Here is a 144,179-nt window from a genome sequence, read left to right as displayed (position 1 = left end):
GCTGGAAAATCATTTGCTAACCTTGTGAGAATTAAAAGAAAAAGGCAGGTTATTGAAACCCTTAAAATCAATGGAACAAACACTGCAAATATACAGAAAATAAGGAACTTTGTAGCACAGTTTTATCAAACAATTTACTCAAAAGGAGAAGTCAATATTCAGGCAAAAAGAAATTTGTGGGCAAAAATCCAAGTTCCTAAGGTCTCCCCAGAACAATTAGACATTATAAACACAGAGATAACGCAGAAAGAAATTAGACAGAGGCGCGATCCGAAAAAGATCGTAGTTTGCGGCGCAAGCGAGGGAACCCCCGCCGCCCGCAGTTTCAGCTCGCAACTCGAGCTATCACATATATGGCGCCGCCAGAGGCTAAAGTGCCGTAAGTCTCACAAACCAGCGATGTCCAGAAATCTGCGTAAGTACAAATTTCTGGAGTCGCCAGTGACTTACGGCACTTTAGAAACTGCCGGCGCCTACAAAACCTGACTAAAGTTATAAAATCACCCGTACTGTCTAACACGCCTCCCAAACATAGCCCGACACGTCTAACCCTCTATCTGCTATCCCCCCTCACTATTCTAACAATAAAATATGTATTAACCCCTAAACCACCGCTCCCGAACCCCGCCGCCACCTAATAAAGTTATTAACCCCTAAACCGCCACTCCTGGACCCCGCCGCCAGCTATATTAAATCTATAACCCCCTAATGTGAGCCCCTACCCCGCCGCCATCTATCTTACCTACCCCCTAAAGTGAGCCCCCTACCCCGCCACCATCTATCTTACCTACCCCCTAAAGTGAGCCCCTACCCCGCCGCCATCTAGCTTACCTACCCCCTAAAGTGAGCCCCCTACCCTGCCGCCATCTATCTTACCTACCCCCTAAAGTGAGCCCCCTATCCCGCCGCCATCTATTTTAAAAATATTAACTCCTAATTTAATCCCCCTACACCGCCGCCAGCTATATTAACCCTAATTATATTAGGGTTAATATAGTTAATATAGTTATTATATTATATATATTAACTATATTAACCCTAATCATATTAGGGTTAATATAGTTAATATCGTTATTATATAATATATATATTAAGTATAATAACCCTATCTAACTCTAACATCCCTAACTAAATTCTTATTAAAATAAATCTAATTAATATTAATATTATTAATTAAAATATTCCTATTTAAATCTAAATACTTACCTATAAAATAAACCCTAAGATAGCTACAATATAATTAATAATTACATTGTAGCTATTTAAGGGTTTATATTTATTTTACAGGTAACTTGGTATTTATTTTAACTAGGTACAATACCTATTAAATAGTTAATAACTATTTAATAGCTACCTAGTTAAAATAATTACCAATTTACCTGTAAAATAAATCCTAACCTAAGTTACAAATACACCTAAACTATCAATAAATTAAATAAACTACAAATATCTAAACTAAAATACAATTAAAAAATCTAAACTAAATTACAAAAAACAAACACTAAATTACAAAAAATAAAAAAAAGATTACAAGATTTTTAAGCTAATTACACCTATTCTAAGCCCCCTAATAAAATAATAAAGCCCCCCAAAATAAAAAAAAATTCCCTACCCTATTCTAAATTAAAAAAGTTCAAAGCTCTTTTACCTTACCAGCCCTTAAAAGGGCCTTTTGCGGGGCATGCCCCAAAGAATTCTGCTCTTTTGCCTGTAAAAGAAAAACACAATACCACCCCCCAACATTATAACCCACCACCCACATACCCCTATTCTAAACCCACCCAAACCCCCCTTAAAAAAACCTAACGCTACCCCCCTGAAGATCTCCCTACCTTGTCTTCACCCAGCCAGGCCGAACTCTTCATCCGATCCGGGCGATGTCCAATCAAGCGGCAGTGAAGTCTTCTTCCATCCGGGCGATGTCTTCAATCAAGCGGCAGTGAAGTCTTCTTCCATCCGGCGATGTCTTCAATCAAGCGGCAGTGAAGTCTTCTTCCATTCGGCGATGTCTTCTTCCATCCGGCTATGTCTTCAAGCAAAGCGGCATCTTCAATCTTCTTTCTTCGCTCCTCCACCGCGGAGCATCCATCCGGCACGACGACTTCCCGACGAATGAGGTACCTTTAAATGACGTCATCCAAGATGGGGTCCGTCAAATTCCGATTGGCTGATAGGATTCTATCAGCCAATCGGAATAAAGGTAGAAAAATCTGATTGGCTGATGGAATCAGCCAATCAGATTCAAGTTCAATCCGATTGGCTGATTGGTTCAGCCAATCGGATTGAACTTGAATCTGACTGGCTGATTCTTATTTTAATAAGAATTTAGTTAGGGATGTTAGAGTTAGATCGGGTTATTATACTTAATATATATATATAATATAATAACGATATTAACTATATTAACCCTAATATAATTAGGGTTAATATAGTTAATATATATATAATATAATAACTATATTAACTATATTAACCCTAATATAATTAGGGTTAATATAGTTAATATAGCTGGCGGCGGTGTAGGGGGATTAAATTAGGGGTTAATATTTTTAAAATAGATGGCGGCGGTGTAAGGGGCTCACTTTAGGGGGTAGGTAAGATAGATGGCGGCGGGGTAGGGGCTCACTTTAGGGGGTATGTAAGGTAGATGGCGGCGTGGTAGGGGCTCACTTTAGGGGGTAGGTAAGATAGATGGCGGCGGGGTAGGGGCTCACTTTAGGGGGTAGGTAAGATAGATGGCAGCGGTGTAAGGGACTCACATTAGGGGGTATGTAATGTAGCTTACGACGGTGTAGGGGGATCACATTAGGGGGTTATACTTTTATTGTAGGTGGCGGCGGGGTCCGTGTGCGGCGGTTTAGGGGTTAATAACTTTATTAGGGATTGTGGCAGGGGATAGCAGTTGACAGGTAGATAGACATTGCGCATGCGTTAGGTGTTTTATTTAGCAGCTAGTTTAGGGAGTTACGGGGCTCCAATAGACAGCGTAAGGCTTACTACGGCTGCATTTTGTGGCGAGGTGAAAATGGAGTAAGATTTCTCCATTTTCGCCACGTAAGTCCTTAAGCTGTATATTGGATACCAAACTGCGCTGGTTTGGTATACCTGCCTATGGCCCAAAAAACTAAGGGGCGACGGCAGAAATATAAGAGCGTAACTTCTAGGTTACGCCGTATATAGGATACCAAACCAGCACAAATTTCAGCGTCGCTGGCTTTTGCGGGCGACGCTGCATATCGGATTGGGCCCCAGGTTATTAAGTCAACAGCACTAGATAAGGCTTCAGGCTTAGAACAATTACCGAGTGAGCTGTATAAAATATTGATTAAAGAAATTGTTCCAACTTTACAAAGCTTGTTTAACAAATATTATATACAAAATAATATGCAATTCCACTACTTTAATGCCTCATTAGTATCATTGATATTGAAAAAAGATAAGGACCCAACAGATATAAATGCTTACAGACCCATTTCCCTCCTGAACAGTGATTATAAAATTCTTACTACTATTATTGCACAGAGAATAAAAAATATTTTGAATGTATTAATTCATAAAGATCAGGTTGGAATTATGAAAAAATGGAATGTTACTTTGTTTGGAGATTACAGTTAATTATTAACTATTATTGGGCTAGGCTCCATGAAAAGAACCATAAAATAAACACAGGCCTGGCAATAGTAGCAGTTGACGCAGAAAAGGTGTTCGACTCAGTAACATGGGATCATTTATTTACGACCTTATCTGAGTTTGGATTGCAGGGGAATATTAAGAACTTTATCCCATTGATTTACACAAATCCATCAGTAGCTATCCTACCCCAAATTTTGTGCCTCAAAAAGGCTCTAGACAAGGATGCCCGCTTTCCCCATACCTATTGAATCTAGCCATAGAACCATTAGCCATTATGCTGAGAAAGGAGTTAGATGGAATATGGTTAGGACAAAGGAAACTTACCTTACTATTATACGCAGATGACTTAGTATTTATACGAGACTCTGGAAAAAACATCCCTATTTTAAATAATGTAACGGAAGAATATAGTGCCTTTTCGGGGTATAAACCAAACTCTACTAAGACAGAGATTTTGTGGCTGCATAAAACAAGGAATAGTTTTCAATTTTTTCAATTTAAAGAAGTAAATACAAGTTTTAAATATCTTGGCATAATACTATCCAAAACCCAAATTAATGGTATGAAATGAACTACCCCCATCTGTTTGATAGAATATACAGGGATTTCTCAAACTGGTCTAAATTTCAGCTGTCGCTTAGTGGTAAGATAAATTTGATGCAAATTATGCTTTTTCCAAAGCTTCTTTACATGATGCAAAATGTTCCTTTTTTCATTAAAAAAGCGGACTTGTTAGAATTTAAAAAACGATTTCTACAATTTATTTGGGGGCAGAAAAGGAAGGCAATCTCTTTTTAAAAATTGTCCCTTTTAAAATTAGAGGGAGGTTTATCATTACCAGATATCGAATTGTATAATATAGTATGCTTAGGTAAAATAGCACTAGACTGGATCAATGATAACAAATATTATACTTCTTCCAGAATAGAAAATCAGATAATGACACCATACTCACTAAAAGCTTTATTACACTGCTCAGAGAAAGAACTGCCTAAGGCAAATAAAGACATACTCGTATTAAGCAATATAATAAGGGCATGGCAGAAAATATTAAAAAATATGAAATTAAGCTTAACCTATTCTAAACATTTACCAATTGTTGGGAATCCCACATTTCTTGCAGCACTAAACTCTAAAATATTTTCGAGATGGAACCAACAGGGTCTGGTTTACATTCAACAATTAAAAGAAAAAGATCAATATAGGTGCAATATCTTTGCAGAATTAAAAAGGGATTTTAATTTATTAGATAAAAACTTATTTGGATACCTTCAAATTCGACATTTATTTGAAAGAACCCTCAGCTGAATTAGATTGGTCAAGAATAGAACCAGTAATTGGCTTATATAAGGCAGGGGATTTTTCTATTTCTATGTTGTATAAAATAATAAAGGTGTATCAGGGCCAAGAAAACATTGAAAAAATAGCAACGACCTGGAAAAAGTCTGAATATTATACAGAAAAGTTTTAAATTGGCTGATGAAGCTACAATATCCATGGAATTAAGAGAATCACATTTTAAAATAATAAATAAAAGGTATATTACTCCATATCTGAAATCGAAATGGGCGAATAGTAATGGCTTATGTGATAAGTGTAGCTACCAGGCAGCATATCTCTATCATTGCCTTTGGAACTGCCCTAAAATCAAGAAATATTGGAGAAAAATTGAATTATGGCTGAGTAAGATAATACATGCCAAGTTCAAAATTCAGGAAAATTATGTTTTCTTCCTAATGGAAGAATATAAGGGTGTAATAAATAGAAGATTCATAAATTTGGTAATATTGAATGGTCAGACTTTAATATTAAAATATTGGAAACCTAAAAATGCACCTAGGCTAGCTGAACTTATACAGAAAATAAATAGCCACCTAACCCTGGAACAGTTTGACATCTCAGTTGAAAATGAGACTAAGATAAAATGTTTCTTTTAATAAATGGAAAAGCTTGATTCTCTCATACCCAAAAAAGATGCAAGTACAAATGATAGCTCCTTTTAAAGGTTCGGTATTTTATACAATACAGGGCTAGAATATATTACATAGTAGAGGATTTTGCTTGGTCAATAAGACAAGTAATGCCTGATAGTTTAAGGATAACGTGAGAAATGACTGTACTTATTCCCCAGATTTTAATTTTCTGATTTTGAATAAGATGTTTTGTTTGAACATGTAAAACTAATAAAAAAAAAAAGTTGTGGGTGGTGGGACCCATGGTTAGGTTCCCAGAGGCAGGTGTGCGCGCCCGAGGCTCTGACTAGAACAGAACTCCTGGAGCGTATCTTCCCTCGGGTGTTAAAGGGACACTCAAGTCAAAATTAAACTTTCATTATTCAGATAGAGCATGCAATTTTAAAAAAAAACTTTCCAATTTACACTTCCATTAAAAAAGAGTACACTGTCTTTTTATATTTAAACTTTTTGAGTCACCAGCTCCTACTGAGCATGTGCAAGAATTCACAGAATAAGCATGTATGCATTTGTGATTGGCTGATGGCTGTCACATGGTACGTGTATGCATTTGTGATTGGCTGATGGCTGTCACATGGTACAGGGGGAGTGGAAATAGACATAACTTTTAAAATTGTCAGAAAAGAAATCTATTCATTTGAAGTTCAGACTAAGTGCTTTTGCATTGTCTTGTTATATTGCATTTGTTGATTATGCAAATCTACTGTGTTGACTGGTCCTTAAATGCATGATCTTATTGGTCAGTGTCTCCGTAATGTCACCGGATGCACAACCAATTGGATAATGCATAGGGTTTGTCACTAGCGCCTCATATTGAAACCACCACCTGTACTAAAAAATATCAGTAACACTGGCTATACAAAAGTTACAGTATATAAACAAGAGGCAGTTGTAAAAAATCAACTTCCCAGTAAGGGGAATGCAGCCCAGTTGTAAAAGCATTCCTGCAGCAGCTTTAAAAAAATATATCTTTACAGCTTCTTGTATGAGTACACTGTGATGTGCCCAATTCATTTTTTTCTTATGAACATTTAAATTACCATAACTACTTTGTATATAAGTTTCATAGTTTAAAAATGGAATTTGAACTATATTATTAACTTTTTAGAAACCATATGTATTTATTAACATATGAAATCAGAATGCACAAGGACTTTAATAACAATAAAGCTGTGCAACAAGTATATATTTAATCGTTTTAATCAAACATCCATAGTTAGTATGTGGCACTACAGCCGGGAATTGTAAAATTAAAGGGACAGTCTACTTGAAAAATGTTATTGTTTAAAAAGATAGATAATGCCTTTATTACCCATTCCCCAGTTTTGCATAACAAACACTCGGCCAGATTACGATTACGCAGATTACGCAATCAGCCAATAGGATTGAGCTCGCATTCTATTGGCTGATTGGAACAGCCAATAGAATGCAAGCTCAATCCTATTGGCTGATTGGATCAGCCCATAGGATTAAAGCTCAATGATTTTTTACCCTTTAATTCCGATTGGCTGATAGAATTCTATCAGTCAATCGGAATTCAAGGGATGCCATCTTGGATGACATCATTTAAAGGAAACTTCATTCTTCAATAGCCAGCGAAAGAAGAGGATGCTCCGCGTCGGATGTCTTGAAGATGGAGCTGCTCCACGTCGGAAGGATGAAGATAGAAGAAGCCATCTGGATGCAGACTTCTGCCCGCCTGGAGGACGACTTCTTGCCGCTTGGATGAAGACTTCTCCCGGCTTCGTTGAGGACTTCTTGCCGCTTGGATGAAAACTTCTCCCGGCTGGATGAGGATGGATGTCTGGTCTTCAAAAACTGTAAGTGGATCTTCGGGGGTTAGTGTTAGGTTTTTTTAAGTGTTTATTTGGTGGGTTTTATTTTTAGATTAGGGACTATAAAATAGTTAAATGCCCTTTTAAGGGCAATGCCCATCCAAATGCCCTTTTCAGGCCAATGGGGAGCTTAGGTTTTTTAGGTAGGTTTTTATTTGGGGGGTAGGTTTTACTGTTGGGGGGTTGTTTGTATTTTTTTACAGGTAAAAAAGCTGATTTCTTTGGGACAATGCCCAGGAAAAGGCCCTTTTAAAGGCCATTGGCAGTTTAGTGTATGCTAGGGGTTTTTTTATTTTGGGGGGGCTTTTTTATTTTGATAGGGCTATTAGATTATATGTAATTAGTTTAAATATTTGAAAATTTCTTTTTTATTTTGTATAATTTAGTGTTTATTATTTTTTGCAATTTAGATAAATGTTTTTTTGTAATTTAATTTATTTAATTTTAGTGTAATGTTAGGTTTTAGTGTAAGACAGGTTATTTTACAGGTAAGTTTGTATTTATTTTAACTAGGTAGTTAGCAAATATTTAATAACTAGTCTACCTAGTTAAAATAAATACAAACTTACCTGTGAAATAAAAATAAAACATAAGATAGCTACAATGTAACTATTAGTTATATTGTAGCTAGCTAAGGTTTTTTTTACAGGTAAGTATTTATTTAGTTTTAAATAGGAATTATTTAGGTATTAATTATAATTTTTATTTAGATTTATTTTAATTATGTTAAAGTTAGTGGGTGTTAGGGTTAGGGTTACGTTAGGGTTAGGTTTAGACTTAGGGTTAGGTTTAGGGGTTAATAACTTTAGTATAGTGGCAGCAACATTGGGGGCAGCAGATTAGGGGTTAATAACAGTAATGTAGGTTGCGGCGATGTTAGGGATAGCAGATTAGGGGTTAATAAGTGTATGTAGGTGGCGAAGACATTGGGGACAGCAGATTAGGGGTTAATAATATTTAACTAGTGTGTGCGATGTGGGAGTGCGGCGATTTAGGGGTTTATATGTTTATTATACAGGGAGTGCAGAATTATTAGGCAAATTAGTATTTTGACCACATCATCCTCTTTATGCATGTTGTCTTACTCCAAGCTGTATAGGCTCGAAAGCCTACTACCAATTAAGCATATTAGGTGATGTGCATCTCTGTAATGAGAAGGGGTGTGGTCTAATGACATCAACACCCTATATCAGGTGTGCATAATTATTAGGCAACTTCCTTTCCTTTGGCAAAATGGGTCAAAAGAAGGACTTAACAGGCTCAGAAAAGTCAAAAATAGTGAGATATCTTGCAGAGGGATGCAGCACTCTTAAAATTGCAAAGCTTCTGAAGCGTGATCATCGAACAATCAAGCGTTTCATTCAAAATAGTCAACAGGGTCGCAAGAACCGTGTGGAAAAACCAAGGCGCAAAATAACTGCCCATGAACTGAGAAAAGTCAAGCGTGCAGCTGCCAAGATGCCACTTGCCACCAGTTTGGCCATATTTCAGAGATGCAACATCACTGGAGTGCCCAAAAGAACAAGGTGTGCAATATTCAGAGACATGGCCAAGGTAAGAAAGGCTGAAAGACGACCACCACTGAACAAGACACACAAGCTGAAACGTCAAGACTGGGCCAAGAAATATCTCAAGACTGATTTTTCTAAGGTTTTATGGACTGATGAAATGAGAGTGAGTTTTGATGGGCCAGATGGATGGGCCTGTGGCTGGATTGGTAAAGGGCAGAGAGCTCCAGTCTGACTCAGACGCCAGCAAGGTGGAGGTGGAGTACTGGTTTGGGCTCGTATCATCAAAGATGAGCTTGTGGGGCCTTTTTGGGTTGAGGATGGAGTCAAGCTCAACTCTCAGTCCTACTGCCAGTTTCTGGAAGACACCTTCTTCAAGCAGTGGTACAGGAAGAAGTCTGCATCCTTCAAGAAAAACATGATTTTCATGCAGGACAATGCTCCATCACACGCGTCCAAGTACTCCACAGCGTGGCTGGCAAGAAAGGGTATAAAAGAAGAAAATCTAATGACATGGCCTCCTTGTTCACCTGATCTGAACCCCATTGAGAACCTGTGGTCCATCATCAAATGTGAGATTTACAAGGAGGGAAAACAGTACACCTCTCTGAACAGTGTCTGGGAGGCTGTGGTTGCTGCTGCACGCAATGTTGATGGTGAACAGATCAAAACACTGACAGAATCCATGGATGGCAGGCTTTTGAGTGTCCTTGCAAAGAAAGGTGGCTATATTGGTCACTGATTTGTTTTTGTTTTGTTTTTGAATGTCAGAAATGTATATTTGTGAATGTTGAGATGTTATATTGGTTTCACTGGTAAAAATAAATAATTGAAATGGGTATATATTTGTTTTTTGTTAAGTTGCCTAATAATTATGCACAGTAATAGTCACCTGTACACACAGATATCCCCCTAAAATAGCTATAACTAAAAACAAACTAAAAACTACTTCCAAAACTATTCAGCTTTGATATTAATGAGTTTTTTGGGTTCATTGAGAACATGGTTGTTGTTCAATAATAAAATTAATCCTCAAAAATACAACTTGCCTAATAATTCTGCACTCCCTGTAGTACTAATAAAAATATAAAGGCGCTGATGTCAATATGATGTTTTGAACTACTAGGTGGTATATATACTATACAGTGCGTGTGTAAAATATTTCTTACATTTTCATAAATGTAATATTCATATAATAAGATTCTTTCACATATAAACCTTCAAAAATCTGGTACCAGTTATCAATATAACATACTTATTTAGATAAATCGATATTCATAATATCATGTAAAAAATATTCATATGATAAGTTCCAAAGATATGCTTATATATACGACCTTTGAATGTCAAAATAGGCCAGTCCTGAATAAGGATATTCCCTTGGAAAGCAGGTCCATAAAAAAACACAAATTGCCTAAAAAAGGCTGTTGATCCAAACTAACTGCTTATATATATATATTAGATGGGAAATCCTGCTGGGTGCTGCTCCTCTATCCGTTATTTCCCCTGCTCCGGAGATAATGCTGTAATATCTGTAAAGAAAGAAAAACAGGAGCGCAAAACTCCGACTCAAGTGAAGATTTATTAAAATGAGCTATAAGTGCAAGATACAATATGCACTTACAAACTTTAAAAAGATTATGAGCATATCAATCAAATCAGTCCTGTTCTTTATCGATGTGCTAATGTGCCACAGAGTAAACAGTTCTGTCTTTGCTGCTAACCCGGTCACCTCCGGACCTCCAAGGGCTGCCTCCCGCTGTCAACAGTGTATGTACAATACTAACTTCTTGAAAAAGCCTGACCGGCGTCGGGGGAAACGCGTTGGGGAGTTCATAGAAAAAGACACACACCGCTACACTGTTGACAGGGGGAGGCAGCCCTTGGAGGTCCGGAGGTGACCGGGTTAGCAGCAAAGACAGAACTGTTTACTCTGTGGCACATTAGCACATCGATAAAGAACAGGACTGATTTGATTGATATGCTCATAATCTTTTTAAAGTTTGTAAGTGCATATTGTATCTTGCGCTTATAGTTCATTTTAATAAATCTTCACTTGAGTCGGAGTTTTGCGCTCCTGTTTTTCTTTCTTTACAGATATGTTTATTATAGTGACGGCGATGTCCAGAGCGGTAGATTAGGGGTTAATCATTTTATTTTAGTGTTTGCGATGCGAGAGGGTCTCGGTTTAGGGGTTAATAGGTAGTTTATGCGTGTTAGTGTACTTTGTAACACTTTAGTTATGAGTTAGGGACAGCAGATTAGGGGTTAATAAATGTATGTAGGTGGTGAAGACATTGGGGGCAGCAGATTAGGGGTTAATAATATTTAACTAGTGTTTGCGATGCGGGAGCGCGGCAGTTTAGGGGTTTATATGTTTATTATAGTGACGGCGATGTTCAGAGCGGTAGATTAGGGGTTAATAATTTTATTTTAGTGTTTGCGATGCGGGAGGATCTCGATTTAGGGGTTAATAGGTAGTTTATGGGTGTTAGTGTACTTTGTAACACTTTAGTTATGAGTTTTATAGTACAGCTTTGTAAGGTAAAACCCATAACTACTGACTTTCAGTTTACTGTACGGATCTTGTAGTGATGGGCTGTACCGCTCACTTTTTGGCCGGACAGGCAAACTCGTAATACCAGCGCTGTGGAAATCCCATTGAAAAAGGACTTTTTAAAAGGTGCGGTAGTTACATTGCGTGATGGCCAAAAAAATGTGCAGTACAGCTATACCTACAAGACTCGTAATAACAGCGGTAGTGAAAAAGCAGCGTTATGAGGCTTTTTCACTGATAACGCAAAACTCGTAATCTAGCCGACTGTTATAATATATACTTTTACCTTTATGAGTACCTGTATCTAAGCCCCTGCAGACTGCTCCTTATATCAGTTTTTTTTGCTTTTTACAATCTTGCATTTTAGCCAATTAGTGCTAGTTCGTGTGAACTCATTATCATTCTCCACGGGAGTGAGTACAATGTTATCTATATAGCACATATGAACTAGCAAGGTCTGGCTGTAGTGCATAATTGTAAAAAGCACTGTGATAAGGGGCGGCCTGCCGTAGCTTAGAAACAGGCAATATTAGAGTTTATAAAGTATATTAATATAACAATGTTGGTTATGCAAATCTGGTAAATGGATAATAACGGTGTTATCTATCTTTTAAAACAATAAAAAAATGTAGGTACCAGTCAGTCAGTATAAATACAAGGCAATGTTTATATTTCTGCTGTTAAAAGATCAGAGTATATAGTTTAGTGCTTTCTAAATATTTGCCTACTGTTTCATAATCTGGGACATCATTTAGGCGATCTTTATACATTATGCTCTCTGTTCCCTTTTTCTGCATATCATTAGTGCTGTGTCCTTAGAAGACCTGCCTACGTAATTGTAATGCTGGCAGATATCTGCCTGCCATATAATGACTACTTACTGATTAAGAGAACTTCTATAGTATGCAGTTTATAGGTTCACAATACCTTATAGGGATATCAGTCAATATATTAGCCTGAAAATACAGTATGTTATTATATTGTTCCTTAATTTGTAATAATTCTAGTATTTAATCCATGTTGGATACAATAACGTTACGTATTCTTAGTACAACATATGCTGTATTTATACGTAGTCTACATTTAATGTCTCTTAATTAGTAACAAGACAGATACATTTCAATGTCATCAATAAAATATATATATATAATTTGCTCTCTTTAAAAGGTGTTGCTTATAGAAATGTTTCTCAACTTAATTTCTCAAGTACCCCTAACAGGCCAGATTTTCATGATATCTTAACTAAAGCGCAGGTGAAATAATCACATGAGTGCAGGTTAGTAAACATGGATACTGATCAGCTGATTATTTTACCTGTGCTTTAGTTAAGATATCATGAAAATCTGGCCTGTTAGGGGTAATTGGAGATAGGAGTTGAGAAACACTGGCTTATAGCAATCAATTTCCCAGACCTTGTCATTACTATCCAGTCACTCTACATGTGTGTCAACATCTTTGAACTTCTTATGCTTTGCTATTTTCCATGCTGACCTTGAAAGATGCAATTTTAAACTCCTCTGCAGTTTCTTCATTTTAAAGAACAATGAACTTGAAATGTAATTCCACATTAAATATGTATTTATTTACAGATTTAAAAAAACTATCGCCTAGATTTAGAGTTCTGCGTTAGCCGTCAAAACCAGCGTTCGGGGGTCCTAACGCTGGTTTTGGCCTACCGCTGGTATTTAGAATCTTGTAGGTAAGGGTCTAACGCTCACTTTCCAGCCGTGACTTTTCCATACCGCAGATCCCCTTACGTCAATTGCGTATCCTATCTTTTCAATGGGATCTTTCTAACGCCGGTATTTAGAGTCTTGGCTGAAGTGAGCGTTAGAAATCTAACGACAAGACTCCAGCTGCAGAAAAAAGCCAGAAGTTAAGAGCTCTCTGGGCTAACGCCGGTTTATAAAGCTCTTAACTACTGTGCTCTAAAGTACACTAACACCCATAAATTACCTATGCACCCCTAAACCGAGGCCCCCCCACATCGCCGCCACTCTATTAAATTTTTTTAACCCCTAATTTGCCAACCGCACACCGCCACCACCTACATTATCCCTAAGTACCCCTAATCTGCTGCCCCTAACACCGCCGACCCCTATATTATATTTATTAACCCCTAATCTGCCCCCCCCCCCAACGTCGCCGCTACCTACCTACACTTATTAATCCCTAATCTGCTGACCGGACCTCACCGCTACTATAATAAATGTATTAACCCCTAATCCGCCTCACTCCCGACTCAAAAAACCTATAATAAATAGTATTAACTCCTAATCTGCCCTCCCTAACATCGCCGACACCTAACTTCAAGTATTAACCCCTAATCTGCTGACCGGACCTTGCCGCTACTCTAATAAATGTATTAACCCCTAAAGCTAAGTCTAACCCTAACACTAACACCCCCCTAAGTTAAATATAATTTTTATCTAACAAAATAAATTAACTCTTCTTAAATAAATTATTCCTATTTAAAGCTAAATACTTACCTGTAAAATAAACCCTAATATAGCTACAATATAAATAATAATTATATTGTAGCTATTTTAGGATTAATATTTATTTTACAGGCAACTTTGTATTTATTTTAACCAGGTACAATAGCTAATAAATAGTTAATAACTATTTAATAGTTACCTAGTTAAAATAATTACAAAATTACCTGTAAAATAAATCCTAACCTAAGTTACAATTAAACCTAACACTACATTATCAATAAATTAATTAAATAAACTATCTACAATTAACTACAATTAAATCAACTAAACAAAATTACAAAAAACAAACACTAAATTACAAAAAACCCCACTAAATTACAAAAAATAAAAAAAGATTACAAGAATTTTAAACTAATTACACCTACTCTAAGCCCCCTAAAAAATAACAAAGCCCCCCAAAATAAAAAAAATGCCCTACACTATTCTAAAATAAAAATTTTACAGCTCTTTTACCTTACCAGCCCTTAAAAGGGCCTTTTGCGGGGCATGCCCCAAAGAAAACAGCTCTTTTGCCTGTAAAAAAACATACAATACCCTCCCAACATTACAACCCACCACCCACATACCCCTAATCTAACCCAAACCCCCCTTAAAAAACCTAACACTAAGCCCCTGAAGATCTTCTTACCTTATCTTCACCACGCCGGGTATCACGATCCGTCCAGTAGAGGGTCCGAAGTCTTCATCCTATCCGGCAAGAAGAGGTCCAGAAGAGGGTCCGAAGTCTTCATCCTATCCGGGAAGAAGAGGGCATCCGGACCGGTAGACATCTTCATCCAGACGGCATCTTCTATCTTCTTCCATCCGGCGCGGAGCAGGACCATCTTGAAGCAGCCGACGTGGATCCATCCTCTTCTAACGACGTCCTAAGTCTGAATCAAGGTTCCTTTAAATGATGTCATCCAAGATGGCGTCCCTCGAATTCTGATTGGCTGATAGGATCCAATCAGCCAATCAGATTGAGCTCGCATTCTATTGGCTGTTCCAATCAGCCAATAGAATGCAAGCACAATGTGATTGGCTGATTGGCTCAGCCAATCCGATTGAACTTGAATCTGATTGGCTGATTCAATCAGCCAATCAGATTTTTCCTACCTTAATTCCGATTGGCTGATAGAATCCTATCAGCCAATCGGAATTCGAGGGACGCCATCTTGGATGACATCATTTAAAGGAACCTTCATTCGGACGTCGTTAGAAGAGGATGGATCCGCGTCGGCTGCTTCAAGATGGTCCCGCTCCGCGCCGGATGGAAGAAGATAGAAGATGCCGCCTGGATGAAGATGTCTACCGGTCTGGATGCCCTCTTCTTGCCGGATAGGATGGACTTCGGACCCTCTTCTGGACCTCTTCTTGCCGGATAGGATGAAGACTTCAGACCCTCTTCTGGATGGATCGGTGATACCCGACGTGGTGAAGAATAGGGTAGGGCATTTTTTTTATTTTGGGGGGCTTTGTTATTTTTTTAGGGGGCTTAGAGTAGGTGTAATTAGTTTAAAATTCTTGTAATATTTTTTTATTTTTTGTAATTTAGTGGGGTTTTTTTTGTAATTTAGTTTAGTTGATTTAATTGTAGATAATATAATATAAATATATATATATATATGGATAGTGTAGTGTTAGGTTTAATTGTAACTTAGGTTAGGATTTATTTTACAGGTAATTTTGTAATTATTTTAACTAGGTAACTATTAAATAGTTATTAACTATTTAATAGCTATTGTACCTGGTTAAAATAAATACAAAGTTGCCTGTAAAATAAATATTAATCCTAAAATAGCTACAATATAATTATTATTTATATTGTAGCTATATTAGGGTTTATTTTACAGGTAAGTATTTAGCTTTAAATAGGAATAATTTATTTAATAAGATTTATTTTATTTCGTTAGATTTAAATTAAATTTAATTTAGGGGGTGTTAGTGTTAGGGTTAGACTTAGCTTTAGGAGTTAATACATTTATTAGAGTAGCGGCAAGGTCCGGTCGGCAGATTAGGGGTTAATACTTGAAGTTAGGTGTCGGCGATGTTAGGGAGGGCAGATTAGGGAGTTTAATACTATTTATTATAGGGTTTTTGAGGCGGGAGTGAGGTGGATTAGGGGTTAATACATTTATTATAGTAGCGGTGAGGTCCGGTCGGCAGATTAGGGGTTAATAAGTGTAGGTAGGTAGCGGCAACGTTGGGGGGGCAGATTAGGGGTTAATAAATATAATATAGGGGTCGGCGGTGTTAGGGGCAGCAGATTAGGGGTACATAGGGATAACGTAGGTTGCGGCGGTGTACAAAGCGGCAGATTAGGGGTTAAAAAAATATGCAGGGGTCAGCGATAGCTGGGGCGGCAGATTAGGGGTTAATAAGTGTAAGATTAGGGGTGTTTAGACTTGGGGTACATGTTAGGGTGTTAGGTGCAGACTTAGAAACTGTTTCCCCATAGGAAACAATGGAGCTGCGTTAGGAGCTGAACGCTGCTTTTTTGCAGGTGTTAGGTTTTTTTCCAGCTCAAACTGCCCCATTGTTTCCTATGGGGGAATCGTGCACGAGCACGTTTTTGAAGCTGGCTGCGTCCGTAAGCAACGCTGGTATTGAGAGTTGCAGTGACGGTAAATTATGCTCTATGCTCCCTTTTTGGAGCCTAACGCAGCCCTTCTGAGAATCTGAGAACTCTAAATACCAGCGTTGTTTAAAAGGTGCGGGGGGAAAAAACACGCATAGCTAACGCATCCCTTTGGCCACAAAACTCTAAATCTAGGCGTATGTAATTTCATTATTTATTTAGGGCTAGTTTACCTGTCGAGTGCTAAATTGGCTGGTTATTGCTACCTCGATCTTTGGTTAATTTTCTAAAAGTGTCCCAAATGCCCTTAAAATAGAGGGCTTTATAGTTTTTATTTAAAAAGTAGCATTTTTTTTAAATAAAATACAACTGCACTAAGCAGTTTTGGGGGTTTAAAGTTGATGGGAGTAAGGTGACTTTACATTGCGGTCTATGGGAACTGTGTGTTCCCAGTAAGGGCCAGATTACAAGTGGAGCGCTAAATATCACTACAAATATTCCCCGACCCGTCCTCTTCGATTTGGATCTTTGTAAATAAAAAACAAAGAAAAACTTCTGAATACCAGAAGGATGTAAAGTATAAATGTGGTACTCACATGTGGGAAAGCACTATCAAGTAGTGCTGTAAAGAAAGGCTGGGTATTATATTACAGTCACCAGCTGATTAGAATTGTTTGGTCTCCCAGGAATGGTATGCTGTGATTCCTAGGTTCCAATGTTTCCAATAGCAATGTAGAAACCAAAGTAGTACAAGGCAGATACTACTAGAATAAATGTAATAGTAAAATATAAAGTATGACAATAAAAACAGACGGCTAGATTTAGAGTTTGGCGGCCAAAGGGGTGCGTTAGCTACGTGTGCTTTTTTTCTCCCGCACCTTTTAAATACCGCTGGTATTTAGAGTGCACAGAATGGCTGGGTTTTCACTGCGTTAGGCACCAAAAAGGGAGCGTAGAGCATAATTTAACGCCACTGCAACTCTAGATACCAGCGGTGCTTACGGACGCGGCCAGCTTCAAAAACGTGCTCGTGCACGATTCCCCCATAGAAAACAATGGGGCATTTTGAGCTGAAAAAAAACACCTGCAAAAAAGCAGCGTTCAGCTCCTAACGCAGCCCCATTGTTTTCTATGGGGAAACACTTCCTACGTCTGCACCTAACACTCTAACATGTACCCCGAGTCTAAAAACCCCTAACCTTACACTTATTAACCCCTAATCTGCCGCCCCCGCTATCGCTGACACCTGCATATTTTTTTAACCCCTAATCTGCCGCTCCGTAAACCGCCGCTACCTACATTATCCCTGTGTACCCCTAATCTGCTGCCCCTAACACCGCCGACCCCTATATTATATTTATTAACCCCTAATCTGCCCCCCACGATGTCGCCTCCACCTGCCTACACTTATTAACCCCTAATCTGCCGAGCGGACCGCACCGCTACTATAATAAAGTTATTAACCCCTAATCCGCCTCACTCCCGCCTCAATAACCCTATAATAAATAGTATTAACCCCTAATCTGCCCTCCCTAACATTGCGACACCTAACTTCAATTATTAACCCCTAATCTGCCGACCGAATCTCGCCGCTACTGTAATAAATGGATTAACCCCTAAAGCTAAATCTAACCCTGACACTAACACCCCCCTAAGTTAAATATAATTTTTATCTAACAAAATAAATTAACTCTTATTAAATAAATTATTCCTATTTAAAGCTAAATACTTACCTGTAAAATAAACCCTAATATAGCTACAATATAAATTATAATTATATTATAGCTATTTTAGGATTAATATTTATTTTACAGGCAACTTTGTAATTATTTTAAACAGGTACAATAGCTATTAAATAGTTAATAACTATTTAATAGCTAAAATAGTTAAAATAATTGCAAAATTACCTGTAAAATAAATCCTAACCTAAGTTACAATTAAACCTAACACTACACTATCAATAAATTAATTAAATACAATACCTACAATTATCTATAATTAAACCTAACACTACACTATCAATAAATTAATTAAATAAAATACCTACAATTATCTACAATTAAACCTAACACTACACTATCAATAAATTAATTACATAAAACACCTACAAATAAATACAATTAAATAACCTAACTAAAGTACAAAAAATACTATCAGCCAATCAGAATATTCCTACCTTAATTCCGATTGGTGATAGAATCCTATCAGCCAATCGGAATTCGAGGGACGCCATCTTGGATGACGTCATTTAAAGGAACCGTCATTCGGCGAGTAGGCGTCGGTTGAAGAGGATGTTCCGCGTCGGCTTGGAAGAAGATGGCTCCGCTCCGCTCCGGAAGAAAGAAGATTGAAGATGCGGCTTGATAGAAGACTTCATCCCGATGATCGACTTCCGACTTCAGCCCGATGATGGAGTACTTCAGCCGCCGCTTGGATCCAGACTTCAGCCCGAGGATGGACGTCACTCTTCAGCCCCCCGCTTGGGCTTGGATCAAGACTTCGGACCCTCTTCTGGACAGATCGGGACCCGGTGAGGTGAAGACAAGGTAGGGAGATCTTCAGAGGCTTAGTGTTAGGTTTATTTAAGGGGGGTTTGGGTTAGATTAGGGGTATGTGGGTGGTGGGTTGTAATGTTGGGGGGGGTATTGCAGGTGTTTTTTTTACAGGCAAAAGAGCTGAATTCTTTGGGGCATGCAAAGGGCCTTTTTCAGGGCTGGTAAGGTAAAAGAGCTTTGAACTTTTTTATTTTAGAATAGGGTAGGGCATTTTTTTATTTTGGGGGGCTTTGATATTTTATTAGGGGGCTTAGAGTAGGTGTAATTAGTTTAAAATTGTTGTAATATTTTTCTAATGTTTTTTTATTTTTTTGTTTTTTGTAACTTAGTTCTTTTTTATTTTTTGTACTTTAGTTAGTTTATTTAATTGTATTAATTTGTAGGTATTGTATTTAATTAATTTATTGATAGTGTAGTGTTAGGTTTAATTGTAGATAATTGTAGGTATTGTATTTAATTAATTTATTGATAGTGTAGTGTTAGGTTTAATTGTAACTTAGCTTAGGATTTATTTAACAGGTAATTTTGTAATTATTTTAACTATTTTAGCTATTAAATAGTTATTAACTATTTAATAGCTATTGTACCTGGTTAAAATAAATACAAAGTTGCCTGTAAAATAAATATTAATCCTAAAATAGCTACAATATAATTATAATTTATATTGTAGCTATATTAGGGTTTATTTTACAGGTAAGTATTTAGCTTTAAATAGGAATAATTTATTTAATAAGAGTTAATTTATTTCGTTAGAATAAAATTATATTTAACTTAGGGGGGTGTTAGGGTTAGGGTTAGACTTAGCTTTAGGGGTTAAAAAATTTATTAGAGTAGCGGTGAGCTCCGATGGGAAGATTAGGGGTTAATACTTGAAGTTAGGTGTCAGCGATGTTAGGGAGGGCAGATTAGGGGTTAATACTATTTATTATAGGGTTATTGAGGCGGGAGTGAGGCGGATTAGGGGTTAATAACTTTATTATAGTAGCGGTGCGGTCCGCTCAGCAGATTAGGGGTTAATAAGTGTAGGCAGGTGGAGGCGACGGTGAGGGGGGCAGATTAGGGGTTAATAAATATAATATAGGGGTCGGTGGTGTTAGGCGCAGCAGATTAGGGGTACATAGCTATAATGTAGGTGGCAGCGGTGTACGGAGCGGCAGATTAGGGGTTAATAATAATATGCAGGGGTCAGCGATAGCCGGGGCGGCAGATTAGGGGTTAATAAATATAATATAGGGGTCGGCGGTGTTAGGGGCAGCAGATTAGGGGTTCATAGGGATAACGTAGGTGGTAGCGGCGTGCGGTCGGCAGATTAGGGGTTAAAAAATTTTAATAGAGTGGCAGCGATGTGGGGGGACCTCGGTTTAGGGGTACATAGGTAGTTTATGGGTGTTAGTGTACTTTAGAGCACAGTAGTTAAGAGCTTTATAAACCGGCGTTAGCCCAGAAAGCTCTTAACTACTGACTTTTTTCTGCGGCTGGAGTTTTGTCGTTAGATTTCTAACGCTCACTTCAGACACGACTCTAAATACCGGCGTTAGAAAGATCCCATTGAAAAGATAGGATACGCAAATGGCGTAGGGGGATCTGCGGTATGGAAAAGTCGCGGCTGGAAAGTGAGCGTTAGACCCTTTAATGACTGGCTCCAAATACCAGAGGGCGGTAAAAACCAGCGTTAGGAGCCTCTAACGCTGGTTTTGACGGCTACCGCCCAACTCTAAATCTAGGCCAGCGTAAGCACAATGTTATTGTAAGGTGAGGGGAGGTGTCTGGAACTCAGTATGCAGGAATAACAACCAAAAACAAGAAAGTCTAACTAGAGTAACCTTTACTGAAGGAATGATATGCAGAAACAGATTAATCAAATAAGAGAACAGAACTGTACCAGAACAAATCTTACAATGCAATTTTAAACACAAGTCTCTCAACAAGCACAGAACACAGCGAGTACTGTTGGTAAGATATTTTGTGAAATGTCAAGGAACAAGATCGCATATGTAAGTAGGTACAAGTTTCAGTTGTAGAATAAGCATATAACAGGGGTCTTTGGTCTCAGTGGCAGTATAAGCATACCCAAGTATGTCAGCAGAGGTCTTTGGTCTCAGCAATAGTAGAAGCATACAACAGGGGTCTTTGGTCTCAGCGGTAGTATAAGCATACCCAAGTATGTCAGCAGAGGTCTTTGGTCTCAGCAGTAGTAGAAGCATACAACAGGGGTCTTTGGTCTCAGCAGTAATATAAGCATACATCAGTATTACAACAGGGGTCTTTGGTCCCAGTGGCAGTATAAGCATACAGAAGTATGTCAGCAGAGGTCTTTAGTCTCAGGCAGAAGTAGAAGCATACATCAGTATTATAACAGGGGTCTTTGGTCCCAGCGGCAGTATAAGCATACCCAAGTATGTCAACAGAGGTCTTTGGTCTCAGCAGAAGTAGAAGCATACATCATTATTACAACAGGGGTCTTTGGTCCCAGCGGCAGTATAAGCATACCCAAGTATGTCAGCAGAGGTCTTTAGTCTCAGCAGAAGTAGAAGCATACATCAGTATTACAACAGGGGTCTTTGATTCCAGCGACAGTATAAGCATACCCAAGTATGTCAGCAGAGGTCTTTAGTCTCAGCGGTAGTTTAAGCATACCCAAGTATGTCAGCAGAGGTCTTTAGTCTCAGCAGAAGTAGAAGCATACATCAGTATTACAACCAGGGTCTTTGGTCCCAGCAGCAGTATAAGCATACAGAAGTATGTCAGCAGAGGTTTTTGGTCTCAGCAGAAGTAGAAGCATACATCAGTATTACAACAGGGGTCTTTGGTTTCAGTGGCAGTATAAGCATACAGAAGTATGTCAGCAGAGGTTTTTGGTCTCAGCAGAAGTAGAAGAATACATCAGTATTACAACAGGGGTCTTTGGTTCCAGTGGCAGTATAAGAATACTCAAGTATGTCAGCAGAGGTCTTTAGTCTCTGCAGTAGTAGAAGCATACAACAGGGATCTTTGGTCTCAGTGGTAGTATAAGCATACATCAGTATTACAACCAGGGTCTTTGGTCCCAGCAGCAGTATAAGCATACAGAAGTATGTCAGCAGAGGTTTTTGGTCTCAGCAGAAGTAGAAGCATACATCAGTATTACAACAGGGGTCTTTGGTTTCAGTGGCAGTATAAGCATACAGAAGTATGTCAGCAGAGGTTTTTGGTCTCAGCAGAAGTAGAAGAATACATCAGTATTACAACAGGGGTCTTTGGTTCCAGTGGCAGTATAAGAATACTCAAGTATGTCAGCAGAGGTCTTTAGTCTCTGCAGTAGTAGAAGCATACAACAGGGATCTTTGGTCTCAGTGGTAGTATAAGCATACCTAAGGATGTCAGCAGGGGTCTTTGGTCCCAGCGGCAGTATAAGCATACTCAAGTATGTCAGCAGAGGTCTATGGTCTCAGCAGTAGTAGAAGCATACAACAGAGGTCTTTATTTTTAGCGGAGGAGCAGGAACCAGGAAAGCAATGTCCAAGGCAATAACTCAGTGCAGAGTGAAGCACTGAGTAGCATTTTATAGGAACTCCCACACCTGTGCCTTTCAGGTGGGAGTTCCTGTAATCAGTTACTGGCCTTTTAATTCTAGGCAGTGTGTGGCCGCGTGCGTCTAGAGATTCGAAGCTGCGGCTGCTGATAGACTGGTCTCTGCGTCTCTCCATGTGGGACGCCGAGACGGATCACTGGAGCCTGTCTTCACAGTAACGGTGGCCAGGAGAGTGGTCAGAGAAGTTAGGGATCCTGACACCGTAACGGCGGCCGGGTAAGTTAGGTATCCTGACAGTTATCTATATGGTACACATGAACTAGTGCTGTATAGCTGTGAAAAACTGTCAAAATGCACTGAGATAAGAGGTGGCCTTCAAGTGTTCATAAATTAGCTTATGAGCCTACCTAGGCTTAGCTTTCAACATAGAATACCAAGAGAACAAATCAAATTTGCTGATAAAAGTAAATTGGAAAGTTGTTTGTATTTTTTATGTCCTATCTGAATCATGAAAGCTTAACTTTGACTAGACTTTCCCTTTAAATCTTTATTGGTTTGATTTATCTATGCCCCTGCAATGTCAGAGCTCAAAGACTTGCATTTGGAAATCTCGAACATAGAACGGCCAATGTTTGCATGCTACAGACAATTTAAAGAGTAAGGATAATGCCCCTTGGAAGAGCAGATGCTGTAAGTTTTGGCCATAATGCTCTGTGTGTGGTGGGTGGGTACAGGAGAGAAATAGGAACTTGTGGCCCAGAGGGCAAGTACAAAACAAGAGCCCAGGAACAGCAACCATGCATATATATATATATATATATATATATATATATATATATATATATATATATATATATATATATATATATATATATATATATATATATATATATATATATACTGTATATACACACACACTATATGACTAATTATTGAGTTCAAGTGTTTCAGCCACCCCATTGCTAACAGGTGAATATGAAATCTCTATAGACAAGCATTGGCAGTAAAATGGGTTGCCCTGAAGAGCTCGGTGACTTTAAGCATGGCATTATTATAAGATCATAGGAAAAATATGGATATTATGTAAAAAGATATCTTCTATAAACCAGGTTCCAGAAAGTATAAGATAAATTAATTAATTTAAAAACAAAAGTGACAAAAACTTTAAACGTAAATCATCTTTTTATCCCATACACACTAGGGGAAAACATCTAGAGATATTTAAAAAAAGGGTTATGGAGAATCTGATAGAATTACACAAAACAAATAAATACACAAGAGCTACCTCTAACCTTACACTGAAAGAATGAGAAGCAATTAAATCCTTAGAAAACAATGATACAATCATGATCAAGAGATCAGACAAGGGTAATAGCATAGTCATATGCGATAAAAAGTGATATATAGATGAAGCTCTAAGACAAGTACAAGATAAAGAGGTGTATCAATCCCTATCTTATGATCCCACTAGATGTATACAAAAGAAACTTTGGTCCATTTTGGATGATGGTTTAGAGTATGGATATTTGAAAAAAAACACCTTTGACTATTTATGTGTAGAACACCCCAAGGTCCCCATTTTTTATCATCTACCTAAAACCCAAAAGGGTCTTGATAACGTTAAAGGTAGACCTATAATATCAGGTATAGGCTAGATTTTAGAGCCTTTGTCGGAGTGGGTGGATAGTATTTTACAGCCTATAAACATAAAATGATCAAGCTACCTAAAAGACACAACACATGTGTTAAATATATTTGAAGAATTTACTTGGAAAGATACTTATAGTTGGTTAACAATTGATGTAACCTCTCTGTACCCATCTATACCTCACGAATTGGGCCTAAGAGCTATTAAATATTTTTTAGATTGTGAGCTCTGCTACAGTGATGGTTTCAAACTTTATCTGTTAAAGGTTATAAGATTTCTATTGGAGAACAATTATTTTATGTTCGAAGGGGTTTTCTATGTGCAGAGAAGGACTGTTATAAGCGCCCTCTTTCGCCAACTACTTTATGGGGTGGTGGGAGCACTCCCTGTTCTCTGCAGATAGAAACCCCATCACCAACGAGATCGTCATATATAGACGATTCATAGATTACCTGATAATGGTCTCGAAAGGTGGTGAAAATAAAGCCAGATTATTTGTTGAATACCTAAATGACAGTCGGTTTGAAATCAAAGTAACATTTGAATGGAATAGAACAAAAGTTTGTTTTCTAGATTCGATACTAGAAGCAGATACCTCTAAAAACAGAGTCAAAATAGATTTATATCGGAAACCTATTGCTGGAAATGCTATACTGCATTCAGCGAGCAATCACCCAAAGCATGTTTTTAAAGGGATAGTGAAAGAACAATTGATGAGAGTTAAAAGATATTGCTCTGATACAGAGAAATTTAAAACTGCGAAGGATGAACTTAAAGTGAAGGTAAAGTTTTTCACATACAAATTGATATGTATTTTCCTTTTCCAACGTACAACGTAGTCGCTATGTTTATTTTTTCAACAATCTTATATTTGACCGTATTTGCCTACCTTGATTTTTCTAATTATTGCGATCCTAACTCCTCCCATCCAGCATTTCCGTGTTTGCTATACATTGACGTATAGAGCGGTCACACCTGCTCTATACGTTTGAACTACGCTCGTGCACATCGAGCCTCTAATTACCGTGCATGTGCCCAAAAATTATCTCTCACTTTTGCGCATGCGTTAATCGCGGTCATAGAACTCCTCAGCGCATGCGTCCAAAATCTGCAACATAGTATTGAATGAGATGCGAGACTCATTCACTACTATGGGCCCGATCCTATATGCAGCGTCGCCCGCAAATGCCGGCGACGCTGAATTTTGCGCTGGTTTGGTATCCTATATACGGCGTAACCTAGAAGTTACGCTCGTATATTTCTGCCGTCGCCCGTAGTTTTTTGGGCCATAGGCAGGTATACCAAACTAGCGCAGTTTGGTATCCAATATACAGCGTAAGGACTTACGTGGCGAAAATGGAGAAATCTTACTCCATTTTCACCTCGCCACAAAAAGCAGCCGTAGTAAGCCTTACGCTGTTTATTGGAGCCCCGTAACTCCCTAAACTACCTGCAAAATAAAAGTAACACCTAACGCATGCGCAATGTCTATCTACCTGTCAACCGCGATCCCCCGCCGCAATCCCTAATAAAGTTATTAACCCCTAAACCACCGCTCCCGGACACCGCCGCCACCTACATTAACTACCCCCTAATGTGATCCCCCTACACCGTCGCCAACTATATTAAACTACCCCCTAAAGTGAGCCCCTTACACTGCCCCCATCTACCTTACCTACCCCCTAAAGTGAGCTCCTACCCCGCCGCCATCTACCTTACCTACCCCCTAAAGTGAGCTCCTACCCCGCCGCCATCTATTTTAAAATGATTACCCCTAATTTAATCCCCCTACCCCGCCGCTAGCTATATTCAATTATTTAACCCCTAAAATACTAAACTATCCCTACCACTAAACCTAAGTCTAACCCTACAAATAGCCCTGAAAAGGGCTTTTTGCGTGGCATTACCCCAAAGTAAACTGCTCTTTTGCCAGCCCTTAAAAGGGCTTTTGGCGGGGCTTTGTCACAAAGTAATCAGCTCTTTTGCCTACAATCTAAATCCCCCTACACCGCTGCCACCTATAATAAATGTATTAACCCCTAATCTAATCCCCCTACACCGCCGCCACCTATATTAAACACATTAACCCCTAATCTAATCCCCCTACACCGCCGCCAGCTATATTAACTATATTAACCCTAATTATATTAGGGTTAATATAGTTAATATAATTATTATATTATATATATTAACTATATTAAGCCTAATTATATTAGGGTTAATATAGTTAATATCGTTATTATATTATATATATATTAAGTATAATAACCCTATCTAACTCTAACATCCCTAACTAAACTCTTATTAAAATAAATCTAATATTAATATTATTAATGAAAATATTCCTATTTAAATCTAAATACTTACCTATAAAATAAACCCTAAGATAGCTACAATGTAATTAATAATTACATTGTAGCTATTTTAGGGTTTATATTTATTTTACAGGTAACTTGGTATTTATTTTAACTAGGTACAATAGTTATTAACTATTTAATAGTTAAAATAAGTACCAATTTACCTGTAAAATAAATCCTAACCTAAGTTACAAATACACCTACACTATCAATAAATTAAATAAACTACAAATATCTAAACTAAAATACAATTAAATAATCTAAACTAAATTACAAAAACAAACACTAAATTACAAAAAATAAAAAAAAGATTACAAGATTTTTAACCTAATTACACCAATTCTAAGCCCCCTAATAAAATAATAAAGCCCCCCAAAATAAAAAAAATTCCCTACATTATTCTAAATTAAAAAAGTTAGCTCTTTTACCTTACCAGCCCTTAAAAGGGCCTTTTGCGGGGCATGCCCCATAGAAAACTGCTCTTTTGCCTGAAAAAAAAACACAATACCACCCCCCAACATTACGACCCACCACCCACATACCCCTAATCTAACCCAAACCCCCCTTAAATAAACCTAACACTACCCCCATGATGATCTCCCTACCTTGTATTCACCCATCCGGGCAGAACTCTTCATCCGATCCGGGCGATGTCTTCAATCAAGCTGCAGAGAGTCTTCTTCCATCCGGCGATGTCTTCAATCAAGCGACAAAGAAGTCTTCTTCCATCCTGGCGATGTCTTCAAGCAAGCAGCAGAGAGTCTTCTTCCAGCCGGTAATGTCTTCAAGTAAAGCGGCATCTTCAATCTTCTTTCTTCGCTCCTCCGCCGCGGAGCATCCATCCGGCACGACGACTTCCCGACGAATGAGGTTCCTTTAAATGACGTCATCCAAGATGGCGTCCGTCGAATTCCGATTGGCTGATAGGATTCTATCAGCCAATCAGAATTAAGGTAGAAAAATCTGATTGGCTGATTGAATCAGCCAATCAGATTCAAGTTCAATCCGATTGGCTGATTGGTTTAGCCAATCGGATTGAACTTGAATCTGATTGGCTGATTCAATCAGCCAATCAGATTTTTCTACCTTAATTCCGATTGGCTGATAGAATCCTATCAGCCAATCGGAATTCGACGGACGCCATCTTGGATGACGTCATTTAAAGGAACCTCATTCGTCGGGAAGTCGTCGTGCCGAATGGATGCTCCGCGGCGGAGGAGCGAAGAAAGAAGATTGAAGATGCCGCTTTGCTTGAAGACATCACCGGATGGAAGAAGACTCTCTGCCACTTGCTTGAAGACATCGCCGGATGGAAGAAGACTCTCTGCAGCTTGATTGAAGACATAGCCCAGATCGGATGAAGAGTCTGCCTGGCTGGGTGAATACAAGGTAGGGAGATCTTCAGGGGGGTAGTGTTAGGTTTTTTTAAGGGGGGTTTGGGTGGGTTTAGAATAGGGGTATGTGGGTGGTGGGTTGTAATGTTGGGGGGTGGTATTGTGTTTTTTTTTACAGGCAAAAGAGCTGTTTTCTTTGGGGCATGTCCCGCAAAAGGCCCTTTTAAGGGCTGGTAAGGTAAAAGAGCTGTTAACTTTTTTTAATTTAGAATAGGGTAGGGATTTTTTTTTATTTTGGAGGGCTTTATTATTTTATTAGGGGGCTTAGAATAGGTGTAATTAGCTTAAAAATCTTGTAATCTTTTTTTATTTTTTGTAATTTAGTGTTTGTTTGTTTTTGTAATTTAGTTTAGTTTATTTAATTGTATTTTAGTTTAGATATTTGTAGTTTATTTAATTTATTGATAGTGTAGTGTTAGGTGTATTTGTAACTTAGGTTAGGATTTATTTTACAGGTAATTGGTAATTATTTTAACTAGGTAGCTATTAAATAGTTATTAACTATTTAATAGCTATTGTACCTAGTTAAAATAAATACCAAGTTACCTGTAAAATAAATATAAACCCTAAAATAGCTACAATGTAATTATTAATTACATTGTAGCTATCTTAGGGTTTATTTTATAAGTAAGTATTTAGATTTAAATAGGAATATTTTTATTAATAATATTAATATTAATTAGATTTATTTTAATAAGAATTTAGTTAGGGATGTTAGAGTTAGATAGGGTTATTATACTTAAAATATATAATATAATAACGATATTAATGATATTAACCCTAATATAATTAGGGTTAATATAGTTAATATATATATAATATAATAACTATATTAACTATATTAACCCTAATATAATTAGAGTTAATATAGTTAATATAGCTGGCGGCAGTGTAGGGGGATTAGATTAGGGGTTAATGTGTTTAATATAGGTGGCGGCGGTGTAGGGGGATTAAATTAAGGGTTAATAATTTTAAAATAGATGGCGGCGGGGTAGGAGCTCACATTAGGGGGTAGGTAAGGTAGATGGCGGCGGTGTAAGGGGCTCACTTTAGGGGGTAGGTAAGGTAGATGGCGGTGGTGTAAGGGGCTCACATTAGGGGGTAGTTTAATATAGCTGGCGGCGGGGTAGGAGCTCACATTAGGGGGTATGTAATGTAGCTGGCGATGGTGTAGGGGGATCACATTAGGGGGTTATACTTTTAATGTAGGTGGCGGCGGGGTCCGGGAGTGGTGGTTTAGGGGTTAAATACTTTATTAGGGATCGCGGCGGGGGATCGCGGTTGACAGGTAGATAGACATTGCGCATGTGTTAGGTGTTAGGTTTTATTTAGCAGGTAGTTTAGGGAGTTACGGGGCTCCAATAGACAGCATAAGGCTTACTACGGCTGCATATTGTGGCAAGGTGAAAATGGAGTAGAATTTCTCAATTTTCGCCACGTAAGTCCTTACGCTGTATATTGGATACCAAACTGCGCGGGTTTGGTATACCTGCCTATGGCCCAAAAAACTATGGGCGAAGGCAGAAATATACGAGCGTAACTTCTAGGTTACGCTGTATATAGGATACCAAACCTGCACAAAATTTGGCGTCGCCGGCTTTTGCGGGCGACGCTGCATATCGGATCTGGCCCCTGGTCTGGGCCTGTCATCACTATTTTTGTATTCTCCTGTCCAGACGATATTGCTTTATGAGGCGCCTCTTTATCTGTTCCCACAGGTAGTGTTTATCCTCTCATCATCACAAGAGTGCTGCCTTCGTTTTTGGTTCATCTTGATTACTTTATCCGTGTTTTGTCTGTGCACCTCTTATAGAGGCACCGTGCCCTATTCATTCTGACAATTATATTATATGTATTATCCATGTTTGTGAACATTTATATTTATGATGCTTGTGATATTTGTACCTGTGAATTTGTTTATGATATATGTTTTGTGCAAATTGTGTACAAGATAAGATATATCTTCAGAGCGATATCATCAGAGTTTGCTTTTTTACATTTTGGGTTTATGTGCATGTGTGTCATTTATATGTAGTGTGGAGGGTGTAAACCGAACGCTAGTATAGGTGCCTAAAGCTCTCTACCAAAAAGTCCCCTAGCAGACTTGAAAGAAATACAATGTAAAAATTATGGAAGGGAGCGCTAAAAGCTATATATATATATATTATGTCCTTCAATAGCGGACTCCCCAAAGTATACTTGGGTATTACCATAAAAATATATAAATGACACAAGGTAAAAGGTATGGAAGGGAGCGCTAAAAGCTAAAGGCTATTGTGGTCTGTGTAAACAGTTTAATACATAAACATCCAAATCAATAAAATCATACAAAAAACAATAAACAATCATAAAGACAGTAGTGCAATGGCTAAAAGCTGCATGGATCCATGGTGATATATAAAAGTTAATAACAAGTGATAAAAGTGATATCTCATAGGAATCAACAGTAATATAAAAACAGTAGTATAAAAACAGATTAGATTACAGATTTAGGGAGTATGCGACAATCATAGTAGGTGTAGAAGCTCAATAAACATCAAAGCATAGGGATGTAAAATGCAATGTGTAAAAACTCAATAAACATCAATGCATAAGACTCTTGAAATATAAAGTGCAATACGTGCTATGGTGTCAAAAATTAGAAATATAGTGTCCAAAAATAGAAACAAAAAATGGCAAGTGTCCAAGAGATGATGTGTCCAAAAAATATGTATATATGTATCCAAAAAATATGTGTATCCAAATGATAATCTCCAAACAGTGTTATAAAATATTCAATGCAAAATAATGCAGTGGTAAAAAACAAGTTGAAAAAAATTGGTTAAAGAAGTTGAAAAAATTATTGTGATATGATGTTGTGAGATGTTACAAGAATCCCCAAGATTAGTTCCAAAATGTACAATTTGTCACTGGCTCCTCTAGAGGTGTATCCAGATGAAGAAAAAGGTACCAAAAAGCTCAAAGGAAAGAAAAAATGATAATGTGAATAGAAAATAAAAAATAAAAAAATGAAAAAAAGGGAAAAAATAAAAATATATATGATAAAAAACACTATCCTGGATGTGGGAAAAAATGGAAAAAAACAATGGTGCAATAAAGTTTTTACACTTTTAAAATCAATGGAAATAAGCTCACCAGTATGTCAACGCGTTTCGGCCTTACCCAGGCCTTTCTCAAGACTATACTGTTGTATTCCTGCTGGGAGCTTATATAGGGTAGATTGTGTTAATTTTTGCGCCAAATTTATTAGCTCCGCCCCTTCCTGTTGGTCCTAATGCATTTTGGGAATTTCGATTGGTTAACTTTTTTAAAACTATTTCTAACTCCAGTGTAGTATATAATAGTTTATGTTTAACAAATAGTAGTGTTCCATTTTATAAGAGGGTTGTAGCCTCGTTGGTTGGTTGTTTAATTAGCCATTAAAATATTACCGGTATTAGGCATAGCTTCCGGTCTTTCGTGTCACTTCCGGTTCCGGTATCAGTGTTAATTACGTCACTTCCAGTTCTGGTTTAGTGTGCTTTCTACATCATTTCCGGTTTCTGTCTAACCGGATGTTTCGCTTATGTCAGGCTAAAGGTTACTTATGTCTCAATCTGAGTCTCTAAAGCTAAAAACAAATCTAATACGCTTCCTATCAGGTAGGTTTTTGAGGGAAGGGTCATCTGTTAACAGAAATAGTGGTACATCTTAAGATATAACGTTCGTGTCAAACCAACGATTATAATAATCTTACAAAAAAGTAAAACTAGTGTACAGCAAGGAACTTATTCCAATGTAGAAATGATAAGATGTAGAATAGCATAAAACAGTATGAGTGTCATGAATATCTAACATGAGTACAGACATTCGCTGGAGTTGGTACATGAAAGTGTGTTCATATAATGGTGAAAAGGATTCTTTTTTGAGGTCATAATAAACCTGTAAATGGTTGTGATGAAGATCGTATTGAATATAGACAATTAGCTTGGGTTTTACAAACAGAAGTGAATCGTCCATAAACATAATTCAAAAGTCATGGGTCACAAAAAGATTGTGATAAATATGAAACCATGTAATGTGTACATAAAAAATCAGTCACTAAAAAGGGTTTTGAAAAAACTATAACTTAGTAGTCTAAAAGTGGTTCCCATACAGAACATCAATGGACTTAACAAGTGTGAAGGAACAATCGGTCTGTGAGAATGGGTGGAAAGGTCAACTATATGAACCATACAGGAGGTATATTTGATTGAATATTGTACATACACATATAAATCGTCTGTATATGTAATTCCAAGATATATGTCTAAGATCTCTAGGAACTTATAATATCTCCAATTTTTAATCAAAAACGAAGCTTTAATAACGGATGTCAAGTTTGTCAAAGTGAATGTATACTCAAAAAAGTGAATGTATACTCAAAAAAGGTTTAAAGGGCCACTGTAAGTAAGTATTTTCTATGCCTATTACTAACTAACTACCCCAAATACGCTTTTTATCAATAGCATTTCATTAACATATCTCTACAGTATATCAGAAATCTTGTCTGCAAATTTAATTGTTTTCCAAACCCACTCCGTGGGTATCCTTTGCTCTGTACCAATCCGTTTACAATACCTAGGTTTCAAAATGTTATTGGTTTAAGTATTTTGAACATGCAGTGCTGAAAATAGTGGGCAGGATAACGTGACATCATCGGCGAATAAAAGATATAACTTTTAGAACGTTATGAAACTTCGTTTTGGAGAAAATATAGGTCACTAGGTTTTAATTAATGTTTATTAACTTTAATATGTTAATTGTTTAGCTTAAAAATTATAACAGAAAGTAATCCTTTAAGGAATAGCAAATGTTGGCCCTTAAAATGTATGGGTACTACAGTATATTTCATACCTATGTGGCTGGCTAATAGGTTACTGGCCAAAAAATAATAAAGATGCCTATAAAGAGGTATCTAAGTCATTTGCTAAAAAAAATGAAAATGCCTATAGAGAAGTATCAGGTCTCTTGCTAAAAAGTGAAAATTGCCTATAACCTGTATCAGTGTGTCTATACATAAAGGTCCTGGAACATTTAGGTACAAGTGTCGGCCCTCTACTAATAAATTCTTAGGGTGTAGAAGGGCATAATTTAAACAGAAAAATATACAGACTAGCATGGACTGGAAGTATAGACCATATCGATCTTGAATGAATGGATCTCACCAAAAATGAGATATGTCCCTAACTCTGGGCTAGCAGGCTAATTATGCCCATCTTTCCATATGAGCTCTATAATGAAGGCTAGTGTGAAAACACATGTGGACATTGTGTGGGCTTAGTGTAAATGACTGACTGTATACATCTACTCTTTCCTTAAGGACAGAAGATGTGACAAGTCTTCCTTGTGATTCAGTCCTTTCGCATTGAGACAGTCCAATGTGAAAATCCATTTTGACTTGTTGTATAATAGATTTTTCTCATAATCGCCTCCTCTCCAGTTTTTCTTGACCTTATGGATTCCAAAATATTTGAAATCTTTAACATTATCTCCATGTTTGATTGAGAAATGTCTATACAGTGGGGTTTCAGTATTTCTCTTCTCAATGCACAGAATATGCTCCCTAATTCTGTCCTTAAGGGCTCTTGTTGTCTGTCCCACATATTGTAGGCCACAGGTGCAAGATATCACATATATTACTCCCTTGTCATGACATCTTATGATGTCTCGAATTTTATACTGATCCTTCTTGTGGTGTGAGGTAAAGTGGTTGATCTTTAACCCACTTTTGCACGCCTTGCAACTTGAGCAAGGAAAAAAGCCCTTGATTGATCTTCCTTGATAGTCTCTGATGTTCTGTGTCATGTTTCTCGGAATGCTCGGAGCCAACATGTTTTTCAAATTGTTGGTCTTCCTGTAAATGAACTTCAGCTGGGGTATTAGTTTCTCGCAGATTACATCGTCTTCCTTGAGTATTGTCCAATGTTTTTTGATGATATTTTCTATAACATGTTTGTTAGTGCAATACTCTGTTATCATGGGGACGTTAATGATGTTCTCATCCCATCTTTCCACCGGCTTAGTTTTATATTTGATGAGTTCACTTCTGTCGACTTTCCAGACCTCATCTATTTTTTCCTCCAAGATTTCCTTTGCATATCCTCTTTCCAGGAATCTTTGTTTTAGTACATTAGCTTGCTCTTCCCATTTCTTTGGGTTAGAGCAATTTTTTCTCACTCTTAGTAGTTGACCCTTTGGTATGTTTGCTTTCCAGGAAGGGTGATGGCAACTTAGACTGTGAATATAGTTATTACAGTCCACCTCCTTAAAGAAGGTCAATGTCTCGATCTCACCATTTATAATCTAGATCGTCAGATCTAGGAAATTTATTTCATTGTGACTGTACTCATACGTGAATTTCAAATTAATTTCATTTTTGTTCATCACATCAATAGTGTGCATTAGGTCCTCCAGTGATCCCTTCCAGACCATGGCTGGGCATGAGTCCCAGAATATCTGTTCCCATTTATAAATTAAACAGAATATCTATTTCCCATAGAACATGTTATAGAAAATATCATCAAAAACATTGGACAATACTCAAGGAAGACGATGTAATCGGCGAGAAACTAATACCCCAGCCGAGGTTCATTTACAGGAAGACCAACAATTTTAAAAACATGTTGGCTCCGAGCATTTCCAAGAAACATAACACAGAACATCAGAGACTATCAAGGAAGATCAATCAAGGGCTTTTTTCCTTGCCCAAGTTGCAAGGCTTGCAAAAGTGGGTTAAAGATCAACCACTTTACCTCACACCACAAGAAGGATCAGTATAAAATTCGGGACATCATAAGATGTCATGACAAGGGAGTAATATAAGTGATATCTTGCACCTGTGGCCTACAATATGTGGGACAGGCAACAAGAGCCCTTAAGGACAGAATTAGGGGGCATATTATGTGCATTGAAAAGAGAAATACTGAAACCCCCCTGTATAGACATTTCTCAATCAAACATGGAGGTAACATTAAAGATTTCAAATATTTTGGAATCCATAAGGTCAAGAAAAACTGGAGAGGAGGCGATTATGAGAAAAATCTATTATACAACGAGTCAAAATGGATTTTCACATTGGACTGTCTCTATCCGAAAGGACTGAATCACAAGGAAGACTTGTAACATCTTCTGTCCTTAAAGAAAGAGTAGATGAATACAGTCAGTCATTTACACTAAGCCCACACAATGTCCGCATGTGTTTTCACAATAGCCTTCATTATAGAGCTCATATGGAAAGATGGGCATAATTAGCCCGCTAGCCCAGAGTTAGGGACATATCTCATTTTTGGTGAGATCCATTCATTCAAGATCGATATGGTCTATATTTCCAGTCCATGCTAGTCTGTATATTTTTCTGTTTATATTATGCCCTTCTACACCCTAAGAATTTATTAGTAGAGGGCCGACACTTGTACCTAAATGTTCCAGGACCTTTATGCCTAGACACACTGATACAGGATATAGGCAATTTTCACTTTTTAGCAAGAGACCTGACACTTCTCTATAGGCATTTTCATTCTATAGCAAATGACTTAGATACCTCTTTATAGGCATCTTTATTATTTTTTGGCCAGTAACCTATTAGCCAGCCACATAGGTATGAAATATACTGTAGTACCCATACATTTTAAGGGCCAGCATTTGCTATTCCTTAAACCTTTTTTGAGTATACATTCACTTTTTTGGGTATACATTCACTTTGACAAACTTGACATCCCTTATTAAAGCTTCGTTTTTTATTAAAAATTGGAGATATTATAAGTTCCTAGAGATCTTAGACATACATCTTGGAACTACATATACAGACGATTTATATGTGTATGTACAATATTCAATCAAATATACCTTCTGTAAGGTTCATATAGTTGACCTTTTCACCAATTCTCACAGACCGATTGTTCCTTCACACTTGTTAAGTCCATTGATGTTCTGTATGGGAACCACTTTTAGACTACTAAGTTATAGTTTTTTCAAAACCCTTTTTAGTGACTGATTTTTTATGTACACATTACATGGTTTCATATTTATCACAATCTTTTTGTGACCCATGACTTTTGAATTATGTTTATGGACAATTCACTTCTGTTTGTAAAACGCAAGATAATTGTCTATATTCAATACAATCGTCATCACAACCATTTACAGGTTTATTATGACCTCAAACAAGAATCCTTTTCACCATTATATGAACACACTTTCATGTACCAACTCCAGCGAATGTCTGTACTCATGTTAGATATTCATGACACTCATACTGTTTTATGCTATTCTACATCTTATCATTTCTACATTGGAATAAGTTCCTTGCTGTACACTAGTTTTACTATTTTGCAAGATTATTATAATCGTTGGTTTGACACGAACGTTATATCTTAAGATGTACCACTATTTCTGTTAACAGATGACCCTTCCCTCAAAAACCCACCTGATAGGAAGCGTATTAGATTTGATTTTAGCTTTAGAGACTCAGATTGAGACATAAGTAACCTTTAGCCTGACATAAGCGAAACATCCGGTTAGACAGAAACCGGAAATGATGTAGAAAGCACACTAAACCAGAACCGGAAGTGACATAATTAACACTGATACCGGAAGTGACACGAAAGACCAGAAGCTATGCCTAATACCGGTAATATTTTAATGGCTAATTAAACAAACAACCAACGAGGCTACAACCCTCTTATAAAATGGAACACTACTATTTGTTAAACATAAACTATTATATACTACACAGGAGTTAGAAATAGTTTTAAAATAGTTAATTAATCGAAATACCCAAAATGCAATAGGACCAACAGGAAAGGGCGGAGCTAATAAATTTGGCGCAAAAATTAACACAATCTACCCTATATAAGCTCTCAGCAGGAATACAACAGTATAGTCTTGAGAAAGGCCTGGGTAAGGCCGAAACGCGTTGACATACTGGTGAGCTTATTTCCATTGATTTTAAAAGAGTAAAAACTTTATTGCACCATTGTTTTTTTCCCTTTTTTCATTTTTTTATTTTTTATTTTCTATTCACATAATCATTTTTTCTTTCCTTTGAGCTTTTTGGTACCTTTTTTCTTCATCTGGATACACCTCTAGAGGAGACAGCAACAAATTGTACATTTTGGAACTAATCTTGGGGATTCTTGTAACATCTCACAACATCATATCACAATAATTGTTTCAACTTCTTTAACCAATTTTTTCAACTTGTTTTTTACCACTGCATTATTTTGCATTGAATATTTTATAACACTGGTTGGAGATTATCATTTGGATACACATATTTTTTGGACACATATATACATATTTTTTGGACACTTATCATTTCTTGGACACTTGTCGTTTTTTGTTTCTATTTTTGGACACTATGGCCTAGATTTGGAGTTCGGCGGTAGCCGTCAAAACCAGCGTTAGAGGCTCCTAACGCTGGTTTTGGCCGCCCGCTGGTATTTGGAGTCAGTGATTAAAGGGTCTAACGCTCACTTTACAGCCGCGACTTTTCCATACCGCAGATCCCCCTACGCCATTTGCGTATCCTATCTTTTCAATGGGATCTTTCTAACGCTGGTATTTAGAGTCGTTTCTGAAGTGAGCGTTAGAGCTCTAACGACAAAACTCCAGCCGCCTGAAAAAAGCAGGAGTTAAGAGCTTTCTGGCTAACGCCGGTTTATAAAGCTCTTAACTACTGTACCCTAAAGTACACTAACACCCATAAACTACCTATGTACCCCTAAACCGAGGTCCCCCAACACCGCCGCCACTCGATTAAAATTTTTAACCCCTAATCTGCCGACCGCCACCTACGTTATATTTATGTACCCCTAATCTGCTGTCCCTAACCCCGCCGACCCCTGTATTACATTTATTAAACCCTAACTTGCCCCCCACAACGTCGCCGCCAGCTACTTAAAATAATTAACCCCTAATCTTCCGACCGCAAATCGCCGCCACCTACGTTATCCCTATGTACCCCTAATCTGCTGCCCCTAACATCGCCGACCCCTATATTATATTTATTAACCCCTAACCTGCCCCCCACAACGTCGCCGCCAGCTACTTAAAATAATTAACCCCTAATCTTCCGACCGCAAATCGCCGCCACCTACGTTATCCCTATGTACCCCTAATCTGCTGCCCCTAACATCGCCGACCCCTATATTATATTTATTAACCCCTAATCTGCCCCCCTCAACGTCGCCGACACCTGCCTACACTTATTAACCCCTAATCTGCCGAGCGGACCTGAGCGCTACTATAATAAATGTATTAACCCCTAATCCGCCTCACTAACCCTATCATAAATAGTATTAACCCCTAATCTGCCCTCCCTAACATCGCCGACACCTAACTTCAATTATTAACCCCTAATCTGCCGACCGGAGCTCACCGCTATTCTAATAAATGTATTAACCCCTAAAGCTAAGTCTAACCCTAATACTAACACCCCCCTAAGTTAAATATAATTTACATCTAACGAAATAAATTAACTCTTATTAAATAACTTATTCCTATTTAAAGCTAAATACTTACCTGTAAAATAAATCCTAATATAGCTACAATATAAATTATAATTATATTATAGCTATTTTAGGATTAATATTTATTTTACAGGCAACTTTGTAATTATTTTAACCAGGTACAATAGCTATTAAATAGTTAAGAACTATTTAATAGTTACCTAGTTAAAATAATAACAAATTTACCTGTAAAATAAATCCTAACCTAAGATATAATTAAACCTAACACTACCCTATCAATAAAATAATTAAATAAACTACCTACAATTACCTACAATTAACCTAACACTACACTATCAATAAATTAATTAAACACAATTCCTACAAATAAATACAATTAAATAAACTAGCTAAAGTACAAAAAATAAAAAAGAACTAAGTTACAGAAAATAAAAAAATATTTACAAACATAAGAAAAATATTACAACAATTTTAAACTAATTACACCTACTCTAAGCCCCCTAATAAAATAACAAAGCCCCCCAAAATAAAAAATTCCCTACCCTATTCTAAATTAAAAAAGTTACAAGCTCTTTTACCTTACCAGCCCTGAACAGGGCCCTTTGCGGGGCATGCCCCAAGAATTTCAGCTCTTTTGCCTGTAAAAAAAAACATACAATACCCCCCCCCCAACATTACAACCCACCACCCACATACCCCTAATCTAACCCAAACCCCCCTTAAATAAACCTAACACTAAGCCCCTGAAGATCTTCCTACCTTGTCTTCACCATCCAGGTATCACCGATCCGTCCTGGCTCCAAGATCTTCATCCAACCCAAGCGGGGGTTGGCGATCCATAATCCGGTCCAGAAGAGGCTCCAAAGTCTTCCTCCTATCCGGCAAGAAGAGGACATCCGGACCGGCAAACATCTTCTCCAAGCGGCATCTTCGATCTTCTTCCATCCGGAGCGAAGCGGCAGGATCCTGAAGACATCCAGCGCGGAACATCCATCCGGACCGACGACTGAACGACGAATGACTGTTCCTTTAAGGGACGTCATCCAAGATGGCGTCCCTCGAATTCCGATTGGCTGATAGGATTCTATCAGCCAATCGGAATTAAGGTAGGAATTTTCTGATTGGCTGATGGAATCAGCCAATCAGAATCAAGTTCAATCCGATTGGCTGATCCAATCAGCCAATCAGATTGAGCTCGCATTCTATTGGCTGTTCCGATCAGCCAATAGAATGCGAGCTCAATCTGATTGGCTGATTGGATCGGCCAATCGGATTGAACTAGATTCTGATTGGCTGATTCCATCAGCCAATCAGAAAATTCCTACCTTAATTCCGATTGGCTGATAGAATCCTATCAGCCAATCGGAATTCGAGGGACGCCATCTTGGATGACGTCCCTTAAAGGAACAGTCATTCGTCGTTCAGTCGTCGGTCCGAATGGATGTTCCGCGCTGGATGTCTTCAGGATCCTGCCGCTTCGCTCCGGATGGAAGAAGATCGAAGATGCCGCTTGGAGAAGATGTTTGCCGGTCCGGATGTCCTCTTCTTGCCGGATAGGAGGAAGACTTTGGAGCCTCTTCTGGACCGGATTATGGATCGCCAACCCCCGCTTGGGTTGGATGAAGATCTTGGAGCCAGGACGGATCGGTGATACCTGGATGGTGAAGACAAGGTAGGAAGATCTTCAGGGGCTTAGTGTTAGGTTTATTTAAGGGGGGTTTGGGTTAGATTAGGGGTATGTGGGTGGTGGGTTGTAATGTTGGGGGGGGGGTATTGTATGTTTTTTTTTACAGGCAAAAGAGCTGAAATTCTTGGGGCATGCCCCGCAAAGGGCCCTGTTCAGGGCTGGTAAGGTAAAAGAGCTTGTAACTTTTTTAATTTAGAATAGGGTAGGGAATTTTTTATTTTGGGGGGCTTTGTTATTTTATTAGGGGGCTTAGAGTAGGTGTAATTAGTTTAAAATTGTTGTAATATTTTTCTTATGTTTGTAAATATTTTTTTATTTTCTGTAACTTAGTTCTTTTTTATTTTTTGTACTTTAGCTAGTTTATTTAATTGTATTTATTTGTAGGTATTGTATGTAATTAATTTATTGATAGTGTAGTGTTAGGTTAATTGTAGGTAATTGTAGGTAGTTTATTTAATTATTTTATTGATAGGGTAGTGTTAGGTTTAATTATAACTTAGGTTAGGATTTATTTTACAGGTAAATTTGTTATTATTTTAACTAGGTAACTATTAAATAGTTCTAAACTATTTAATAGCTATTGTACCTGGTTAAAATAAATACAAAGTTACCTGTAAAATAAATATTAATCCTAAAATAGCTATAATATAATTATAATTTATATTGTAGCTATATTAGGATTTATTTTACAGGTAAGTATTTAGCTTTAAATAGAAATAAGTTATTTAATAAGAGTTAATTTATTTCGTTAGATAAATATTATATTTAACTTAGGGGGGTGTTAGTGTTAGGGTTAGACTTAGCTTTAGGGGTTAATCCATTTATTAGAATAGCGGTGAGCTCCGATCGGAAGATTAGGGGTTAATAATTGAAGTTAGGTGTCGGCGATGTTAGGGAGGGCAGATTAGGGGTTAATACTATTTATTATAGGGTTAGTGAGGCGGATTAGGGGTTAATAACTTTATTATAGTAGCGCTCAGGTCCGCTCGGCAGATTAGGGGTTAATAAGTGTAGGCAGGTGTCGGCGACGTTGTGGGGGGCAGGTTAGGGGTTAATAAATATAATATAGGGGTCGGCGGTGTTAGGGGTAGCAGATTAGGGGTACATAGGGATAACGTAGGTGGCGGCGGTTTACGGAGCGGCAGATTAGGGGTTTAAAAAAATATGCAGGGGTCAGCGATAGCGGGGGCGGCAGATTAGGGGTTAATAAGTGTAAGGTTAGGGGTGTTTAGACTCGGGGTACATGTTAGAGTGTTAGGTGCAGACGTAGGAAGTGTTTCCCCATAGGAAACAATGGGGCTGCGTTAGGAGCTGAACACTGCTTTTTTGCAGGTGTTAGGTTTTTTTTCAGCTCAAACAGCCCCATTGTTTCCTATGGGGGAATCGTGCACGAGCACGTTTTTGAGGCCGGCCGCGTCCGTAAGCAACTCTGGTATCGAGAGTTGTATTTGCGGTAAAAATGCTCTACGCTCCTTTTTTGGAGCCTAACGCAGCATTTGTTTGAACTCTCGATACCAGAGTTAATTTTATGGTGCGGCCAGAAAAAAGCCCGCGGAGCGTTAACAGCCCTTTTACCGCCGAACTCCAAATCTAGGCCTATATTTCTAATTTTGGACACCATAGCACGTATTGCACTTTATATTTCAAGAGTCTTATGCATTGATGTTTATTGAGTTTTTACACATTGCATTTTACATCCCTATGCTTTGATGTTTATTGAGCTTCTACACCTACTATGATTGTTGCATACTCCCTAAATCTGTAATCTAATCTGTTTTTATACTACTGTTTTTATATTACTGTTGATTCCTATGAGATATCACTTTTATCACTTGTTATTAACTTTTATATATCACCATGGATCCATGCAGCTTTTAGCCATTGCACTACTGTCTTTATGATTGTTTATTGTTTTTTGTATGATTTTATTGATTTGGATGTTTATGTATTAAACTGTTTACACAGACCACATTAGCCTTTAGCTTTTAGCGCTCCCTTCCATACCTTTTACATTGTGTCATTTATATGGTAATACCCAAGTATACTTTGGGCAGTCCGCTATTGAAGGACATAATATATATATATATATATATCTCAAAAAACAAAGCATTGCAGTATGCAGTGATACCTTTTTTATTGGACTAACATAATGTTTCAAAGACAAGCTTTTGAGAGTTTTCCTCTCTTCCTCAGGTCTGAAGCAATACTGATCAATCTGATATAGATACACATCACATACAACAAATGGAAGAGAGGGATGGGGTGAAAGAGGTGTCATAAAAAGCAGAGAATGTGTCTGAAGGAGAAAATAGCTGAGAATAGCCAGAAAGAATAAATAAACAGAGGAGAGTAAATAGGCAAGATGAGAGGAAAAACAAAAGGAAAAAGAAACCAATATAGGACAATAAGATGAGAGATTATAGAAAGTTATGGTAGTGTGTGAGAAAGCCAGAGTCTACATTAAGTCCTTCATTTCTAGTATTGAAATGTGTGATCACTGATCATTTTCATCTCAAACGTCTTTCGTTCATGAGAGTCTTTGAAATTCCCTTTAAAAATTTTAATCCTGAGGTTAAGGATGGAGTGCAACAAATCCACAAAAGGAACAGCACCATCCAATGAATATAATAAAAATCTTCTTTATTGGGACATAACCAAAACACAGCAACACGATGTTTCAGTCAAATGACCTTAATCATGTGTTAAGGATGGAGTGACCAGTCTGGGTGAAGTGATGACCAACAGGGGTACAATATTCATTTTCCTTGTGGTTTTTGATTGAGTGTCTGTGTAGATTCATTCTGAGATGCAGCTTTAGGCCAGTTTCTCCAATGTAGCAACCTCTGTCACACGTTGTACACTGTATCATGTACACCACATTAGCAGATGAGCACGAATAGGATCCTTTAATATTATATGATGCGTTGTTGTGTCTGGCTGTGTTGTTGTCACATATATGTTGACACAGTTTGCAGAGTGATTTGTTGCATTGTGCAGTGCCATTCTGTGTTAGCTTCTATTCTGTGGTTAATTTGCTGCGGACCAATCTCTGTCTCAGGTTAGGCGGTTGTTTGAATGCTAGTATGGGGGGTTCAGGAAACTTTTTTTGAGTGTGGGGTCCTCTGAAATTAGTGGTTGTAGCTCTTTAATAATTTTGCGTACTCCTTCCAGAGTAGGGTTGTGACTACTAGAGGGTTTCTTGTTTTGTTTTCCTTTACTTTGTATTGTAGGAGTCTTTCACGTGGTGTTTTTAGGGCAGATTTGATTTTTTTTAGATATTGTCCTTTCCTTGTAGCCCTTTTGCCTAAATGACTCTGACAGTGTACTCAGGTGCTGATCTCTGTCTTTTGTGTCAGAGCAAATGGAAGCTGGAATTGTGGAGGTAGAAGTACCTGTCTGTGGGTTTTCTGTATATAGATGAATGAAGGATGCCATTGGTGACAGTTATTGTGCAGTCCAAGAAGTTCACATTATGATTTGAAAAGTCCATTTTAAGGTTTATTGACGGGTGAAATGAATTAAATGATTTGTGGAAATCTAAAAGGCTTTCTTCTCCTTATGTCCATATTATGAAAATACTACTACCTATATGCTGATGATACCCAGATCTACCTATCCACCCCTTCACTCTCTCCTTCTGTCCTTGCTCACATCAGTGTCTGCTTATCTGGCATTTCTTCTTGGATGGCCTCTCACCACCTAAAAATCAATATGTCCAAGACTGAGCTCCTTCTAATCCCCCCCTCTAATTCTACCCCGGTTCCTAACTTTTCAATCACTGTTGGTGACACCACTATCTCCCCATCACCCCAAGTCCGTGTCCTAAGAGTTACACTTGACTCCAATCTGTCCTTCATACCCCACATCCAATTGCTCTCTTCCTCCTGTCGCAACCATCTACGCAATATCTCCAAAATCCGTCCATTTCTGAGTGCTGAAACTACTAAACAGCTAATCCACTCCCTGGTAATCTCCCGACTTGACTACTGTAATAACCTAACTGGCCTCCCTCTCTCCCGCCTCTCCCCTCTTTAATCCATCCTAAATCCCTCTGCTAGGCTAATCCCGACGCTCTGTATCTGCTGCACCTCTCTGCGAGTCCCTTCACTGGCTACCCATCCACAGCAGAATTAAATTCAAAATTCTCATCCTGACCTACAAAGCCCTTACCAATGTAGCCCCCCCCACCTGTCTTCACTCATCAAGAAATATACTCCAGCCCGCCCCCTAAGATCCAACAATGACCTGCTCCTTGCATCTTCTACCATCACCTCCTCCCATGCCAGGCTACAGGACTTCTCTCGTGTGGCACCAACCATCTGGAATGCACTTCACAGAGCTGTTAGACTTTCCCCTAACCTTTCCTCCTTTAAATGCTCCCTAAAGACCTTTCTGTTCATGGAAGCCTATCTCTAAATCAGTAAAAAATTAATTCTACCTACCTAACTGCTGCCCCATCTAACTCCATACTAACATCATTCTCACCTTTGCAGTCCCCACCTCCTGTTTCTCACCCTCCTACCATCTAGATTGTAAGTTCCCACGGGAACAGGGCCCTCAATTCCCCCTGTATTTGTTTTGTTAAACTTTGGTGTCTTTTATATTGTATTGTACTGTACTTTTATCTTTGTACCCATGGACAGCGCTGCGGAATCTGTTGGCTAAATAAATAATAATAATAATAATAATAATTGATGTAACAATAATATGTATAAGGTTTGTGGGGCTGAGTACATAAGAATCTGTATTCTAGGTACGCCATGAAAAGATTAGCATATTGGGGTGACATTTTTGTGCCCATCGCTGTCCCTGTCATTTGTAGGTAGTAATTGTTGTTAAAACTGAAATAGTTGTGTGTATGAATTCTATAAGCTGGGCAATAGTTGCACTATCATATTTGTTTGTTGGTTGGTGGGATGAGAGAAATTTACTGCAGGTCTCAATACCATCCTTATGCGGGATGTTGCTGTATAAGGATTCCACATCCATAGTAACTAGTATAGTGTTTCCGGGTAGTTCATTTATCTGGTTAAGTTTTTTTGTTTGTTTTTTTTTAGCAAGCACAAATGTATGTTTTACATATTCAACACTCGCGTAAATACAAAAAAAATTCAACAGTATAATGAAACAAAAAACTTCAGGCAACTTATTAGTCCAGCGCCTTATCAATTAAGGGTTACAATCAAGTAGCTACATTTTTTAAGACAAAATAACCGTAAAAGAAAGAAGGAGAAAAAGAGAGAAAAAAATAATAATAATAATAACGGGGAAAAGACCTCCGCCCCCCCCCCTCCCCCCACACTCCGTAGAAACATCCAGGACCCATCAGGGGCTCCCAAACAAGAACTATTCTACCGAATTACTATTTCTGATCCAGATATCAGGGAAAACCCCATGTACCACCAACTCAGCAAAACTTATCGAAGCCAGGAAAGGTCTCAAAATACGTCTCTGCAGGTCACCCGGATATGTCTTAATAACTGGCGCCCAGCCGACCAAAAATTCTTTAATTTTCCTTTCAGCCACTGACTTTAAATGAAAAGATTCAAATATAATCTGCGCTTGAATGTCTTTTAATATTTGTGATAGGGTGGGAGGACTCTTTGCAATCCATTTTTTAAAAATGTTATATCTTACTGTTAATATGATTGTATTTAGGATACGCGTTCTCACATCCCTTCTCGGGACAGTAGGACAATATCTTCAAACGTTAGAGTAATAGCGCTTTCAAAGACTCTATTATACCAGAACTGGACCTTCAACCAAAGTTGAGTGATCTTTGGACACCTCCACAACATATGACAGAGGTCGGCCCGGATGTACGCACAGTGCTCACACCGATAATTTTTATCAGGATAGAATTTAGCCAGTAAGGCCGCGGAGAAATAAGAGAAGTTCAGTAATTTTAGATGAGATTCCTTCCAACTCACCGGTAACGGTAGTAAAGCGACTCTTTCAAGGCTATTCCATATTTTCTCAACCTCTAACGAAGGTATATGGGGCAGCCAAAAGTTGAGCGTTAACAAAATGGCGGATCTGAAAATAAGCAAATCGGTTCTGTCTGGGGAGCGAAAACTGCTCTCTAATTGTTTCCCAGGAGAGGACCTGAAAATCATCATTAATAATTTGATAAATATATTCCAACCCGCTAATCTGCCATTCATAGAAACATTTCTGATCAGTCCCTGGAGAAAACATAGGGTTCCCCCTAATGGGAAGATATTCAGAAAAAGAAAAGTCGATTCTAAGCAATTTACTAAGCCTATGCCATGCTACAAAAATACTTCTAAATGAGACAAGTGAGGAAACCTCCAAAGGAAGGATCGGGGCGGACAATGAATTAAAGCTTTCAATGACCATGGATTAACCATATAAGATTCCAAATCATATGTAGTAACTATGTCACTCCGAGCAACCCAATCAAATACAATTTTACATACCGCAGCATAGTTATAAAGTCTAATGTTAGGCAATGCCAACCCGGCCCTAGTATATTTTTGAGTGAGCCGATTAAGGGACAGTCGTGGCTTTTTGGATTTCCATAAAAACTTTGAAAAACAAGATGCCAATTTCTTCAGGTCTTTATTTAAGATCAGGAGTGGCAAGTTCTTAAGATAATATAGAATTTTCGGGAAAAGTATCGTTTTAATCAAGTTAGCCGAGGCTGAAAGCGATAAAGGGAATACCTCCCATAACTTCAGGTCTTCCTGGATTTTCCGGAATAGCCCCCCAAAGTTGGCCTGATACCAGAGTTTCGGATTTCTATTAATTTCCAACCCCAAATATTTGACAGCATCCACCTTACGAAAAACTGTCAGGGGAGGCTCTCGCTTGCGGCTCCCCAACCACATTAACTCACTCTTTTCCATATTGATTTTATAGCCCGCGAATGTACTAAATAACCTTATCGTATTAATCACCGTCGGGATAGTAATTGATGTTTGATTTAAAAAGAGTAATATGTCATCCGCATAGAGCAATATTCTCAGTTTCAGATCCCCCATGGTAATCCCCGGCAGGATTTGACGCAGTTTAATTGCCAGGGGCTCCAATATAATATTAAAGAGAAGCGGTGATAGCGGACACCCTTGTCTGGTTCCTCTTTGAAGAACTATTTCAGAGGAAATCAAACCGTTAACAAGTACATACGAGACGGGTCTCTGATACAGCCTTTGCACAAAGTTCAAAAAATTACCAGAAAAACCAAATTTAGATAGAGTAGAGAACATGTATTTCCAAGAGATGCAGTCAAAAGCTTTGACTGCATCTAATGTGAGAACCGCTACGTCTTCAAAGTTGCACCTCCCTTTGAATAGATCTGCGTTCCACATATAATCAACTAAGGTTATTAATTTCCTTATATTTTTAGAGGAACACCGAGAAGGCATGAAGCCCACCTGGTCAGGATGGATCAGGTTCTCAAGGCATAAGACTAATCTATGCGAGATAATTGATGTAAGGATTTTATAATCCGCATTGAGAACGGAAATGGGCCTATAAGAAGATGGATCCTCTGGATTTTTTCCTTTTTTAAGAATCAGTGATATGTTGGCCGCTGAAAATAAAGAAGAAATTATATCGCCCTTTAAAAAATAGCTATTATAAAGTTTTTCTAGAATTGGGGTAACTTGTTCAGATAAGCTTTTATAGAATTCCATAGGAATTCCGTCTGGGCCTGCTGCTTTATTTGATTTGGCCCGCGATATCGCACTGATTATCTCCTCAGCCGCAATAGGGGCATTAAGCATGTCCAACTCCTCAGCTTGGACTTTCGGGACCGTAATTGAGGACCAAAAATTTAATTCATTATCATGGTTAAATTCTCCTTCCGCATATAAATGCTGATAGAATTCGAAGAAGATCGCAGAGATCTCTTCCATATCGGAGGTGCGATTACCTGAATTCTGCAATACCGGGATCAAATTCTTCTTCTCCCTAGCTTTGACTAATCTCGCCATGCTTTTAGCAGAACTGCCATGAATGCTTTTGAACCGTAGGTTGATCTTTAATTCCTCTTCCTGATGATTTTGCACTAAGACAGAGTCTCTCTCCTTCTTAGCATTTACATATCTTACCCAGTTGTATGTAGAGCGCTGACACTGAAAACTCCTAAAAGCATTTCTTACTTGATTAGTCAATTGAACATCTCGAGCGCGCATTTTCTTGCTCCTGACATTCAGATACCCCTTTATCTTTCCCCTTAAAACAGCCTTACTAGCTTCCCAGAAAATTTCAATTTTATTCAGATATGCCAGATTAAATCTACAATATTCATTCCATTTTTCTTTTAACCAAGAAATATATCTAGGATTACTGGAAAGAAACCGCGGATAGAAAAATCGGGAATTCCTACGACCCCTTCCAACTTGAACAAGTAACGCAACAGAAATTATCGCATGGTCCGAGATCAAAATCTCGCCAATTCCAGCCTCTATCTTACCACTTGGGAGTGATTCTCCTATCAGGAATAGATCAATACGTGAAAAAGTTCTATGCGCCTTTGATTCACACGTAAAATTTTGTACATCCGGGTTCAACCTACGCCATATGTCATAGACCTTTAATTTCTGACAGAATCTCCGAAAATATTTCGAACTTCTCTTGTTTTCCGCCATATTTTTAGTCGAAAGTCTATCCAGCTCTGGGTATAAAGACATATTGAAGTCCCCTCCAATTATTAGATTTTCTTTAATATAAGGGAACAGTTTAGATTTAATTTTATCCCAGAATTCGACATTAAATTTATTGGGGCCATAGATATTACATAGTGTAAATTTAACCTTATTAATAAGGATATGCAAGATAATAAATCTGGCCTCAGAATCTATCTCAGCCTGGAGAATCTCATAGTCAAGGGATTTACCTATCAAAATCGCAACCCCGCACTTTCGCGCCCTAGCGGAAGAAGTAACTACCTCCCCCACCCATTTAGTCTTGAGTTTTTTCGTTTCTACTTCTTCCAAATGTGTTTCTTGGATAAAGGAGATATCAGGGTTGTTCTTTGCTAGCAGTTTGATAATAAGTTTACGTTTAGAGGGTGAGGAAATCCCACCCACATTCCATGAGGATATCTTAAACTCCACTACCTGAGGTACTGAAGAATACTAAAAATCTACAGAACTGGAGAAAAAGAGGGGAGAGGGCGGCAAAGAGTGGAGGAAAAGAGAGAAAGTGAGAAAAAAAAAAAAAAAAAGGAAAGGAAAAAAAGGAGGGAGGTAAATGGACAGGGAAGAGAAGAAAAAAAAAAAAAGAAAAAAAAAAAGAAAAAAAGAAGGGACAAAAAAATAAATCTATGCTTACCCCAAACAGGGCACAAGATTACAACAATAAATCTGATCCATATCCTTATATACATAACAAAATAAGACATTGAACTGGTAAAAAAGAAAGAAACAATATAAAATACTTATCTAGTTAGTCTCATTTATCTGCAAGGAATTCCTTAACTTCCCTTGCCTCCGAGAAGACCTGACGAGAGCCCCCACACTCGACTATTATTTTGGCGGGATAAATCATCCGCGCCTGGATACCTTTATTAATGATTTGAGTGCAGAGGGGTGCCATCGTCCGCCTTTTCTGTGAGGTTTCAGACGAAAAGTCCTGAAACAACAGGACTTTACTGTTATCAAATATTAAAGGATCTTTCAATTTCTTAAACAGTTTCATTATTTCAATTTTATCCTGGAAGTTAAGAACCTTGCATATAAACATTCTACTTCTATTCTGACCTGACTCTGCCGATCTTTTAGGGCCTATTCTATGGGCTCTCTCAATCATAATGGGTAATCGGGATTGTGGGATTCCCAGCCTCTGCGGAAGTACCATAGAGGAAAAGTGGAGCAAATCTTCAAACTCAGGGGATTCTGGAAGACCAACAATTCTTATATTATTTCTCCTCGCCCTATCTTCAAGGTCATCCAGCCTCCCCTGCAGGATCAAGATTTTAGAATCCTGCTGGGAAATTATATTTCCTTGGGTGTTAACTTGGTCCTCCAAGTCAGAGATCCTATTCTCAGCCTCCTGTATTCTTTGCGAGAATTGTCTTACTTCAGCTGATAATACAGTGATCTCAGAAGAGATAAGACCCAGCTCTTTTTTTATCAAATCGAATTGAGGTGAGAATAAGTCAGATAATTGAGAGATCAGCGACTGGGTGTCAATAGGATTAACCATAGTTTCGACTGTGGTATCCATGCTCGGATCTGATACCTTAGCTCTACTGTCTTTTACTTTACTCGGCATTCTTGGAGAGGAAGATTTCCCTTGTGCTAAAAATTTATCCATTAATTAGTGCGTGACAAGTAGTGAATTAGCTGTGAAAAGCTTGTGAAGGCATAAAACGGAAGAGACCCGTCCCTGCACGTGCAAACAATACAATTTAAATAAGAGTGTGTTCCAAGACACACAGAAGTGGATAGGGAGAAAGAGCAGAGGGAGAAAAAAAAAAAAAAAAAAAAAGGGTGCTCAGGTGTGAACTTGAAAGTGCAATAGACCAAAGTGAAAAAAAAAAAAAAAAGGTAGGAAGGTCAACCCAAAATCCCCTCCATGTATCTGTGTATTTAAAGAATAAGGTCCCAAAGGAGACTAAAAAAATTTAATCCGTGATATAGAAGATCCCAGTAGTACCCAAGAAGAAAAAAAAAAAAAATGCCACTAGAAATTCACATCAAAGTATCCAATCCCAGCCGGGACAACACTCTTATCGAATGCTATTGAATTAATCAAGTACACCCTATACCTATAAAGGTAAAAACTGCTCTTAGCAAAGGATGCCCTTACTTATTATAGTCTAAATTGTGGAAAAATAAAATTGATACATACTCTAATTAGAGTAAGACCTTTTCAACTGTACTCCTATCTGGACCTAAAACAAGCCACCATCCAGCTTTTGTCAGTTAAGCTGACCTAAGCTAGACTAGCAAAAAAAAAAAAAAAAAATTAGCACATTCAACGTAGGTTAACCTCTACCCATGTTATTGGCAACACATTTATAACCTAGATATTTTAGACATGTAAAAGTCAGAAAATAAAATATAATAACTAACAAAACACACAAAAAAAAAAAAATCTTTCTGATGGCAGCAAACCGTCCTTAAGCAATCATTAACCAAAACCAGCCACAGAATATTAACACCTGACCCCCACCGCTGGCAAGATTAACCAGCATGGAAGATTATAGCATCAAATGCACAAGAGAACCGTAGGCCTTCACAGAGTTACAGAATATCAAAAGTGAAGTTTCCTTGTAGACAGTCAAATATCCAGCTTATTGCAAAAGAATATCAACCCAGATTGAAGATTTTCTAGAAAGATTACCAGCATTTTGTTAGAGCCAACAACAGACTTTCAAACAGCCTTTTTAAATCTGCAACTATAGTCACCATCAAAGTAGGGGAACAGCACCGGGTATCAGCGACCTCCACAATCCCACCCGTGCCACAGATAGGGCCTTTATCTTTAACTGCAATGGCTCGATCTTCCAGGAGAGACGCTTCATAAGCTAGAGCACAGCCTTGCAGGGGTAGTAAGCCACTATAGCAGCGTTCATCAACAGTGGGATAAAGAGTTACCTTCCTGTAGCTAGCATTTCCAGGGATGATGACACAGAGCAGCCGTAAACTGAGGAGCGTTTATCCCACCTCACACGAAGGCTTTCATTGTTGAAACACTCCAGACACACACTTGTAGACTTGACATAGACCAGATTTTCCAGTAGGTGATGCACTTGCTTGCCGACCCCGCACTGCTCACCAGGGAGCGTCAGAGGAATACCACCTTACACACAAAATTTCGTTGCTGTATCACTCAGCATGCGACCTAGTAGCCTTGGCATTGATCATCTTTTCCTAAAGGTAACAAGCTTGCCACTCCCCCACTGCTCACCAGGGAGCGTCAGTGGGGTAGCCGTTCCCAGGACTGTAACACCAGGGATAGAGATTGCACCTGCACCTTCCGATACGAATTGCGGCAATATCCCTCTCCGCACGCCGGGCGCTTCGGTCACTTTTGACAAACAGGAAGGAAATCACAGTTCACCGTCACCATCCTCAGTTACCCCTTCCGGGAAGATATACAAGGAAGATTTAAAAGAAACAAGTGGACTTTCAAGCATCCGCGGCCAATGTGGCTTCTTAGGCTTCAGCTCTCAAGCGGGTCGAATCCCCGCCGAGCGCCACACTCAACACCTGGGAGACCTCCCAGACAAGCGGCGGAGAGCGGGGAGCAGATGAAAGCGGCGTCCTCTCACCACGCCGGCACACAGGTAAACTGCCTGACTCCTCCCCCAACAGGAAGCCCAAGTTTATTAAGAAAGTCTGTAGTGTCCTGTATAAAGCTATCAGTCTTAATAACAAGAGGCTTAAGAATGTTTTCTATTAGGCCAGATATTTGTTCAGTGAGTGTTCCCATACCTGTTATAATGGGGCGTCCTGGGTTTCCTGGCTTGTGGATTTTGGGCAGCATGTAGAAGGTACCCATCTGAGGATTGTAAGGTACCATATTTTCTCATTCTTGCTGTATGTGTTTAGGAAATGTTTTGATAAGTTTTGTGAGTTTAGATGAATATTCCTTGGTGGGGTCCGTGTCCAGTTTTTTGTAGTAGTTTACATCAGACAACTGTCTGTAACCTTCTGTAGTGCAGTCCTGGGTATTCATGATAGCTTGATGATGATGATGTTATTATTATTCATCAAGTTTTTCAAGGCATTTCTTTCCATATGTGAGAGGTTGTAAGCAATTTTCTTTCTCTTGTGTGGTGACTAGGGATGCCACTCTCAGGCGAAAACTTTCAATGTAACTGTCCAATTTGATGTTACGTCCTGCTGTTGGTGTAAAATCTTTGTTCTTTTTCCTACCATTATTATCCTGTTTAAGAGTTGTGGTTTTTTTGGCATAAAATAATTCCTTAAGTCTCAATCTTCTGAAAAATTCTTCCAAGTCTGAATATAACTGGATGTGATCAAGATTTGTGTTAGGACAGAATGTTAGCCCCTTGGATAAGACAGATTTTTCAGCTATTAAAAGGTGATGATTAGAGAGGTTTACAATCCCAGTATTGTCCGTGAATTGTTCTTGGTAGTTAGCAGGCTCAGTTTGGTTTGGGTCATTGGTAAAATGAATATTGAACCCTGTTGGTCATCACTTCACCCAGACTGGTCACTCCATCCTTAACCTCAGGATTAAAATTCTTAAAGGGAATTTCAAAGACTCTCATGAACGAAAGAAGTTTGAGATGAAAATGATCACACATTTCAATACCAGAAATGAAGGACTTAATGTAGACTCTAGCTTTCTCACACACTACCATAACTTTCTATAATCTCTCATCTTATTGTCCTATATTGGTTTCTTTTTCCTTTTGTTTTTCCTCTCATCTGGCCTATTTACTCTCCTCTGTTTATTTATTCTTTCTGGCTATTCTTAGCTATTTTCTCCTTCAGACACATTCTCTGCTTTTTATGACACCCCTCTCACCCCTCTCCCTCCCTTCCATTTGTTGTATGTGATGTGTATCTATATCAGATTGATCAGTATTGCTTCAGACCTGAGGAAGAGAAGAAAACTCTTGAAAGCTTGTCTTTTAAATATTATCGCCTACATTTAGAGGTAGTAATTGTTGTTAAAACTGAAATAGTTGTGTGTATGAATTCTATAAGCTGGGCAATAGTTGCACTATCATATTTGTTTGTTGGTTGGTGGGATGAGAGAAATTTACTGCAGGTCTCAATACCATCCTTATGCGGGATGTTGCTGTATAAGGATTCCACATCCATAGTAACTAGTATAGTGTTTCCAGGTAGTTCATTTATCTGGTTATGTTTATTAAGGAAGTCTGTAGTGTCCTGTATAAAGCTATCAGTCTTAATAACAAGAGGCTTAAGAATGTTTTCTATTAGGCCAGATATTTGTTCAGTGAGTGTTCCCATACCTGTTATAATGGGGCGTCCTGGGTTTCCTGGCATGTGGGTTTTGGGCAGCATGTAGAAGGTACCCATCTGAGGATTGTAAAGTACCATATTTTCTAATTCTTGCTGTATGTGTTTAGGAAATGTTTTGATAAGTTTTGTAAGTTTAGCTGAATATTCCTTGGTGGGGTCCGTGTCGTTTTTTGTAGTAGTTTACATCAGACAACTGTCTGTAACCTTCTGTAGTGTAGTCCTGGGTATTCATGATAACTACTGATCTACCCTTGTCCGCCGGCTTGATGATGATGATATTATTATTATTCATCAAGTTTTTCAAGGCATTTCTTTCCATATGTGAGAGGTTGTAAGCAATTTTTGCCACTCTCAGGCGAAAACTTTCAATGTAACTGTCCAATTTGATGTTACGTCCTGCTGTTGGTGTAAAATCTTTGTTCTTTTTCCTACCATTATTATCCTGTTTAAGAGTTGTGGTTTTTTTTGGCATAAAATAATTCCTTAAGTCTCAATCTTCTGAAAAATTCTTCCAAGTCTGAATATAACTGGATGTGATCAAGATTTGTGTTAGGACAGAATGTTAGCCCCTTGGATAAGAAAGATTTTTCAGCTATTAAAAGGTGATGATTAGAGAGGTTTACAATCCCAGTATTGTCCGTGAATTGTTCTTGGTAGTTAGCAGGCTCAGTTTGGTTTGGGTCATTGGTAAAATGAATATTGTACCCCTGTTGGTCATCACTTCACCCAGACTGGTCACTCCATCCTTAACACATGATTAAGGTCATTTGACCGAAACGTTGTGTTGCTGTGTTTTGGTTATGTCCCAATAAAGAAGATTTTTATTATATTCATTGGATGGTGCTGTTCCTTTTGTGGATTTGTTGCACTCCATCCTTAACCTCAGGATTAAAATTTTTAAAGGGAATTTAAAAGACTCTCATGAACGAAAGACGTTTGAGATGAAAATGATCACACATTTCAATACCAGAAATGAAGGACTTAATGTAGACTCTAGCTTTCTCACACACTACCATAACTTTCTATAATCTCTCATCTTATTGTCCTATATTGGTTTCTTTTTCCTTTTGTTTTTCTTCTCATCTTGCCTATTTACTCTCCTCTTTTTATTTATTCTTTCTGGCTATTCTTAGCTATTTTCTCCTTCAGACACATTCTCTGCTTTTTATGACACCCCTCTCACCCCCCTCCCTCCCTTCCATTAGTTGTATGTGATGTGTATCTATATCAGATTGATCAGTATTGCTTCAGACGTGAGGAAGAGAGGAAAACTCTTGAAAGCTTGTCTTTGAAATATTATCGCCTAGATTTAGAGTTCTGCGTTAGCCGTCAAAAGCAGCGTTAGAGTAGGGGTATGTGGGTGGTAAGTTTTAATGTTGGGGGGGGGGGTTGTATTTTTTTTTTTTACAGGCAAAAGAGCTGATTACTTTGGGGCATGCCCCGCAAAAAGCCCTTTTAAGGGCTGGTAAAAGAGCTGATTACTTTTTAATTTAGAATAGGGTAGGGACCTTTATTATTTTGGGGGGCTTTTTTATTTTATTAGGGGGCTTAGAGTAGGTGTAATTAGCCTAATATTCTTGTAATCTTTTTTTATTTTTTGTAATTTAGTGTTTGTTTGTTTTTGTAATTTAGTTTAGTTTATTTAATTGTATGTAATTGAAGGTAATTTATTTAATTAATTTATTGATAGTTTAGTGTTAGGTTTAATTGTAACTTAGGTTAGGATTTATTTTAAAGGTAATTTTGTAATTATTTTAACTAGGTAGCTATTAAATAGTAAATAAGCTATTGTACCTAGTTAAAATAAATACAAAGTTGCCTGTAAAATAAATATAAATCCTAAAATAGCTACAATATAATTATTCGTTATATTGTAGCTATATTAGGGTTTATTTTACAGGTAAGTATTTAGTTTTAAATAGGAATACTTTAGTTAATACGATTTAATTTATTTCGTTAGATTAAAATTATATTTAATTTAGGGGGGTGTTAGGGTTAGACTTAGCTTTAGGGGTTAATACATTTATTATAGTAGCGGCGAGGTCCGGTCGGCAGATTAGGGGTTAATACTTGAAGTTAGGTGGCGGCGATGTTAGGGAGGGCAGATTAGGGGTTAATACTATTTATTATAGTGTTTGCGAGGCGGGAGTGCGGCGGTTTAGGGGTTAATACATTTATTATAGTGGCGGTGAGGTCCGGTCGGCAGATTAGGGGTTAATAAGTGTAGGTAAGGTAGCGGCGACTTTGGGGGGGCAGATTAGGGGTTAATAAATATAATATAGGGGCCAGCGGTGTTAGGGGCAGCAGATTAGGAGTTCATAGGGATAATGTAGGTTGCAGCGGTGTACGGAGCGGCAGAGTAGGGGTTAATAATATAATGCAGGTGTCAGCGATAGCGGGGGCGGCAGATTAGGAGTTAATAAGTGTAAGGTTAGTGGTGTTTAGACTTGGGGTTCATGTTAGGGTGTTAGGTGCAGACTTAGAAAGTGTTTCCCCATAGGAAACAATGGGGCTGCGTTGGGAGCTTAACGCTGCTTTTTTGCAGGTGTTAGGTTTTTTTTTTCATCCCAAACTGCCCCATTGTTTCCTATGGGGGAATCGTGCACGAGCACGTTTTGCCAGCTTACCGCTACCGTAAGCAACGCTGATATTGAGGGTTGAAGTGGCGGTAAATTCGGCTCAACGCACCCTTTTTGAAGCCTAACGCAGCCCTTCAGACAACTCTAAATACCAGCGTTGTCTTAAGGGTGCGTTGGGAAAAAAAGCTGCGTTAGCTACGCGGGTCTTTACCGACAAAACTCTAAATCTAGCCGTATGTTAGTCCAATAAAAAAGGTATCACTGCATACCGCAATACTTAGTTTTTTGAGCATCTTATCTACTGGACTAACACGGCTACTCCAATCTTCACTATATATATATATATATATATATATATATATATATATATATATATATATATATATATATATATATATATATATATATATATATATATATATGCAAATATGAAACAGAATGATTTGAATTTGTATATATATTATGCTGAACATGTATGTATATTTATTTACGTGAGTACTTTATAACTGCAAAATTTGTTTAATATTCATATATTTGTAAAGGTGTACACTTGTGTCTTTTTTTTTTATATATATTTTTATTGATAATACATTTCAGGGTACAGAAAACAAAAGGGTAGCTACCATGTGATATCACAATGTTTGCTAATACCAATAATAGTTATACATAAATCATAATAATCGGTTTTCAGCCTACTATACATATTTATATCATAATTTAATCTTCATAATATAATTCACACTACACATCCGATTGTGGTCACTACATCTGCTGATTAAAGGGACATGAAACCCAATTTTTTTCTTTCATGATTTAGAAAGAGCATGCCTTTTTAAACAACTTTCTAATTTGCTTCTATTATCTAATTTGTTTTATTCTCTCAATATTCTTTGCTGAAATGCATATCTAGATAGGCTCAGTAGCTGCTGATTGGTTGATGCACAAAGAAGCCTTGTGTGATTGGCTCACCTATGTGCATTGCTATTTCTTCAACAAAGGATATCTAAAAAATGAAGCAAAATAAATAATAGAAGTAAATTGGAATGTTGTTTAAATTTGTATTTTCTATCTGAATCATGAAAGAAAAATGTTGGGTTTAATGTCCCTTTAATCTTCTGATTTAACAAAACCTTGATTTTATAACCTTATACTAATAAAATACATATAAAAAACGTAATACCATCCATGCCGTGTTCCCCTCTCTAGCATGATCTCTGACGAAAGTATACCATTAACTAACAATCTCGTATAGGGTTTATTATATAAGCTCTTTATAAATTGGCAAAAGTTACCTTCAAAAACAAATTTAGATAGAGAGTGAAATAAATTATTGTAATGTACCGAGTCAAATGCTTTTTCAGCATCTATTGAAATCACTTTTAAAATAATCCACAAGCAGTAGAACCTCTCTTATCTTTGCTGATGAGTTTCGTTTGTGGAGGAACCCTGCTTGATCCATATGTATGATAGTGGCTAATTTGTAGCCTATTTGCTAGAACCGAAGTTAGAATCTTGTAATCTGTGTTTAAAAGAGCTATAGGTCTATGACTCTTTAAGACTAAAATTTTTCCCCTGCTTGGGTATTAAGATTGTATTTGATGCAGAAAAAGAAGAGGGGATCGAAAGACCATCAATATACATAGCATTATATAGTTTACATAGGTTCTGAACTATTGCTGGAGAGAGAATTTTATAGAATTCATTTGGTAATGCATCTGGGCCCGGCGCCTTATCTGATGCAAGTTTTTTTCAAAAAAAACTTTTATTTATTATCTCAGAGAAGTTGCATACAGGAAAAATTAGTAACATGTCAATAAATTCCCCCAACACCAGGGGTAATCAAATATTAGTATGTCTAGTAAAGTCTCTGAATTTTAGGAAAGTTCGAGAGGTTTCTGTGAACCTTCTGCAATATTCTCTGAGATCCCCTTTTTTTTTTTTACTAACAAAATTGAAAGTAAACAACTTAACTATTAAAACTAAATAACATAGAAACAGACCATTAAACAAGATTCCGATGTAAAGCAAGCCACTCATTCAGAACATGATAGAGACTGTGTCACATTTCAATCTCCCCTCCACCAAGGGTATCAATCAAAATTTAGATTCCATTCACCTCTTAATCCTGCATTGAGCATGTACTCCGTGTTTCTCAGTGGGTGGAGAAGCTGAGTTTGCATTTGTGTAGGCATGGTGTATATGTATTCTTCCCACTTTTTCATAAAAGTTTGGGTTCTGAGTGTCATGTCCCCCAGTGAGTCGTACAATTCTACTGTAAGCTGATGGAGGAGTGATTTTTTTTTAAGTTGTACAATAGTTGGGATAGTTCCCGAATTCCATGCTCCAAAGATTAGTCTCCTTGCCAATAAGATGGTGGTGCTCACCATCTTTCTAAGGTGTTTCATACCCCTAGGTAGATGTAGTAACAGTATAGTCTCATCGTTAATGTTTAGTTGGATTTTACAATTACTTTTTAGCCAATAGGCAATGGAATGCCAGTATCTTGCTAACCTCGGACAACGCCAAATCAGGTGAGATAGGTCAGGGTTGTGTTTCTGACATTTGGGGCAGATATTTTCTGTATGTGGTGCCCACTTTTGAAACATTTTCGGAGTTATGTAGGTTCTGTGTAATAATCGCATATGCGAATCCCTTAAGTCTTGCGAAAGGGTACTGCTTCGTATTGTTTCTATGCTTATCTGGATTTGTTTTTTCTCAATTGGTGTTTCCAGAGAGGAGGCCCATGACTGTGAAATGTTTTCTAAAGTTTGTGTGTTATTAGGCTCAAGTAACATTTTATATATTGGGGAGATTGAGAATATTCCTTGCGTGAATAGCGTGACCATCTGCTCAGTTGGGCGTGTCTTTTTAATAACCTCTCCTTTTTGGATAAAACTGGTGATGTAATGCCTCGTCTGTAGATAGGCAATGTGATGTGCGCTAGGTAGGGAGTATTGGTTTTGCATAGTTCTGAAGCTTTTAATCGTATTATCTGTATCATATGGTGCATGTTTGTGGGATCCTGAGCCACTTACAAAGCGCTCTCCATGCGCGTAAGGGTTCAGTCATTGGGGGTAAGTCTCCTACATGTTGCCTAGCCTTTTGTCGCGTTAAATGCGGTAATACGGCCAGTGAATATGGCGCTATCAACTCTTCTTCTAAAGCTTTAAAAGTGAAATGATCTTTTTGACTCAGCCAGTCTATTACTATTTTGGAGACTGCTGCCCAGTTATAGAGCATAAGGTTTGGTAGACCCAGTCCTCCAAACGACACTGAACTAGATAGTTTTAGGGAGCTTATTCAGTGTTTCTTGCCTACCAATATGAAGTTTAGGATTTTAGTATTGATCAACTTCAAGTCTGTCTTCCTTAACATAACTGGTAGCATCTGGAATACATACAATAGCTTGGGGAAGGTGATCATTTTGATAAGGCTTATTCTGCCTGAAAGTGACAAGGGCAGTCCCCTCCAGCCATCTAGTTGAGTCATTAGTTTTTTAATAAGGGGAGTATAGTTAATCTCATACCAGCTGCCGGGGTTCGGGGACAATTTTATTCCTAGGTATTTGAAGTCGTTGGGGACAACTTTGAAGTTATAATCTAAAGGATCTCTGAGACCTTATGGGGTCAGCCATATCAGCTCTGACTTATCATGATTAAGAAGGTACCCAGAAAACGCACCAAACTTGTGTATGAGGGTGAGAACCTTAGGAAGGTTCTGTCTAGGGTCTGGGATAAACAAAATCATGTCATCCGCGTATAAAGAGAGGTGTAAAGTCGAGTTTCCTATCCTCAGTCCCTGAGTTGCCTTTCGGATTGCCTGGGCGAGGGGTTCTATTGCTAAATCAAACAGGAGTGGTAAGAGCGGACATCCCTGTCTCGTACCTCTGTATAGCCTAAATTAGGGGGCGACTCTTCCATTAACAATGACAGGGCATTGATATAGACTTTGAACTGCTTGTAGGTAGCTACCTCCAATACCGAATTTTTCTAATGCTAAAAATAAATATTCCCAAATTACTTTATCAAATGCCTTTGTAGGCGTCAAGAGCAATCATACATGCTTTGGGGTTAGGTAATAAGGAGTGGTCTTTTCTATGTTTCCAGTAGTAGGATAAAACTAATTGAACCTTCCTAATATTTTTAACTGAGGATCGTCCCTGTATAAAACCGGTTTGGTCTTCGTTAACCAGGGATGGCATTACTGAACTCAGCCGGTTTGCTAAAATCTTTGTTAGGAGCTTGTAGTCCGTATTCAATAATGAAATCGGACGGTAGGACTCTGGCGCTAATGGGTCTCTTCCAGGTTTTAGTATTATGCTAATCTGGGCTTCCGTGAATGTACTATTAGGTATGGTATGTCCTCCAATTATGGAGTTATATAGGAGTGTTAGTGTTTCCGAAATGTCAACTCTTAGTAATTTATAGAACTCCGCTGGCATACCATCCGGGCCAGAGGTTTTGCTTGAGGGTAGGTTTTGTATGGCTCTATTAACTTCGGAGACTGAAATGGGGTTATTTAAAATATGTGATTGATCATCTGTGAGTTTAGGCAGTCGTAGTGCTTCTAAGAATGTATGGACCTTAGTTTGTTCTATTGCTTGCAGGCTGTACAATGTCGTGTAGTATTCTGTGAAAATGTTTTGTATCTCTTCAGTGCGTGTGTGAATTTTGTCTAATTTCCTAATGGCCTGTATAACATTTGGCGGTCGGGTCAGTTTCGTCAGGACCGAATCGATAAAACTTAGCTTGTAATTTAGTGGTGGTTTTTAACGTATTTTGTAGTAGTAGGTTATCCCTTTGAGGTGTTTAAAGGCATTTTTATTCTCTGTGGTAGGGGATCTGAGATATCTGTTTTGTGCATTCATCAACTGTTTGAACAAGAGTTCTTCACGTGCCCTATGTCTTTTCTGAATACCTGCAGCATAATTTGAGACCAACCCTCTCAGGACTGCCTTTGCTGTTTCCCAGAACAGCAGGGGGTTCGATAAATGTTGTACATTAATAGTGCGGTATGCATTCAATTCCCCGACAAAGTAGTTCAATAAATTAGGGTCTTTAGATAAATAGGTAGGGAAAGTCCATCTATTCTCTCTTGGCAAGCATTTTTTGATATTGACAGTTAATTTAACAGGGGCGTGATCTGAGAGAGTAACTATATCATTTTTCACCTCTGTGATACAAGTGGCCATAGTTTTAGTAACTAGAAAGTAGTCTATTCGGGATAGAGTATGCTTGGAGGGGGCGATGCAGGTGAAGTCTCTGACTTCTGGGTTGCGCAATCGCCAGATGTCTACTAGGCCTAATACTCTGGAATTTCTTGAGTATTCTTGTCTCTCTATTAGAGTTAGTGTTAACTGATACCTTAGTTGAGGTGCAGTTAGGGTTTTTAAACCTGTCTAGTGGGACATGTGGTGCAATATTAAAATCACCCCCAATTATCAAGGGCAGATGTATGGATTTTAATAGATGCGACTGCAGTCTTGTCCAGAATGGGTCTTTTTTGCTTATCAGGCCATAAACCCCTACCAATGCAAAGGATATGTCCCCCAGGTCTATGTGTAGTATCACATAACGACCTTCTGCATCTACGTCCCTATGTGATATTTTGTAGGCAAGACCTTTTTTAAGCAATATTGCTACTCCTCTGGCTCTGCTCCCTGGAAAAGAGGAGCTGACTACTTCCTGAACCCAGCCCTGTTTTAGCTTAGCGTGTTCTTCTGTGGTAAGGTGTGTTTCTGTCAGAACTGCAATATCTGTCCCTTTATTTTTAAGAAACTTTAGTATACATTTTCTTTTGATAGGGGAGGTAACCCCTCCCACATTCCATGTTATTATATTTCCTTTTATGCTAGCCATGGTAAACCCCTATGTGTGAGAAGTAGAACCCATGTGTAGTCTCATCACATAAACCGATACATGCAGAGTGAGATGTATGCGTGCAGTGTACCTGATCTTGAAGTGTATCTTGAGTGGATAAAGCAAACTCCATCCTTTTTCTGTAGACATGCCCTCTTTTTGGAAGTCCTTCCTGCCTTGTCCCAGAAGTATGGCCAGAAACTTTCTCTTGTGATCACTGCTATTGATGAGGACTGCAATACATTGGAATAGGACATTAATAAACAAACAAACACAATAACAAATATAACAATCTACAACATTCCTGTAGTGAAATAAAATAGGTAACATTCACTCCCTATTTTTGCTAGAGTCCCAACTTAGACCCCGGTTCAAACTTAGACCTAGACCCAAACTTGATTCAAACTCCCCTCCCCTTGTAGAATAATAAAGTCTGATTGGAGATGGAAGAGACTTTATAAAGAATGTGATCATGGCTCTCAGAATTCTCCAGTCATCACACGGAGAAATTCAGATAGTCCTCTGTCCAGAAAACTGAATGGACCACTGTTTAGATAATACATTAATTGTCCAAGATCCGATATTCACTCTGGCTCTAGTTGGAGCACCGGTTCTTCATTGGGCTGTCTGCCCTCTTCTGTATGGAGGTATTTCTGAAGTTGTCCAGGTGTATCAAAGAATTTCGGTCCACTAGATGTTTGTAGACGAAGCTTGGCTAGAAACAGCAATGCTACTGTTCTTCCTTTTTCAATTAGTTGCTGACAGTAAGGAGAGAATTCCCTTTGTTTCCTGGTAACCTCTGTCGAATAATCTTGAAACAGGAATAGCTTTTTCTCCTCAAAGGGGATAGGTCCCATCTTCCGATATGCTCTGAGGAGTTCCACCTTGTCTTTAAAATTTAAGTATTTAATTAAAACATGGTGTGATGTTTCCTTAGTCTGTTGCTCTGACCTCGGCTGCCCCACTCTATGAGCCCTCTCTGCAACGCACGGCATGGCTGAGTCCGCCATTTTAAGCAATTGTGGTAATTCGTTTTCTGCAAAATGTAGTAGAGAAGTGCTTTGTACTGACTCTGGTAGACCCACTATTTGCAGGTTATTCCTGCGTGATCTATTTTCAAGGTCATCCAGACGTGCTTTAAGATCCAAGTTCTGCTTCTGGAGGTTAGATACAGAGTTTGATATCTCTTTATGACGGTCTTCATGTTCAGAGACTCTGTGTTCTATGTGATTAAGTCTTCTGGAGAACTGTTTGAAGTCTGTAGAAAGTGATTCTACTCCCATTTGGAGCTGCTCAATTTTAGGTAGGAACAGGGCCGAAATCTGGGCCACAATAGGATGTGTGTCTTGGTTGGGTAATTCCTCAGAGTCAGTAGGAGCTAAGGACATGGTATGTACTTCTGCGTGATGCTTGGTGCGTCTGTCTGCGGCCTTATTTTTTTATGTCATTTTATTAGTTGTCTTGTGGTAGCTGCTATAGTACTTCTGCATGCGCCAGCTGTCTAACAATCCGTCTTATGTTACTCTCAGTGGTGTTTACTCTGTGTATCCTTTTCTATATGATAACTTAGCAGTAACAGTATAAAGTCTCTAGGAGATCTGTGGCGCTTCAGCTACTGAGGTCAGCCGTGACTCCAGGATAGGCATCACACATGGGCCGGCGGTCGGGGGAGGGGGGTCCAGAAAGAAAACATGCCCAGACTAAATCATGTTTATGTTACAGTCTCTCATCAACATGCTCTTGGAATATCCAGGTAGGGGCTACAGTATGTGTGTCTCTTTTTCATTTAGGCACATTAACATAAGAGCGTTATAGTACAGAGGGGTGTTTCCTGTCCTCCCAGTCTTGTGTTCAAAAAACAAAACTTTTGCAGGAGCCTGGTTATATTTAACTCCCTGGAGTGTTCTGCATGCAGTGTGTCTCTTGTAGTTATGTTATGCTGTTGTATAGCAGTTTCCCACAGCGGGAGGGTCTAATCTAGACTAGTCTGACTTTGGCCATGTGGGTGGATATGGCGGAGTTACGTTACCCTCTCCTGTGCTCAGAATTCCTCCTGCGTATAATGGTCGGCCTCTGCAGATCCTCAGTGGATCTTGTCATCAGATCTGGGTTGGCAATGTGGGTGCTCTTTTAGTTATTGCTGGCTGATGTGGTGTATAAGTTGTTGGTACAGTCAAGATGGCGTCTGCGAGTCGCTTCTCCTCCGGTTCAGCTTCCGTGATCAGGGCAGAGTTTGCGCCCTCACGCTCTAGTGCCAGGTCAAAATATGTGCTCGGTGATGCTCCCCAGGCTAGATTCCAACAATGCAATTGCGTGGGAGTAGGGTAAGTTTTTTTTTAAGGCTGTTAGCGGAGCTCACATTTCTTGCTGCTCTCCCGTTGCTCCTCCCACCAGAAGTGTCTGATGCAAGTTTAGCTATAGCTCTCTCTACCTCAGACTCATCAATAGGGGCATTTAATGTTTCCATATCTTTTGTCATGAGGACTGGGAATGTTAATTTGCTCCAAAATTGATCAGATTGGATCTTATCTGATTTTTAAAAGGAGTATAGCTCTTGATAATATTTTGTAAAAAGCATTGAAATCTTCTCTGTCATGGTTAATGTTTTCCCTTCATGCTGGAGTGAATCCATCACCGCCGACCCTTTTGTTCCCTTAACTAATTTAGCCAAGAGCTTTCCTGATTTGTTTCCAAATCTATAGAATCTGGCTTGCAGTTTTAATTCTTTTTGAGTTGTTTGATGAATTAAATATGTATCTCTCTCATTTTTGGATCTTATATAGTTTGACCAACTTGCTTGTGTTTTTCCTAAAAGAGAGGGGGGGGGGTTATAGGAATTGGTCAGTGAACTAAACACTTCTTTCTCCTTTGCTTTAATTTTTTTAACTATACTAAAGCTATATGATATTATTTCTCCTCTTAAAACTGCGTTTGCAGCCTCCCAAAATACCACGGGACGATTACAATAATCCCGAGTATGTTCCGCATATTCTTCGAATTTTGAGTAAAGCCAGTTCTTAAGCTTTAAGTCTTTTGATAAATAGGTGGGGAAAAGAAACCAACCCTGTTTAGTTCTTGTTTCAATTTCCTGAATTTGGAGAACTATAGGGCCATGATCAGAAAGGCAAAAAGGTAGGATTTCTGCCTTTACTTTTAAATTAAAAAGCCTATCATCCATAAGAAATAAGTCAATTCTGTAGGGTGATTTGTGCGCCTTAGAGAGACATGTGAAGTCTCTTGCATCGGGATTTTGCGATCTCCATATATCTTTTACTGCCAAATTCTGGGTGAATTTTTTAATAAGTTTTGTTTCCAGTTTATCTCTTTTATGTTTCATTTGCTTCGAGCCTGATCTTAGCCTATCTAATGGATATTGTGGGGCCATGTTGAAATCTCCTCCACAGATCAAATATCCTTCTTGAAAAAGCATAATTTTAGTTTGTAAGGAGTCCCAAAACAATGGGTCTAAGACATTAGGTGCATATATATTACATATATTAATCTGCCATAGTCAGACTCCCACCCTCGAGGGACTATCGTCTTAGTGACCAAAAGGAAAAATAAGTCAACTATTCAGAGAGACTTAATTTAACTAAGAGTTTGCTTGCATCTTTAGCAGAGTCAGCAAAATAAATTTCATCCTTAACCCAAACTTTAAGTCTCGCAGGGTAAATTACAGTGGCCCGAATACCTAAATTAATAAACTTAGTACATGTTGGTGCAAGCTCCCTCCTCTTTGTTGCTGTTTCCCCTGAGAAATCCTGGAATAGGAGAATGTTGGAATTTCCCAGGGTAACCGACTGTCTTTTACGATAATATTGAAAAATAGTAATTTTATCCTGATGATTCAGTACCTTGACTATAACTGGTCTAGGCCTAGCGTTCCCTCTATTATCCCTTAGGGATCTACCTAGTCTATGTGCTCTTTCAATGATGATTTTGGCATATGCTTGCAGAATTTTGAGGAGCTGGACTAGTGTTTCAGAAATAAATGTATTCAAGTCTTCATATTGCTTTTCCTCTGGCACCCCTATAATTCTAAAGTTATTCTTTCTAGAACGATTTTCTAGATCTTCTATTTTGAGCTGGATTTTTTCCAGTGTTAAGTCAGTGGCTTTAGATTTTAGACTATGTATTGTGGTCAGATCTTCTAGATCTGAGACCCTTTGCTCGACTTCTTGCACCCTGTTAAAAAATTGTCTAAGTTCTTGAGTAAGAGACATAATATCTTGCTTGATCTCCATCTTGAGAGTATCAAACTTGGGGGCCAGGGCCACAGAAATACTATCTACTAGGGCTTGAGTACCTGATGACTCAGCAGAATGTAGAGGATTACTGGGAACTGAGTGAATGACTGCAAAAGTATATATTATGTTTTTGGTTTTTCTATCTCTCTGTTTATTCGCCATGGTTGGAGAAGGGGTTTTACAGTGAATATTAAGGAATGTATCCATGTGCAGTGTGCCTATATGGTAATTAAGAGTGATTCCTAATAACTCGTGAAGGGATTGTAGAAAAAAGAGGGGAGGAGAGAAAGCGCAAGAAAGGGGGGAAAAAAAAAGAAAAAACAAGGGAAAGAAAAAAGGGGGGAAGGGAGTTAAGTGAGGTGATTATGTGCTAAAGTTGGATTACACTTAACAATGAGTAAACGGTGAGAAAGAAAAAAAAAATAATTAAGGATGGTGAACTAGTTTAAGACCCTTATCTCCTCCCGGGAACCCACATTAGACAGATTATAAAAAATTCTTCCTGTTTTAAATACACACTTGATTCAGTTACCTTGTTCTCTAGTCAACCTTCAACTGCCATCCATACATTTTTGAACAACTAGGTAGCCTAGTGATTATGAGCAAATTAAACAGAAAAAAGCAGAATTTTGGTATTCAAGGTAACACTTTTAGCTCTGCTTAATCGTCCAGAAAGTCCCTAAAATAACATGAGTCTATAAATTTACCCTTAGCTAAAGTTCTGATATTTGAATATTCAATTTTTAAAATTTACAAGTTTTCCATTTTACAATACATCTTTGCAGCTACTGAAATACATAACTCCAAACCGATTAGGAAAATAGCAGTGGAGTAGTGGAAAACCACTAAAACTGATCAGCCAAAATTATTTTGTAGCGCACTCTTTCTTCCTTTATTCGATTATCTCTATTAATTTCAGCTCAGTTTAATAGGGTTCAGAATGAGCTGAGTTAGGTGCTCTATGTCAGAGATTCTCTGTCGTATTTAATTTTTTAACCAACAGATCAAACATCCATAATTCCAACTAATGAAACCTAGAGTGTTTTGTTTATAGCACAATAACAAATTTAAAAAAAAACAGTTCTATCATTACAGTTTCTCTTCTTTATACCTATAGATTTTTGTCTGCTTATTATGATAATATATATGATTCCTAGGCCTCCAACCTCCTCAACCAGTATTATTATTTTTTTATATCGTGCTCTTTATACCCCTTCCTTTATTCTGTTAACTGTATTGGTTCCAGCTCCGTTTAAAGAGGTTCAGAATGGGCTGTATTAGATATTCTAAGTCAAAAGATCTCTGTCACTTTTAATTTTAAAACCTGCGGATCAACCACCTAAAACTCCAGAATATGCAAAATGTTATACTTTTTGTTTGCAACACAATAGCGGGTTCAAGAAACATTTCCATCTTCAATAATACACATATAATTGTAGTTTGACCCATTCAAATGTATATATTCTTCCTTTTCTCTACCTTCCCCTCCCTCCCCTCTCCTCTCTACAAATAGTCCAAACAGTTTGAATCCAATAATATCAGGGTTTCTTGTTTATCATTGTAATAAAGTTCAGTTAATGCTCCTTAACTATTGTATTAAATGTCTTTAGTAGAATACGAGAGAAAGAGAAGGAACTCTTTAGGGAAAGTTATATTGACTTCCTCGTTCACTCATCCTCTTAACATTAGGTTCCCCTGCGTGTTTCCTTTATTCATGCCCTCTTTTACTATCCTAAGCACAGGATCACCCATGAAAGAAGCATGTAGATAAGAAAAAGGGGGGCAAAAAAGTACCTTTGTGCCGTTTCACACTATGGCAAATAAAACCGGCTTCACCTGCTCCAGGCTTGCTGATTATACCGATAAGGTCGATTTCAGGCTCAGACCTAATGCTCCAAGAGGCCCTCTGCAACACTCTGTAAAATCCTCGTACTCCTCCACACGCAGCACCGGTGGGCGGAGGAGCCGAGTTGGGATTCCCTCAGCAGCTGCAAGCTCTATCTTGTGCACTTCTATCCGTAGTAATATTTCTCCGGCGCAGCACACCTGGGTATGTAGCCTGACGGCTATGGCCTTTATCCCCTGTACCTCTGCTCCCAGCGGTATTCTTCCGGTGCAGCGCACCTGAGTGTATATCGTCTATCCCCTCTCACGCAGCACCGGTGGGGAGGGGAGACAATAGGGAGTTTACTCGCTTTCCTTTTCCTCCTTTACAGCCCCACCTGTGGCGGTCCTTCAGTCCCACAAAATGCTCTTCAGTGCGATGTTTAGCACTGCTGATCCGGTGACAATCTTGCGGTCTACAGGTCAGCAACCCTGGTCCTAGGGTTTGGGCGCGAATCTTTCCGCCAACAGCTGATTTGAGTATACAGAGCTAGCGCTGCACACCTGCGCCTAGTCTCCACCCCCGGATCAATCGTACACTTGTGTCTTTATTGTCCATAGTAATATGATATGTTTACTGTTTGCACAAACATTTCATTTATTTCATGTTTTTAATTCTCTGCCTAATTATGGGCTGGGGTGTTCCCTTTAAATAGGGGGCCTGTGTAGCACTCATTATTCTATGATTAAGTGCCTGGTGTGGCAAGAAACTAGTCAGGACATTTTTGGCTATGTACTTTGGTTTTTAAACCTAATAAAGTTGTTTTAGTTTTAACTGCCTTTTTTTCTTGGTGCCTCTTTTACATTTGTGCAGCTTCATACACTTTTGTCACGGATCCACTCTGCCTTGAATCAACAGTTCAGGCTGGTGGTGGTGGTGTAATGATGTGGGGGATATTTTCTTGACACACTTTGGGCCCCTTAGGACCAATTGAGCATTAAACACCACGGCCTTCCTGAGTATTGTTGCTGACCATGTCCATCCCTTTCTAACTACAGTGTACCCATCTTCTGATGGCTACTTCCAGCAGGATAATGCACCATGTCACAAAGCTCAAATCATCTCAAAATGGTTTCTTGAACATGACAATGAGTTCACTGTACTCCAACAGCCTTCACAGTCACTAGATCTCAATGCAATACAGCACCTTTGGGATGTGGTGGAACGGGGGATTTGCATCATGGATGTGCAGCCGATATATCTGCAGCAACTGTGTGATGCTATCATAATGATACAAGAAGAAAGGGCGCCTCCTAGTGTAGCCAATATACAAAAGGGCAGATATAATCAGATGTAAATTTTATACTCACAAATTGTGAAGGCAAAGGTAGTGCCAAGGTAAGCGGTCTGGGAACTCAGCAGTGTCCCAGATGACTGTGCACCAAATGCCAGGGCAGCTCCTCCTGATAAATTGATGTTGCAATCTGAAAAAATGGAAGATATACGGAGGGCGACTCCTAGTGCAGATCAGTTAGCAAAATAAACACCCACTAACTTCTCCCTTTAGAAAGATACTCACACAGTGGAAAGCACACTAAAGTGCGAATGCAGCCCGCTGGGTATATTAAAGTGGCCCAGCGCACATACACACTCCGGCAATGAACTGTTCCAAGGTTTTTTTGATGATCAAATGAAAAGATAGGAGACTTCAGTAGATAAAAAGAGCTTTATATAAAAACCAATGAATGAAAAAATAAAATCAATCAGTAAAACACGCTACACGTTTCTCAGAGCTGACCACTCTGTTTCCTCAGGCAAGTAATACTGATCTATAGCTGAAGTCTCCTATTTATTTAACCTAAAACCAATTAGGATGTGAGTTACACCCAGTACACACCCTTTCTCTTTTCCCACAGGTGCATCTATGGTTACCTTTCTAATAAAGGACAGCACTGCTTCATTAAAGCATATAACATATCTAATCTTATCCAATGCATAATGTGCAAACATCTTATCCAAAACTTACATGAATACATAGGTATACAATGTAGAAAAAAAACACTTTAACAAAAAAAATAATACATAGACATATAAAAAAGTGATACAGCACGTTAAACAATCTTGTTTGTAACCAAAATTATATGTATATGAGTACATAAACTTTATACTGATTTTTTCCCTAGGTAATGAACATCCGTTGCCACATTCTTATTGTTTATGTAAGATTATCTTGTAATGCCAGTTTTCCATATCGTGGAGACTTTGTTTGTTATTTCAAAATACTGACCAATACAATCATGCAATATATGTGAATCATAACTAATGACCGTTTGTTATTATGTGTTTATTCCACAGCCGAACTTCTAACTCTATCTGTATCCCTGTTTATGTTAGCATTTCTTATAAAGCAACACTCTGTGTTTATTTTCTTTTAAAACTTATTCAAAGCCGGCATATACGCCCATATGTAATGATCTGACGTGATTTTGTTACATACAAATTTGAAATCGGCGTCTATCATAAACAATGTTGCAAAGTAGATAGCCAATCAGATTGCTATATAAAAACAGAGGTGTGTGGATCTTACCCAATGACTATGTTTAGTAAAATTTAAACCAATCGATGAAGCCTTATTTTTAAAACAGGCTGATCTTATCCTCACAGCCCTTAGCCGCTATGGCTATAATGATACAAACTATAGCTAACGAACAGTGCGATGTCTGAGTGTTACATAATAGTTACCTATCCTTAAAAAGTTTTTCCACATATCCTAATAGATAGTGAACTCCTCTATACTAGGACGATATATCCTATTATTCTCGTATTGAAAATAATTTTGTGCTGTTATCTGTGAGGAGGTGTGTCCGTATTGGCCAATGATCCATTCATGGCTATTAAAGTTACATACAAATTTGAAATTGGCGTCTATCATAAACAATATTGCAAAGTAGATAGCCAATCAGATTGCTATATAAAAACAGAGGTGTGTGGATCTTACCCAATGACTATGTTTAGTAAAATTTAAACCAATCGATGAAGCCTTATTTTTAAACAGGCTGATCTTATCCTCACAGCCCTTAGCCGCTATGGCAATAATGATACAAACTATAGCTAACGAACAGTGCGATGTCTGAGTGTTACATAATAGTTACCTATCCTTAAAAAGTTTTTCCACATATCCTAATAGATAGTGAACTCCTCTATACTAGGACGATATATCCTATGATTCTCGTATTGAAAAGATTTTTGTGCTGTTATCTGTGTGAAGTTGTGTCTGTATTGGCCAATGATCCTTCATGGCTATTAAAGTGGACTAAATTGGATGTGATAATGTGAAACGTGAATATAAATGAAAAGCTTACTTAAACTGAGATCTATTCAAAGTGCCAAATATGCCTGTATCTATTGTGAAAATCATTTAGAGTGGTATATAGCTAAATCTGTACTATCAAGTAGTATATATGTATATATATGTATTCATGTAAGTTTTGGATAAGATGTTTGCACATTATGCATTGGATAAGATTAGATATGTTATATGCTTTAATGAAGCAGTGCTGTCCTTTATTAGAAATGTAACCATAGATGCACCTGTGGGAAAAGAGAAAGGGTGTGTACTGGGTGTAACTCACATCCTAATTGGTTTTAGAAGAAAAATGGAGAGGGCGCCACATAGCGTGATATTGCTTTAAAAAGGATAATACAACAGCAGAAAGGTAATGCGCTTACCGGAGACCGTGGTACTGTGCTGTGACCAGTACTACTGAGCCTGCTAGCACTTAAGTCAGTGGCTAGTACACTGTCAGATCCGATTCCTCCCGGGGCTTTATCCTGGGGCCAAGGAATGGTGCTGTGAGCGTTTCTATGTCCAGCAACTGAGGTGTGTTGCTCAATTGGATTTAAAACAGAAATAGAGTGAACAACTTCCCAAGTTTAAAAGATTTCAAATCAGCTTTATTATAACGCGTTTCTCAACCACCAAGGGTCGTTTCTTCAGATATCAAAGCGAATAAAAAGTATTACAAAACTTGACAATTTATACACATTGGATACATAAAAAGGAAGTTGTCACATAAATTACAAACCAATGAAAAACATTTCAAGACTCACCTGAGAGGCCAAACAAAGGGCTTCACAGGTGTTACAATGGGTGTGAAAACAGCATTGAAAGGTCATAATTATTTAAAATTGAATCAGCTGTAGACTTCAGCTAAAAGAAGGTCTTAGATCCATAAACATAGTATATTAGAAAAAACACAAAGACAAAAAATTAAAAAATACAAAATACATAAAAGCAAAAATCTGCAATTCCAAGTATCAAATTTAAAATTATATAAATTGTTTTTGTATATAAACATATGATGCTCAAAGAAATTGCACCTATAAAATATATTAGAATGTGATAAAAATCAAATAATCTAAAATGAGAGAACCATGACAAGTTCAAGTGTGTATTGTATTGTAATGTGTCTGAGAATTTTGTTGTGTATTTAAAGGGATATTTGTTGTATATTTAAAGGGCTATTTGCAATGCATTGGATATAGAAATATATCCAAATATTAATTCCAAACTGGTATATAAATGATATGTGAAATGATGCCTAATGTGCAATCATGGTAAGTGTGCATAGAAAAATAACAATAATGATTATATAAAAAAAATGATTATATAAAAAAAGAGCAAGTAAGATCTATTGTAAGGAAAAGACGAGACAGTGTATTTGATGTTTTTTTATTATTTAAAGGGACATTTGCAACGAGATATGTGTCTGTACTTGGTATATTTCAATTCTATGTAGTAGAACTAAAATGTAAAATATATACTAGTGTGCGAATCTTGCATGGAGTGTTGTCAGTTCGCATTTATTGTAATGGAATGTGAGAACATGGTAGTACTAAAGACTGTTAATTGGTGTACTAGCATTATTGGAAAAAATAATAAGATAGCCCATGAACATCTTAGATGTTGGCAGTGTACTTAATAGGCATCTATTTTCGAAGCTGTTTGTACATAGTGCCTAAAAACTGATCTCCATTTTGTTTCTGATCTCACCACTATGAGATGAGTTATAGAATTCCATGGAAAATATTAGACGATATGTACTTAATGGGCATCTATTTTCGAAGCTGTTTGTACATAGTGCCTAAAAACTGATCTCCATTTTGTTTCTGATCTCACCACTATGAGATGAGTTATAGAATTCCATGGAAAATATTAGACGATATGTCTTAGACAAAAATGTAACATGTATGAAAAAGGGGCAGACCTCAATATTGTTGATGGAAAGGGTGCATGTGTAAAATGTAAGGTCAAAGATGATGTAACGATCTGTCTGTTGGTGAGTTGTACTAGCAATATCGATATAATTGAAAAAACCTAAGGACATCTTTATTGTTTATTAACAGTGTACTAAATAGGCCTCTATTTTTAGAGCTATTTGTGTATAATGCTTATTGACAGTATGTTTGATAGACATCTATTTTTAAAGCTATTTTTGCATAATGTCGAAAAACTAATCTCCATTTATGTTTTTAATCTTGCCACTATGGAAAAAATTATGAGATTCAAAAAAGTATTAAACGGTATGTATTTGGCATTTGTGTAGCGTGTTGGAATAATGTACAGACCTCTGTATTGTTGATGAAAAAAAGTGCATATATTGTGAAACATGGTGGATGCATGTATCTTGTGTATTAATATTTGTGACAAAAAAGGTTATGATGTGTTGGTGTATGTGAAGTCTTATGAGTATGAATTTAGATATATGGTATAAAGTGGTGTAAAAGTGATGTTAAGTTCAATATCAAAAATGGATGAACTGCAATTGTTGTTACAATAGGCACTCGGACGCAGAAAAACAATACATCCATATTGTCACAAATGTAAATGTATGGATTTGATGTTAGATGTAATCAGTGTATGGATATGGTACAGAAAAAAGCAAAATAATGGAATAAAGGCTATATTGTAGTTTGTGGGTGTGTAGGGGTTGTGAAACCAAAGGTAAATTGGTTAGCTGCAGTGGTGATGTCAATCAATTGAAGGCTGCCAGATCTAAATTGGCATTGAGCCCCAATGGATATAGTGTTCTTAAACGATATATCCAAAATGTTTCACGTTGTCTCAATTTGAGTAGTCTATTGTAATCATTATTTTTTGGAACAAAATCTATCGGAATGTAATTATAGATATAAGGATTTCCATTATGTTTAGGTCTGCCCCTTTTTCATACATGTTACATTTTTGTCTAAGACATATCGTCTAATATTTTCCATGGAATTCTATAACTCATCTCATAGTGGTGAGATCAGAAACAAAATGGAGATCAGTTTTTAGGCACTATGTACAAACAGCTTCGAAAATAGATGCCCATTAAGTACATATCGTCTAATATTTTCCATGGAATTCTATAACTCATCTCATAGTGGTGAGATCAGAAACAAAATGGAGATCAGTTTTTAGGCACTATGTACAAACAGCTTCGAAAATAGATGCCTATTAAGTACACTGCCAACATCTAAGATGTTCATGGGCTATCTTATTATTTTTTCCAATAATGCTAGTACACCAATTAACAGTCTTTAGTACTACCATGTTCTCACATTCCATTACAATAAATGCGAACTGACAACACTCCATGCAAGATTCGCACACTAGTATATATTTTACATTTTACTTCTACTACATAGAATTGAAATATACCAAGTACAGACACATATCTCGTTGCAAATGTCCCTTTAAATAATAAAAAAACATCAAATACACTTTCTCGTCTTTTCCTTACAATAGATCTTACTTGCTCTTTTTTTATATAATCATTTTTTTTATATAATCATTATTGTTATTTTTCTATGCACACTTACATGATCGCACATTAGGCATCATTTCACATATCATTTATATACCAGTTTGGAATTAATATTTGGATATATTTCTATATCCAATGCATTGCAAATAGCCCTTTAAATATGCAACAAATATCCCTTTAAATACACAACAAAATTCTCAGACACATTACAATACAATACACACTTGAACTTGTCATGGTTCTCTCATTTTAGATTATTTGATTTTTATCACATTCTAATATATTTTATAGGTGCAATTTCTTTGAGCATCATATGTTTATATACAAAAACAATTTATATAATTTTAAATTTGATACTTGGAATTGCAGATTTTTGCTTTTATGTATTTTGTATTTTTTAATTTTTTGTCTTTGTGTTTTTTCTAATATACTATGTTTATGGATCTAAGACCTTCTTTTAGCTGAAGTCTACAGCTGATTCAATTTTAATTATGACCTTTCAATGCTGTTTTCACACCCATTGTAACACCTGTGAAGCCCTTTGTTTGGCCTCTCAGGTGAGTCTTGAAATGTTTTTCATTGGTTTGTAATTTATGTGACAACTTCCTTTTTATGTATCCAATGTGTATAAATTGTCAAGTTTTGTAATACTTTTTATTCGCTTTGATATCTGAAGAAACGACCCTTGGTGTTGAGAAACGCGTTATAATAAAGCTGATTTGAAATCTTTTAAACTTGGGAAGTTGTTCACTCTATTTCTGTTTTAAATCCAATTGAGCAACACACCTCAGTTGCTGGACATAGAAACGCTCACAGCACCATTCCTTGGCCCCAGGATAAAGCCCCGGGAGAAATCGGATCTGACAGTGTACTAGCCACTGACTTAAGTGCTAGCAGGCTCAGTAGTACTGGTCACAGACAGTACCACGGTCTCCGGTAAGCGCATTACCTTTCTGCTGTTGTATTATCCTTTTTAAAGCAATATCACGCTATGTGGCGCCCTCTCCATTTTTCTTCTTAAACAGTGCTATCCCTGCTCTCTGGGAACAAGAGGAGCTGCCTACATAGGAACCTTTGGATTAAAAAGACCACCAGACCGATATAGGACTGCAATCATCTCTTCTTAAACTCGTTATTTGAGTGAGACACACTTGGCGAGAACGGAGTAACTATTTGTGGGACTTGTCATTATTGTTTGGGTTGTATTTTGCATTTTATATTATCTATAGTAGCGCGCCTTCGTATCTCCCAGTGAGATACTACACTAATTGGTTTTAGGTTAAATAAATAGGAGACTTCAGCTATAGATCAGTATTACTTGCCTGAGGAAACAGAGTGGTCAGCTCTGAGAAACGCGTAGCGTGTTTTACTGATTGATTTTATTTGTTCATTCATTGGTTTTTATATAAAGCTCTTTTTATCTACTGAAATCTCCTATCTTTTCATTTGATCATCAAAAAAACCTTGGAACAGTTCATTGCCGGAGTGTGTATGTGCGCTGGGCCACTTTAATATACCCAGCAGGCTGCATTAGCACTTTAGTGTGCTTTCCACTGTGTGAGTATCTTTCTAAAGGGAGAAGTTAGTGGGTGTTTATTTTGCTAACTGATCTGCACTAGGAGTTGCCCTCCGTATATCTTCCAGTGATGCTATCATGTCAATATGGACCAAAATGTCTGAGGAATGTTTCCAACACCTTGTTGAATCTATACCACGAAGAATTAAGGACATTCTGAAGGCAAAAGGGGGTCCAACCCGATACTAGTAAGTTGTACCTAATAAAGTGGCTGGTGAGTGTATGTATATAACTGTGTGTGCAAATATGTGCATGAGTATGTATGGGTGTGTATGAGGGTGTATGTATATGTATGTAAATAGGTGTGTACAAATATTCATGTGTGTATGTATGTGTGTGTCCTCTTATAGGATACAGTATGAGATTGAAATCCAGCACTCAGACCCAAGGTGTGTGCAAGCTAGCATAGGATCACTGCAAGGATCCAAACAGTATCCAAAATCTTCAAAAAATGCAGCAGCACCACTTCTCATATAAAAAGTTCCTTTATTAAACACATAGTAGGAGCAGGTAAAATAGAACGACGTTTCGGGTGGTTATCCCTTAGTCATGTTCACATACTGTTTGTTAGACTTAATCAACTTTAAATAGCCATCAGTCAGGTGAGACCACACCTTTCACCTTAATTACTTAGATATACATTTTTCTTAGCCTCTATTGCCATCTAGTGGTCTAACCCATATCAAACATATAATTTTATTATACAAAAAAATATTTTTTTATAAAAGAGAACAATCACATGGAGGACACATCAGATTCTCAAGGAGCAAAGGTTTTTGCATACACAGATGTTGAAGCTGCCAGAATCACTACCCTGGTAAGGGGCTCTCGTGACTTTCTGAGGACACCACAGACAGAAGTCAATATGAATAATTATGAGAGACTTGCTAAAAGAAATATGTCTTATCAATTGCATGCATCTACTTTGGCAGAATACTACAGAATTAAACGTATCCCTAGAGATTGAGGATGAGTACAAGACCAACACTTTTATCAAGCAATAAGGACTACTGCACTAAATTTGAACAAATTTTGAACAAATGTTCACTGGACTTAATCGTACTCACGGTTGAGTATTTGCAGATGGCCATTGATGCCCAGACAGATGAAATCAAGGAGGTAGTCGCAAGCCTCAAACAATCCGCAGGAGATCTCGACATCGATAAATCTATAAAGGAAATAAACATGAAGATTATGGAGCTGAAAAAAGAGCTTGAAAATAAGAAGCGGATCAAATTCAACCGTGATGAGAACGATTACCTTACCGGAGCGGTTTACAGGTGGACCCGGGACCCAACAGGAAGTTCAAGAAACGTCACTTCCGGTGCGGCTCGTCGACGAGAACGGAGGTCACAGAAGACGGCTAGCAGCTCTGACAGTACCATGGAATCCACCTCAGGGGATTCAGATGTCGGAGGAGACGGGGCGGTAGGAGGCATCACCGCAAAACCAGTCCACAACAAGGTGTCACAGGTACCACCAAGGAAGACACGCCGGGCGAACAAACACTAGTGCTGAACATCTCTAAGGTAGAACTTTCAAATGCCCAATACAAGGTGTTGGAGAAGGGACTTTCTTTTTGTAAACAAGATCATTGCAATTGGTTTAAATTAGATCAGGACCTTTACAAATTTAATAGAAACCTTAAGCTAAAATCCTTTTTTTCCAATGCTTATGATGGGTTTAAAAGTCAATTGAAAAATGTTTCTACCCCTGATGATTTAGCTATCAAGAGTCTTGGATTGAAAAATAAGAGTGCATTTGTTCCAACTTGCTATGATTCAAGTATTGATGTTTTCATGAAATTGGTTAAGTCTGATTTGGATAACCTTAAGAAAAAATGTTGTAAGAAGAAATTACGTTTTTTGCCCAATATGTCTAAAGAAGATAGTCAAGCCTTACAAGCAATTTGCAATAATAAAGAATTGATTTGCAAACAAGCTGATAAGGGCGGTGCCACAGTTATTTTAGATAGGGGGTACTATATTGGTGAAATTAAATCTCAATTAGCTAACACTGATGTATATATGCTATTAACCTCAGACCCCACATCTAAAATTGCAGTAGACATAAAAAGATGCATTCAGAGAGCATTCCAGAATGGAATTATTGATAATGAAACCAAAAATTATCTTATTAAAGAGGAATACACTATACCAGTACTTTACACTCTCCCAAAGGTTCATAAGAATCTAGGGACTCCCCCTGGACGTCACATAGTGGCGGGTTCTGACTCTATTTTTACAAATATATCCATATACCTTGACAGACTGTTGAGACCATTTGTAGCTCAGGCTATGTCTTTTATTAAAGACACTAATGATTTTTTATCTAAGATTGAGGGTCTGCCAGGAAATATGGATAAATGTATCTTGTATAGCTTGGACATTGTTAGCCTCTACACGTCCATACCACATAGCAGTGGGTTAGATTCTATCAGATATGCTATTGGCAAAAATAATAGGTTCACTGCTATGCAACAGCAATTTATTATAGAGTTAATGGAAATTATTCTGCACTGTAACTATTTCCTTTTTGAGGATTCTTATTTCTTACAAAAACAAGGAACTGCTATGGGGTCCAACGTCGCCCCTACCTATGCCAATATTTTTATGAATATTTTCGAGGAGAAATTTGTATATGAAAATGAGCTCTTCATTCTATGTGGCGCCACCTGGTGGCGCTACATAGATGATATATTTGGCATTTGGTGGGGTGACGTTGGATCCCTACAACAATTTGTGAGTGAATTGAACAGGGCATCAAGATGTATTAAATTTACAATGTCTTGGAGTGAAGAATCTATTAACTTCCTTGATACTAAAATCTATAAAGATGGTTCCCTTCTAAAAACAGATATATTTAGAAAGGATACTGATAGGAATAGCCTCCTACACTTCTCTAGTGCCCATTCACCTGCTTTGGTGAAATCTTTGCCTTACAGTCAAATGTTAAGAGTAAAGCGAATAGTGAAAGACAAAGCTTTGGCTTTGCAGAGACTACAGGAGATGGGCATTAGATTTGTGCAGCGTGGTTATCCCCCTGGTTTGATTCAGGAGACTATTGATAAGGTGATACAACTACCTGACGAAAGGGTCAATACTGGAAATACCAATAAGAGAAAGGACCCTGATAGGATGGTATTTGTGTCTGAATACAATTCTTGCAGTTCAGAAATACAAAGGATCATTAGGAAACACTGGCATGTTTTGAGTGAGTGTAATCCTGAGGTACTAGCATTCCGCCAACCACCTATGCCAGCCTACACTAGACTTCCTAGTCTAAAAGACAAAATTGTTAAGGCTGACGTGGGTTCTAGTAAGAAATCCAAATTGGGGTACATTACTTCAGAGAGAAATGGCTGTTTCCCTTGTCTTAATTGCTCCAGTTGCAATAACATGATAAAATCTGATATATTCATCCACCCCCTTACGGGACAGAAATTTAAAATAAAGGGCTACTATAATTGTAATGCTAATTTTGTTATATATCTAATTAAATGTCCGTGTGGGTTAATTTATATCGGAGAGACGACCCAGAGGGTGAGAGACAGAATAATTCAACATAAATCCAATATTAGGACAGGAGATTTAAAGGCCCCAGTTGCCCACCATTTTTTGAGTAAAGGTCACTCTATTGCACAACTAAGATTTCAAATAATAGACCATATACAGAGCCCTAGACGTGCGGCAATAGAGAACTGCTTCTCAAAAAACGTGAGGCATTTTGGATCAATAAATTAGATTGCTTAATCCCCAATGGTATGAATAGGGAACTGGATTTAAGTGTATTCCTGTAAAGTAAAAGATCTTTATCTTTATACGATTCCTTTTCTGGCATTTAATTTTATAATTTTAAATTTTGACATTTTTGATATCTGCTCTTCAACAAATGTGATTGTTCTCTTTTATAAAAAAATATTTTTTTGTATAATAAAATTATATGTTTGATATGGGTTAGACCACTAGATGGCAATAGAGGCTAAGAAAAATGTATATCTAAGTAATTAAGGTGAAAGGTGTGGTCTCACCTGACTGATGGCTATTTAAAGTTGATTAAGTCTAACAAACAGTATGTGAACATGACTAAGGGATAACCACCCGAAACGTCGTTCTATTTTACCTGCTCCTACTATGTGTTTAATAAAGGAACTTTTTATATGAGAAGTGGTGCTGCTGCATTCTTTGAAGATATAGGATACAGTATGGGGGTGGTCAGCAGAGCTCTGTTAACAGGAAGAAAAGTGTCCCTCTGACTATTTCAAAAGTTGAGAGGTATGGTGCGGTTTTGGAGACTTGCAGGAGGTAAAGTATGGTTAGGTCTGTCTCCTAAGTTGTTATCAATAAAAACCTTATTTAAATACAGTTTTTGTAAAATTATTTTGTGAATCAGGACAAGTAGATCATTAAGATTATCTGGAGGCGCTGAGTTAGCAATATACTTGCCTTACAGATAGGGTGAGTTTAACTGTGTTTTTTAGGAAAAGATGACAGAAACTAAGGTTTATTTTTAGTGATAGTAAATCATAGCGTTTGTTATACACTTGGCATTACCAGCACTTTAGCAGAGACGCTGAAATCAAACAAATGGCTAGAAAAAATGGCCACGGTCACCTGATGCAATGTCACGAGATGTTACGACGCACTACGTGATTCAAGATGGCGGTGGTAGGAAAGAACATCACTCGCTAGATGGCCGCCTGTTGTAAACCCCTGAGATTTAGGAATAAAGAGGTGCCGACAGAGTGGGAACCCAGCGGAAGCTCAAGTATATTAGAAACACATGAAATGATTCAAAAACATTTACATGAACATTTATTTTACCACTGTACCATCAATTAAGAAAATAAAATACCAGAGTACAGAAAAAAAAAAAATGCCGGTATGGGAAAAGGCTGCACAAGTGCAGAGGCACAAAAAGGTGGGAAATTACAAAAGGAAAGATAAGATAAAAGTTTACAACAGATATAAAAGTTCTATTAGGAGAAAGGGATAAAGAACAACTCCACTCTCAGTGAACGAGTGGAAAAGAAGAAAGTATACAAAGCAAAACAGTAAAAAATCAGTTATACATCACCTCTGCCGGAGAGCAGTAAAGAAAGAGGAAGACTTATTCTATATTATGGCTACTAAGACCCTAATGGTTGGGGGCTTATTATTGTTTCTTTTTTTTTTATAACAATTTTTATTGAAACAATAAAACATCGCACATGTTACATATCATTATCAAAAAAATACAACCATGGAAAAACATATACATTGGATGGATCTGGTGTGCAGGAAATACGGTGGCAATCTAGATTAACATCATAATAGGATCCCTGTGTTGTATAACTCCAATTGTCACAAAGTATTACAAGTTGAAGTCCCATTCCAAAGGATATCAATAACAGGTACACAATCTTTATTTCAGCATTTTTAGCAGATGATGGCCGGAGCCCAGGACATCTCCCAAGTTAATATATAGGGTGCATTCAAAAGGGTGTGAAGTGTACTTATGAGGCGTCTGTGCTATGAGGGGGGGTTGTGAGATGGGTGGTCGGATCTTTAAGTGAATGTAGATATTCCTCCCAAATAAAACACAAATCATGGAATTCCCCTAATTTTCCTGTTTTGGTGTAGTGATATTGTTCTAGTTTTAGAGCCGTAGTCACTCTGTCTCTCCAGAACTGTAGTGTTGGCAATGTGTTTTTTTTCCAATTATAAGGGATGTATCTCTTAGCCATATTTACCATGAGCGTCAAAAGTTTAAGTCTGTACATACAGCGTATATGGGGACGGACATTGAACAGAAATGTCCATCGTGTGTGAGGGATAGGGGAGCCCAAAACTGTCTCTATTTCCCTACCTATGTCTAGCCAGTATAGCTTTACAATAGGGCAAGTCCACCAAATATGTGCAAATGTGCCCCTGTTTCCGCATCCCCTCCAACATTTTATATCATAAGAAGGATCATCTTCCCTAGCCTGTCCAGAGTATAATGCCATCTGCATAGCAGTTTTGTGTTCATTTCGGTATCCTGCAAAGATGAGGCTGAGGAACTCATTTGCCTAAAAATTGTGTCCCAAGTTTTTGGTGATATGTGATCATCCAGTTCAGATTCCCATTTTCTAACATACGATGGTGGGTGTGTGGTTTGATGTGAAATAAGCAGTTTATAAGATGTAGATAAGGTGCCTTTGCTTGGTAGTGTGTATGGCACATGGACTCAAAAGGTGTCAGGGGTCTAGAGATGTTGTTCTTTTTAGCGTGTGTCTTGGTGGCTATGTGAAATCTGATGGTATGTCAACAGGTTATGCTGATCGAGGTTTAATATATCCAGAACCTCTCGTTTAGTTTTAAGCTTTCCGTTTTGTAAGACCTTGTACCAGGACATGCGTTGGTGTATCGTTGACATGTTCCTGGCGCGTGTGTGAGGTTGAATGGGGGTCTGAATATCATAGATCAGGGGGGTCAGTGGGGATTGTGGGATGAGATAGATTTATGTGACCTCAAGATTTTATGCCATAACCGAAATGTCTCCTGGACAGTGAGTGGGTCAATTGGCTGAGCAGAATCAGCACATCCTTGATTGACTGGAGACCAGCATCGGTCTCCAAGTTGTGTGGCCCTGCAAAGTTTGGTTTCAAAGGACACCCATTCCTTGTGAGCCGTATGTTTACACCAGTCTACTATCCTAGCCATGTGGGTTGCCTGTTTATATAACTGGAGATTTGGTACTCCCAGTCCCCTGTGTAGTTTATTGCGGTATAGTGTTTGGGTAGCGATTCTTGGTCGTTTATTGCCCCATATGAAGGAGTTTATTATTTTCTGTAGCTGATATAGTGACTTATCTGGGATGGGGATAGGGATTGCCTGGAGGAGGTATAGGATTTTTGGGAGAATGATCATTTTAATTCTACCTAACCAGGATAAGGGTTTTTGTTTCCAAGAGGTCAGAGTGGTTATGATATGTGTTTTAAGAGGTTCAAAATTTAGTTTCAAGTGATGCAGCTCGTTTTGTGGGGTTCCTACATTGATAAATTCTGATTTGGAGTAGTTAATTTGAAAATATGACTTCTCTCCAAATTCATGTAGCTGTGACATGAGTGCGGGCACCAAAGTTTCTAAATTTGTGAGAGTTAGGATGATGTCATCCGCATACAGGAGGTCTTATATTCTATGTGATCTATGACTATACCTCTGATTTCCGGGTTGAATCTAATGTATGTGGCCTGGACTTCCATTGCTAAAATGAATAACGTGGGGGATAGGGGGCAACCCTGTCAAGTGCCATTCTCGATTGTAAATGGTTCGGATAGACAGTCATTTAACTTAATTTTGGCCGTGGGTTATTATAAAGGGCGAAAATTTTGTTAAGTTATTCAGTGTTAAAGTCAAATCTTAGGAGCGTTTGTTTAAGGAAAGACCAGTTCAAGCGGTCAAATGCTTTTTCAGCATCCATAGAGAGAACTACCGAGGGGATATTTTGTTTACTTGCGTATTCCATAAGGATGATGATTTTAGTGGAGTTGTCCCTTGCCTCTCTGTGTGGGTGAATCCTACCTGGTTCAGGTGTATAAGATGTGGGAGTACATTATTTAAGCGAGTGGCGAGAATTTTAGCATATAATTTGACATCTACATTCAATAGAGAAATGGGGCGAAAATTTGAGGGGGTCGTGGCTGGCTTGCCTGGTTTAAGCAAAACCACAACGTGTGCTTCTAACATCGAGGGTGGGAACCTTGCCCCTTGATTTATCTCGTTGAAAATTGTGGCCAATGTGAGGCTAAGTTGTCTTGAAAAACTTTATAATATTTCGTAGAGAACCCGTCTGGCCCTGGGCTTTTCCCATTTTTCAGTGTTTGTATGTTTTTTTTATTTCTGGGACAGTGAAGGGTGAGTTAAGTTGTTTTAATTGGGTCTCTGTCAGTGTGGGTAAAGGGCAGTTTTTGATGTATTCGCCTAATGTCCTATCAAAATTGGGTAAATCAGTAGGAGACAGGTTATATAGTTCTGAGTAGTATGCGTGAAACGCCTGGAGAATTGCAGGGGTAGTGGTTAAGGGTGTTTGTTTGGGGTTTTAATTCATAGATGTGTGATTTAAGTTTTTTCTTTTTCAGAGCTCTTGCTAGGTATTTACCAGCTCTGTTATTCTCATAGTGGAAGAGGCTATTTATTTTGTGCGAAAGTTTATGATGTTCTATTTGTAAAAAGTCATCTAGAGCTTGTCTAGTTTTCGTTATTTCGGTCAAAATATTATCGTCTAGTGGAGAGTGCTTGTGAATGTTCCAAATCTGATAGTTTAGTAGTCAGATTGTCATACTCTACCCTTTGAGCACGTCTCGTTTGGGCTCTTAATTTTATAAGTTCTCTCTGAGTAGGCATTTGTGTGCCTCCCAAACCGCGAACTGGTTAGAAGTTGAGGCGATATTTATCTGGAAATATTCCTCTATATTTTATTCAAATGATCGACTGAATCTACTTTGGTAAGCAAAGTGTCATCTAACTTCCATAAGAATGGTATATCCTGTGTTCCTGCCACATAACATCTAGCAAGACTGCTGAGTGATCTGACCATGCTGTAGGTGATATTAAACATTTTTTCACTGCCTAAGACCCTTTGGTCAGTAAGGAAGTAATCAATCCTACTGTGTGACTTGTTGGGGTGGGAGTAAAATGTATAGTCCCTGGTGTTGGAGTCTCCAAATGTGTATAGTTTATGGAGTTTAAGTTGTTTCCAAAAATATGTATGAAATTTCGTCCTATGTGTGGGGTGGGGATTATTGCTATCTAAATGTGGCTGAAAGTGTAAATTGAAGTCCCCACCTATAGGAGATGTCTAGAATACGGTTAAATAATTTCACAAAGAAAGGTTTTGGGTTGCTGTTAGGAGCGTATAAATTGACAAACAAAACTGGTCTTCCATATAGGAGGCCTACCAAGCCTAGGAATCTGTCTTCGTTATCTGACTCTTCTTTAATCAATGTAAAAGGTATATTTATTTTCAATAAAATGCTAACGCCGCATTTTTTAGAGGGGCCCGTGCTGTGGAAATGTTGTGTATATGTTTGTCCTAAGTATTTTGGGGTGTTTCCCTTTCTAAAATGGGTCTCCTGGAGGAAAAGTATATAGGCCTGCCTCTTCGAAATATCCGAAAGGGCTTTTAACCGTTTACATGGGGAATTAAAACCCTTGGCATTCTGGGAGAAAAGAACTAAGGAGTGTGGCATTTTAGAATTATGACAAGGCATTATCTAGGTAGAATAGCACACTAAATTTATAAGTATCTGAGCTTGTCAAGCATACAATGGCTGTATAAGAGGCGAGAGAACATTTCCAAATAGTAACATAATCTGAGCGTGCATTATCTTCATACACACGATCAAAACAAACAATATAACTATGCATGAAAACATTATTAACACATTGTGAAATGAAAAACTGTAACATTATAAAGACAAACAAATCTCTAAGTCTGAAAGCAGACATAAAATGAGATATAACACTAAAAGGGGACATACAATCATAAGGTCCTGTATTTTGTTGACGTAAAGTTCTTGCTTATCCCCAAGTAGGAATAAGACTTAAATATAAGTGTCCTGGGGCCTGTGATAGCTCTAAACAGGGGCAGCACATTACTTCATGTGGTGACCAGCAGTCTCGTATTAGATATATATCTATTAATAGGCTAAATACGATACCTGTCTCGGCGTAACTGTCCCGTATTCAGAGTCCAGCATATGTCTAATAAGAGAAAATAAAATAGAATATAATAGTGAGTTTTGGTATCTGGACCCGGGTGGAGGCGTCACACGAATAAGAAGTATATGGTGTGTCTCTAGTCCTCTTCAGACTGAGAGGGGAGGTTGGCTCTAGGTGAGGGTTGCTGCTTTCTAGGTTTTCTTGCCGTTTATATCATTTTATCTGTCTTGGACATCTTGGTTTGCCATTTTGCAGGGTTGGTGCTTGACCTTCTGTTAGCTCTCTGTTGTTCTATTGTCAGAGGTGTTCAGTCCATTGAGTGGTCAATGCCCAGGTCTTTGCTGAAGGCATTCATATCCTCAGGATTGTTGCATATCAATCTTTTATCATCTCGTACAACCATGAGGTGTGTGGGGAAACCCCATCTGTACGGAATCTTCTTGCTTCAGAGCAGTGTTGTTAGAGGAGTTAATTATTTCCGTCTCTGCAGCGTTCTTGTTGAGAGGTCTTGGTAAATTTGTATAACATTACCCCAAAATCTCACAGGCTGTTGTCGTCTGGATTGGTTGAGAAGCATTTCTTTTTCAAGGAAATTTTTAAATCTGATGATAATATCTCTAGGTGGAGCCTTGTCTGGGGGTCTAGGCCAGAGGGCCCTATGTGCCCTTACCCATAAAATATCTTCTGTGTATGATTTTTCTTTAATAGCAGAGAAGAGAGCTTGCAAATATTCTGGAAAGTCTCTAGGCAAGATAGACTCAGTGATACCTCGTAGGCGCAGGTTTTTCCTCCTGCTCCTATTTTCTAGGTTGTCTATTTTGTCTAATAGTACCTCAATATTCTCTTGTTGTGCAGTGGCGTTGTTCTCTATACAGGTAATATATTCCCTGATTTCTTTGGTGTCTGCTTCCAGCATTTCAACTCTAGAGCTCATGGTTTGAATTTCTTGTTTGAACTCTGTGAGTTCTTCTCTGAGGCATGTTCTAAAAATTTCTGAAATTTCCTGCTTGGATGCAAAATGTGATAGGAGAGAGGCAGGGATTGTTTCAGTCTCCCCTGATGTCGGATCAATTGCAGGTCTTTGAGATTGTGTGTTGGGGGGAGATTTACTTTTATTAGCCAGAGCAATTGTAAGAGAATGTTCTGTAGCAAAAAAAGAAGGCATTGTATGCGTTTTATTTATTGACAGTTTGGCTAATTTGTCAGTTTTGGTTAGCCTTCTGGATGTCATTTGATAAGGTGTTGTAGTATCCTCTCTATTTCGTTGGGTTAAGGACGTATATTAAGGACACCCTTGCTTATTGGTATCCACTGTGTAGATGATATGGGTTAAGGGGCTAGAGTTAGTATTGTGGGTAGCTGTGTTATGTCACTTTCCTGGTTTCTAGCAGCTATCCCTAGGATATTGGTCTCTGCCTATAAATGTCTCTTTATTTATTTAGTGTAACCGACTGGATTGAGCAGATATAGCGTAAGCCTCCTCTATCTGCTTATATTGCCCGCAATGTTATCGGTGATACCGGTGTCCCTGTAGTTAATGCGCCACACGAGCGCTACCCACGTGGCTAAGATTTTTTTTCCCAATCTCACCTCAGTGTTGTAAGTGGAGGCTTTAGTGCGGTACTTTTGGTTCCGGAGTTGATACCCGACCTGCTGCATTAGTACAGTGTCGTCTACAGGACAGCTCTGTGGTGTGAGCTACTCCGCAAGCAGCGTAAGTGTGACGGTCCTGTTTGCAATGTCAACAAGATGGCGCCTGCAGTGCACTCAGCCCAGACCTGTGATAGTCGCTCTGCAGCTTCTCCCGGTAGTTTGTAGAGTTGCGGGAGGTGTCCTCCTTGTCAGTATGTGCTCCTCTCTCTAGTATCCGTCCATATAGCATGGCATGGACATTGGATATGGCCCCAGGTAGTTATTATAGGACCCTATGTGCGGAGCTCCGGATTTATGCGACCATCGTGGTTGCTACCAAGCTCCGCCCCCCTATTGTTTCTTTTTTATGTTGTATCTTACTGCTGGAGAGTCACAAAATTACTAATACTTTTGTAAGAATCAGTTTTAAAAGTTTTTCAATTAAAGAAAGTTATGCTTTCCTAAGACACAATGTTTGATTACATCTAGGGAAGTTTAAAAAAAAAACTTTTTATAAACGGATTATCATTCCTACAACCTACACATATAAACTCTGAACATTTTTTTTTTTTTTTTTTACCTCAGGTCACTCACTGGCTATTTCACATGCTTTAATAAGATAAAAGATCATGTGAATGTCCAGAGTTCCTCTCTCACATGAAATGACTTTTTTACTGGCTAGGGTAGAAGGTTATGACATTGAGAATGTTGAAAGTCGGTTGTACTAAAAGTGACTTATAAATATATAATGGGAGGAGTGTTACACCACCCAGAGGCAGTAGCTAGATAATTTACAATCATACTTATTAACATAGGACGCCCTCACTTAATTCACCTTGACAATGCCCTACAGCTTAGAGTTTTCGGCGTTCCACTACATAATATACTGAGCTGCCGAGGCTCCGTACAATTTGGCGCCAGTAACTTCAAATAACAATAGATGGGCTTCCCAGAAACATTCCTATAAAAGGCTTAGACTTGGTAACTTTTAATACGCAGACTGTATCTGAAATCGTGCTGGTTACGTTCAAACCAATTCTGAACAGACGATGTATGTTGTAAATAGCTATTGAACACTTTTTTTTAAAAAAAAAATAATAATGGCATTTCAAGAAACGTTTGCAACTTTGACGCAGAAAATTTTGCTTTTTATGTAATTGTAACAACTTTGAAAATAAAGTTACTACATTTTACACCACACAAACCTGTACTACGCGCTACAGAAAATACAGAACACAGTATTGCCTGTCACCCTGACCCAAGTCACAGCGCAGGGCCTACTTCGCAGTTCGCACTGACTAAATAAAAGGAAAAAATGAATGAAAAATGTAACAAGCGCGCGCCCTAGCTCCAAGTGCCCTCCCCTACTTTTAGTTTCTCTTGAGCATGACGTCACTTGTCCTATATAAATCTGCGGCGCTTACGTGTGGGCCCTTCAAGCCGGGCGGCGTGGGGTGAACTAGGTGCATTGTACAGTGTAGTTAATTTATTATTGTTTCTCTTGCTCCGTGAGCTCGCTCCCACACCACCCGGTGCAGCTGTCTTCCACTCTCTGTCGCCTTCCTTCTAAGACAGAAACATGGCCAGTTATCTTCGAGTAGTCACCTCCGTCTGTAAGTCCTCTGCAGCAGCCTTTGGCAAGAACCCTGGAGCCCTCGCCCCGGCCCTGAGCCAAAAAGTGCAGCCGCAGAGAAACTGTGAGTAATTGTATTCCGAAGATAGGCTAATATACTATAGGTTTACGCTTTCTCATCCTTTGCTATGAAATAGTTGGGTAACCCTCTAAGTCCTTATCTGTAGTATGCTTAGTGATACTTTCCTTCATTCTCTAAGCTGTTCCTTCACATCCCTGTACGCGCTTCTGTAACAATGAGTAACGTGACATATGTTGCCGTGGCATCTGTCCCAAGAGGACTGTGTGTGCAGCTCTGGGTAGTGCTCTTTAGCTAATGAGACATGATTTCTCCATTTATTTAGACTTTTAATACCATCTCCTCTCATACTTCACCGGCTGAATGGCTGCAGTAGAGGTCAGATGCGCTGTAGCTTGTGGGCGCTTTACGTTTGCTTCTATTTTTGGCTCGCTGTTAGCTGCTTGCTAAAGATGGCTGTTCCTCCTACTGATGTATACATGCTTAAGTGATGAACTATAGGCAAGGCTCATACAGCGCATCATTTTGATTTAAGATTACAAAGTACTATCTCTTCAGGCCATCTAGTCATTCTTTATTCTTATTACTTTATGCACTTTAGTTTGGGGTATGTAATTGCCCAATATAGGTAAATTGCTAAAGTGTGCACAGACTCATCCCCCTATGAGGGGCGGCCTTCCAGGCATCTGAGGGTCTCTGCATTGATTCAGTGGAATAGATCTGGGCATACACTGCATCTATAGTAATAGAACTGGAGGTGACACATTTATTTGAACCCTAGGTGCAATGCTTGTCAGTGTTAGTACCAGATGTAAGGAATGTGTTAAAAATTAAAACAATGTTTTATTTTAACCATAACTAGCTTTTTAAGAGCCCAGACACAAGCTTTTTGCCAGATCCTTATATGATCAGGAGCAGTCTTGTTTGCAATAAGCAAGTTGTGATGAGTAACCTCCATTGGCAATTATAGGAGCTATAAAAATCAGTGGCAGAAATACTGGTCCTGCAGGGCTGACTGTGCAATGCAGAGGGACCCACAGGTAAGAGGTGGTCTGCCTGTCAAGATTGTGGGCCTCTGAAGGGCTTCATCACCTGCTGGGGACCAGTGGCAGGGAGTAGAGGGAGGCCACTGAGTGACTTGGGGAGTGAGGGCTAGAACAATTGCTGGTTGGCCTAGAAACTGTTCTGCACCTGATAAAGGTACAATGTGCATGAGAAAAGATTTGCTTAGAGAAAGAAACAATAACAAATGTGAACTAAAAGCACTTCATGTTGAAAGTGGCAGGAAGTCCTTGTTCCAGATCTAGTTATTTGATTACTAGTTAAGATGGATTTCAGTGAGCTTGGAGCGACAAGCTTAACAGAGTAGCATAATAGTTAAATATTTCATAAAACAAAATGTTGTGTTTAAACTGGTACCTAAACCACTTAAAACTGAAATTAAGAGAGCTCACAAGTGAAGCAATATTTCAAAGCAGATTTGATTGGAAAACTGAAATGAAATATTCTGTATAATATGTAAACTCAATCAGTGGCTGCACAGTTGCAACTTTAATCATATGAGCTGCTTGTCACTGGATCTGTTTGACCTTCAGGGTGGTGGTAATCGTACGTGGAGGCCCAGCCAGCCCATGGGCTGTGTACTGCACAGCAACTTTGTCAGCACACAGGTGCTGATATAAAACAAGGAAGCCCTGAAGATTGCAATCCTTTTAGTGTTTATAAATTTTAAAATAAAGGTCATTAGTAAAGCTTCCACAAGTTGGAGGAACATTCTTGTATCCGTAAAGAATTCAGTTAATCCTTACAAGAGAAGAGCTTGTCATGTGCAATGTGACGTTTGTCCTGCAGACTTTAACAGTGTGTGAAATTGCCATAGAGACAGCCAATGTCAACAAAGTGATAACTAAACTGATAGTACATGTTGTCCCTTTCACTTTAAGGTCATAAGTATATGGCGCTTATCTGCATGCTTATGGGAATCCCTTTCCTCAAGATTATCTTTAGATAGGTTTTATTTATTTTTTTTAAACCACCTGTCTTCTCTGTTTAGTGTATCAGTCTGTTGTGACATGTCAATGAAGCATAGAATTCTACCTGACTAACAACTTGAGGACTTTATTTTTATAGTTTATAGTCATTAACAATCAGACCATTTTCAGTGATGTCTTGTATCTTGTTGACTTGTTGAGAATCTGTTCTTTATGTGAGGCTTAAAACAAATCCTATACAGTATATGCATTTATACTTATGTTCATTGTTGTCCTGTATCTGTAATCTGGTGTATACACTTGTCTGCTACAAACTATAAATTCAAGCATCCTCACTTATTTTTTGCTTTGAGAGCAAAGCGTGTGGGTTTGCTGTCCAAATTTATTGGTATTAGGAATATTTTTATTTTTTTAAAAAGCACATATTAAAGGGACAGTCAAGTCCAAAAAAACTTTCATGATTTAAATAGGGCATGCAATTTTAAACAACTTCCCAATTTACTTTAATCACCAATTTTGCTTTGTTCTCTTGGTTTCTTAGTTGAAAGCTAAAACTAGGAGGTTCATATGCTAATTTCTTAGACCATTGAAGACTGTCTCTAATCTGAATACATTTTGACCACTAGAGGGCATTAGTTCACATGTTTCATATAGATTACATTGAGCTCATGCACGTAAAGTGACCCTAGGACTGAGCACTGATTGGCTAAGCTGCAAGTCTGTCAAAAGAACTGAAACAAGCGGGCAGTTTGCAGAGGCTTAGATACATGATAATCACAGAGGGTAAAACGTGTATTATAACTGTTGGTTATGCAAAATTGGAAATGGGTAATAAAGGGATTATCATCTTTTTAAACAACAAAAATTCTGGTGTTGACTGTCCCTTTAAAGTCCAATATTTATAAACGTTTATTTACACAGTACACATTGTTCAACCTGGTTTAAAGAAACATAAGGTCAAATTCAGTTTGTCATAAATATTTATATTATGCATAGTAAAACTATTTTGTAATGTACTATTGTGGCCTTTCAGTTCCCTGAAGGGGATAAAATGCCACACTTCTGAAGTCTTGTACTGCTACATGTACAGTCAATGCTTGCTCTGTGTAGTGGCTTATTTAAAACTTAAAAAAATATAAAATTTAAAAAAATTGAGATTCAGAACAAGCATACAAATTTAAAGGGCCATAATACCCAAATGTTGAAACACTTGAAAGTGATGCTGCATAGCTGTAAAAAGCTGACTAGAAAATATCTCCTGAACATCTCTATGTAAAAAAAGATATTTTACCCTCAAAAGTTCCTCAGTAGCCACATCCCATTGCAAAGGACATTCTAAGCAACAAATCAGTATGTCTGTCCCGCAACAGCTAAGGGGTTGAGCCTCGTGCACTCATGTTTTTTCCCTATTCAGTTTAAAAGGAAGTTTACTATGAAATCTCGAGTTAAGTGATATCTCATGAGATCACAGTAAGAGTTAATTACCTCAACACTGATGCTGATTGGCTGCTTTTCATTTCTTCATTTTTTTTTTATTTTTTTTTACCTGCAGCTGAGTATAACTTTTTTACACAGAACTTACTCTGATGAGCTGAGGAAATTGTGAGGTAAAATATCTCCTTTTTTTAGAGAGAGATGCTCAGGTGATATTTTCCTGTCAGCTTTTAAGTTATACTGCATCAGTTTCAAGTGATTTAGCATATGAGTATTATGTCCCTTTAAAAAGTTTCAATTGACTTCTATCACGTTGCTTTGTTCCTTTGTTGAAGTGAAATCTAGGTGTCTATAGCACTATCATGGCAGGAAATAGTGTTATCTAGTGCTCTTGCAAATGGATAACTATTTGGAAAACTGCTGCTATATAGTACTCCAGACTAGAAATAGAAAAATTAAAGGAACATTGTACACTAGATTTATTTTTTTGCATACAGGTTTTGTAGATCAAATTTATATAGCCCATCTGGGAGTTGTGTGTCTTGTAACAATGTATAGTTTTGCTTATTTTTTTTTTTTTTTTTATGTAACGTAGTGATTTCCAGACTCTTAACTGCTTCGTGACCAGACCACTTTTCCATTTTTTGAGTTTGGGACCAAGGCTATTTTTACATTTCTGCGGTGTTTGTGTTTAGCTGTAATTTTTTCCTCTTACTCATTTACTGTACCCACACATTATTATATACCGTTTTTGTCCCGCCATTAAATGGACATACCATTATTTTCATCATCTTATAATTTACTTAAAAATTTTTCTATAAAATATGATGAAAAAATAAATGGAAAAGAAACACTTTTTCTAACTTTGACCCCCAAATCTGTTACACATCTACAACCACAGAACACCTATGCTAAATAGTTTCTAAATTTTGTCCTGAGTTTAGAAATGCCCAATGTTTACATGTTTGCTTTTTTTGCAAGTTAATAGGGCAATAAGTACAAGCAGCACTTTGCTATTTCCAAACCATTTTTTTTCCTTCAAAATAGCGATAGTTACATTAGAACGAATAACCCTTCACGTGTGTGTATTTAGTAGACAACCCAAGTGATCTAGGCCCATTTTGGTATATTTCATGCCACCATTTCACCGCCAGATGCGATCAAATAAATAAAATCGCTAACTTTTTTTCACAATTTTAGGCTTCTCACAGAAAAATATTTACAAACAGTATAATCATGGCACATATGGTTGTAAATACTCTCTGGGATCCCCTTTGATCAGAAATAGCAGGCATAATATGGCTTCGGGATTGCTTTTTGTTAATTAGAAGGCTTCTAAATGCTGCTGCGCACCACACATTATGCCCAGCAGTGAAGGGGTTAAATAGATATACTTTTTGTATAAGGAGTATTGGCAAAAATGCTTCTAGCAAAAGATATCACCTGTTTTAGTATTAACATTTTTCTTTGCACGTGAAGCAATCGCTCGATACTCTCGGTATTCTACATTTCGCCACCAATAAGCAAGCATAAACCATGTTCGGAACCAAAAATGGGCCGGCTCCTAAGCTTTACATTCCAACTTTTAAAATAAAGATAGCAAGAGAATGAAGAAAAATTGAGTAAGTTAGGAAGTTGCTTAAAATTGCATGCTTTTAATGAATCCTGAAACTAAACATTTGTTTAGTATCCCTTTTTAAATACACTTTTGAAACGTTTTAACTTATCAGAAGCATTTTTGCTAATACGTGTATTACAAAAATGATTCTATTCAAAACTGAAATGCATCCACATGGATTCCAATTTTGGCAGGAATGTCCCTTAAAGGGACAGTATACACTCCTTTTCATATAACTGCATGTAATAGACACTACAATAAAGAATAAGATGCACAGATACTGACATTAAAAATCCAGTATAAAACTGTTTAAAAACGTACTTAGAAGCTTTCAGTTTAACTCTGTTGAAAAGGCAGCTGGAAAGCCCACTGCAAGTGGTAAATAAGACACTCCCCCCTCCCCCTTTTGCATATGAAAAGACCCTTTACACAAACAGGAGCAAGCTGGAGAAGGTAGCTGACGGTATTCAAATAAAACTTTGGGGCTTGGTTAGGAGTCTGAAAATCAGAGCAATGTTCATTTAAAAATAAGCAAAATTATAAATTTTTACAAAAAACAAACTTTATGGGCTTTATAAATCATCTACAAAACATTTATGCAAAGAAAAAATTAGTGTATAATGGCCCTTTAAATATTGAAACGTTCAGTATAGGTAGCAGGGTGGATTTGATTTAAATCACTGATTTAATTCACAATTTAAATCACTAGTCAGTAAGGCTTGATTTAAATCAGTTTTCTACATAAAGACTAATTCTTGCTGGTATAACTTTAATATGCAAGTAGATGAAGATTTTTAGAACAACTTTTCATATTTTTTTTATCCCCAGTTTAATAGGTTAATCATATAATTCATATTTGGACAACTTTTCTGTTGTACTTGGGAAGGAGAAAAATAATCATTACCTTAATAACAATTTAAATAGATTTATTCAACTGAAACAATAACATTACAGCATATTGTTATTTGCTTAAACAAACATCCATGTTTGTTAACTAATTTGGCTAAACAAAATATATATATTTTAAGAAACTTAGACTGTCAGCCCAGCCTACACATGAAAAACTTAAATACTGTCCTCTGTAGCTCACTCGTCATCTTCAGCTTCTTCTTTGTTCATAATCTGGAAAAGAAAAACAAGCTTTCCTGCTTTATCTGGTCCCAAACGATTTTCTCAATTTAGAATGAATGAGTCCAAAGGAAGAGAATATTCTTTCAACGCATGCAGAAGAAGCTACTGCTGTTTAAAGTGAAATCGTTACTTGAACAGTCTCTAAATCCAAGTGCTTAAGTGACTTCCACCAGTTCACTGGTGTGACTTGCTTTAAAATATCTTCAGCAAACCTATTTCTTGAATGGTTTCCCATTAGCTTTGAGGTTTATTATAGTTGGCATTACAGATGGATGATTGCTGGATACCCATGTCATAGCTCCTCTTTCTCAGCACTTAAGTTTTGACCCTGATACTGGATATTGACAATATTTGCCAAAAAAATGAGCTGGAGACAGTGCTTGTCCCATCATTTTTTTATTTATTATTTAAAAAATCTGCTTTTTTCTTTTTTTTTTAAAAAAAAAATCATTGATTTTTATCCACCCTGATAGGTAGGAATAAAATAAAGGTAAGTTATGAATAAAAAAATTCACTGCAGCAGGTAAAATGGCTCATTAGGAACATATTATAGGGGAGAAACATATTAAGATACACTAACTTTAAGTGTTAAGTAAACCTTTTAGTACTTAAAAGGCCGGTTAAATCCAGACCAGCCTGATCTAGACTTGTCCATGGAAGGAAAATTTTAAAAGGCATAGAGAGGTCATAGGCAAGGTTGCTGGAGTTAATACAGATCTATCTGAATGTGGCATAACTGGCTTGTGAAAGTGACATATGGTTCTCAAAGTACAGCTCTGCTCATGACTAAATCGTTATCAGATTATACTATATTTACACTTTTTTTTTTTTATACTTGATTGTATACAGAAACAAACTAGTTATCTGTCATGCTATCTTATGAGGGAAAGCCGGGAGCAAAGGTGTTAGGTGTATGTGCCTGTGTGTTGGGTGTTCAGAAGTGAGTTTGGTGTTCATGTGTTTAAAAATCCTTATCTGCACTGTCATCTCTTCTGCTTAGATATGTGGTTGGCTAAAGCTAGAAACACTTGTGGTGTGTTACAAAGTACGGAACTCGAGCATTCTATAGAAGGCCTAAAACCTCCAGTTAATGTATGAAATACAAATATTTATACATTTCGTAGTCTTTTGTACGGAACTCGAGCATTCTATAGAAGGCCTAAAAACCTCCAGTTAATGTATGAAATAAAAATATTTATACATTTCGTAGTCTTTCTATAGAATCAATGTGTTTTGTTTTTAAGCAATGTGTGAAATCCTATTTTGCCACAGTTCAAGAATTAAAACTGCATATTGCTATGATTCATTTTAATCAATTTTTAAACGGGGATTATACTTAGACAATGATGCGCCTTTAACTATAGCAACAATAAAATGACAATTAGTGGTGAACTTCTTCAATACAATACTGTAAAAAACACATTCTTGTGTCCTCTTTAGAACTAGGACAGGGGTCAACAAATCTGTTTAAAATTTAGGAGCCAGTAAGAATATTTAGGAGCTTGACATTTCTAGGAGCAGACAGTAGAATTTGTAAATATATCTATGGAAGAATAACCCAAAAAAGTTAGGCGCCAGGGTAAAACTCTAGGAGCCAGTGGCTACCTGGCTCCTAGGTTTGAGCCCTGCTTTAGAAGCTTTTTTTTTAAAAAAAATATTTTTGGTGGTGGGTGGGGGGGGGGGGGGGGGGGGGGGTTAGTGTTTCAAGGATATAGGATCCTTAGAGTACTGTTGTTAGGCACAATGAATAGAAAAGTGTGCAATAAAAACATAATCCTACAAAAATGTTTACTACAGCACAAGGGTAAAGGGCTCTAAGTTGGTCACAACAGGCATGAGTAAGTGCCAACAGGTGCAAAATTCATAAGTTGCAGGCTTTCTCCATGTGAATTTAAAATGCCTTTGTGGAAAAAGTTCTTTTTATCAAGTGTCAGTAACACCATTTATTTTGTGTATGATACACTGCTTTGTTCCAGCCATTTAGTTACTGGCACCTTGTGTTTACATGTGACCCCCTTAACGGTCAGTTGTGAGCCGTTCTGGATATGCAGCAGCGTGAGTGCTGTATTTTGAAGTCTTGATTTAGCTTCTTGTGTGCTAGTTAATTGCCTTCCTGACTGAGAGTATGACTATCACACAAGGGGATGACACATGGGAATAATGCTTACTTCCAATAATTTGACTAGTGTGAGGAAATAAAATAGAATTAACTGCCTGGCTTGTAAAGTCTCTCATCATGCAATCCATTTAGCTTCCCTCCTGCCTCTCATACACAGGTATGTGAAGGGTCAGGGAGTCCTGTGCGCCAGCTAATCCCTGATGCCTTTTAACAGAAGTCTAAATTTAGAGTGAGGTGCACAAGCAGAGTGGACTAAGCAGTCTCAAGCAAAACATGCTATGCCTTTAGTCTATTGCAGTAAAAGATCTAGGTGTTCCTGTCCTATCTGCCAACTACCTAAATTTGTAATCCTAAATTGTATCGTCAGCACTGCAAAGAAGGTGGCGAGACATCCCAAATAGCATTATTCTGGGGTCTATATTAGGAAGTTAACATCTCTGTGCAAACCTTATATCAGCTGATATTTATTGTTTGGACTGTAGTCTGATATACATCGAGCGGCTCAATTTCAGATCTTAGTCATGGCGTTTGCCCTACTGTTTTACTTGCGGCAAATAAATGTGTGTTGTGCAGTGTCTTCCTGCTCAACGGTGTAGCTCATGCCTTCTGTTCTACGTCCTCATTCTGGCGGTCCTGGTACCCAGAACATCTGCAATAGTCCCCCAAACTTAGTTTAATCCTGGATGCTCTGCAGCCTGATATGTTTGCCATGATATGTCAGTATTACAACCCCAGACTGTCACTTTGCTCCCCTCACATGCTGTACCATGCGACCCCCCATCCCTTAAACTCCCTCAGGGGTTTGTGGATTTCCTTGGCTAGTTCTGAAGGAGAACTTTTAACTACTGAGTCAATTCAGGACATTAATTTTAGATTAAAAATTTGAGACTTTGCTAAAGGAGGTTTTATCCACTGAGTCTAAACCATCAGAGGAAAAAAAGGATGTGTGTTAAAACCTAAATTAAAGACCCTTGAAGTAGTCCCAGTAGCGGCGATTTTACAGCCTGGTGTCCCCCTTCTCTCACAGTTCTTAAGAAAATGTTTCCAGTGCCAGATAACCATTTGTAAGCGTGGAATACAGTTTCTGAGGTTGATGGTGCCATTTGCATTCTTGCTAAACCTACTATAACTCTAGATCAGGGGTCAGCAACCTTAACACCCCTGATATTTTCAAACTACATTTCCCATGATACTCATCCAGCCTTAAGTGTTTGAGCATCATGGAAAATGTAGTTCCAAAACATCTGGGGTGTCAAAAAAAAAGAGGGAACCTTTTTGTCCCATTTTAGACCTGAAGTGCCTCAACAAATTCTTATGGGTACCTTCCTTCAAGATGGAGACCATCAGGTCCATTCTACCTCTTGTTCAGAAGGGTCAGTTCATGACCACCATAGATCTGAAGTATGTGTACCGTCACATTCCTATTCAAAGAGATTTACCAGGCGACATGTCCATGCAGCGATCCTGAGTGGTCACATTCTCCTTGAGCTCTGGTAGATTAGCCATCAATCCAACATTTTTTTTTAATTTTTTTTTTTTTTCTCACCTCTTCCTACAGTTAATAAGATAACCTCGACCATAACAATTTGCTCTATCGGGAGCATATCACTACTTTTTTGGGCTGTATTTATGAAATCAGAGCCTAGGATTGGACAATATAGGCCTGAAGCGACAGCTTACAAACAACTTTTCTCCCCTTGGCACGCCGAGGTGCTTGACCAGGACGGGACATCGCTCAGCACTATTTTTTGTCAACATCAAACTGCTCCAGAGATGCTGCTTTGTAGTGATATACTAGACGGAAAAAATGGATGCCGTGACCATTTGGCAGCAACATGACATGCAATTTCAGAAGCTCGAGGCCCTCTTGCAGAGGCTCCTAGACAAAGTGCCATCGGAACATCAGTTCAACACCTGTACCAGGAACAGTGTTCTATAACACTTCATGTTTGGTCTCAAGATATACCCCACAACTGATGCTTGACCCGCTACATTAGCATTTACAGGCAGTGTAACATAACGAGCTGGCAATGAGCCTTCTTGATCATGCATGCATACATACCGGAATGAGCTCTTTTCTGGCGCGGCCCAAATTGTGGCTGACTCAGCTCACAAGGGTACTTGCTAAACATCCCTGCAGCAATGTCTCCTGACCTAAATACACAAACATCTGTAGTAGGAGACAGACATGTAATTTACCATCGTAGCATACATACTCACCATCTGATAACCTACCAATGGGCCCATCGTACCGCAACATAGAAATTTTTATTTGCAAAAGCAGGATTGTAAGCTTAGGAGGCGTCCCATTTTTTGTATCGGCACCCTGGATAGTGTTTGCTGATTGGTGGCTAAATTTTACAATCAATCGGCAAGCGCTACATAGGTGCTGAACCAAAAAATCGGGCAATCTCCTAAGCTTACATTCTTGCTTTTCAAATAAAGATACCAAGAGAACTAAGAAATATTGTTAATAGGAGTAAATCAGAAAGTCACTTAAAATTACATGCTCTATCTGAATCATGAGAAAAAAAATTGGGTTTAGTATTTAATAAATGTCAAACCAAAGAGCCAGAAAGTTTTTTTTTTTTTTTTTTTTTTGTGTGTGTGTTTTTTTTTGTTTTTTTTGCATGCTGCTTGATAAAAAGGTCATAAGGAAAGGATGCCACATAGTGTAATATACCTCCAAACTGAAAACTAGAAATGGAGTACAACTCACAAGAATAAAGCACCTCCTGATGGTATTAAAGGGACATGAAACAAGTTTGCAGCTTGCTTCCAGTATCTAAATTTCTGCTCATTAGCCTACCTAGGTATGCTTTACACAAAACATGGCAAATTAAATAGGAGTATATTGGATAGTTTAAAATTGCATTGTCTATCTACATCACAAAAGAAAATTGGAATTTGCCTTCCTTTTTAGAAAATGTTTGTCCCCCAGCTAGAATGATGCTGGTCTAGCTTTAATCCATGCTGCATTGGCATGGATACTAGGATAGATTACTACCTGTAAAGTATAATTAAAGGGACAGCCAACACCAGAATTTTTGTTTTTTTTAAGATCGATAATCCATTAATTACCAATTCCCCAGTTTAGCATAACCAACACAGTTATAATTATACACATTTTACCTCTGTAATTACCTTGTATCTAAGCCTCAGCAGACTGCCCCCTTATTTCAGTTCTTTTGATAGACTTGCATTTTAGCCAATCAGAGCTGTCTCCATGGTAAATTCATGTGCATGAGCTCAATGTTACCTATATATGAAACACGTGAACTAATGCCCTCTAGTGGTAAACTATCAAAATGCATTTAGATTAGAGGCAGCCTTCAAGGTCTAAGAAATTAGCATATGAACCTCCTAGGTTTAGCATTCAACTAAGAATACCAAGAGAACAAAGCAAAATTGGTGATAAAAGTAACTTGGAAAGTTGTTTAACCCCTTAAGAACCAGCGACGTACCCTGTATGTCGCTGGCCTTTTTTTGGGACTTGATTGTTTTATAGCGCGGTCTTGCCACCAGCGTTGAGACTGCTCTATTCCACAAAGCCTGCTGGAGGGAGGGCATTAATAGCCTGTTCTTGCTAGACTTGTGCTATTATGTCCTGAAAAACCCCTTAACGACCAGTGACACAGGGTACATTGTGGTCATTAAGGGGTTAAAATTACATGCCCTATTTGAAACAGGAAAGTTTGTGGGGGTTTTTACTTTTACTTGACTATCCCTTTGTGTATAAAATAAACTATTAAAACTTTATTACAGTTGAAGACAGCACATTTCTTGACTATACCTAAGGAGTTACGGGTGCCCCCACTGTATGTCGTTTTTTTTTTTTTTTTTTTTTTCTACCTGTCTATTCTGATCAGAGGAGCAGCATGGTTAGGGTTACACAATTAATCTAATTGCGATTTGCAACTTGTCATTTTTAGTTTCTGGAATTTTTAGTCTTTTTATATTGGGTAATACTATTTTAAGTGGGTAGGGCTCCCCTAACTGTAGTAATGTAATTTGATGGGAATTGCACCATTTTTTTTTTTTTTTTCTCTCATCTAAGGATATTCTAAGAGCTATGCTATTGACAGTTAAGCAATTTCCAGGCGATTTGATATAATTTTATGTATGGACAAATGGCTTGCAAAATTTAGCTAGGGTAGCTATTGTGCTTTATTGGAGCCTAATTCCTGACTTTCTATTAAGGCTGGATTGTTGCTTATGAAAGTCAAAATCAAAACTTAATCTTGAGTCACTTTGGTATGTGCTCAAAGGGCAGTTCACCTAGAAAAAGGTACCAGTCAAATATGTATACACCAGCTGAGTGAAATAAATGTCTGACAACAATAATGAATTTTTCAAGAACCAAAGCAACAAATTTTAGCTTTTCTGCCAAGGAGCACTGAATGCATCTCTCCCCTAACCCAAGCAGACTTCAATGTCAGAACATTTTGCTCAGTCTGTCTGTCTTTCCAGATGCTGACAAGCGTATCAAGGTGGCAAATCCAGTGGTGGAGATGGATGGTGATGAGATGACACGTATTATCTGGGAATTCATCAAGGAAAAGGTGAAATTAACTTTTTAAATCTTTCATGCAACATTGACTGCACAAGAGGGTTAACCTTGCTTGCTAACTGGACTTTTTTTCTCCCATGGTTTCCAATTACATTGCCTTTTCTAGATGTGTATATTCTATGTGGCCTAGATGCTTTTTAAACTACAGAAGTTGTAGATTGTTGGAGGCTAACTTTAGTCCAATGTACATTTTATATAGTGGGAAGGTTAAGCCCCCTATGTGAGAACTATGTTCCAGTGACCACTGCAGACTATTCTACTGTAGAGTAGTTGCTGAACTTTCTCACCATTGGTGCATAAAACTGCATTGCTCAGTAAGATCGAAGCATCTTTGTAAAGTCAGCATAGAAAGTCAATTAAAACGTATGATAGTACATAAATTAATGGGTCAATGTAATGCAAAAAGTTTCTCTTTACGACTTGAGAAATATGTTCAAAATCTAGCCAACCCTCCAAAAAAATCCACTGGGGCCAGAAATATTTTGGCAGCCACATAAGTGTAACTCATTGGGTGAAAAAATCCCTAGTACAGTACTGCCCAATAGTAGCAGAACATGTGTATTAAATGTTTGCATATATGCCAGGTAAGACAGATGAGCAATAATATACAAAATATTAACATGAATAAAGCAGTTGTTGGGAAATCAAGGGAAAGAGGTCAAAATTGAAATGTGCATGAAGAAGTTTTATTTTGAAATATAAGCATTTTTGTTTATAATTCCATTAGAAAAAATGTTTTTTGTAACAGGTCCTCACAGGATATGTTTGCTGAAAAACAAATCCCTTTTTTATTAGTAGCATTTGTGATGATTAAATTATATTGCAAAAAATGCTATTTCGTATTGAAATTCACCTTTGCACATTTAATTTTTGACCATTCTATCCCTTTCAGTGGAAAAGTAAAACCTATAAGAAGTTCAAATATAAATAGTATGTAAACTGTCCCTTTAATTTGTTCCCAATGATTAACCTTACATGCTGGAGTGTATTCAATTGTTTAAAAGTATATCCTTTACCCTTATATTGGTATTTGAATTGGTTTGATTTAGCCTTTGGTATCCCCACCTATTCTGAAATTTTCTGGCCTTAGGTCCAAGCTAAAGATAAGTTGTGTAAACACAGCCAGCAGAAGAAATTACACTCCCAGTGGGGTGTAGAAGAGAGAAGGTAAAAAAAAATAACTTTCTGTTAGTGTGTGTGTGTATTTTGAGATCTGATTATAGCTACAAGCTCAACCCATTTTATTAGGTTGTGGCTTTAAAAAAACACACAACCAGCTAATTCATATACACAAACCTTAAAGCAAATACGTTATACTCTGCAGCTGGTAAAAAAGTAATTGGAAACACATTAAGGGAAAACCCATTTTACATTCTACTGTCCCTTTTAAAGCACTTGCTAAGAGCCTTAGGTGCTTGTACCATCTGGTAATTACTCAATTTAATTGCTGACAGGATACAAGCCCCGACTGGCGCTCTGAGTGGCTGCAGTATTTAGGATACTGGTACACTGAGCATATCTAGCTATGCTTCATGTGCAGAGAAAAATGTTAACACAAACGGATAACTTTTCCAGAAGCATTTTGATAATAAATGTATATTGCAAATGTTTCTATTCAAAGATGTAATGCATTTACATTTTGACCAAAATGTTCCTTTAAAGACTGAATATAGACTGCACAGAATGTCCCTATGGCAAGGTTAAAAATAAAATGCTAAAAATGTTTCATTTGATTTAGGAGCATTTGAGACCATTACTACAAAGGCATTTATACCAGCAAAATTAGTCTGTCCTCCAGTACAGTTCCTACACTATTACATTACAAAGTCTGAGGGCTGTGTCTTGATTTTAAAGAATGCTATGCTGCACATGAAGTCTATAGATTATGCACCCCAGTAAAGTGCGCACAATGGCGCTTTGAAGCATCAGTTCTCAATGCATAGATATGTAGATACAATAGGAATTTAAATGCAGAACCCAGTGTTATACCCAGGACTTTTTTTAATGTATGTGCCACCTGGCTTTTGTACTGACCATTCATTTCTGGTTGTTGTATAATTTAACATTTATTTGATTTATGCTTTGATAGCAGAAAAGTTATAAAATTGGAAAGTATTAAATTTACCCCCACATGGCTACTTTTTGTACCACCCAGCTAGCAACATTTTCTATTTAGTAATTTTTGCGTTCCCTGGTAATGAATCCTCTTAAGGGCTGAAATAGGTGAAGTACCACTTGGGAGGTGAGTGTTAGTACTTTATCCATAAATGCAGAGGTTAAACACATGGTTATGATTGAGCATGTAGTTTATGCATTATTGACCCAAGTAAAAGCATGTAGCCTTTGCCACATGACTATGTAAGCTCTAAAGAACAATGTACCCTGATCAGTACAATAATGGTTTAACTTATTTCCCAAGGGACACTTGTGTAATAAAGTTTTGCCTAAAGAGATATTAAATGGCAAGAAGCTATCTAAAAGGTTTTTGTAGTTAAACTTTGCAATATACTTTATTTCCCCCCCCCCACACACTAAATTCCACTGACTTTTATAAAGTAATGGGCACCATGTTTGAGTTTTCTCATCTATCTCCCACTTAAAACTATTGACAAATAAAACCGACAATAGGACTGCCCAAACAAGGCCTGGGTGGAACATAAGATTTACAGGGTTTACACACATCCTTGTTTAAACAAAGTATTCTATTGCCTGGTTGATTTGTCCCTAATTGTTTTCAGCATTAGACAAATGTGTAAAACAAGTTCAGACATGGCACGGCCCCATTACATTATAGAAAGTGGTCCAGTTTCTATAACCTAAATATTGAAGGAATAAGTGAGTGTTTAAAGGGACACTAAAGTCAAAATTAAACTCATGATTTAGAAAAAAAATCTACTACTAATCTGAAGTTCAGACTAAGTGCTATTGCATTCTTATCATGCATTTGTTGATTATGCAAATATGCTGTATTTTCTGGTCTTTTTAAACACCTAGTATAATATTAAAAAATAATTCTACATATTTGAAAGCTAATATTTGATTTTAATTCATAGTTATGTCCAGTGTTCTCAACAGAAAATGTTGTAAACAGGGTGGCAATGTAATACAATATTGTGACATTTTCTGTTAAATGTTACATAAGCTATCAATGCACAAACTAATTACATAATTTAACCTACGTTGGATTAATAATTTATGGGGCAAACATCGGAAAAAATGTGTATTGGCTAGTTTTTATCCTAATATTGATTTAAAGGGACAGTCTACACCTATCTGATTAAAAAGATAATCGGTTTATTACCCATTCCTTAGTTTTGCATAAACAAGTTATATTTATACACTTTTTACCTCTGATTACCTTGTATCTAAGCCTCTGCAAACAGCCCCTTATTTCAGTTCTTTTGACACCTGCATTTTAACCAATCAGTGCTGTCTCCTAGGAACTCCATGTGCGTGAGCAGTTATCTATATGAAACACATGAACTAACACCCTCTAGTGGTGAAAGACTGTTAAAATGCCCCTAAGCTAAGAGGCAGCCTTCAATGACTTAAAAATTAGCATATGAACCTTATAGATTTAGATTTAAACTCAGCTCTGTGCTGTGCCAATTAAATAGGTCCTGGGGAGAGCACTGATGTGTGTTTTTAATGTTAAATAGCCCTTTAACTACCTGGTCTCAGGCAACATAATTGTGTAGCTTTTACATGACTGCAGTTTCAGATGCCATAAACATGTAGACTGCTCGGTAAAGAGCAGACATAAACTTTAAAGAACATCTTTAAAAATGTGACTTTTCAAAGCACCCATGAGGGCATTGCAGCTGGTGGGGCAAATCCACTGCAGTGTCACTTGAACCATTCAAAGGTCTTCATTTTTTTCCCCATTGCCTAAATTGTGACTATCAAACATTGTGCACAAAATCTGTTTTCTCTGATTACATTTTGCAAGAAGCTAGTCTTTAAGGGACAGTAAAGTCCAAATTAAACTTTCATGATTCAGATGGGGCATGTAATTTTAAACTTATTAAATTAGCTCTTTTTCTCTTGGTTTGCTTTGTTAAAGGATTAAGCTAGGTAGGCTCATAGGCTGATTTCTAAGGACTTTGCAGTCCACCTCTTATTTCATGTGTGCCATACAGAACTCCATTGGGGTGAGCATGTTAGTCAGCACTAATTGCCTAAAATACAATTGTCAAAAAGATCTGAGATAAGGAGGCTGTCAGCAGAAGCTTAGATACAAGGAAGTCTGAGGTAAAGAGTATATACATATAACAGTGTTGGTTATGCAAATCTGGAGAATGGTAAATGGTGTTTACAGTCTTATTTTTTGTTTTCTGTATAACTTTATTATATGAACTTGATAAATGTCATCCCCAGCAAGCCACGACTTCTAGAAATTTGACTTAACATTTATGGTTCTTGAAAATATGGAGTGTTTCTCAATATCCCTGCAGGCTTTTACACGTGAAATAGATGGCCTTGAATTATAAATCTGTTTAGTCATTGGGTACCCACTTAATTTTGATGCATTTTAAGTACAATACTTAATACATAGTTATGTAATGCATAAATACCTTTTACATTTTCTCCAACATAGGTGTGTCCGGTCCACGGCGTCATCCTTACTTGTGGGATATTCTCTTCCCCAACAGGAAATGGCAAAGAGCCCAGCAAAGCTGGTCACATGATCCCTCCTAGGCTCCGCCTACCCCAGTCATTCTCTTTGCCGTTGTACAGGCAACATCTCCACGGAGATGGCTTAGAGTTTTTTAGTGTTTTAACAATGCTCTCAAGGCTTGGCCTCAGCTAGCGAGGGCCAAGTTCATACGGTTTCAATCAGACAACATGACAACTGTTGCGTACATCAACCATCAGGGGGGAACAAGGAGTTCCCTGGCGATGGAAGAAGTGACCAAAATCATTCTATGGGCGGAGTCTCACTCCTGCCACCTGTCTGCTATCCACATCCCAGGAGTGGAAAATTGGGAAGCGGATTTTCTGAGTCGTCAGACATTGCATCCGGGGGAGTGGGAACTCCATCCGGAAATCTTTGCCCAAGTCACTCAACTGTGGGGCATTCCAGACATGGATCTGATGGCCTCTCGTCAGAACTTCAAAGTTCCTTGCTACGGGTCCAGATCCAGGGATCCCAAGGCGGCTCTAGTGGATGCACTAGTAGCACCTTGGACCTTCAAACTAGCTTATGTATTCCCGCCGTTTCCTCTCATCCCCAGGCTGGTAGCCAGGATCAATCAGGAATGGGCGTGGGTGATCTTGATAGCTCCTGCGTGGCCACGCAGGACTTGGTATGCAGATCTGGTGAATATGTCATCGGCTCCACCATGGAAGCTACCTTTGAGACGAGACCTTCTTGTTCAAGGTCCGTTCGAACATCCGAATCTGGTCTCACTCCAGCTGACTGCTTGGAGATTGAACGCTTGATCTTATCGAAGCGAGGGTTCTCAGATTCTGTTATCGATACTCTTGTTCAGGCCAGAAAGCCTGTAACTAGAAAGATTTACCACAAAATTTGGAAAAAAATATATCTGTTGGTTTGAATCTAAAGGATTCCCTTGGGACAAGGTTAAGATTCCTAAGATTCTATCCTTCCTTCAAGAAGGATTGGAAAAAGGGATTATCTGCAAGTTCCCTGAAGGGACAGATTTCTGCCTTGTCTGTGTTACTTCACAAAAAGCTGGCAGCTGTGCAGATGTTCAAGCCTTTGTTCAGCTCTGGTTAGAATCAAGCCTGTTTACAAACCTTTGACTCCTCCTTGGAGTCTCAACTTAGTTCTTTCAGTTCTTCAGGGGGTTCCGTTTGAACCCTTACATTCCGTTGATATTAAGTTATTATCTTGGAAAGTTTTGTTTTTGGTTGCAATTTCTTCTGCTAGAAGAGTTTCAGAATTATCTGCTCTGCAGTGTTCTCCTCCTTATCTGGTGTTCCATGCAGATAAGGTGGTTTTACGTACTAAACCTGGTTTTCTTCCAAAAGTTGTTTCTAACAAAAACATTAACCAGGAGATTATCGTACCTTCTCTGTGTCCCGAAACCAGTTTCGAAGAAGGAACGTTTGTTGCACAATTTGGATGTTGTTCGCGCTCTAAAATTCTATTTAGATGCTACAAAGGATTTTAGACAAACATCTTCCTTGTTTGTTGTTTATTCCGGTAAAAGGAGAGGTCAAAAAGCAACTTCCACCTCTCTCTCTTTTTGGATTAAAAGCATCATCAGATTGGCTTACGAGACTGCCGGACGGCAGCCTCCTGAAAGAATCACAGCTCATTCCACTAGGGCTGTGGCTTCCACATGGGCCTTCAAGAACGAGGCTTCTGTTGATCAGATATGTAAGGCAGCGACTTGGTCTTCACTGCACACTTTTACTAAATTTTACAAATTTGATACTTTTGCTTCTTCTGAGGCTGTTTTTGGGAGAAAGGTTTTGCAAGCCGTGGTGCCTTCCATCTAGGTGACCTGATTTGCTCCCCTCCCATCATCCGTGTCCTAAAGCTTTGGTATTGGTTCCCACAAGTAAGGATGACGCCGTGGACCGGACACACCTATGTTGGAGAAAACAGAATTTATGTTTACCTGATAAATTACTTTCTCCAACGGTGTGTCCGGTCCACGGCCCGCCCTGGTTTTTTAATCAGGTCTGATAATTTATTTTCTTTAACTACAGTCACCACGGTATCATATGGTTTCTCCTATGCAAATATTCCTCCTTAACGTCGGTCGAATGACTGGGGTAGGCGGAGCCTAGGAGGGATCATGTGACCAGCTTTGCTGGGCTCTTTGCCATTTCCTGTTGGGGAAGAGAATATCCCACAAGTAAGGATGACGCCGTGGACCGGACACACCGTTGGAGAAAGTAATTTATCAGGTAAACATAAATTCTGTTTTTCTTTCTAGAATGTTGTCCCAAAGGATGGCATATTTTTGTTTTTAATTTCTTTATCATGTTTAAAGTGTGCCATTCTGAAGCTATGTAACTTCTATATCTTTATTTTAATATATATATATATATATATATATATATATTTTTTCTCCTTGCAGTTGATTCTTTCTAATGTTGATGTTGAGCTGAAATACTTTGATCTTGGTCTTCCATACCGTGACCAGACAGATGACCAGGTCACCATAGACTCTGCCCTAGCCACTTTGAAATACAATGTTTCAGTGAAATGTGCCACTATCACCCCTGACGAAGCCAGAGTGGAAGGTACAGACAAATATCATTGAATGGTTTTATCTACATACTGGGTCTTGCCTAACATGTAAAGCGTATGATAAAACATTTCCCGCAGCAAATATATATATGTATTTATGTATTTATTTATTTAGTATTTATTTTTTTATTTTTTTCTGTATTTTTTCTTTTTCTGTATTTTTTTTTCTTTTTCTGTATTTATTTTTTCTTTTTCTATTTTAGAGTTTAAGCTGAAGAAAATGTGGAAGAGTCCCAATGGTACAATCAGGAACATCTTGGGTGGAACAGTATTCCGTGAGCCAATTATTTGCAAAAACATTCCTCGTCTTGTTCCTGGATGGACACAGCCAATTACCATAGGCAGACATGCCCATGGTGACCAGGTTGGTCCTTGTCTTATTCTTCCTTAAAGGACACAGCTGGGTAAAATATCTAATTTGTATATATTTTGTTTATTTAATAGTATAAAGCCACAGACTTTGTTGTGGATAAGGCTGGCACTTTCAAAATGGTTTTTACACCAACTGATGGATCATCCACAAAAGAATGGGAGGTGTTTAAGTTTCCTGCAGGAGGTGTTGGCATGGGAATGTACAACACTGACGAGGTAATTAAACCCACTTCTATGTGATCAGTATATTAAACTTGCTAATGGATGAAATGTGGTTTAAAGGGGCAATCTCCAATGCATAAAAAGGCATTGCTAGTTTTCAGCTTGCTGTAAATACATGTTGAACTAGAGGCATGATTTAAATGAAAATGTCTTGTTTGCCAGTGAAACTGTAAGCATACTGGTTGTCTAGTACTAGTAAACCTAAACTACTCGGCCAACTGGCAATAAGTATTATTAAGCATGTTTAATTGTTAGTGTAGCAGAATTTATACCATATACTCCCCTAGAAGTCACACTACTTCTGATGCAGTGTAATCTTGTAAAGTTTTGTGCTTTTGTAACTGGATAATAGGCTGCTTATAGTTGTGATCATAAACTCTGAGAATGTTTCTCCCCCCCCCAGTCTATTTCTGGCTTTGCACACAGCTGCTTTCAATATGCCATTCAGAAGAAGTGGCCTCTGTACTTGAGCACCAAGAATACAATTTTAAAGGCTTATGATGGCAGGTTCAAGGACATCTTTCAAGAGATCTTTGAGAAGTAAGTTTTATAGTTCATCCCTTCCAAATGAGGGACTTAAAATCAGGCTAACATTTGCTTTGAGTACATTGCACATACTATTTAATATTTGTATATACATTTTAATTGGTAGTTTTAAACTGTTGAAGAAATAAGTAACATCGTAAAAGGGTATGGAACCCAAACGCTTATGATATAGAGCATACAGTTGTAAGCTTCCAATTTACTTCCATTATCAAATTTACTTAGTTTCCATGGTATTCTGTGTTGTAATGAATACTAGGTAGGTGCCTAGAGCACTACATGGCAGGAAATAGTGCTGCCATATAGTGCTCCAGACATGTACACACTCCTGAGCTTTCATTTCTGCTTTTCAACAAGATACGAAGGACAAGATTTATCAATCTGCGAATGGAGAGGCTTCACATGTCGTGAACCTGTCTTGCTGTCTGCATTCCATCAGATTGTGGGGCATATATGTTCCCCATATTGCACAAGCAAATGCTTCAGCATTTGTGCATCCAGTTTCGTAAGTAGGGATTGTCAATCACCCAGGTTAAATTAATCCTCCAACTCCAGTTAGAGGATGCAATTTAATAATCTAAATCAAGAGAATTTTTTTTTTTTTTCTTCCTAAATGGAAAGAATCCACAGCTGCATTCATTACTTTTGGGAAATAAGAACCTGACCACCAGGAGGAGGCAAAGACACCCCAGCCAAAGGTTTAAATACTCCTCCCACTTCCCTCATCCCCCCAGTCATTCTTTGCCTTTCGTCCCAGGAGGAGAGAAGTGTCAGTTTGTCTCTTATGGGGGGTAGTACTTGGGACAGGAGATTTAAGTAATCCTATCAGTCTTTCAGTGAGGGCCTAGATGAAAGTTAGTGAGGCCGGAGATTCAGGGAGAGTCTTTCTGCAAAACCATCCTGATTTCATATTAACAGCTCCACAAGCAATCAGCGTTTAACTTTGCTTCGCTGCCTGCTTTCTTCTCTCAAGTCATTGGCGGAGGCGCTGCTACTATTCGTCACTTGAAGGGCTGTGTTCCTGTTCCATGGCGTAGATTCCGGTAAGATTGTTCATTTTACTTCACAGAATGTACTGTAACTTATTTGTTTTCCCGTAAGGAACTATCTTGCGGGACTTAAGTATATTTATAGGGCCTCAGTGAGGCTCCTTTAACATCTTGGAATCGAGGGTTAATATCTCCCGAGGGGGATTATTGAACAGGGCTTTTTAAATCATGTTTATGTGATTCATTCTGCTTATGTTTTGTGCTAACTGGGCTCTTGGCTTAGAACATAAAGGCCTTTGGAAGTGACGCAACTTTGTGATTGGGCTCACTTTTCTTTCTAATGACACGATGAGTCCACGGATCATCTAATTACTATTGGGAATATCACTCCTGTCCAGCAGGAGGTGGCAAAGAGCACCACAGCAAAGCTGTTAAATATCACCTCCCTTCCCTCCAACCCCAGTCATTCTCTTTGCCTACGTTAAGAGCAAGGAAGTGGTAAAGTTTAGGTGTTTAAAAGAAGATTCTTAAAGCAAGATTTTATTTCTCCAACATTGGTGTGTCCGGTCCACGGCGTCATCCTTACTTGTGGGATATCTCTTCCCCAACAGGAAATGGCAGAGTCCCAGCAAAGCTGGCCATATAGTCCTCCTAGGCTCCGCCCACCCCAGTCATTCTCTTTGCCGTTGCACAGGCAACATCTCCACGGAGATGGTTAAGATTTTTTTTGGTGTTTAAATGTAGTTTTTATTCTTCTATCAAGTGTTTATTTTAAAATAGTGCTGGTATGTACTATTTACTCTGAAACAGAAAAGGATGAAGATTTCTGTTTGTGAGAGGAAGATGATTTTAGCAGACAGTAACTAAAATAGATTGCTGTTTCCACATAGGACTGTTGAGATGAAGTAACTTCAGTTGGGGGGAAACAGTTAGCAGTCTTTTCTGCTTAAGGTATGACTAGCCATATTTCTAACAAGACGATGTAATGCTGGAAGGCTGTCATTTCCCCTCATGGGGACCGGTAAGCCATTTTCTTAGTCAAACAAACAGAATAAAGGGCTTATTATGGGCTAAAAAAAACTGGTAGACAATTTTATGGGCTAAATAGATTGCTTTATTTGGGCATTTTATTCATATTTATGCTGATAATTTGCATTTATAAACTTGGAACGTTTATTAAACGGCAGGCACTGTGTTAGACACCTTTTCCAGTCAGGGGGCCTTCCTAGTTGTAGACTGAGCCTCATTTTCGCGCCATTACTGCGCAGTTGTTTTTTGAGAGCAGGGCATGCAGATGCATGTGTGAGGATCTAAAAATTGCTGGAAAAGCTTCTAGAAAGGCGTCAATTGGTATCGTATTCCCCTCTGGGCTTGGTTGGGTCTCAGCAAAGACTATAGCTGGGACTGTATAGGGGTTAAATTTATAAACTGCTCCGGTTCCGTTATTTTAAGGGTTAAAGCTTTAAGACACTGTGGTGAAATTTTGGTAATTTTTGAACAATTCCTTCATACTTTTTCACATATTCAGTAATAAAGTGTTTTCTGTTTAAAATTTAAAGAGACAGTAACGGTTTTGTTTTAAAACGTTTTTTGTGCTTTGTTGACAAGTTTAAGCCTGTTTAACATGTCTGTACCTTCAGATAAGCTATGTTCTATATGTATGAAAGCCAATGTGTCTCCCCATTTAAATTTATGTGATAATTGTGCCATAGCGTCCAAACAAAGTAAGGACAGTACTGCCACAGATAATGAAATTGCCCAAGATGATTCCTCAGATGAGGGGAGGTAAACATGATACTACATCATCTCCTACTGTGTTTACACCAGTTTTGCCCACGCAGGAGGCCCCCTAGTACATCTAGTGCGCCAATACTTATTACCATGCAACAATTAACGGCTGTAATGGATAACTCCATAGCAAATATTTTATCCAAAATGCCTACTTATCAGAGAGAGCGCGATTGCTCTGTTTTAAACACTGAAGAGCAGGAGGGCACTGATGATGATTGTTCTGTCATACCCTCACACCAATCTGAAGGGACCATGAGGGAGGTTTTGTCAGATGGAGAAATTTCAGATTCAGGAAAAATTTCTCAACAAGCTGAACCTGATGTTGTGAAATTTAAATTAGAACATCTCCGCGCACTGCTTAAGGAGGTGTTATCTACTCTGGATGATTGTGACAATTTGGTCATTCCAGAGAAATTATGCAAGATGGACAAGTTCCTAGAGGTTCCGGTGCACCCCGACGCTTTTCCTATACCCAAGCGGGTGGCGGACATAGTAAATAAGGAGTGGGAAAAGCCCGGCATACCTTTTGTCCCCCCCCCTATATTTAAGAAATTATTTCCTATGGTCGACCCCAGAAAGGACTTATGGCAGACAGTCCCTAAGGTCGAGGGGGCAGTTTCTACTCTAAACAAACGCACTACTATTCCTATCGAAGATAGTTGTGCTTTCAAAGATCCTATGGATAAAAAATTGGAAGGTTTGCTTAAAAAGATTTTTGTACAGCAAGGTTACCTTCTACAACCCATTTCGTGCATTGTTCCTGTCACTACAGCAGCGTGGTTCTGGTTCGAGGAACTAGAAAAGTCGCTCAGTAGAGAGACTCCATATGAGGAGGTTATGGACAGAGTTCACGCACTTAAATTGGCTAACTCTTTTATTTTAGATGCCGCTTTGCAATTAGCTAGATTAGCGGCGAAAAATTCAGGGTTTGCTATCGTGGCGCGCAGAGCGCTTTGGCTAAAGTCTTGGTCAGCGGATGTGTCATCCAAGACAAAATTGCTTAACATCCCTTTCAAAGGTAAAACTCTATTTGGACCAGAATTGAAAGAGATTATTTCAGACATCACTGGGGGAAAGGGCCATGCCCTTCCACAAGATAGGTCTTTCAAGGCTAAAAATAAGTCTAATTTTCGTTCCTTTCGCAATTTCAGGAACGGACTGGCCTCTAATTCTGCATCCTCTAAGCAAGAGGGTAATGCCTCACAACCCAAACCAGCCTGGAAACCGATGCAAGGGTAAGCAGGCCAAGAAGCCTGCCGCTGCTAACAAAACAGCATGAAGGAGTAGCCCCTGATCCGGGACCGGATCTAGTGGGGGGGCAGACTCTCTCTCTCTTTGCTCAGGCTTGGGCAAGAGATGTTCAGGATCCCTGGGCGCTAGAAATAGTTTCTCAAGGTTATCTCCTGGAATTCAAGGAACTACCCCCAAGGGGAAGGTTCCACATGTCTCACTTATCCTCAAACCAAATAGACAGGCATTCTTACATTGTGTAGAAGACCTGTTAAAGATGGGAACGATACACCCAGTTCCAATAAAGGAACAAGGAATGGGATTTTATTCCAATCTGTTCGTAGTTCCCAAAAAAGAGTGAACTTTCAGACCAATTTTGGATTTGAAGATCCTAAACAAATTTCTCAGGGTACCATCGTTCAAAATGGAAACCATTCGAACGATTCTACCCACTATCCAGGAAAGTCAATTTATGACTACCGTGGATCTAAAGGATGCGTACCTACATATTCCTATCCACAAAGAACATCAGTTCCTAAGGTTCGCTTTTCTGGACAAGCATTACCAGTTTGTGGCCCTCCCATTCGGGTTAGCCACTGCTCCAAGGATTTTCACAAAGGTGCTAGGGTTCCTTCTAGCGGTTCTAAGACAGAGGGGCATTGCAGTAGTACCTTACTTGGACGACATTCTAATACAAGCGTCGTCCCTGTCAAAAGCAAAGGCTCATACAGACATCGTTCTGGCCTTTCTCAGATCACACGGATGGAAGGTGAACATAGAAAAAAGTTCTCTGTCTCCGTCGAGAAGAGTTCCCTTCTTGGGAACAATAATAGATTCCTTAGAAATGAGGATTTTTCTGACAGAGGTCAGAAAATCAAAACTTCTAAGCTCTTGTCAAGCTCTTCATTCTGTTCCTCGTCCTTCCATAGTGCAGTGCATGGAAGTAGTAGGGTTGATGGTTGCAGCAATGGACATAGTTCCTTTTGCACGAATTCATCTAAGACCATTACAACTGTGCATGCTCAAACAGTGGAATGGGGATTATACAGACTTGTCTCCGATGATTCAAGTAGATCAGAAGACCAGAGATTCACTCCGTTGGTGGCTGACCCTGGACCATCTATCCCAGGGAATGAGCTTCCGCAGACCAGAGTGGGTCATTGTCACGACCGACGCCAGTCTAGTGGGCTGGGGCGCGGTCTGGGAATCCCTGAAAGCTCAGGGTCTATGGTCTCGGGAAGAGTCTCTTCTCCCGATAAACATTCTGGAACTGAGAGCGATATTCAATGCTCTCAGGGCTTGGCCTCAACTAGCAAAGGCCAGATTCATAAGGTTCCAATCAGACAACATGACAACCGTTGCGTATATCAATCATCAGGGGGGAACAAGGAGTTCCCTGGCGATGAAAGAAGTGACCAAAATAATTAAATGGGCGGAGGATCACTCCTGCCACCTGTCTGCGATCCACATCCCAGGTGTGGAAAACTGGGAGGCAGGTTTTCTGAGTCGTCAGACATTCCATCCGGGGGGAGTGGGAACTCCACCCGGAGATCTTTGCCCAAATAACCCAATTATGGGGCATTCCAGACATGGATCTGATGGCGTCTCGTCAGAACTTCAAGGTTCCTTGCTACGGGTCCAGATCCAGGGATCCCAAGGCGACTCTAGTAGATGCACTAGTAGCACCTTGGACCTTCAACCTAGCTTATGTATTTCCACAGTTTCCTCTCATTCCCAGGCTGGTAGCCAGGATCAATCAGGAGAGGGCCTCGGTGATCTTGATAGCTCCTGCGTGGCCACGCAGGACTTGGTATGCAGACCTGGTGAATGTCATCGGTTCCACCATGGAAGCTACCTTTGAGACAGGACCTTCTTGTTCAGGGTCCATTCGAACATCCAAATCTGGTCTCCCTCCAGCTGACGGCTTGGAGATTGAACGCTTGATTCTATCGAAGCGTGGGTTTTCAGATTCTGTGATAGATACTCTGGTTCAGGCCAGAAAACCGGTAACTAGAAAGATTTACCATAAAATATGGAAAAGATATATCTGTTGGTGTGAATCCAAAGGATTCCCATGGAATAAGATAAAAATTCCTAAAATTCTCTCCTTTCTACAAGAAGGTTTGGAGAAAGGATTATCTGCAAGTTCTCTAAAGGGACAGATCTCTGCTTTATCTGTCTTACTACACAAGACTGGCAGCTGTGCCAGATGTTCAAGCATTTGTTCAGGCTCTGGTTAGGATCAAGCCTGTTTACAGGCCTTTGACTCCTCCCTGGAGTCTAAATCTAGTTCTTTCAGTTCTGCAAGGGGTTCCGTTTGAACCTTTACATTCCATAGATATTAAGTTACTATCTTGGAAAGTTTTGGTTGCAATTTCTTCTGCTAGAAGAGTTTCAGAGTTATCTGCTCTGCAGTGTTCTCCGCCCTATCTGGTGTTCCATGCAGATAAGGTGGTTTTGCGTACTAAGCCTGGTTTTCTTCCTAAGGTTGTTTCTAACAAAAATATTAACCAGGAGATAGTTGTACCTTCTTGTCCGAATCCAGTTTCAAAGAAGGAACGTTTGTTACACAATTTGGACGTAGTCCGTGCTCTAAAATTCTATTTAGAGGCTACAAAAGATTTCAGACAAACTTCTTCTTTGTTTGTTGTTTATTCTGGTAAAAGGAGAGGTCAAAAAGACTTCTACCTCTCTTTCCTTTTGGCTTAAAAGCATCATCCGATTGGCTTATGAGACTGCCGGACGGCAGCCTCCTGAAAGAATCACAGCTCACTCCACTAGGGCTGTGGCTTCCACATGGGCCTTCAAGAAGGCAGCGACTTGGTCTTCACAGCACACTTTTGCCAAATTTTACAAATTTGATTCTTTTGCTTCTTCGGAGTCTATTTTTGGGAGAAACGTTTTGCAAGCTGTGGTGCCTTCCGTTTAGGTAACCTGATTTGCTCCCTCCCTTCATCCGTGTCCTAAAGCTTTGGTATTGGTTCCCACAAGTAAGGATGACGCCGTGGACCGGACACACCAATGTTGGAGAAAACAGAATTTATGCTTACCTGATAAATTACTTTCTCCAACGGTGTGTCCGGTCCACGGCCCGCCCTGGTTTTTTTAATCAGGTCTGAATTATTTTCTCTAACTAGTCACCACGGTACCATATGGTTTCTCCTATATATATTTCCTCCTGTCCGTCGAATGACTGGGGTGGGCGGAGCCTAGGAGGGACTATATGGACTCTTTGCCATTTCCTGTTGGGGAAGAGATATCCCACAAGTAAGGATGACGCCGTGGACCGGACACACCGTTGGAGAAAGTAATTTATCAGGTAAGCATAAATTCTGTTTTTTTCAGCAGTGCAAGCTTGTTCTGTTTTGTCCGGGGGTGTAGCGTAGCCGTAGTCCATATCAGTCTCTCGTAGAGCAGTGGTGGTTTTTAAGCAATGGGAACTTGTGGGGTACAATCCTCACTGTGCCTCCCATGTATTTAATGCTGCCCTAACTTTGAAAGACTGAGTAAGATTACTCAGTCTTTGTTTTTTTTCCACAGGTCCATGTGAGGGAACATGCCTCTCAAACCTAGTGTGCCGACGTTATTTTTCTGGAACATATGCAGGAAAAATATGGCACTTTAAAATCAGTTTATGGGACGAGAGACATTCTATTGCTTTGGGGATCATGTTATCGGCAGTAATGGCAGGCACTGGGGAGGAGACTTGGGCTCAATAGGTGGTTTATTTATCTTACTCCTGTTGGTTTTAGAATACATTTAGCCGACCAGGAGGTTAATTTTGTAACACCCACAATGGGCAGGGTTAGCTGAGGCGGCAATTTTCTGTTGTGCGCCTTTTCCTCCTACACTTCCTGTGTTCCGGAGCCGAGATGGCTTTGTTGCACTTGTTAACAGTGTTTACGGTTACCGACTGCAATTTAAGGCATATAGAAATTGAGTCCGGATTATCTAGCAGAATATTCACTCCGTTGTCAGTTAGGCAGGTAAGCACCTCAGCAAAGCCGAGGTGTAGATATTGTCTGGAGTGTTTTTTGTGACGGTTTATTTTCTTGCAGAAAAATAACGGCTATGTTTTTAAAATTTATAGAAACAGTAACGTTTTTTTGTGTGGTAATTTCTTTTTTTTTTTTTTTTTTTTTTTTTTTTAATTTTTATTGCAGTTTACAATTACAGAAAAGAAAAAGAAACACAAAAAGAACAATGTTCATGAAACAGAGTAATACAGAAATCAGGGTAATCTCACAAAAACCATATTAACAATATACAGACTCTTTTGTTTCTTACTCTGTAAGGAACCTAAATTAACCATACTTTGCAAAAAAAAAAGGGAATAACTCCCTAACTCTCTACCCCCCGTCCTCAAAAAAAATGTTGTCTCCAAAATTCGGGATATCTATCTGAGAGTATCAGTTGTAGAAAGTCCTGCGGAAATATCCTAGTAGCTGTAATTGAACCTCTCTAGGCTGGCCCATGATTACTTTGTCCCATTTTTGTAGATAGTTTAATTTTTTTTTCCTCAAATATTAGTGGATCATCTTGTTCTATCACCATTTGGTGTTAAATATTACCTACCACAGACGCTATAGTAGGGGCATTTTTGTTCTTCCATACTTTTAAAATCAATTGTCTGACTAATAAAATTACAGTATTAATCAGGGATTTATTCTGAGTCTGGTCCTGGACCAGAAAAAAGATAGATAGTGGGCTGAGCAAAACCTTATCGGTCAAAAATCTATTTAACCAGTATTCCACTTGTTTCCATAGTTTAATGATTTTTGGACATGTATAAAAAACATGGAATAGGTCAGCCAGAGGAAATTTGCATCTATAACATGCCATCTCTCCTTTCCATTTACCCATTCTGCTGGGGGTTAGGTAGGCTCTATTCAAGAGTTTCAGGTGTGATTCTCTTATTGCCATATTAGAGGAGTTGTTAATCCTATTTAAGCTTAATTGGAAGAGGTCTGAATCTATTTCAGGAATGTCTAATTTCCAAATACATACAAGACTGTCTACCCTTGCCTCTGCCTCCTTAAGTATTAGTAGTCTATAGATAGGTGCAATGGAGTGATCCCCTCTGGAGAATCTTCTAATAGTATCCAATGAACCTAATTTCCAGCAGTCTCCTCCTGGATTTTTCTGATTGCATATCTGCAGATTAGACAATTTTATTACAAAGAAAGATCTCCTATCTAAATTAAACTAGTTACTTAAGGATTCAAATGTTCTTATATGATTGGAGACCGGATCTACCATTTGAATCAGATAGTTCAGATTATCTGCTGACCATTTTCTAAATGCCGCGGATGTACAGCCACTTTCAAATTCGGGATTTCCTCTGATAGGTAGGAATTTGGAGAGGGTATGGTTTACCTCCAGAGACTTACAAATCTTATGCCATGCTATAATTACATTGTTTATTGTATATTTTAATGTAGGTTCTGGTAACTTTTTATGGTGGGAGACATGTAACAGTGCTTTGAGAGCGTAGGGAAATATTATGTTCTCCTCTATCTCCCTACTTGTAACATAATTGGCTGTGGTTAGCCAATCCAAGGCGATCCTAGCAAAACATGCTAGATTATAATTTACCAGATTCGGAAAAGCAAATCCTCCCATATCTTTAGGGTGCATTAATCTCGAAAGTGCAATTCGCGGTTTTTTGGGAGCCCAGAGAAAACGAGAGCAAGCTGAGTTAAAATTTATGTCTCCCTTACGTATAAATGTAGGAATGTTTTGTATAACAAATAAAATTTTAGGGAGTGTTCGCATTTTAATTAATGCTATCCTTGACGAAAGTGTAAGGGGGAGTTTACTCCAATTCTGCATCTCGGCTAGACATTTCTTCCATATATAGGAAAAATGTATATCCTACCAATCTTCTGGATTTCTCGAAAGATTTATTCCTAAATATTTGATATATTTGTCAGTTAATTTGAAGGGATTCTCTAGAAGGCTGTTCCTATTTTTAATTATCCATAGGATCTCCGATTTATTAAGATTTATTTTATACCCAGCAAATTTACTGAATTCTTTTAGAATGTCTACTAGGACTGGAATATTTTTGCTTGAGTTCCTTATGAAAAATAGAATGTCGTCAGCATATAATAGTACCACCTTATACTGTTTGATCTTGATGCCCTCCAATATTTCTCTACTCTTGATAGCAAAGGTCTCAATAGCTAGATCAAACAGTAAAGGTGAAAGGGGACATCCCTGTCTTGTCCCTTTACACAGAGTTATCGGGGAAGAGAGAATATTATTTATGCTAAGGTATGAGATTGGATTCTGATATAATATGGAGATATAGCTATAAAAATTTCCTTTAAATCCAAAATTATTTAGGGTGGTTAATAAATGATCCCATAGGACAGAGTCAAAGGCTTTTTCTGCATCCACCGTTAATATGGCAAAATCTTGTTTTATGCCTGACCCTGTCCTATGGGATGCTAGTATGTATTCAATTATAGTCATAACTTTTCTTATATTTTTCTGCACCGTTCTACCTGGGATAAACCCAGTTTGATCTGGGTGAATAACATCTCCTATGATCCTTTTTTTTTTTTAAGCGGGCAGCTAATATATTTGCCAAGATTTTATAATCGCTATTAAGAAGCGAGATTGGTCTATGAATCCATAGAGTTGGGGTCCTTATCCTTTTTTAGGATAAGAGTAATATTGGATGCGGTAAAGGTTTGAGCGGGCTTAAGATGTAAAAGAAAGTAATTATTAAATAGCTTAGTCAGAGTTGGGGCTATCTCCTCCAAAAGTATTTTATAAAATTCGATCGGCAATTGATCAGGACCTGGAGCTTTCCCTAGGACTGACTCGTTAACAGCCTTAAGCACCTCCTCTAATGTGATCTGGTTGTTCATATCAGTCAGCTGAGCATCAGATATTTTTGGGATTTTAATACTATTCCAGAACCTGTTTTTTGCCTCCTGATTGACTTTGACAGGGGAGTATATCTTTTGAAAAAATTTATAAAATTGCCTAATATCCTTTTGGAGCTGTATATTTTTTATCCTCCGCTGTAATTGACCCTATATAAATTTTTTTCTTACTTTTGGAAATATTTGTGAGCATTTTTGCTGATTTTGGAGAGAAGGTGCCATATGTGGCTTTATATTTGGCATCTTCTTGTAGCTAATTTTGGATTAGGAATACTTCCCTTTCTTTTTTAGCCTTCTGATAGATAATCCAGTTGTCACTATTTGGGCTATCAATATATTTTATAAATTTATTTTTAAGATAATTTGTTAATTGAAGTTCCCTAGCTCTTAGCTTTCTTTTTCTCTTAACCATATAAGCCTTTATCTCGCCTCTGAGAAAGGCCTTAGTGGCCTCCCAGAATATTTCTGTTTTAGAGAAATATTCGTTATTTGAAATAGCATAGTCCCTCCATTTTTTAATTAACAAATTTCCTCCTACACTTCCTGTGTTCCGGAGCCGAGATGGCTTTGTTTCACTTGTTAGCAGTGTTTACGGTTACCGACTGCAATTTAAGGCATATAGAAATTGAGTCCGGATTATCTAGCAGAATATTCACTCCGTTGTCAGTTAGGCAGGTAAGCACCTCAGCAAAGCCGAGGTGTAGATATTGTCTGGAGTGTTTTTGTGACAGTTTATTTATTTTCTTGCAGAAAAATAACGGCTATGTTTTTAAAATTTAAAGAAACAGTAACGTTTTTTGTGTGGTAATTTCTAATTTTTTTTTTATCTATTTTGTTTGTGAATAAAGATGGACGAAGAGGCCCTGCTGGATGTTACATGTTTATGTTTTGATGCTAACGTGGAACCACCAATCCCTTTCTGTTCCTCCTGTATTGAGAGAACTTTAAATTACAGGGATAGACTTTTCTGAGCCAACATTGTCTAAGGCGGATGCTGTTCAGGAGTCTTCTGACAATGTTCGATATGCCGCAGCTTTCTCCTTAAGTGTCTCAATTTTTATTGTCCACACATGCAGTGCCCTGCGCTTCCTCTCATACTCCGCCTGGAGATACGTTGCAAGAAATCGCTTCCCTCATGTCCTCTGCGGTATCTGATGCGTTGTCAGCTTTTCCCATGCTGCAGGGAAAGCGCAAGAGGAAATGTAAAGAATCAGTGAGTAAGGTTTCTGACAGTCATGGCTATTTCGAATGTTCTCTCCCAGAAATCTGAGGAAGATACTTCGGTAGCATCTGAGGGTGAAATGTCACTCAGTGTAATTCCTTCCTCTGATACTGAAGTTTTTATCCTTCAGGTTTAAGCCGGAACACCTCTGTTTGTTTAAGGAGGTTTTGGCTACCTTGGACGACAACACTGTCTTAGTCAATCCTAAGAAGTCTAGAAAGCTTAAAGGGATGACATACGCTTTTTTTTTTTCTTTGCAAAATGTTTTGTAGATCTATTTATATAGCCCATAAGGTTTTTTAAATAAAGTAGAATTTTGCTTATTTTTAAATAACATTGCTCTGATTTTCAGACTCCTAACCAAGCCCCAAAGTTTTATGAGAATACAGTCAGCTACCTACTCCAGCTTACTCCTGTTTGTGTAAAGGGTCTCTTTCATATGCAAAAGTGGGAGGGGAGTGTCTTATTTCCCACTTGCAGTGGGCTTTCCAACTACCTTTTCAAAAGCTAAACTGAGCTAAGTTTTTTTTTTTTTTTTTTTTTTTTTTTTTTCTTAAAATGGTTTTATACTGGATTTTTATATCCCTATCTGCATCTTATTCTTTATAGTAGTGTCTATTACATGCAGTTATATGAAAATGAGTGTATACTGTCCCTTTAACAAGTATTTTGATGTACCTTACATGGTGGTTTTTCCTGTACCAGATCAGGCTACAGAGATTATTGCTAGGGAATGGGAGAGACCGGATATTGCTTTTTCTCCATCCCCTATTTTTAAGAAGTTTCCTATTGCAGACTCTATCAAGGAATCTTGGCAGACAGTCCCCAAGGTGGAAGGGGCAATTTCCACTTTAGCTAAGAGAACCACTATTCCCATAGAGTTTAGTTTTTCCTTTAAAGATCCTATGGATAAGAAGTTGGAGGGGTTGCTTAAGATGTATGTACACCAGGGTTTACAATGGCAACCTGCGATGTGTATTGCTACCAACACTAGTGCAGCGGCATACTGGTTTGATGCGCTGTCTGATTCTATTGTCAGACACTCCCCTTGAAGAGATCAGGATAGGATCAAGACCCTTAAAGTGATGGTAAATTTTTCACAATTGAGCATTAAATTTGAATTCCCCAAGTATTGATAATACAAATCGCCCATATAAGTTATAAATTACAATCTTTTTGTGTCTCAAATTCCTATTTTACTTTTAGTCATAACGATCATTGCTCCTCCCCATGAATTACTTCCTTGAATTCTCTTCCTCCCGGCGACAGAGTTGAAACACCCCGTTTCACGTCACAGCACTGGCATAACAACCTTAGTTCCGCTCTCTACGCATGCATTGGTAAACTGTATTCACAGGTAGAGAATAGTTATGCTGTGATTTCCGAGCTAGGGCATGCGCAGAATTCAGGATGGGCGTATTTCGTTAAGGGTGTGTCGCCTAGTGGCCTGTTCTGTCATTGGATACCGCTTGAAAACAATGGCGGACAATCTACTGGAGGAGGCTGTATATAAAAAGAGTAAAATCAAAATCTTCAATATATGTAATTGCACGGAATTATAGGGATATCGTGAATGAAAGTGACATTGTTTTATTACTTCAATTATGATCGCTAACTCTAGGTACTCATACTTTACCATCACTTTAAGTTGGCCAATTCCTTTATGGATGCTTCCCTACATGTTATCAAGCTGGGAGCAAAAATTTCTGTTTGCCGTTCTGGCCTGCAGAGCTTTATGGTTAATATTCCTGGTCTGCGGATGTGTTTAAGCTTTTGGCGATTCCTTACAAGGTTAAGACCTTTTTTGGGCCGGGATTGGCAGAAATTATTTCTGACATTACTGGAGGAAAGGGTAATTTCCTCCCTCAGCATAAGAGGAATAAGCAGTAGTGACGTCAGAGTAATTTTCGTTCCTTTTGAAAGTTCCAAGAGGAAGCCTTCCTCTCCCAAACAGGAACAGTCCAAGCCTTCCTGGAGGCCCAACCAGTCTTGGAACAAGGGAAAGCAATCTAAGAAGCCCACTAATGGCTTGGTCAGCATGAAGGGCCTGTCCCTGATCCAGGACCAGATCTTGTGGGGGGCAGACTTTCCTCCTTTGCTCAGGCTTGGGTTCGGGATGTTCAGGATCCCTGGGTGGGGGACAGTGTCCCAGGGATACAAACTAGAGTTCAAGACCATTCCTCCCAGGGACAGTTTTCTGCTCTCAAGATTATCTGTAGACCAGATAGAGAGGCGTTCTTGCACTGTTCGGGACCATTCCAACCTGGGAATGAGTTCCTGTTCCAATGCAGGAACAAGGTCTAGGATTTTACTCCAATTTGTGGTTCCCAAAAAAGAGGGAACCTTCAGATCAATTTTAGATCTCAAAAGTCTAAACAAATTCCTCAGAGTACTGTCCTTCAAGATGGAAACTATTCGTTCCATTCTTCCCTTGGTTCAAGAGGGTCCATTTATGACAACGGTAGATTTAAAGGAGTGTACCTGCATGTTCCCATCCACGGGGATCATCACAAGTTTCTGAGGTTCACATTTCTAGACAAACACTTTGTTTGTGGCTCTCTCATTCGGCCTTGCCACAGCTCCCAGAATTTTTTCAAAGGTTCTGGGATCCCTGTTGGCAGTGCTCTGGTTGCAGGGCATTTCAGTGGCGCCTTATCTGGACGACATTCTGGTTCAGGCGCCATCCTTTCAACAAGCAAGATCCCACACTGAGATGTTATCCTTCCTGCAATCTAACGGATGGAAGGTAAATTTGGGAAGGAGTTCCTTAATTCCAACTACAAGGTTAGTGTTATTGGGAACCATAATAGATTCCCTATCTGATTTCCTGACCTCTGTCAAATATTTTCAGATTTTCAATTCTTGTCTGGCGCTTCAGTCCTCTCCTCGGCCATCAGTGGCTCAATGTATGGAGGTGATCGGTCTGATGGTAGCTGCCATGGACATCATTCAGTTTGCCTGTTTCCACCTCAGACCTCTGCAGTTATACATGCTCAGGCAGTAGAACGGAGATTATGCGAATCTGTCTCCACTTTTACATCTGGATCAGGAGACAAGGGATTCTCTTTGGTGGATGTCTCAGGATCATCTCTCCCAGAGAACCTGCTTCCGCAAACCCTCCTGGGTGTTTGTGTCAACGGACGCCAGCCTGCTTGGATGTGGAGCAGTCTGGGTCTCTCTAAAGGCTCAGGGGAGATTAACTCGGAAGGAGTCTGTTCTACCCATAAACATTCTGGAGCTGAGCAATCTTCAATGCTCACCTGGCCTAAGTTAGCTTCGCCCCGGTTTATCAGGACAACATAACTTCAGTGGCTTACATCAACCATCAGGGGGGAACTCTGAGTTCCTTGGCCATGACAGGTAGCCAAGATTATTCAGTGGGCGGAGACCCACCACTGCTCTCTGCGATCCACATTCCAGGATTGGACAGCTGGGAAGCGGATTTCTGAGCAGACAGACCTTTTCGGGAGTGGGAACTCCATCCGGAAGTGTTTTCCAGCTTGATTCTCAAATGGGGACAGCCGGAACTTGATCTCATGGCATCTCGGCAGAATGCCAAGCTCCCGAGGTACAGGTCAAGGAATCCTCAGGCTGTACTGTTTCCCCCCAGACGTTGCAGCTCGTTTTCATTTTCACATATTTTTGGGGATTATGCATCTACGTCCAGACGTTTATCTGCATTTGTACTCGTGCCCGATCGTCCCGGGTCTTCTGGCTTTGGGTGGGCCTATACAGTTCCCTAAGGGTGTAACTGTCCAGGAGTGTTGTGCCTTTTAGAGTAGCACATCTTCGTGTTTTACTCACATTTTTTCGATAGTTTCCTTAGACATGTTAGTCCTAGGTTTGTCTGTTTTTTACCTTCCCCCTTTGAGGGAGTATTTAGCCAATTTGAGTTTGAGTTGACCCCAGCTGCGGCTGGTCCTGCTAGGATTCAGATCTCCTGTCCTATGGCTTATTCAGACACGTGGCGCCTGTTCTGCCAGGCTGGTCCGGTGGGTTGCTGAGCGCTCACATTGTGTTCTTGTTTTTCTTTACAAGTTCAGCTAAACACTCTAAAAGGATCCGTATGACTGGGAGGATTGTCGGTCCTTATTCATTCAATCTGGTGACCAGATCAGTCGAGTTCCACTGCGTCACTCTTGGCTCAGATTTCCTCGGGCCTAGAGTTTCCTTCCTCTCTTGCGCCTCAACGCTGTTTTGAGCGGTTTGGCCTGAGGCTCTGGAATTGACCTTGGACTTGTTCCTTCTTTGGTTTTCTTCTTGAGACCTTTCAGACCTTGTCTGTTCCTTTGGGGTACCTGGTTCCCTTCGGGTTTTAGAGTTTCTTCCCTGGAGCTGGGGGATGCTTCGCATCCTTTAATGTTTGATTTTTTTTTTTTTTTGAGTGACTTCATCCTTAAGGTATCACCTTGTTCTTGGTCGTAGTGTGGCTATTGCACCTAGGGCTCTAGGGACCTTGTTTCAGTCTTGGCATCCTTAGCGCTTTGGATCGTTTGACTCTGGCAAGGGGTGGTCTCGTCTTCTGGTCGGGACTTGAAAGTTTTTCTCGTTCATTTTTCTTTAAACATTGTATGGTATCTCCCGGGGGTCTGGTTTTATATCAGATGGGGGATTTCAGCTTCCGGGTTCTATATTTGGGGGCTCTGACCTCTCCTTGCTCTGGTTCTTCCGGTGGCTGAGGTTTTTCTCAGCGTTTTTCTTTGTGGATCCTGTTGCGGGTTATACCGGACTCTTAGGATCTAGAGCTGGTCCGGAGTTCCCCAGTTCCAGGAAACTTGGGCTGTATCCTTTGGTTGGACTAGTGAACTGGTTCAGTTGACCAGGTTTTTCTGGGTGCCGATGCCCCCTGGGCTTGCCTTTCGCCTTGGTCGGCTTGCTGAAAGTGTGATGGCTTTGCTGCTCTGCAAGCAAAAGGGGTTCGCTGTGGAACCTCTGCAGCTATGGCACCTTGATCTGTGTGCTAGCCAGTTAAATTCTTCAGGGGATTCCTTCCAGGTCAGGGCGTTGGGGAATTGTTCTCTCGGTTCAGCCTATGGCTGCGTCCTGGGGGCAGGTGCTCTGTCCTTCCGGCCTGTTTGCCGGCCCCCTTTGTCTTGGGGGGCTTAAATCCTTTTGGAAGTGGTCCCTCTCTTAGGGCTTCTTCTAGCTTCAGGAGGTTAGGACAGACGGGTTAACCTATTTCGGAGAAAGGTACGCTCTCTGGGTTCTGTCCATATTGGAGAGTTGCTGGCTCCGCCTTGAGTCTGTTGGGCCTTTAGCTAGATCTCTAGGTCTACGGCATTGTCGACTGTCTCCATGTGGTATTTCGGGTTGGCACCCGAGCACTATTGTAATGGTTGTGCCATTTTTTTTTTATTTTTTTTTTCCCCCTCTCGTTTGGCCCAGCTTGAGGTATGTCCTGAGATCCGTTCTCTCGGACCTTGGGGGGCGCATTGGTCCTCGTTGAGGTTCTGGGCTCCTTTTTATTTTGAGAACTATGTTTAGGTCTGGCGGTTTCGGTTGCCCAGATTGTGCCTTCTGTAGTGAAGGTTTAGCACTCTACATTTTGGTAGCCGCTTCTAGCAAGTATTCTTCTGTCATCCTGAGGATGGCTGTGTGTTCTTGACTCAGGTGTTTACCTTTGTCTGGGTCTGCTACATGTAATTTTGCCTGAATTCCTCAGGGTTTGAGTTTGGATGATTGGTCTGTTTTCAGTTGTTCCTAGGCACTGGTTGACTTGCTGCCTGGCAAGTGAAGGGTTGCTCTTTGAAACCAGCTACAGCTGTTTGCACCTTGATAGAGTGCTAGCTATTCCAATCCTTGCAGGATGTTGGGAGAACTTTTTTCCTCTGTTCTGATACCGGTTCTAAACCTTGTGTTATTTTTGGATTGGGCGTTGCCTCCCCTTGTCGGGACCCATTTAGGTTTTGCGAGCTTGGTTTGATGGGTTTTTCCTTTTATGGAGTTTGTGGTAACCTTTTGGTTCCCATTTGGTTCTTACTTGCCTTATGCCTTTGGGAGTTTCGGTGGGGCTTCCCTTCACTAGTAAAGGGTGTGTGGTGGGAGACAGACGGTTGGGTGACTGTCTCCCGGAGGACTGTTGGCTCAGTTGTGTCTGACGTTGCAGTCTCTAGCTAGGCTTCTGGGCTATATGCTGGTCAGTGTCCTTGGGGCCTTTTCCCTTGTTTTCTTGGCTTCGGGCAAAGCAGGGATTTTTTTTTTGTTGGGTAGCGGTTTCAGGCCTGGTGCCCTCAGAATGGGCCGCCTATTGTGCCCTCCCGTTTTGGCATTCAGGGTCATCTATAGCTTGGGTATCAACCCAGTAGTAATGAATGCAGCTGTGGACTCTCTCCATTTAGGAAGAAAAACATAAGATATGTTTATCTGATCATTTTCTTTTCTTCCACTGGAAAGAGTCCACAGCTCCCCACCAGTCTTGTTTTTATTCTTCTGGTACCTTTTCACCCATATATTCTACTGTTCCTTGTTCCTCAGCAGAATGACTGGGGGATGAGGGAAGTGAGTATTTAAGCCTTTGGCTGGGTTGTCTTTGCCTCCTCCTGGTGGCCCGGTTCTTATTTCGCAAAAGTAATGAATGCAGCTGTGGATTCTTTCCATCGGAAGAAAAGAAAATTCAGGTAAGCATAATTTGTTTTCATGTGCCTTAAATGCCATAAAGTAGTCTTTGCTGCCATGTTGTAACCTAGGTTTTCTTATGTTTAAAGTGAAGGTAAATTTTCAACAATGAGTGCCTGGTTTTTAAAGATACATTTAAAAACGGGCATTTTCATTGATGAAAGTTTACATTGCACAGGATTTGTAGAAATACTTAACTTTTTACTTCTCCAAAACTGGATTGCCGATCCCAGCCTCAGTTCCTCTGTACTGACATCAGAAATGACAAAACTGGCTTTCTCCAATCTCCAGAGCATTCCTGGCTGTGATTGGAGAAATCCGGTTTTGTCATTGCTGTTTGTACAACAGGAAGAAGAATGCAGGGGATTGGCAATCCGGTTTTGGAGAAGTAAAAGGTATTTCTACAAATCCGGTGCAATGTAAAATTTAATCAATGTAAGTGCCCCTGGTTTTTTTAATAGTATTTTTAAAAACCTGGCACTCATTACTGTATATTGACATTCACTTTAAATCCTCCTTTGGTTTAATTTGTACTGCAGAATTTTTCTTTACTTTTTTTAAAAAAAAGTATAGTTTTACAACGCTTTACTGTTATAGCAATGACGTTTTTGTTTTATCAAACCGCCTCCTTTTGTCTAAAGGCTTCTAGGGTCCTGCTTTTATAAGGTAATTTATTTGTGTCCATGATTTTAGTAGTATAAATTAGCCTACTTCTGAACAGTTTTATTTAGGGGGCAATTAAAACAAAAAGGTCAGTGATGCAAATTGGCAAGGAATTAAACAATTGTACAGTTCTAGAGAAGTCATGCAGAACATGAGGATCTGAGAGCTATGTGAAAGTTTAGCAGCTATATTGGGTGAGACCAAAGGGTTTGTTTAAAAGCAAGTGTAGACTAATGTAAAAGGGTAGGGTAGCAGTTGAATTGGTTATTGCAAAGCAGTATCCTTTCCAATTATCAGGTTGGATTAAATGTGTGCCCTTCCCTTTTTTTACATACCCCAATTAATGCATAGTTTTTGGGTTTTTTTCCTCAGGAACTACAAAGCAGAGTTTGATAAAGTGAAAATCTGGTATGAACATAGATTAATTGATGACATGGTAGCACAGGTTCTGAAGTCTTCTGGTGGTTTTGTTTGGGCTTGCAAGAACTATGATGGGGATGTTCAGTCTGACATTTTGGCTCAAGGTAAGTCCCAAACTAGGGTATTCTATTTAGTATTTGAGCAGACAATGTTCAAGACCTCACTCTTTATTTTATGCACTACAGGCTTTGGTTCACTTGGCTTAATGACATCAGTCCTGGTTTGTCCAGATGGAAAGACTATTGAAGCAGAAGCTGCTCATGGAACAGTCACTCGTCATTACAGGGAGCATCAAAAGGTTTGTTCAGTGTAGTACATAAGTAACTTAGGAAGACTTGACTAGAACAAGTATTTGGTGAAATTAAAAAGTACTGGCAGAAACAATAGCTAGTCTTATCTGAAGTAATTGGTCATGGATAATGCAAAACTACAACAAAGGCATAGGCTTGTATTGCATGTTTTGTTCTCCCTAGAAAAGATCCTAAAAATAGGCACTTACAGTAAAATAAATCGTTAAAAAGTAGTCTATGCAAAATTAACCTATTGCAAGTATGGAGCTAACACTTAAAGGGAAACTGAACACAAATGTTTTCTTTCGTGATTCAGAGCATTACATTTAGGCAACTTTCTAATTTACTCCTATTATCCCATGAATACCTGGTTATTAGGGTCAATGGCCTTAAGTAGGTGCAGAACCTGTATAGAAGATCAACTGCAGTTCTGAAGTGGCATTTAGATCTGTTTTTAACTGCATTCCATCAAAGGACATGCGTCTGATTAGATAACTTTGTAACCTACCTTTTTTAGGGAAGACCCACAAGTACAAACCCCATTGCCAGCATCTTTGCTTGGACAAGAGGCTTGGAACACAGAGGCAAACTGGATGGAAACAAAGACTTGATTGAGTAAGTAGGGGATTCCTAAAAAATACTTTAGAGCTGTAGAAGGAAATTATAGTTGTAAGTAAAATAAACTCTAACATTAATTTCTTTACAGCTTTTCTTTGAAACTAGAGAAGGTTTGTGTTGAGACTGTAGAAAGTGGAGTTATGACAAAGGATTTGGCTGGCTGTATACATGGAGGCTTCAGCAAGTAAGTTTTCTTACTTTCCCTCCATAATTTAAATCAATTTCCCTTGGTTGATATTCTTAAAATCGTTTAATATAAATGCATAGAAAATAAATTTTTTATTTTTTCCCTATAGTGTACGACTGAATGAACATTATGTGAACACAACAGATTTCTTGGATGCCATTAAGACCAACCTTGACAAAGCACTTGGAAAAAACTAGAGCATACTGTAGTGAACAGCCAGTTTTTACCTCATTTTTTAACCTTTCAAGATAGGAAATGCACCATTTGGCGCTGGAACAAACTTTTTACTTATTTAATGCTGGTTATATCTGAGACACCTTGAATCACCACAAGCGGACGAGGGAAGGCATTTAGAGCGGCCTTTAAGGGTTTAGTGCCAGACAGCAAAGTTTACCCGCACCTTCTTTATACAGACTAACTTGTTGGTGCAATGTATAGCAAATATTAAATCCACTGTTATACTGGTTAATGTGTCCCTTTTTTGTAATTTTTAACAAAGTAAAATACAAAAGTTAAACTAACACATGATCAGGAATCTGTTTAACCACTTGTCTATTTTTTTTTTTTTTGGACATCTTTCTAAATTAACAAGATTGTATTTTCAATTTTGTCATACTGTGTTCATTTCTGTGTGCAAGAAGCAGCAGAAGAGTCGACCTCTTAGTGGGGCTGGGAGATAATCTAGCTCAGGGGTCATCAATGATTCTCAGCCAGCATTTCAGCTGGCTGAGTATCATGGGAAATGTAGTCCAAAAACCTCTGGAGGGACACAATTGATGACCCCTGATCTAGCCCATTTGAAAGTGGTTTCTACAGCATATTTCAATACAATGAATTGGCTACTTGCCTGTGTACATTGTTCCTAGTAATTTAATTTACATAGTTTGCTATTTACTGGGGCTGTTTTTATAACTATCTGCTGTTTTAATGTAAAGTAATCTTACTTTGAAGCCAGGGAACTGACTAAGTTGTAACAATGCTTGGACACTTAGATACAGTGTACTGTTTCCCTAAATGTTTTACAACTTTATATAACAGCTGCAGTTTTAAATTGTATTGGAAATTGTTCACAGGGAGCAGATCTTGCTAGCTCATCTCTCTAAAATTACACACGTCTCTATATATGCAGTGATACCAATACTTAAAGTCTGATCAAAAACTTGGCGGCATAGAGAGAAATCTGCATTTTAATCTATTCCACCCCCAGTTGGAGTGTAATTTGGTTTTCTAAACGGTCTTGTTTACATAGCTCTTCTATAACCAGTACTTTGTGTATTGATATACATTTAAATTGTGATTACAACAAGCAAAGGAGCCATTTATTAACGTCATGCACTCCAGCAGGTAAAATGTATCACTGGGAACTTTTTACAGGGGAGAAAAAAAATCACAGTACACTGTCCTTTAAAGAGAAATACAGTAGACTTGCATAATCACCAAATGTATGGCAGTCTGAATTTCAAATGAGAAGTTTTTTTGTTCTTTTCCCTGCTATTTTAACCAGTTTAATTTTTAATTTGGTATCCCTTTAAAATCAAATGTAGAATCATTCAAAGACCAGGCATAAAGGACACTAAACACCTTCCTTAACAATTTTTCTTAAAGACGTTTCTTCTGCTTTAGGAACAGCAGTATTTAAAAAAAAAAAAAAAAAAGTGTCTGAGGATACATATTGATTCTCTCCTTAAAACCTTATGGGTTGTAAATGTGAAAATATATATTTTTTTTTAGACCCTAGTAAAAATTTAATTTTAATGATCCAGAGCATGTAGTTAAGTCCATTATCAAATTGTGCAGTCTTTATATGCACACTTTGAGGCACCAGCTACTACTGAACATGTGCAAGTTTGGTGTATGCATATGTCTGGCTGATTGTCACATGATTCAGGTGGCAGCAAGCTGACTTTTAAAGGGAGTTTTTTTTTTTAATGACAAATTTCACAATTTACTTGGTTTATTGCTTTTTGTCTTTTTTTAAAATACAAATCTACTGTATGTAATGGTTTACCATGTGTTAACATGTAGTTTACAGATCAATGCACTGCATAGTGTGCAATATTTTTTTTTGTTTTTTTTTAACCCATAATTTCTGTTTCTTTCATGTAATTAACAAGAGTCCATGAGCTAGTGACGTATGGGATATACATTCCTACCAGGAGGGGCAAAGTTTCCCAAACCTTAAAATGCCTATAAATACACCCCTCACCACACCCACAAATCAGTTTTACAAACTTTGCCTCCAAGGGAGGTGGTGAAGTAAGTTTGTGCTAGATTCTACGTTGATATGCGCTCCGCAGCAAGTTGGAGCCCGGTTTTCCTCTCAGCGTGCAGTGAATGTCAGAGGGATGTGAGGAGAGTATTGCCTATTGAATGCAGTGATCTCCTTCTACGGGGTCTATTTCATAAGGTTCTCTGTTATCGGTCGTAGAGATTCATCTCTTACCTCCCTTTTCAGATCGACGATATACTCTTATATTTACCATTTCCTCTACTGATTCTCGTTTCAGTACTGGTTTGGCTTTCTACAAACATGTAGATGAGTGTCCTGGGGTAAGTAAGTCTTATTTTCTGTGACACTCTAAGCTATGGTTGGGCACTTTATTTATAAAGTTCTAAATATATGTATTCAAACATTTATTTGCCTTGACTCAGAATGTTCAACTTTCCTTATTTCCAGACAGTCAGTTTCATATTTGGGATTATGCATTGAATTATCATATTTTTTCTTACCTCAAAAATTTGACTTTTTTTCCCTGTGGGCTGTTAGGCTCGCGGGGGCTGAAAATGCTTCATTTTATTGCGTCATTCTTGGCGCGGACTTTTTTGGCGCAAAAATTCTTTTCCGTTTCCGGCGTCATACGTGTCGCCGGAAGTTGCGTCATTTTTTGACGTTATTTTGCGTCAAAGATGTCGGCGTTCCGGATGTGGCGTCATTTTTGGCGCCAAAAGCATTTAGGCGCCAAATAATGTGGGCGTCTTTTTTGGCGCTAAAAAATATGGGCGTCATTTTTGTCTCCACATTATTTAAGTCTCATTATTTATTGCTTCTGGTTGCTAGAAGCTTGTTCACTGGCATTTTTTTCCCATTCCTGAAACTGTCATTTAAGGAATTTGATCAATTTTGCTTTATATGTTCTTTTCTTTTACATATTGCAAGATGTTCCACGTTGCAACTGAGTCAGAAGATACTACAGGAAAATCACTGCACAGTGCTGGAGCTACCAAGCTAAGTCTGCTATAAACTTTTGGTATCTGTTTCTCCAGCTGTTATTTGTATTGCATGTCATGTCAAACTTATTAATGCAGATAAAATTTCCTTTAGTACTGTTACATTACCTGTTGCTGTCCGTCAACATCTAATTTTCAGAGTGTTCCTGATAACATAAGAGATTTTATTTTTTAAATCCATTAAGAAGGCTATGTCTGTTATTTCTCCTTCTAGTATACATAAAAGTCTTTTAAAACTTCTCTTTTTTTCAGATGAATTTTTAAATGAACATCATCATTCTGATACTGATAATGGTTCTTCTGGTTCAGAGGTTTCTGTCTCAGAGGTTGATGCTGATAAATCTTTGTATTTGTTCAAGATGGAATTTATTCGTTCTTTACTTAAAGAAGTGTTATTTGCATTAGAAATAGAGGATTCTGGTCCTCTTGATACTAAATGTAAACTTTTAAATAAGGTTTTTAAATCTCCTGTAGTTATTCCAGAAGTGTTTTATCTCCCTGATGCTATTTCTGAAGTAATTTCCAGGGAATGGAATAATTTGGGTAATTTATTTACTCCTTCTAGACGTTTAAGCAAATTATATCCTGTGCCATCTGACAGATTAGAGTTTTTTGGGACAAAAATCCCTAAGGTTATGGGGCTGTCTCTACTCCTGCTAATGTACTACTATTCCTATGGCAGATAGTACTTCATTTAAGGATCCTTTAGATAGGGAAATTGAATCTTTTCTAAGAAAAGCTTACTTATGTTCGGGTAATCTTCTTAGACCTGCTATATTTTTAGCGGATGTTGCTGCAGCTTCAACTTTTTGGTTAGAAGCTTTAGCGCAACAAGTAACAGATCATAATTTTATAGCATTATTATTATTCTATAACATGCTAATAATTTTATTGGTGATACCATCTTTTGATATCATTAGAGTTGATGTCAGGTATATGTCTCTAGCTATTTTAGCTAGAAAAGCTTTATGGATTAAACTTGGAATGCTGACATGTCTTCTAAGTCAACTTTGCTTTCCCTTTCTTTCCAGGGTAAATAATCATTTCGTTCCTTTCCTCAACAAGGAACAAAAGCCTGATCCTTCATCCTCAGGAGCGGTATCAGTTTGGAAACTATTTCCAGTTTGGAATATATCCAAGCCTTATAGAAACCTATAGCCAGCTCCTAAGTACCTATGAAGGTGCGGCTCTTATTCCAGCTCAGCTGGTATGGGGCAGATTACGTTTTCTTCAAAGAAATTTGGATCAATTCCGTTCTTAATCTCTGGTTTCAGAAACATTGTTTCAGAAAGGTACAGAATTGGCTTCAAGTTAAGGCCTCCTGCTAAGAGATTCTTTTCTTTCCCGTGTCCCAGTTGACACAGCAAGGCTCAGCATTTCTGAAATGTGTTTCAGATCTAGAGTTGGCTGGAGTATTTATGCCAGTTCCAGTTCTGGAACAGGGGCTGGGGTTTTATTTTATCTCTTCATTGTACCAAAGAAGGTCAATTCCTTCAGACCAGTTCTGGATCTATCATTATTGAATCGTTATGTTAGGATACCAACATTCAAGATGGTTACTGTAGGACTATCCTGCCTTTTGTTTAGCAAGGGCATTATATGTCTACAATAGATTTACAGGATGTGTATCTGCATATTCCGATTCATCCAGATCACTTTTAGTGTCTGAGATTCTCTTTTTAGACAAGCATTACCAGTTTTGTGGCTCTACTGTTTGGCTTAGCCTCAGTTCCAAGAATTTTTTTCAAAGGTTCTCGGTGCCCTTCTTTCTGTAATCAGAGAATAGGGTTTTGGTATTTCCTTATTTGGACGATATCTTGGTACTTGCTCAGTCTTCTCATTTTCGAAGAATCTCATACGAATCGACTTGTGTTGTTTCTTCAAGTTCATGGTTGGAGGATCAATTTACCAATCAGTTCATTGATTCCTCAGACAAGGGTAACCTTTTTAGGTTTCTAGATAAATTCAGTGTCTATGACTCTGTCCTTGTCAGACAAGAGAAGTTTAACATTGATATCAGCTTGTCAAAACCTTCAGTCACAATCATTCCCTTTGGTAGCCTTATGCATGGAAATGTTGGGTCTTAGGACTGCCGCATCAGATGCGATCTCCTTTGCTCGTTTTCACATGCGACCTCTTCAGCTCTGTATGCTGAACCAATGGTGCAGGGATTACTCAAAGATATCTCAATTAATATCTTTAAACCGATTTTACGACACTCTCTGACATGGTGGACAGATCACCATCGTTTAGTTCAGGGGGCTTCTTTGTTCTTCCGACCTGGACTATAATCTCAACAGATACAAGTCTTACAGGTTGGGGAGCTGTGTGGGGGTATCTGACGGCACAAGGGGTTTGGGAATCTCAGGAGGTGAGATTTCCGATCAATATTTTGGAACTCCGTGCAATTTTCAGAGCTCTTCAGTCTTGGCCTCTTCTGAAGAGAGAGTTGTTCATTGTTTTCAGATAAGACAATGTCACAACTGTGGCATACATCAATCATCAAGGAGGGACTCACAGTCCTCTGGCTATGAAAGAAGTATCTCGAATTTTGGTTTGGGCGGAATCCAGCTCCTGTCTAATCTCTGCGGTTTATATCCCAGGTATGGACAATTGGAAAGCGGATTATCTCAGTCGCCAAACGTTGCATCCGGGCGAATGGTCTCTTCACCCAGAGGTATTTCTTCAGATTGTTCAAATGTGGGAACTTCCAGAAATAGATCTGATGGCTTCTCATCTAAACAAGAAACTTCCCAGGTATCTGTCCAGATCCCGGGATCCTCAGGCGGAGGCAGTGGATGCATTTTCACTTCCTTGGAAGTATCATCCTGCCTATATCTTTCCGCCTCTAGTTCTTCTTCCAAGAGTAATCTCCAAGATTCTGAAGGAATGCTCGTTTGTTCTGCTGGTAGCTCCGGCATGGCCTCACAGGTTTTGGTATGCGGATCTTGTCCGGATGGCCTCTTGCCAACCGTGGACTCTTCCGTTAAGACCAGACCTTTTGTCTCAAGGTCCTTTTTTCCATCAGGATCTGAAATCCTTAAATTTAAAGGTATGGAGATTGAACGCTTGATTCTTGGTCAAAGAGGTTTCTCTGACTCTGTGATTAATACTATGTTACAGGCTCGTAAATCTGTATCCAGAGAGATATATTATAGAGTCTGGAAGACTTATATTTCTTGGTGTCTTTCTCATCATTTTTCTTGGCATTCTTTTAGAATACCGAGAATATTACAATTTCTTCAGGATGGTTTAGATAAGGGTTTGTCCGCAAGTTCCTTGAAAGGTCAAATCTCTGCTCTTTCTGTTCTTTTTCACAGAAAGATTGCTATTCTTCCTGATATTCATTGTTTTGTACAAGCTTTGGTTCGTATAAAGCCTGTCATTAAGTCAATTTCTCCTCCTTGGAGTTTGAATTTGGTTCTGGGGGCTCTTCAAGCTCCTCCATTTGAACCTATGCATTCATTGGATATTAAATTACTTTCTTGGAAAGTTTTGTTCCTTTTGGCCATCTCTTCTGCCAGAAGAGTTTCTGAATTATCTGCTCTTTCTTGTGAGTCTCCTTTTCTGATTCTTCATCAGGATAAGGCGGTGTTGCGAACTTCTTTTGAATTTTTACCTAAAGTTGTGAATTCCAACAACATTAGTAGAGAAATTGTGGTTCCTTCATTATGTCCTAATCCTAAGAATTCTAAGGAGAAATCGTTGCATTCTTTGGATGTTGTTAGAGCTTTGAAATATTATGTTGAAGCTACGAAATCTTTCTGTAAGACTTCTAGTCTATTTGTTATCTTTTCCGGTTCTAGGAAAGGCCAGAAAGCTTCTGCCATTTCTTTGGCATCTTGGTTGAAATCTTTAATTCATCTTGCCTATGTTGAGTCGGGTAAAATTCCGCCTCAGAGAATTACAGCTCATTCTACTAGGTCAGTATCTACTTCCTGGGCGTTTAGGAATGAAGCTTCGGTTGACCAGATCTGCAAAGCAGCAACTTGGTCCTCTTTGCATACTTTTACTAAATTCTACCATTTTGATGTATTTTCTTCTTCTGAAGCAGTTTTTGGTAGAAAAGTTCTTCAGGCAGCGGTTTCAGTTTGAATCTTCTGCTTATGTTTTTTGTTAAACTTTATTTTGGGTGTGGATTATTTTCAGCAGGAATTGGCTGTCTTTATTTTATCCCTCCCTCTCTAGTGACTCTTGTGTGGAAAGATCCACATCTTGGGTAGTCATTATCCCATACGTCACTAGCTCATGGACTCTTGTTAATTACATGAAAGAAAACATAATTTCTCCAACATAGGTGTGTCCGGTCCACGGCGTCATCCTTACTTGTGGGATATTCTCTTCCCCAACAGGAAATGGCAAAGAGCCCAGCAAAGCTGGTCACATGATCCCTCCTAGGCTCCGCCTACCCCAGTCATTCTCTTTGCCGTTGTACAGGCAACATCTCCACGGAGATGGCTTAGAGTTTTTTAGTGTTTAACTGTAGTTTTTCATTATTCAATCAAGAGTTTGTTATTTTCAAATAGTGCTGGTACGTACTATTTACTCAGAAACAGAAAAGAGATGAAGAATTCTGTTTGTATGAGGAAAATGATTTTAGCAACCGTAACTAAAATCCATGGCTGTTCCACACAGGACTGTTGAGAGCAATTAACTTCAGTTGGGGGAACAGTTTGCAGTCTCTTGCTGCTTGAGGTATGACACATTCTAACAAGACGATGTAATGCTGGAAGCTGTCATTTTCCCTATGGGATCCGGTAAGCCATGTTTATTACGATTGTAAATAAGGGCTTCACAAGGGCTTATTTAAACTGTAGACTTTTTTTGGGCTAAATCGATTGATATTAACACTTATTTAGCCTTGAGGAATCATTTATTCTGGGTATTTTGATTTAATAATATCGGCAGGCACTGTTTTAGACACCTTATTCTTTAGGGGCTTTCCCAAAGCATAGGCAGAGTCTCATTTTCGCGCCGGTGTTGCGCACTTGTTTTTGAGAGGCATGGCATGCAGTCGCATGTGAGAGGAGCTCTGATACTTATAAAAGACTTCTGAAGGCGTCATTTGGTATCGTATTCCCCTTTGGGTTTGGTTGGGTCTCAGCAAAGCAGATACCAGGGACTGTAAAGGGGTTTAAAGCTTAAAACGGCTCCGGTTCCGTTATTTTAAGGGTTAAAGCTTCCAAAATTGGTGTGCAATATTTTCAAGGCTTTGAGACGCTGTGGTGAAAATTTGGTGAATTTTGAACAATTCCTTCATGTTTTTTCGCAATTGCAGTAATAAAGTGTGTTCAGTTTAAAATTTAAAGTGACAGTAACGGTTTTATTTTAAAACGTTTTTTGTACTTTCTGATCAAGTTTATGCCTGTTTAACATGTCTGAACTACCAGATAGACTGTGTTCTGAATGTGGGGAAGCCAGAATTCCTATTCATTTAAATAAATGTGATTTATGTGATAATGACAATGATGCCCAAGATGATTCCTCAAGTGAGGGGAGTAAGCATGGTACTGCATCATTCCCTCCTTCGTCTACACGAGTCTTGCCCACTCAGGAGGCCCCTAGTACATCTAGCGCGCCAATTCTCCTTACTATGCAACAATTAACGGCTGTAATGGATAATTCTGTCAAAAACATTTTAGCCAAAATGAACCCTTGTCAGCGTAAGCGTGGCTGCTCTGTTTTAGTTACTGAAGAGCATGACGACGCTGATATTAATATCTCTGAAGGGCCCCTAACCCAATCTGAGGGGGCCAGGGAGGTTTTGTCTGAGGGAGAAATTACTGATTTAGGGAACATTTCTCAGCAGGCTGAATCTGATGTGATTACATTTAAATTTAAATTGGAACATCTCCGCATTTTGCTTAAGGAGGTATTATCCACTCTGGATGATTGTGAAAATTTAGTCATCCCAGAGAAACTATGTAAAATGGACAGGTTGAAATCTTGGTCGGCTGATGCGTCTTCCAAGAACAAGCTACTAAACATTCCTTTCAAGGGGAAAACGCTGTTTGGTCCTGACTTGAAAGAGATTATCTCTGATATCACTGGGGGTAAGGGCCACGCCCTTCCTCAGGATCGGCCCTTCAAGGCAAAAAATAGACCTAATTTTCGTCCCTTTCGTAAAAACGGACCAGCCCAAGGTGTTACGTCCTCTAAGCAAGAGGGTAATACTTCTCAGGCCAAGCCAGCTTGGAGACCAATGCAAGGCTGGAACAAGGGAAAGCAGGCCAAGAAACCTGCCACTGTTACCAAGACAGCATGAAATATTGGCCCCCGATCCGGGACCGGATCTGGTGGGGGGCAGACTCTCTCTCTTCGCTCAGGCTTGGGCAAGAGATGTTCTGGATCCCTGGGCGCTAGAAATAGTCTCCCAGGGTTATCTTCTGGAATTCAAGGGACTTCCCCCAAGGGGGAGGTTCCACAAGTCGCAGTTGTCTTCAGACCACATAAAAAGACAGGCGTTCTTACATTGTGTAGAAGACCTGTTAAAAATGGGAGTGATTCATCCTGTTCCATTAAGAGAACAAGGGATGGGGTTCTACTCCAATCTGTTTATAGTTCCCAAAAAAGAGGGAACGTTCAGACCAATCCTAGATCTCAAGATCTTAAACTAATTTCTCAAGGTCCCATCGTTCAAGATGGAAACCATTCGAACTATCCTTCCATCCAGGAAGGTCAATTTATGACCACGGTGGATTTAAAGGATGCGTATCTACATATTCCTATCCACAAGGAACATCATCGGTTCCTAAGGTTTGCATTCCTGGACAAACATTACCAGTTCGTGGCGCTTCCTTTCGGATTAGCCACTGCTCCAAGGATTTTCACAAAGGTACTAGGGTCCCTTCTAGCGGTGCTAAGACCAAGGGGCATTGCAGTAGTACCTTACCTGGACGACATTCTGATTCAAGCGTCGTCCCTTCCTCAAGCAAAGGCTCACACGGACATTGTCCTGGCCTTTCTCAGATCTCACGGCTGGAAAGTGAACGTGGAAAAGAGTTCTCTATCCCCGTCAACAAGGGTTCCCTTCTTGGGAACAATTATAGACTCCTTAGAAATGAGGATCTTTCTAACAGAGGCCAGAAAAACAAAGCTTCTGGACTCTTGTCGGATACTTCATTCCGTTCCTCTTCCTTCCATAGCTCAGTGCATGGAAGTGATCGGGTTGATGGTGGCGGCGATGGACATAGTTCCTTTTGCGCGCATTCATCTAAGACCATTACAACTGTGCATGCTCAGTCAGTGGAATGGGGACTATACAGACTTGTCTCCGAAGATACAAGTAAATCAGAGGACCAGAGACTCACTCCGTTGGTGGCTGTCCCTGGACAATCTGTCTCAAGGGATGATGTTCCACAGACCAGAGTGGGTCATTGTCACGACCGACGCCAGTCTGATAGGCTGGGGCGCGGTCTGGGGATCCCTGAAAGCTCAGGGTCTTTGGTCTCGGGAAGAATCTCTTCTACCGATAAATATTCTGGAACTGAGAGCGATATTCAATGCGCTCCAGGCCTGGCCCCAGCTTGCGAGGACCAGGTTCATACGGTTTCAATCAGACAACATGACGACTGTTGCGTACATCAACCATCAGGGGGGAACAAGGAGTTCCCTAGCGATGGAAGAAGTAACCAAAATTATTCTTTGGGCGGAGTCTCACTCCTGCCACCTGTCTGCTATCCACATCCCAGGAGTGGAAAATTGGGAAGCGGATTTTCTGAGTCGTCAGACATTACATCCGGGGGAGTGGGAACTCCATCCGGAAATCTTTGCCCAAGTCACTCACCTGTGGGGCATTCCAGACATGGATCTGATGGCCTCTCGTCAGAACTTCAAAGTTCCTTGCTACGGGGCCAGATCCAGGGATCCCAAGGCGGCTCTAGTGGATGCACTAGTAGCACCTTGGACCTTCAAACTAGCTTATGTGTTCCCGCCATTTCCTCTCATCCCCAGGCTGATAGCCAGGATCAAGCAGGAGAGGGCGTCGGTGATCTTGATAGCTCCTGCGTGGCCACGCAGGACTTGGTATGCAGATCTGGTGAATATGTCATCGGCTCCACCTTGGAAGCTACCTTTGAGACGAGACCTTCTTGTTCAGGGTCCGTTCGAACATCCGAATCTGGTTTCACTCCAGCTGACTGCTTGGAGATTGAACGCTTGATTTTATCGAAGCGAGGATTCTCAGATACTGTGATCGATACTCTTGTTCAGGCCAGAAAGCCTGTGACTAGAAAGATTTACCACAAAATTTGGAAAAAATATATCTGTTGGTGTGAATCTAAAGGATTCCCTTGGGACAAGGTTAAGATTCCTAGGATTCTATCCTTCCTTCAAGAAGGATTGGAAAAAGGATTATCTGCAAGTTCCCTGTAGGGACAGATTTCTGCCTTGTCGGTATTACTTCACAAAAAGCTGGCAGCTGTGCCAGATGTTCAAGCCTTTGTTCAGGCTCTGGTTAGAATCAAGCCTGTTTACAAACCTTTGACTCCTCCTTGGAGTCTCAATTTAGTTCTTTCAGTTCTTCAGGGGGGTTCCGTTTGAACCCTTACATTCCGTTGATATTAAGTTATTATCTTGGAAAGTTTTGTTTTTAGTTGCGATTTCTTCTGCTAGAAGAGTCTCAGAATTATCTGCTCTGCAGTGTTCTCCTCCTTATCTGGTGTTCCATGCAGATAAGGTGGTTTTACGTACTAAACCTGGTTTTCTTCCAAAAGTTGTTTCTAACAAAAACATTAACCAGGAGATTATCGTACCTTCTCTGTGTCCAAAACCAGTTTCAAAGAAGGAACGTTTGTTGCACA

General features: G+C 38.7%; 1 protein-coding gene across 1 annotated transcript; it reads left to right on the top strand.

The window, feature by feature from the left end:
* The first annotated feature begins 89,772 nt into the window (after window positions 1–89,772).
* IDH2 (isocitrate dehydrogenase (NADP(+)) 2) lies at window positions 89,773–132,619 on the top strand. Its single transcript, XM_053717689.1, has 11 exons — window positions 89,773–90,046; window positions 102,765–102,856; window positions 109,920–110,085; window positions 110,296–110,456; window positions 110,537–110,680; window positions 111,090–111,226; window positions 131,008–131,159; window positions 131,241–131,353; window positions 131,863–131,960; window positions 132,052–132,147; window positions 132,260–132,619. The coding sequence occupies exons 1-11, from the start codon at window positions 89,929–89,931 to the stop codon at window positions 132,345–132,347; spliced, it is 1,365 nt and encodes a 454-aa protein (XP_053573664.1). The 5' UTR covers window positions 89,773–89,928; the 3' UTR covers window positions 132,348–132,619.
* Window positions 132,620–144,179: the final 11,560 nt, after the last annotated feature.

The sequence above is a fragment of the Bombina bombina genome, chromosome 6 (assembly GCF_027579735.1).
Source record: "Bombina bombina isolate aBomBom1 chromosome 6, aBomBom1.pri, whole genome shotgun sequence".
Classification (NCBI taxonomy): Eukaryota; Metazoa; Chordata; class Amphibia; order Anura; family Bombinatoridae; genus Bombina; species Bombina bombina.
The sequence above is the reverse complement of the archived record's forward strand: the minus strand, read 5'-3'. Positions and strand labels throughout refer to the sequence as shown.

Bases quoted from the DNA above. Each gene is read 5' to 3' on its own strand.
- IDH2 (XM_053717689.1), top strand. From the start codon at position 89,929: ATGGCCAGTTATCTTCGAGTAGTCACCTCCGTCTGTAAGTCCTCTGCA. The intron at 110,681-111,089 runs GTAATTAAACCC...TCCCCCCCCCAG, and splicing joins GAATGTACAACACTGACGAG to TCTATTTCTGGCTTTGCACA. The intron at 131,354-131,862 runs GTTTGTTCAGTG...TACCTTTTTTAG, and splicing joins ATTACAGGGAGCATCAAAAG to GGAAGACCCACAAGTACAAA.